Source organism: Pan troglodytes, chromosome 2 (assembly GCF_028858775.2).
Source record: "Pan troglodytes isolate AG18354 chromosome 2, NHGRI_mPanTro3-v2.0_pri, whole genome shotgun sequence".
Classification (NCBI taxonomy): Eukaryota; Metazoa; Chordata; class Mammalia; order Primates; family Hominidae; genus Pan; species Pan troglodytes.
The window spans coordinates 115,868,608-116,012,786 of record NC_086015.1 but is presented as its reverse complement, the minus strand read 5'-3'; the positions used below and the strand labels follow the sequence as shown (position 1 = coordinate 116,012,786).

At 38.2% G+C, this 144,179-nt stretch overlaps 3 protein-coding genes across 13 annotated transcripts; 2 read left to right on the top strand and 1 right to left on the bottom strand.

Annotated features, from left to right (window-relative positions):
- The first annotated feature begins 33,991 nt into the window (after window positions 1–33,991).
- CCDC80 (coiled-coil domain containing 80) lies at window positions 33,992–70,649 on the top strand. Of its 3 annotated transcripts, none has more exons than XM_001156251.7 (8): window positions 33,992–35,618; window positions 36,029–37,917; window positions 45,671–45,827; window positions 56,826–56,962; window positions 59,071–59,219; window positions 65,852–65,955; window positions 68,688–68,768; window positions 70,151–70,649. In XM_001156251.7, exons 2-8 carry the CDS (start codon window positions 36,040–36,042, stop codon window positions 70,495–70,497), a joined length of 2,853 nt encoding a protein of 950 aa, XP_001156251.3. In that variant the 5' UTR covers window positions 33,992–35,618; window positions 36,029–36,039; the 3' UTR covers window positions 70,498–70,649. The 3 variants fall into 3 exon arrangements, with proteins under 3 accessions (XP_001156251.3, XP_016797140.1, XP_054536866.1); XM_016941651.4 differs by having other exon boundaries at window positions 34,777–35,000; XM_054680891.2 differs by having other exon boundaries at window positions 35,018–35,360.
- On the bottom strand, window positions 65,782–113,599 carry SLC35A5 (solute carrier family 35 member A5). Of its 8 annotated transcripts, none has more exons than XR_008547062.1 (10): window positions 113,336–113,590; window positions 112,042–112,190; window positions 106,300–106,398; window positions 104,904–105,034; window positions 101,898–101,965; window positions 94,596–95,376; window positions 93,178–93,246; window positions 90,155–90,334; window positions 79,330–79,415; window positions 65,782–66,012 (listed from the first exon to the last, which is right to left on the bottom strand). XR_008547062.1 is itself a non-coding variant. In XM_063806993.1 (8 exons), the coding sequence occupies exons 2-7, from the start codon at window positions 112,169–112,171 to the stop codon at window positions 93,181–93,183; spliced, it is 1,275 nt and encodes a 424-aa protein (XP_063663063.1). In that variant the 5' UTR covers window positions 112,172–112,190; window positions 113,336–113,590; the 3' UTR covers window positions 89,153–90,334; window positions 93,178–93,180. The 8 variants fall into 8 exon arrangements, 4 of the variants coding, with proteins under 4 accessions (XP_063663063.1, XP_063663062.1, XP_001155611.3 ...); XR_001713537.2 differs by having other exon boundaries at window positions 113,302–113,436; XR_001713538.2 differs by lacking the exon at window positions 79,330–79,415 and having other exon boundaries at window positions 113,302–113,436.
- Window positions 113,584–142,359, top strand: ATG3 (autophagy related 3). 2 transcript variants are annotated; one of them, XM_001155234.8, is made up of 12 exons: window positions 113,584–114,113; window positions 117,116–117,157; window positions 121,522–121,571; window positions 124,600–124,670; window positions 126,228–126,335; window positions 130,745–130,794; window positions 132,975–133,056; window positions 136,694–136,728; window positions 136,984–137,139; window positions 138,250–138,377; window positions 140,527–140,595; window positions 142,089–142,359. In XM_001155234.8, exons 1-12 carry the CDS (start codon window positions 114,042–114,044, stop codon window positions 142,168–142,170), a joined length of 945 nt encoding a protein of 314 aa, XP_001155234.1. In that variant the 5' UTR covers window positions 113,584–114,041; the 3' UTR covers window positions 142,171–142,359. The 2 variants fall into 2 exon arrangements, with proteins under 2 accessions (XP_001155234.1, XP_054536867.1); XM_054680892.2 differs by lacking the exon at window positions 142,089–142,359 and having other exon boundaries at window positions 140,527–140,788.
- Window positions 142,360–144,179: the final 1,820 nt, after the last annotated feature.

The window sequence follows — 144,179 nt, the reverse complement described above, 5'->3', positions numbered from 1 at the left end:
AGAATTAAAATTTATGGTAACTTTTTTCTAGAAAATCATGAGGACACCTAAAGTATAAATTAGATATGGCTCAGCACTGTCTAGTTTACAATTTACCTTATAAAGTCAACTTATTGCTCTAAGTATTTGGGTCCAAGCGTCTGGGACCAGCTTGTTACCGTCTCTGACTATTGGAAAACCTTTTGCCAATTGCTTCCCCTCTGCTTCCTTTTCTAGTCCTGTCTGAACTGTCTTGTCTGGCCCTGTTTCCACCCAGGAAGCCGCAGATCCTGACTCCTTGTGTTTGTTTCTCTGCCCAGATGAGAAACACCCATCACCTCTGACTTTCCAAGGAGCAAATCACGCTCCGTGCCAGGCTCCCCCAACAACACCACTCCCTCTCCCCTTGTGATCTCCAGGTCCTCCTTTGACACTTCACTTCTCCTGGGAATCATACTGCTTCTGTTTCTACTCTGCATGCCAGAAGTTATTGCTTTCATCTATTCAATAAAGATTTATTTTAAGCAATTAAGTACCTGATATGTTTTTTTTCCACCAGGGAACTTTGTACAATTTTATGTTTTTAAAAATTATTTCCAGAGGGATCTGAACAATTACAAATGGAGGCTTCAGTATGAGTACCTTAAATAAATATCACCTATTATTCAGAGACAAGGAGAGGATGGGAAAGGCACATTCCCTCTCTGGTCCTGGGGAGTTGAGGCCGCATAGAGGGGTCTCCTCTAAGCAGTCTGGAACATTGTTTATAACTCCTGATTGGCCCTGTTCTTGATCATGCCTTTCCTGGACTCCATAGCACTGTGGGACTAATGTAGAAAGGCTCTGTTCAACCAATAAGAAACAAGACATTTTGTGTCATGCCTGGCAAGAACCTGCCTCCCCACTTTATCCTGAAGTGAGGCTTGTCTGGGAGACCTGGGCTCACTAAAAGGACTCAGAAATACATAAGCTGTCGAAGGTGTGAAAATGAATGTCATATGACGGAAAAGTTTTCAAAATATTAAAAACTTCAGGAAGGGGAAGAGGAACAAAACTATAGAAGAAAACGAAATCTCAAAATAAGAGTGTGGATTTTGTGCGATGTTTGAATTAGAGCTAGAGGAAGAGTAGAGAGGAGAGAGTTATTGGTTTTCCTCTCAGCAACTTTTTTTAAGGCACTTACGAGACTCAGATGTTGATTTATTTATTTTTTTTCCTTTTCAGTAACCTTGTCTGATGAAGTCTTCTTCTAACCATTCTCTGCCCCTTCAAATGAGATCATTGTTTTCGTAACATGTTTTGGGGTGGAAAAGAGTTTGGCGAATTTGTTCCAGAATAGATAGTGTCAACTCAACTGAGGTTTATTCTTTGATTACAAAAGATTTCCCTCCCTAAAATGCCAACAATGTCACCATTCTGCCACATCCCTCTACTCTTCTCTCCTCTCCTTAAACCAGATGCAGTGTCCTTTGACTAGAGTGGGGAGGAGGCGAGCTGACTCCACATTTCCACCCAAGCGGGACTGTGATGAGCATTGGAATGACCTGTTCGGGATGTCACTGCTTACTGTCTCCGGCTTTTGGCAGAAAGAGGAAGGAGCAAGAAACAATTCCAGAGAAAAGGATAAATTAAGAGGCCAAATAACCTTCACGATTGTTTTTTAATTAAAATTGATGTTCACACAAATGTCAGTCAGCTCTGTAAGTACTAATTCTAGAAAAATACTAATTAGTAAATTTTAACAATTGAAGGCCATGTTAATATTCATTTTTGTAGATACACAAAATACCACTTACCCCAGTTTCCCCTTGAATCCCAATACTACTGCACTCTGTGATTATGGAAAATTGCACCACTTGAGTTCTGACTTTTGAAATTACCTATGTTTTTAAATATAAAATGAGCTGATTCTTAAAATTCAGAAGTGAATGGCTTTCAGGCTGTCACACACCTTGAGAATATCAGAGTTTGGGGGGCAATTCTGTGCATGTCCCCGCTCCCTTCAGATCTTGCCATCTGCCCCACGCACACCATTGCCCACCCCTACTCTCTCCTACTGCCTCTGGATGAAGCCTGCCTGTTGGTCACACGTTTTATGCTGTGTTATATAGAAGAGTGCTTAACAGCCTCTTAGCTCCATATGACATTGGGCAAATCACTCAATCTCTGTGCTGTATTCACCCCACCTTTAATATAAGAGATCATTTAGAACTTATCTCATAAGGATATAAGGAATAAAATAAATTAAGATGCATACAGTGCCTAGAACAGTTTAGCAATGTAGTGTGAATGTTAAATATTATTTTCCAATCCTTGCGTTTATACTATTCATCTGTGAGCCCCTCCAGGATTGTTCTCTCTGATAATTTAATCCTCCCTGTCCTGTCAATTCAGACAAATTTCTTCTTCATGTGAAATCATTACCGGTACCTTGTACTTAAAATATAATATATTCCATGTGTTATTTATTTTTTCTTATGAACCTTTTTTCCTGTCTCAGTTAGACTGATCTCACAGACAGTAATGCTCTTCACACATTTTTTTTCTGTGTCCTTTTGAGTGCTTTGCACACAATAGATCCTCAAGCAATTTTTGTTATTGAGACTATTGAAGATAGCAACAATGTAGAATCTGGAAAGAAAAGCATGGCAAAAATAAAGTATTTTGGTATGATGTGTTGGTTCCTGTTCTTACACTGAAGAATCCAGTGCAAGAATCTATGCAAGCAAGAAGGCAAAATTTTCATCTTGTCTGGATGGGTGAGCCTGAAATGAATAACTTCCTTTGTGGATACGATGTGGGTTTTATTTGAAATGTCTCTACAAACCACACAGGAATTTTTATCTTTCTGAAAATTGGTCTGCTAAGGAAAGATACTGACATCTTTCAGTCAATGCAGTTTTCACCCTGTTCAGCACTTCTCCCACAATAGCCTGCAGTCCCTCTGCAGAAGTCTCTGCGGAACTTTGGCCTAAGGGTAGCTCAGCACTCTGACACCACATGTAATTATCTAGAATGCAGGGACTCTGCATAGACCCATATGACTGGTGTTCCTGGTGGGATTCTGGTAGTAAGATGGATGCACAAAGGTAACTGCTAGGGAGTGGAGGGCAGAGAGAGACATGCATAATGATAACTTTACACCTCTACTGCTTAGGGGGAAGAGCCTGTTCAATCTGACTTAGTTTAGAGGATGTGGGTTTGTCTTGTGAAAAACTGAATGGTAAGAGTTTGCTCTAAGTCTGATCTTAGCACTCGAAAAACAAATGTCAAATTGCTGTCTATTGAATTAAGAAATTAGTGAATGAGTGGGTGGCCTGAGGAGATCTGGGTGGTTCTAGACCTTCAACTCTGAAAGATGTGAAAAAGACTAGGTTGGCCTGTGTATCTGTTTCTGTGGCTCAAGCCACACCTGGGATGTCTACTGAGTTATGAAATAAAATGGTGTCATGAACTATTGCAATTTTTCTACCCAAGGCCCTAAGCCTTACACAATCCTCTAATCCATTCTTAAAGTTATCTAAGACACAAATGTGATCATGTTACAGACACTCCTTCAATGGCTTTTTTTTTTTTTTTTTGCTACACTTGGAAAAAGTCCAAAGTCCTTAGCATAGCGTGCAAAGTTCTCCGTGTTCTGCCTTCTGCCTTTTCTCCCCATCATGTCTCTTATGTCTCCTCCATTCAGTATTCAAAATTCCATATCTTACACCCTGACTATGCAAAGAATTTACGGTTCTGCAATGTGCCAGATTCTCTTCAGCCTTCCTGCCTTTGCATTCCTTTGCCAGGAATGACCACCAGCTTTTTCTGCCTGGCTAATGTCCACTAATTCCCCAAACATTAGCTCACGAGTTTCCTCCTATGTGGCACTTTCTCTGATTCCCTCCAGGAAGAGTTAGGTGTTCTCTTTTCTCTGTTCTCCCAGCAATCTTTGACCGTCTTTTTTGTTACATACTTGTCTTTCCCTCCAGACTGTGACCTAATTTAGGGCAAATATTCCATTGTACCACAGAGCATAATTTTGGTAGACAGCTATTGTTGTCCATAAATGTAATTATGAATTATAATACAGCATAATGATTATATTACACATGTTTAAGTTAGTCGAGCCTGTGTTTGCATCATAGAACCTCCATTTTTTGGAACTGTGCCAGTTTTGTAACCTCTCTAAGTTTCAATTTGTTCATCTGTAAAGTGGAGACAATAATCATATCTTCCTCATAGCCTTGTGTGAGTATTAAGTAAGACAGTGACTGTGAATGTTTTAGCCCAGTGCCTTGAACACAGTATGTATTCCATTTTGTAGCAGAAGGCCCAGCTGAAGATAGAATTTGTTTTTGTTTTCTCTACTTCAAAAAGAAAGGAGTGGCTGGGCGTGGTGGCTCATGCCTGTAATCCCAGCACTTTGGGAGGCCAAGGTGGGTAGATTGCTCGAGGTCAAGAGTTCTAGACCAGCCTGACCAACATGGTGAGGCATGTCTCTACTAAAAATACAAAATTAGCCAACTGAACCCAGGAGGTGGAGGTTGCAGTGAGCTGAGATCGTGCCACCGCACTCTAGCCTGGGTGACATAGCAAGACTCCATCTCAAAAAAAAGAAAAAAAAAACTATACAAAAATTGTATTAAAATAGTTTATGACACTGTTTTATTCCATAACTCAGTAGACATCCCAGGTGTGTCTTGAGCCACTGAAACAGATACACAGACCAACCTAGTCTTTTTCACATATACTATACTGATGTCAATTTTTCTTGCAAGTGAATTGCAAGGCGTTGTACTTTTATGGTTTTGTGTTTGTTTGTCTGTGGTTTTTTTTTGTTTTGTTTTGTTTTTTATCTTGCTCTGTCTCCAGGCTGGAGTGCAGTGGTGTGATCTCAGCTCACTGCAACCTGTCTCCCGGGTTCAAGCGACTCCCCTGCCTCAGCCTTTAATTGAGTAGTTGGGACTACAGGCACACGCCACCACGCCCGGCTAATTTTTTGTATTTTAGTAGAGACAGGGTTTCACCATGTTGGCCAGATTCACAACGTATACTCAGAAGGCTGGAATTCTAAGCAATGTTATTCAACGTGTGACCCAAGAACTGGTGCTGCAGTCTGTGACAAGATAAGGACAGGTATTGACAGGAATATTTAGAAACTTTCGTAGCAGTTTGGTGTTTCTGTAACATCTAGGCATGTGCTTGCTTTTCTGGCAATTATTTTTATTGTGTTGTACGAAAGAACTAGTCTACAACCAAATGTACATAAAACAAAAACAAAACTAGAACTTCACCATACACAATTTGAGAAGAATTGGCTGAAAGTACTTAAAAACCAACTAGTTCAGTCTTTTTCATATTGGACTTAAGACTACCAACACCCAGAGAGGTAAAGCAAGAAAATAAGGAACCAGACCTAAAACCCAGGCATACCAATTCCTGTTCCAATGCACTTTCTCAAAGACTCTCAATCCTGAAACTAGAATTACAAATTGTCATCTGGGTTAGAATATCCAGGTCTACTACTTCCTTTCCTCCTCCCTTCTGCAGCTTGTACTTGAGGGCCATTTTCATGCTCAGAAATATCTCTGCTAGCAGGGGATTCCAATGTATCTTGGAAGGAGGTTAGAGAATGACCCACATTGTGGACTCCTTGGTCTCTGTGTTTTTCTGTTCTGCCAAGTAAGGTGGCTAGGCATCAGACATCATGTACTCATACATGGTATGGACAAGTGCCTAATCTCAGGAGCCCTGCCTGCCTAGACATATATGCACCATTATTAGTCTGTCTGTAGCCAAGGATCCCAAATTCCTATTACTAGAGCATTGAAAAGCACCCCTTTACCCTTTACCGTAATATGGAATTCAGTTTGTTACATTTCTCTCTTTCCTTGGAAATCTGAGGTCTCTCTTTACCTGAAGATGGCTCATTATTTACTGAGTCCCATTGCCCATCAGGAAAAGCAAACACAACTCCTTCGTAGATATGGAAAAAGAGAAGGATGGTCAATGGGGGACTGAAAAGGGGTTTGCAAACATTAGTCCCCAGAGATAATTATATGGGAAAGGATCCAGGAGGCCAGATTCCCACAACAGTCAGACAACCCAGTCCAAACCATTTGCATTCAGATCTGAGTCTTTCTGAGAAAGGGCATGTTTTCCTTTTAGCCTGTCTCTTCCCATTAGTATTCCCACAGTTTCCTCTTAAATATTCTCTTGGAAAATCCCAACTGCTCTCAGCTTATCAAAGGGAGAGATGAAAACTTAACCTAAGATGGCTAGGCGCGGTGGCTCACACCTGTAATCCCAGCACTTTGGGAGGCCAAGATGTGTGGATCACGAGGTCAGGAGATCGAGACCATCCTGGCTAACACGGTGAAACCCCCGTCTCTACTAAAAAAAATACAAAAAAATTAGCCGGGCGTGGTGGCAGGCGCCTGTAGTCCCAGCTACTTGGGAAGCTGAGGCAGGAGAATGGCGTGAACCTGGGAGGCAGAGCTTGCAGTGAGCCAAGATCGCGCCACTGCACTCCAGCCTGGACGACAGAGTGAGACTCTGACTCAAAAAAAAAAAAAAAAAAAAAAAAAACTTAACCTAAGACAAGATACCTATGAGGATCTGAAGGTACTTGGGGCCAGGGGATGGTGGCCACATGCATCTGGGGAGATAAAAGAGAAGGGGAGGAAACCATGGGATGACTGATTGTGGATCCCTTTCTGACTGGCATTTCTTCAGAAAAGATCCTCTTTCCTTGTCCTATAGTCCCTCGTTTGCATTAGACAACCAAAGGCAGAGGCACGCTCTCCAGAAGTCCTCAACACTTAGGGGAATGGGAAGAAAGACCGTTAAAGACCTGAGGCTTCATGAGCACCATCGTGAAGATGGAGGAATCCTATTGGCTAACTGTCCCCTTGGAGTACACAAAGCACACAGGAATGGAGATTTTGAGGGCAGGGCAGAGCACCATAGTAGGGGCTAGGAATGCCTAAGGAAAGAAGGCCAGGAAGCTACGGATGAAGAGCTAGAACTGAGGGATCGACCCTGAGAGAGGAATTAGCTATAGAGGTTAACCCCCTCGTGATTTCCCCAGGATAGGTCGATGATGAAGTGATAATGTGATATAACCTTTGCATGGACCCCTTTAGGTACATACACTCTCTTCAAGTCTCTTGGGTCTGAATCAGTTTTTAGGAACTACTTTTAAATTGCAGAAATTTTATTTTTAATAAAAGCAAGAGTGCTGTGTGAGAAACAATATAAATTATCATTAAAAAATGAAATTATAGGGGCTACACCACCAAATAGCTCAATGTTTCTAAATTTCCAGATATTAAGGAATTGTGAGATCTCAACTACTTGCTAATTGACAATTTATCTATTTGTAAGGATCTTTTGTCTTCATTTTGTCAAATCCCAAATTTTGGAAAAATACTCTTCTTGGTATTTCAGGTTCTTTTGTAAGGATTTTGTGAGCTATTTATGTCTACCATCCCTCATTCAATACCAATCAAACCCACTTATTGATTGTTGCTAACTTCCTAATTTTTCTTCTCTAGTATCTTTAGCATTATCTTAAAATTATGAGCATTCTTCTCAGCAATTCACAAAATTTCTAGAAGAATTTCTGATAATGGAGACATATATGTATGTATATATATGTACGCATAAATGTGTAAACGTGTGTCTCCTGCTTCAATCCCCACAGAAACATCTTTATGCCAGGAAGATGGAGATTGAGAGATCATAGAGATTTCTAAGCATGCTTAGCCTGTACTCATGTGTTTCTTTCATTAGTAGTTTGTAGAAAACACTTTTGATGTGGCTAACTGAGCAAAGAAAACATGCAGTATTCTGTGCATGGTTGGTCATTGCAAGGTATTTCCTATAACTCACTGTTAGTTATTGAACTTGAGGAGTTAATATTCATTTACATGTTTGTATAAAATGGCCCTCACGGATTCTCTGGTTTATTTCTCATCAGTTAAAGGTGTCACTATTTTTCCCTTCGTGTTGTGCTTGTGGTTTTGTTTTGTCTATTCTCCTTCACTCATTCTGATTCATCTGCTTCATGTCAGAATAAGAAGAGAAGAGAAAAGAGAGAGAGAGAGATGGAGACACGTAGAGAGAGAGAATGACAGTGTCTATGGGTGTGTAGAACATCATGACATTAGTCAGGCAACTACTTCCTTCAACATTATTTCCATTTATTATTAATATGCTCATTGCTTATGTCTTGTCCAGACCTAGAAAGTCAACTCCCCCTTGGTCAACCTTCTAGGGTTATACCTGCTTAGATCAGGCAGAGGCAGTAAAGAGCTACTATGGTAGGAAATTCCAGTGGGAGAAAGAGGCTGGAGGGGTTTATGGGAGGGCCGTATGACTGTAAGTAGGCCAGAGTTATTCAAAGATCAGAACCAGACATTTGAAGGGGGAAACCTTGATGACCATAGACTGACAGCTAACAACAAGGTTCATGACAGTTGTAAATCCTGAGGGGTCAGGACTAAGAACCATGATGTAAAAAATTGTTTTCATCACATGCAGGCAGGTAGAGTTGACAGGGTAGATGGACAGAGCTTTAGAGGTATTTGCAAGGACCTCTCCTCTTGCCTTGTGGTACTTGAAGGATGCTGGTTTCTCTGGACCTAGAAACTCTGCAGAACTGATCTACAGCCCAGAAGTATGTGTGAAGATATAGGAGCCAAAGAAAAGACTAGTCCCTTATCTTCAGAGCAGGAAATTCTGTTTCTATTTAAGTTGATGTGATTATTCAGAAAACTCTGTTTAGGGGTAAGTTTTAAGTTTTTTTAGTGTTGGCATTTCAATGTCCTAAACTTTCTTTACAGATGTTTCTTTCAAGGGGGTTCTTGCAGTGAAAGTGTCTAGCACAAATATTAAGTAAGACCATGAAGGCAGTAAAAAGGAGACATGATATAATACCCTTTTGATAGTGCTTTGCTTTGAAAAATTTGTGCTCACATAAATATTTTGCACTGCATGGGTAGCCATGGGATCAGAAATTTTTATAAAAGATTCTGTGTAATGTTAGTTTTGGATCACATTTTGAGTGTAATGGTTCCATACAAGGATGATTAAATGTTGCTAATCTGTCATGCTTTTAAAACCTTTCTTTAAATCCATATCACAATAATGGGACAAGCTGTGGATACCAAGAAGGGCTCATGGGAATGGTCAAAGCACAAAACTTTGGCCTTAAGGTCTTCTGTTTTGATCTAAAACACTTTGTGATTGACCAATACCTGTTGCTTACCAGTAATTGAGGCCTGCACATAAATTAAGAGAAAACGATTCTGACTACAGCCACAGTGAATATCAAAGATGCAAATTAGATGGGGTAGTAAAAGTAGAATAAGTTAAGCTTGTGAATATGGATAAACTGGATTCCCATAATATTGAAACATTCTTCCTTTCGAAGGAATTAGTTTTCAAACTTGGCTCCCCATAAGCAAATTGAGATGAAGATACTGCCAGCATGACAAAAAGTAGGCAAAAAATTTTAATAAATAATAGTAATAATCAGACACTAAACATTAAACTCCCTCTTTTGTATGCTTGTGTTAACCAAACACTAAATTTCAAGCACAATAATTTGGCCACCAACGACATTGTGAAAACACTATAAAAGAAGACACAGAAAAATACAAAGCAAAGTTTTCCCTTTTGACTTTAGGTATGAAGAATGTTGTTAAATCAGAAGAAATGTATCTTTCCCCAAATTTCATATTAAAGAGAAGGCAGAAGATTTGGACATTCAATGATAAATTAAATTTTTATTGGAATTTTAAAATAAGTCATGCTTAGGAATAAAAGCAGGAATGTTTTTACTTTTAAAATAGAGGTGATAGAGCAGAACTGAATAAAATTGAGACCCAAAAATTCATACAAAGAATCATTGAAACAAAAAGTTGGTTATTTGAAAGGACAAATAAGGTAAATAGACTTTTAGCAAGACTACTAATGAACAAAAGAGAGTAGATTTAAATCAGCACAATAAGAAATGACAAAAGTGATGTTACCACTGACCATACAGAAATACAAAAGATCCTCAGAGGCTACTATGAACATCTATTCACACAAACTAGAAAATCTAGAGGAAACTGATAAATTCCTGGAAACACACAATCTCCCAAGATTGAATCAGGAAGAAATTGGAACCCTGAACGACCAACATCAAGTTCCAAAATTGAATCAGTAATTTAAAAAAACCTATCAGCCACAGCAAGCTCAAAACCAGATGGATTCCCAACTAAATTCTACCAGTTATACAAAGAACTGTTACCAATTCTGAAACTACTCCAAAAATTTGAGGAGGCACTCCTCTCTAACTCATTCTATGAAAGCAATATCTCCTGATATCAAAACCTGGCAAAGATACAACAAAAAAAGAAAACTACGGGCACATATCCCTTATAAACGTAGATGCAAAAATCCTCAACAAAATACTAGCAAACCAAATCCAACAGGATATAAAAAATTTAATTCACCGTGACCATACTTGGCTTCATTCCTTGGATGCAAGGTTGATTCGACATACATAAATCAATAAACATGATACACCACAGAAACAGAACTACAGACAAAAACATATGATCTCTCAACAGACATGGAAAAACCTTTTGATAAAATCCAACATCCCTTCATGATAAAAACCCTCAACAAACTAGGCATTGAAGGAACATACCTCAAAATAAGAGCTATCTGGCAGGGAGGAGCCAAGATGGCCGAATAGGAACAGCTCCGGTCTACAGCTCCCAGCGTGAGCGACGCAGAAGACGGGTGATTTCTGCATTTCCATCTGAGGTACCTGGTTCATCTCACTAGGGAGTGCCAGACAGTGGGCGCAGGTCAGTGGGCGCGCGCACCGTGCACGAGCCGAAGCAGGGCGAGGCATTGCCTCACTTGGGAAGCGCAAGGGGTCAGGGAGTTCCCTTTCCGAGTCAAAGAAAGCGGTGACTGACAGCACCTGGAAAATCGGGTCACTCCCACCAGAATAGTGCGCTTTTCTGACGGGCTTAAAAAACGGTGCACCACGAGATTATATCCCACACCTGGCTCGGAGGGTCCTACGCCCACGGAGTCTCGCTGATTGCTAGCACAGCAGTCTGAGATCAAACTGCAAGGCGGCAGCGAGGCTGGGGGAGGGGCGCCCGCCATTGCCCAGGCTTGATTAGGTAAACAAAGCAGCTGGGAAGCTCGAACTGGGTGGAGCCCACCACAGCTCAAGGAGGCCTGCCTGCGTCTGTAGGCTCCACCTTTGGGGGCAGGGCACAGACAAACAAAAAGACAGCAGTAACCTCTGCAGACTTAAATGTCCCTGTCTGACAGCTTTGAAGAGAGCAGTGTTTCTCCCAGCATGCAGCTGGAGATCTGAGAACGGGCAGACTGCCTCCTCAAGTGGGTCCCTGACCCCTGACCCCCAAGCAGCCTAACTGGGAGGCACCCCCCAGCAGGGGCACACCGACACCTCACACGGCAGGGTATTCCAACAGACCTGCAGCTGAGGGTCCTGTCTGTTAGAAGGAAAACTAACAAACAGAAAGGACATCCACACCAAAAACCCATCTGTACATCACCATCATCAAAGACCAAAAGTAGATAAAACCACAAAGATGGGGAAAAAACAGAACAGAAAAACTGGAAACTCTAAAAAGCAGAGCGCCTCTCCTCCTCCAAAGGAACACAGTTCCTCACCAGCAATGGAACAAAGCTGGACGGAGAATGACTTTGACGAGTTGAGAGAAGAAGGCTTCAGAGGATCAAATTACTCTGAGCTACGGGAGGACATTCAAACCAAAGGCAAAGAAGTTGAAAACTTTGAAAAAAATTTAGAAGAATGTATAACTAGAATAACCAATACAGAGAAGTGCTTAAAGGAGCTGATGGAGCTGAAAACCAAGGCTCGAGAACTACGTGAAGAATGCAGAAGCCTCAGGAGCTGATGCGATCAACTGGAAGAAAGGGTATCAGCAATGGAAGATGAAATGAATGAAATGAAGAGAGAAGGCAAGTTTAGAGAAAAAAGAATAAAAAGAAATGAACAAAGCCTCCAAGAAATATGGGACTATGTGAAAAGACCAAATCTACGTCTGATTGGTGTACCTGAAAGTGATGGGGAGAATGGAACCAAGTTGGAAAACACTCTGCAGGATATTATCCAGGAGAACTTCCCCAATCTAGCAAGGCAGGCCAACGTTCAGATTCAGGAAATACAGAGAACGCCACAAAGATACTCCTCGAGAAGAGCAACTCCAAGACACATAATTGTCAGATTCACCAAAGTTGAAATGAAGGAAAAAATGTTAAGGGCAGCCAGAGAGAAAGGTCGGGTTACCCTCAAAGGGAAGCCCAACAGCGGATCTCTCGGCAGAAACCCTACAAGCCAGAAGAGAGTGGGGGCCAATATTCAACATTCTTAAAGAAAAGAATTTTCAACCCAGAATTTCATATCCAGCCAAACTAAGCTTCATAAGCGAAGGAGAAATAAAATACTTTACAAACAAGCAAATGCTGAGAGATTTTGTCACCACCAGGCCTGCCCTAAAAGAGCTCCTGAAGGAAGCACTAAACATGGAAAGGAACAACCAGTACCAGCCGCTGCAAAATCATGCCAAAATGTAAAGACTATCAAGACTAGGAAGAAACGGCATCAACTAACGAGCAAAATAACCAGCTAACATCATCATGACAGGATCAAATTCACACATAACATATTAACTTTAAATGTAAATGGACTAAATGCTCCAATTAAAAGACACAGACTGGCAAATTGGATAAAGCGTCAAGACCCATCAGTGTGCTGTACTCAGGAAACCCATCTCACGTGCAGAGACACACATAGGCTCAAAATAAAAGGATGGAGGAAGATCTACCAAGCAAATGGAAAACAAAAAAAGGCAGGGGTTGCAATCCTAGTCTCTGATAAAACAGACTTTAAACCAACAAAGATCAAAAGAGACAAAGAAGGCCATTACATAATGGTAAAGGGATCAATTCAACAAGAAGAGCGAACTATCCTAAATATATATGCACCCAATACAGGAGCACCAAGATTCATAAAGCAAGTCCTGAGTGACCTACAAAGAGACTTAGACTCCCACACATTAATAATGGGAGACTTTAACACCCCACTGTCAACATTAGATCAACGAGACAGAAAGTCAACAAGGATACCCAGGAATTGAACTCAGCTCTGCACCAAGTGGACCTAATAGACATCTACAGAACTCTCCACCCCAAATCAACAGAATATACATTTTTTTCAGCACCACACCACAACTATTCCAAAATTGACCACATACTTGGAAGTAAAGCTCTCCTCAGCAAATGTAAAAGAACAGAAATTATAACAAACTGTCTCTCAGACCACAGTGCAATCAAACTAGAACTCAGGATTAAGAATCTCACTCAAAACCACTCAACTACATGGAAACTGAACAACCTGCTCCTGAATGACTACTGGATACATAACGAAATGAAGGCAGAAATAAAGATGTTCTTTGAAACCAAAGAGAACAAAGACACAACATACCAGAATCTCTGGGACGCATTCAAAGCAGTGTGTAGCAGGAAATTTATAGCACTAAATGCCCACAAGAGAAAGCAGGAAAGATCCAAAATTGACACCCTAACATCACAATTAAAAGAACTAGAAAAGCAAGAGCAAACACATTCAAAAGCTAGCAGAAGCCAAGAAATAACTAAAATCAGAGCAGAACTGAAGGAAATAGAGACACAAAAAACTCTTCAAAAAATTAATGAATCCAGGAGCTGGTTTTTTGAAAGGATCAACAAAATTGATAGACCGCTAGCAAGATTAATAAAGAAAAAAAGAGAGAAGAATCAAATAGACGCAATAAAAAATGATAAAGGGGATATCACCACCAATCCCACAGAAATACAAACTACCATCAGAGAATACTACAAACACCTCTACGCAAATAAACTAGAAAATCTAGAAGAAATGGATAAATTCCTCAACACATACACTCTCCCAAGACTAAACCAGGAAAAAATTGAATCTCTGAATAGACCAATAACAGGATCTGAAATTGTGGCAATAATCAATAGCTTACCAACCAAAAAGTGTCCAGGACCAGATGGATTCACAGCCGAATTCTACCAGAGGTACAAGGAGGAACTGGTACCATTCCTTCTGAAACTATTCCAATCAATAGAAAAAGAGGGAATCCTCCCTAACTCATTTTATGAGGCCAGCATCATTCTGATACCAAAGCCAGGCAGAGACACCACAAAAAAAGAGAATTTTAGACCAATATCCTCAATGAACATTGATGCAAAAATCCTCAATAAAATACTGGCAAAACGAATCCAGCAGCACATCAAAAAGCTTATCCACCATGATCAAGTGGGCTTCATCCCTGGGATGCAAGGCTGGTTCAATACACACAAATCAATAAATGTAATCCAGCATATAAACAGAGCCAAAGACAAAAACCACATGATTATCTTAATAGATGCAGAGAAAGCCTTTGACAAAATTCAACAACCCTTCATGCTAAAAACTCTCAATAAATTAGGTATTGATGGGACGTATTTCAAAATAATAAGAGTCATCTATGACAAACCCACAGCCAATATCATACTGAATGGGCAAAAACTGGAAGCATTCCCTTTGAAAACTGGCACAAGACAGGGATGCCCTCTCTCACCACTCCTATTCAACATAATGTTGGAAGTTCTGGCCAGGGCAATTAGGCAGGAGAAGGAAATAAAGGGTATTCAATTAGGAAAAGAGGAAGTCAAATTGTCCCTGTTTGCAGACAACATGATTGTATATCTAGAAAACCCCATTGTCTCAGCCCAAAATCTCCTTAAGCTGATAAGCAACTTCAGCAAAGTCTCAGGATACAAAATCAATGTACAAAAATCACAAGCATTCTTATACACCAACAACAGACAAACAGAGAGCCAAATCATGAGTGAACTCCCATTCGCAATTGCTTCAAAGAGAATAAAATACCTAGGAATCCAACTTACAAGGGATGTGAAGGACCTCTTCAAGGAGAACTACAAACCACTGCTCAACGAAATAAAAGAGGATACAAACAAATGGAAGAACATTCCATGCTCATGGGTAGGAAGAATCAATATCGTGAAAATGGCCATACTGCCCAAGGTAATTTACAGATTCAATGCCATCCCCATCAAGCTACCAATGCCTCTCTTCACAGAATTGGAAAAAACTACTTTAAAGTTCATATGGAACCAAAAAAGAGCCCGCATCGCCAAGTCAATCCTAAGCCAAAAGAACAAAGCTGGAGGCATCACACTACCTGACTTCAAACTATACTACAAGGCTACAGTAACCAAAACAGCATGGTACTGGTACCAAAACAGAGATATAGATCAATGGAACAGAACAGAGCCCTCAGAAATAACGCCGCATATCTACAACTATCTGATCTTTGACAAACCTGAGAAAAACAAGCAATGGGGAAAGGATTCCCTATTTAATAAATGGTGCTGGGAAAACTGGCTAGCCATATGGAGAAAGCTGAAACTGGATCCCTTCCTTACACCTTATACAAAAATCAATTCAAGATGGATTAAAGACTTAAAAGTTACACCTAAAACCATAAAAACCCTAGAAGAAAACCTAGGCATTACCATTCATGATATAGGCATGCGCAAGGACTTCATGTCTAAAACACCAAAAGCAATGGCAACAAAAGACAAAATTGACAAATGGGATCTAATTAAACTAAAGAGCTTCTGCACAGCAAAAGAAACTACAATCAGAGTGAACAGGCAACCTACAAAATGGGAGAAAATTTTCACAACCTACTCATCTGACAAAGGGCTAATATCCAGAATCTACAATGAACTCAAACAAATTTACAAGAAAAAAACAAACAACCCCATCAAAAAGTGGGCAAAGGACATGAACAGACACTTCTCAAAAGAAGACATTTATGCAGCCAAAAGACACATGAAAAAATGCTCATCATCACTGGCCATCAGAGAAATGCAAATCAAAACCACAATGAGATACCATCTCACACCAGTTAGAATGGCAATCATTAAAAAGTCAGGAAACAACAGGTGCTGGAGAGGATGTGGAGAAATAGGAACACTTTTACACTGTTGGTGGGACTGTAAACTAGTTCAACCATTGTGGAAGTCAGTGTGGCGATTCCTCAGGGATCTAGAACTGGAAATACCATTTGACCTAGCCATCCCATTACTGGGTATATACCCAAAGGACTATAAATCATGCTGCTATAAAGACACATGCACACATATGTTTATTGCAGCATTATTCACAATAGCAAAGACTTGGAACCAACCCAAATGTCCAACAGTGATAGACTAGATTAAGAAAATGTGGCACATATACACCATGGAATACTATGCAGCCATAAAAAATGATGAGTTCATGTCCTTTGTAGGGACATGGATGAAATTGGAAATCATCATTCTCAGTAAACTATCACAAGGACAAAAAACCAAACACCGCATATTCTCACTCATAGGTGGGAATTGAACAATGAGAACACATGGACACAGGAAGGGGAACATCACACTCTGGGGACTGTTGTGGGGTGGGTGGAGTGGGGAGGGATAGCATTGGGAGATATACCTAATGCTAGATGACGAGTTGGTGGGTGCAGCGCACCAGCATGATACATGTATACATATGTAGCTAACCTGCACAATGTGCACATGTACCCTAAAACTTAAAGTATAATAATAAAAAAAAAGAAAAAAAAAAGGAAGTAAGGGTATTTCAGAAAGAGAAAGTAGGTGGGGCAGGTAATCAATCCAATAAACATTTAGTGCATATCTACTATCTGCCATCTTACTATCAGGTGCTGAGGATTCAACAATTGCCTTTTGACCTTTTCAAAAAGGAGAAAGACATATAGACCAGGTATTCCACACTAAGTACTCAATACAATAATTCAAGGGTTTTGTGATAAATATATATTTGGTCTGTGCTCCTGATTCCTGATACATTGCTCTTAAAACCATTGGGAAAAAAAAAATAAGAGCTATCTATAACAAATCCATAGCCAACATCATACTGAATGGGCAGAAAGCTGGAAACATTCCCCTTGAGAAATGGTACAAGACAAGGGTGCCCACTCTCCCCACTCCTATTCAACATAGGACTGGAAGTCCTAGCCAGAACAGTCAGGCTAGAGGAAGAAATAAAAGGCATCCAAATAAGAAAAGAAGTCAAACTATCTATCTTCACTGATTCTATAATTCCATACCTAGAAAATCCTAAAGACTCTGCCGAAAAGGCTCCTGGAACTGACAAATGACTTCAGTAAAATTTTAGGATACAAAAGTCAATATACAAAAATCAGTAGCGCTTCTATTCACCAATAACGTTCAAGCAAAGAGCCAAATCAAGAATTGAATCCCATTCAGAATAACCACAAAAAGAATAAAATACCTAGGAATACATCTAACCAAGGAGGTGAAAAATCTCGAAAAGGAGAACTACAAAACACTGCTCAAAGTAATCATAGATGACACAAACAAATGAAAAAATGTTCCAGGTTCATGAATTGGAAGAATCAATACCATTAAAATGGCCATACTGTCAAAAGCTATCTACAGATTCAATGCTATTCCTATCAAACTACCAAAAACTACCAGAACTAGTTTTTTCTAGCTCTGTCACTTTTTGCAGAACTAGAAAAAAGTATTCTAAAATTCATATGGAACCAAAAAAGAGCCTGAATAGCCAAAGAAGTCCTAAGCAAAAAGAACAAAGCTGGAAGTATCATATTACCTGATTTCAAATACACTATAGGGCTAGAGTAAACGAAACATCATGGTATGGTACAAAAACAGACACATAGACCTATGGAACAGAATAGATAATTCAGAAATAAAGCTACACTCCTATAGCCATCTGATCTTTGACAAAGTCAACAAAAATAAGCCATGAGGGAAGGACTCCCTATTCAATAAATGGCACTGGGATAGCTGGGTAGCCATAAAAAGAAGAATGAAACTGGATTACTACTTTTCACCATATACAAAATTAACTTAAGATCAAGTGAAGACTCAAATGTAACACCTCAAACTCTAAGAATACTAGAAGAAAACCTAGGAAATATCATTCTGGACTTTGATCTTGGGAAAGGATGTATGACTAAGTCCTCAAAAGCAATTGCAACAAAACCAAAAATTGACAAGTGAGGCCTAATTAAACTAAAGAGTTTCTGCACAGCAAAAGAAACTATCAACAGAGTAAACAGACCGGTAGAAAATATTTGCAAACTATGCATCTGGCAAAGGTCTAATGTCCAGAATCTGTAAGTAACTTTAACAATTCAAACAAGCAAATAACAATCCCATTAAAAAATAGACAAAAGACATGGATGCTTCTCAAACGAAGACATACAAGCAGCCAAAACACATATGAAAAAATTCTCAACATCATTAGCCATCAAGGAAATGCAAATTAAAACCGCAATAAGACACCATTTCCCATCAGTCAGAATGGCGATTATTAAAAAGTCAGAAAACAACAGATGCTGGTGGGGCTGATGAGAAAAAGGGACCATTATATGTTGTTGGTGGGAATGTAAATCAGTTCAATCACTGTGGAAAGCCATTTAGAGATTTCTCAAAGAACTTAAAACAGAACTACCTTTCGAACAAGCAATCCCATTACTGGGTAAATACGCAAAGGAAAATAAATCATTCTACCAAAAAGACACATATACTTGTATACTATTCACTATAGCAAAGACATAGACTCAACCTAGGTGCCCATTGACAGTAGGTTGGATAAAGAAAATGTGGTATATATACACTATGGAACACTACACAGCCATAAAGAAGAACAAAATCTTGTCCCTTTCAGCAACATAGATGCAGCTGGAGATTATTATCCTAAGTGAATTAACACGGGAACAGAAAACCAAGCACTGCGTATTCTCACTTATAAATGGAAGCTAAGCATTGAGTATACACGGACACAAAGATGGGAACAATAGACACTGGGGACACTAGAGCGGAGAGGGAGGGAGAAAGGAAGAAATCTTGAAAAACTATTAGGTACTATGCTCACTAGCTGAGTGATAGGATCAGTGGTACCCCAAACCTCAGCATCATGCAATGTACCCATGTAACAAATCTTCACTTGTACTCCCTGAATCTAAAATAAAAGTTGAAATTATAAAAAATTAAATAAATATATAAATAAATAAATAATATATCAGTGATAATAATATTTACTTTATCAGGTTATTCACCTAAAAGTTCTGGCATTGGGATGGGTGTGGTGGCTCACACCTGTAATCCCAGCACTTTGGGAGGCCAAGGCAGGCAGATCACTTGAGGTCAGGAGTTTGAGACCAGCCTGGCCAACATGATGAAACCCCATCTCTACTAAAAATACAAACATTAGCCAGGCATGGTGACAGCCACCTGTAATCCCAGCTACTCAGGAGGCTGAGGCAGGAGAATCACTTGAACCCAGGAGGCGGAGGTTGCAGTGAGCTGAGATAGCACCACTGCACTCCAGCCTGGGTGACAGAGTGAGCCTTCATTTCAAAAAAAAAAAAAAAAGTTCTGGCCTGACAAAGAGGTCACTCAGCACATATTCATTTCCTCTCTTCAAAGAGAATCACCAAAATGTAACTATGAATATTCCTCTGGATGACTTAGCACAAAATAAATTGAGATGAGAATTTATTATTTGCTCTTAGATAAAAAACAGTTATTTTAGAGGAAAGTAGGGAACTACAGTAGAGGTAGAGAAATCTTTAGAAAATTATCCCCTCTCTTCCAAGAATGCACCCCCAACTACCCTCACACAATGATACTATTGGACTTGGCAATAGTGACTAACACCTTTTCCACTATTTTTAACTCTGGTGTCTGTAATTTACAAAGATAAATATTTAAGTCAAGTTACAGTAATTCTGAACAATTCTTTTTAAAAATGGAATTAGAAAGCAATTGGGGTAAACAACAACAATAACATCAACAAAAGAAAAACAATTTAAAGGCACCTACCTCATGGGAGGCTGATTGTGTGATGGAAAACCACATGCTATCTATAATCGTATAATATAATCATATAAACAGGGTTTAATAAGGGTTTCGATAAAGTAATACCAGTTGAAGGGTTTTATAAGGGTTTCAATTCCAGCTACAAACATAAGCATTGTGTGCCCTGGAGACTACATTTCCTTGGCTGTTAAATGAAGATAATATTGGCTGTGAGAGTAAAACAGTAAATATAGTACACTGAACCCACAGCTTGGCTGATGGTATTCACTCATTTATTCATTCAACAATGTTTGTCTTTTTAACACCATGTTTGGCAATGTGCTGAGCAATAGAAATATAACAGTGAAAAAATAGGCATGGTTCTTGTTTTCATGGAGTTTAACAATATGGCAGAAGAGGCAGACATTAATAATGATATAAATAATAGTTTGATAAATAAGTAAAAGTTAATTCTGATTAAAAGTTAGTTGCCTTTCTCTTCTCCTTATCTGTAATTTAAAAATCATGTTCTTTCTACTTTCACTTTTGAAAATTTAGTGAAGTAATGAATGTGAACCCACTTTGTAAATTCTGAAGTTATCTACAAATATTAATTGCTATATTTGTAACAAAAATATATCAAGCACGCGCTATTTGTAAGGCGCTAAGAAAAGTAGAAAGGTAAACTAGACATAGGTTCTGCCTGCCCCTGCTGGAGGAAGGTAGGACAGCTGGCACTATGAGCTATTTATATAGCTCCGGGCAGAAAGTACTAATAGGTGCTTTGAGAGAGGGTTGGGCAAAGGGATTTGATATTTGGAGGAGACAGAGATTGGTCCAGTTGGAGAGGGCTCAGGGAAGACTTTATGGAGCAGATGCATTCGAACTGGATCTAGACAATTAGGGGGCATTTGGACTTGAGGAGATCAGGGAACAGAACATGCAAAGGTGCAGAAGTGGGAGAATGAGGGGCAACAACAGTAACAAAACAGTATGTAATGCATTTGGTTGGATTGAAAGAAGCATCAACGGCAGTAGTCAGCAACGAGTTTGGACAAATAGTTTGGGATCAGAGGATCAAAACATAGAGGACCTTGAATGCTGAGCTAAAGAGTGTGACCTGTACTTTTGACAGCTGTGAGCTATTGGAGGAAATTGAAGAAGACAATAACTCGGCTGGAGCTGTGAATCAGAAATAGTGTGCCTTGAGTCAGGAAGAGTAATCTACAACTGCATATAGGATGTATTGTTATGACTATCAATATAATTTTGCTGAAGAATTTGGAAAGAGTGCTTTTAACCGTGTATTTTGGCCCTCTTGAAATCCAGGGTCTAGAAGCTCACAGTTGGAGTGGTCTATGGAACCTGAAGTATTTTTGTATTCAGGAGTACTGAGACATATTGAAGACAAACTTCCTTCTCAAAACAATATGGGACTCATAAAATGGACCCAAAGATCTTATTTCTTTGGAAAAACTAAAGCAGTTTTTTTTTTTTTTAAGTACATTTACCTTAGCACAGGTCACGTTCTCTATAATTTAATATCATAGAAATAGGGAAGAGAGACACCAGGAGGTAAAAATGATTGCTCTAAAAACTAAGCTGCTATGATTCAACATCCTAAAATGCACATACCAAACCCCTCTCCCTCCCTCACACCCACTCAGGCCTATGACTTTAGCATTCAGTAATGGCTGATCAAAACATCTATCCCTGCTCCTGGAGCTCCCGTGGGCTGTGTGCACAGAACAAGCTGACCCTGACCGTCTCTTCTCCCATGAGCCTTTCAGAGCCAAACCAGCTGTGGGAGATGTGTGGCAGCTGGTCAGCCAATCAACAAAAAGCTGCCGGGTGACAATCTCCATTTGTGACTTTACATAGATGGTGGACGAAGCCAAGTTGCCCTGCTCAGCTGTGTGGAGAACCTCTCCACTGAAAGAGAATAACAGATGTTCATTTTTAAAAAAAATTTCCAAACCCGAAACATAATTTTACTACACAAATACACGCCAGTGAATATTTGGAGAATAAGAACAGTTTTTGCCAGCCTTCACAGGGTGTCTGGATGACAAACACAAAGAGAAGTATCCACATATTTGTAGTCTACATCAGATTTCTATGATGAACTCCAGAGAGCATGAGACACTGTCTTGGTATGTCCCACAGAGCAGTTAGTGTTTGCGCTGGATGTGTTTGGAGCCAGGGGCAAAGATGAGGGTAGGCTACTCATTCCCAAGGCAAGGAGAACTAATGAAGTAGGAACAAGATGGGTAGCTGAAGACTTTGTCCTATTGCCTCACATAAAAGTCATTGTGTTAAATAAATGTATCTGGCATGAATTTACCAACATAGAAGAAAATGATACCAAGCCAACCAGATAAGCTTTTAACAGATTCAAAGTCTAGAATTTAAAATGCTCTTCATTCAAATAAGCAACCAGTGCCTTAGGGTTGGGCCCTCAGGGATGAAAAGCTTATGTAACCAAGGAAGGCAGCCAGAGGCTAAGCCATTTCTCCTAATGATGAACAAGTAACTGAAGAACTCCCACAGAGGATGATACCTCAGAACCCGTTCTTCAAACACTTTACCTTGCCGCCTTGCCCCAAAGGTTGTATATTTATGACGAACATCTGAGTTCATACATTTTATAAAAGGCACCTAATGCTTAAGTTCTCTGTTAAGGATCCCTCCTCCCACTTTAATTTAACACCTTCTCCAACAGGGTGCTTTCTGCCTCCCAAGCATCTCTCCCCTTCTCTAAATAGCTCTTATAGAACATTTTCCTTATAGTAAGCTGAAATATTCTCTAATATTTGGGCATGTGAAAGTATAGCTGAAAGGATGCTGGAAAGCACAGTAGAGAAAAAGGAGAAAGAAAAGCAACTGGGTTATTCTTTTCACAGAAGTAAGTTGAATTTGAATAGTCGAGTGAACATTTAACTGGCTGTGTTGTAATTGAAAAACAGGAGATAAATTGGTTCTTTAAATCATCAGTTTATCAAGTTCTGAATATGTGTAAAACAGTTTCAAATATTTCCCCAAGTACCTCTGTCATATCAATAAATTGGGTGGATATTATTCACTTGCACATAATAAAATATTTGTTTAAAAACTCAAAAATAACCTCTGGATTTAAGACATTGTTTTATGCTCTATTTCTACCATAATCACTCGTACAAAAATCTCAATAATTCAGATATACTCGCTCACCATGTATAGGTGTACATACGTCATGTTTTAATGGTCATCTATTTTGAGACACTAATAAATTACAAATAAAATTAAAGCTACAATTTTTAAAAAATAAAATAAGCGTCAGGCGTGGTGGCTCATGCTTGTAATCCCAGCACTTTGGGAGGCTGAGACAGGTGGATCACCTGAGGTCAGGAGTTCGAGACCAACATGGTGAAACCATGCCTCTACTAAAAATACAAAAAAAAAAAAATAGCTAAGCATGGTGTCTCGTGCCTGTAATCCCAGCTACCTGGGAAGACGAGGCAGGAGAATTGCTTGAACCTGGGAGGCAGACATTGCAGTGAGCCGAGGTCGCACCACTGCCCTCCAGCCTGGGCAACAAGAATGAAACTCTGTCTCAAAAAACATATATACATATATATACACATACATGTACATATGTGTACATACACATATATGTGTGAGAATGTATGTATATATGTATATATGTGTATATGTGTATATATGTGTATATATGTATATATGTATATATGTGTATATATGTATATATGTATATATGTGTATATATGTATATATGTGTATGTGTGTATATATATAAAATAAGCTATTTTGTTCTTAAAATAAAATTTAAACTACATCTTCTTTCTTCTTTCTGCCTTTTTTTTTTTCTTAAAAAAAGCAACTCTTTGTGTAGCCAGGTTAATTTAGGCCCAACATGGTAAAAACAAATTCTTTCCATCTTATTCCAAGTTTAGACCCAGGCAAACTTTTTAATAACCAAGTTATTAAAACCCTTAATTAATGGAATCACTGCTTCCCAATTTCCAAATCATGCTACTAAGCTGCTGTTCAACTGGAAGCAAAGGTTCTGTGGCTCTGCTCTCCGTTCATATATGGGAATGTTCACTATTCAATATGCCCTGTGAAGTGTGTCTAGCATGCTTCATAATTCCAGTAAATCTGTGCAGCCCACACTCAAACCCCCAAGTGGTTTTCTCCTGATGATCACAGCCCTGAAGCCATGCATTCTTCTTGAACTTCCCCAGGGCGTCTTCTGTGTCATACTTATCTGGTGGTTAGAGCTCAAAAACTTCTTTACAGGAGGAAATCTCAGGGTAGCAAGCTCCATTCAGATATTACATTGTAGGCATCTCATTACTCCTTTCAGCTGGATCCAACTTCAGACCATCATTAGGTTTCCACTGTTACTGCCAGGATCACTACCTATGTCCCAGCTCAGGGAACTTCTAGGCCCAAGGAGCCTTGAGTTATCTTTCTGAAGTTCTCTGCTCACTTGAGAAAGCAACATCTTTTTTTACTCAATTCTCCAGATTTTATTTTTGATTTCATGCTGCATTTTAGTCCAAAAAGTTCCCAGGCCTCTTCTCCGGTGTCCTGGGCTGCTTCTCACAGCCTGAGATGGTTACACCATTCTTCACTGGTTACACCCAGTGACAGCTTTTTTCTGGCCGATCTCTTTTCAGGTCAGATGACATATAGGGTGACTGCATGTCCTGGTTTTCCTGTAACCATATCAGTTTATACCTGGTGTTCTCTTATAATTATTAAAAGTGTTCCTCTTTCACTCTCAGAATCCTGGTTTGGATAATAATGAAAAGGTTACTCAAGTTGATGTCTTCTTTGCAACCCAGCAATGGAGTCAATTCTATGAATTTTTTATTACTTTCAATTGCTTTTAAACATTCTTTGTGTTTTTAAAAATGTGTGAACTTCCCCAAGATATATATCAAGGATATTAGTTATCTATTGCTACATAATAAACTACCCCCAAACTTAAAGCAGCAATAGACATTTATTATTTCACACAGTTTCTGTAGGTCAAGAATTTGGGCGCAGCATAACTGAGTGGTTCTGTCTTGGGGTCTCTCATGAGGTTGCAGTTGAGAAGTTCATTAGGGCTGTAGTTACCCGAAGCCTGGAACGGAGCTAGAGAATGTGCTTCTGAGATGGCCCACTCATGAGGCAGACAAGTCAGTGCCGGCTGTTGCCAGGAAGCCTCATTTCCTTAACACATGGAGCTCTCCAAGGAGCTACTTGAGTGTTTTCACAGGATGGCAGTTAGCTTCCCTCAGAGCAAGTTATCCAAGAAGGGAAAAACAGAAGTCACAATGGCTTTTATGACCTATGCTCAGAAATCACACTACGTCATTTCACAGTATCTGATTGGTTACTTGGCACATATTTGAAAGGGCCATGGAGTAAAAAATATATCATTGTATTCATTGAGAAGAAAAACTATTCCTTGCAAGAATGAGATAATAGCAACACTAAGTGTGAACCTTATAGGTACAGCAATTTACAGATATGTGTGTGTATATATATATATATATGTATCTGTGTATATATCTATCTGCACACACAAATATATACATATTTGCTTGTGTGTTTAGATTATATGTATATATACATATTTACAGATATGTGTATATCTGTAAACATATATATTTGCTTGTATGTGTAGATAGATATAGATATAAATATAAATGTAATATATTTAAGTAATGCTGCACTTTGGGTGAGTTTAAAGAAATAAAATACAAATACCTAGGCATAGTCAGAGATTCTCACATTTATATTTAACAGTTATCAATGTTTGCTTAATCACTGAGTTTCCTTTTCTGACTAAACTAGAAAACAGTTCTCTGCTTACTCTGAAATGCTGCCTTGAATACAAAGCTTATGAGTTTGCATTTATTTGTTATACCATTCACTCATTCAATGAATTGTAATTGGGAGTTTACCATCTGCTAATCAAACTGTGCTAGATGGTGAGGACACAGTCCTTACCTTCAAATTGCTTAACATTTAGAGTAGAGGAACAGACTAGAAACGATATGCATTAAAAAGTGAAACCCACAGGTTCTTATAGAGGTATAGAGGGGGGCACCAAATTCAGTCTGGTCAGGGAGAAGCCAGAAAATTATTCTAAGTGTTATGACATGACATTTGAGTAGAGTCTTGAAGGGTAAATAAAAATTAACAGGCAGATCCAGAGTGAAGAGGGAGGAGCTTTCCAGATGGAAGGAATATTATAACCATGAATGCCAAGATATGAGAGAGGAGGTGTCCTAGGATTGGTGAGAGAGCTGGTCTGAAGAGTAGTCATGCAAGAGTGTAGGGAAGCCAACAAGATACAAGCGAAATAGACCATGGGAGGGCTTGTGAGCCTCATTAAGATGCTGAAATGTAACTTGAGGGCAATAAGAAAACTGTTGAGGAATTTGCAACAGGAATGAAACACTGATATTTTAGGAAAATTATAGTGATGGCCACTGGAGGATGGATTAGAGAGGATGAGTCGGCTGGCTGGAAGACCAACTGGAAGACTACTGCAGCCATAGAGTTGATAGCAAACAGAAGACACAAAGTGCACATATTGCCCTGGCTTATGATTTCATGACAAATTGGCATGGTAATACTTAATACTTAACAGGTAAATCTCCTGTTTTTCAGTAATTTCTGTTTGTGTTAGATGCTTAGCACTTTTGTCTAACCCTTGAGTTCCTTCTGACCCTGGAATGCAGTGGTGTGATCCTAACTCACTACAGCCTCAAACTCTTGGGCTCAAGCGATCCTTCCACCTCAGCGTCCCTTGTGGCTGGAACTACAGATGCATGCCATCTATGTTGTTTTGATAGCCTTTTGCCTTAGGCTGGATGTTAAGAGTTTGTGACTGCTCTTGCGCAGGTATTATTTCCTCCACCATTAACTGAGTATTAGCATTGTGGTAGGCACATTTCATTCATTAAAAATAACTATTCGCAGTCAAATTCAAAGAAACAGAAAGCAGAATAGTGGTTACCAGAGGCTAAGGAAAAGGGAGAGCAGGAAGTTATTGTTTAGTGGGTCACAAGTTTCAGTTTGAGATAATGGAAAATTTCTAGAGATGGATAGTGGTGATGGTTGCACACGGTGTGAATGTAGGCTGGGCACGGTGGCTCACACCTGTAATCCCAGCACTTTGGGAGGCCGAGGCAGGTGGGTCACCTGAGGTCAGAAGTTCGAGACCAGACTGACCAACATGGTGAAACCCCATCTCTACTAAAAATACAAAAAAATTTAGCCAGGCGTGTTGGCACATGCCTGTAATCCCAGCTACTCGGGAGGCTAAGGCAGGAGAATCACTTGAACCCAGGAGGTAGAGGTTTCTGTGAGATGAGATAGCGCCACTGCTCCAGCCTAAGTGACAGAGTGAGACTCCTTCTCAAAAAAAAAAAAAAAAAGGTTTAATTTTGATGATTTACAGTGATATGTCTTCTGTTTCTACTCTTATTATTTAGTACATAGAGGCTAAAGAGACTCCCTGGCTCAATAGCAGTGTCGAGTTTTTTTCTTCTTTTCTTTCCTTCTTTAAAGTGATAATTCATAGTTGGGTTGCCTTCTGGGATTTTTCCGTCTTTGTTTTTAAATGTGTTTGATTGACATGCACTTAAAATTTTTGCACCTTTACTATATACCAGAATGATAAGAAGGATGCAAAATAATGTAACACTAATCCATGTTCTTAGAAGCTAAAGATCTGCTTAGGAGAACACGAACCTATGCGTGAAGTACAAAAAGATCAGATGAGTGATGCTCTACAGAATTGCTTCTCAGAGAAGAGGGAGCCATCTGGGTTGGAGCATCGGGGAAACCCTGTGGAGGAGGTGATGCAGGTCCTGGACACTGATGAATAAGCTGAATCTGCACACATGTAGCAAGGACCTGTGGAGAAAGGGCCAAAGAAGTAACATGGTCCCAGCTGCCGGCTACTGAAAACCCTGCGTGCTCCTGCCTTTCCCCCATCACGCTAGCTGTTCCTCTTTCATGTCCTTTACTCTTTTTCTTCCTCTACCAGTCCCTAAGTAATTTCTTCTAGCCTTAGGCTTTAAATCAGGGGTGTCCAATCTTTTGGCTTCTCGGGGCCACACTGGAAGAAGATGAATTGTCTTGGGCTACATATAAAATACACTAACGATAGTTGATAAGCTAAAAAAAAAAAATCTCTATGTTTTAAGAAAGTTTACAAATTGTGTTGGGCTACATTGAAAGCCACCCTGGGCTGCATGCAGCCCATGGGCCATGGGTTGGGCAAGCTTGCTTTAAATAGCCTCTCGAATTTATAATTCCAGCCTCAGTCCTCCTCGAAGTCCAGACTCATGTATCTAACTGCTTGCTTGACATCTGTATCAGAGTGTCTGACAGGAATTTCAAACAAAACATTTGATTCTTTCTGCCCCAAACTGCTCCTTCCAGCTCTGTTTTCAAAATATATACCAAATTTTTGAAATTTGACTTTTCTGCACTTACTGTGCTACTAGCATGCTGGTTCAATAGACTGCACCTTTCACTTGTACCACTACATTACCTTCCTCACCAGTTGGTTAACTGTTGTCATTCTTGCAGCCACACTCTATTCTCCAGGCAGCATTCCTAGCATTCCTGTTAAGTCACATATCAAGCTTAGCCACATCCTTGCTTAAAATCGGCCAACATTGCTCTTCTGGAACAAGCTTGTGAAATAGCCCGGGTGTCAGTGCCTGTGCACTCACCATTCCCTCTACTCTGAATGTTCTTCCCCTCCCCCAATACTTGAGTGACTTGCTTTCCATTCTCACTTAAAATCCTTTTCTTTGGATAAGGGTATCTAAAATGGCCTCTTCCCCTTCATCAACGTTTACTCCCTCCCTTTAAAAAACAAAAAACAAAACAACAACAACAAAAAAAACTCTTTCAAGTACGTATGTAGGCTTAGGTATTTTGTTTTTATTTTTATTGTCTTTTCCCACCATTGTAATGTAAGCTCCCTGGAGTCAGGGAATGTTCATTGATGTATCCCTAGTGAGTAGAATAGTGCCTTGCATTGAGTAAATATTTGTCGAATGAATGAGCTGCCATCCTATTGGTTCACACTTTCTGATGTAAGGTGATATTCTGAGTGATGTGGTCAAGACCTGCCATGCAAGGTCAGTACAGTGAACCGACCACTAAAGGATAGGGCAATCCTAGCAGGACAGGTGCAGGGCTGAAATTGGGACTGGGAAAATGAGATACAACACTTGTCTGCCAGACAAGAGTATCTGGGACTCCAGGGGACTCCACAGCCAAAAGGACATACCAAGCAAGATCTTATAGGTGACACATAGTTGCTGCCATGGCAAGCCTCTTTCTGTGGAAAGCCTGCTCAAGGAATTGAAGAGGCAAATTGTCCAACAGAAATGAACTCTGTGCATACTGGCTGCAGCCATAGTCATCACTGAACTTTTACATGCAGAGAAAGTTGGCAGCACTGCTGTGGAGAGTATAATATTTATCTTCTCCAATGGGCTGTGAACTTCTAGGGGGGAGAGTCTGCTTGGTTCTGTGTCATTCTCAGTGCGCAGTCTGCATTTTTGCCAAACATTTGAGAGAAGGATTGAAAAAAAGGAGAAAAAAATTATATCATCTTTATCTTCTTGGCCATACCTAAGGGCACGGAGAGAGGTACAATTGGAATCTTCTCCTTCAGATCCAATCGATGTAAATCTTTTGTATGCATTAAATAACCAATGATAAAGACTTTAAATCCACCCCTTCCAGACCCAAGCTCTAATCCCCCAAGCAGCAAATTCATATGCCCACAAGTTCACATCTTTTACATAAAATAACAACCAATAAATATTTGAACTTTAAATCATTCACTCTGGAGATTTAAAATGAATCTTTGGGACATTCACACAGCTCCTTAATTTCTGCTAGGGCAAGATCTTTAATTTGTTTTAGCTAGGAGATGGACATTTTCTTAATTAAGCAACCTTCTACAGGGACAAAAAGGTGCCTACAAGGTTTCCCCAGCAAACTCTAAGTAATTAAAAATAAATGCATAAAGAAAGAATATTAACAACTGTTCTCAAGAGCTTTGACCATTATCCCATTAGGTAACTTTTATTTTTATTTTTAAGTACACAGTTTCCTTCAATTTTGGATTAAACGTGACTTTGTTGACACTTCATGGACAATACTAAGTGTTTCTTTTGGGGGTTACTCTTTCTCAGAACCTCCCTGTGAGAAAGGAATAATACAGGGTGGTTGGAGGAGATTAGAAAATTCCAAGCAGCAGTTTCACATGACTAGCAAAACGAAGCTTGAAATAGCTTCGGAAGCTATGGCCTAATAAGATCCTGAAAAAACAGGGATCAAGAGGGCCAGGCGTGGTGGCTCATGCCTGTAATCCCAGCACTTTGGGAGGTGGAGGCGGGCAGATCACGAGGTCAGTAGATCGAGACCATCCTGGCTAACATGGTGAAACCCCATCTCTGCAAAAATACAAAAAAAAATTGGCCGGGTGTGGTGGCAGGCGCCTGTAGTCCCAGCTACTCAGGAGGCTGAGGCAGGAGAATGGTGTGAACCTGGGAGCAGAGGTTGCAGTGAGCCGAGATCATACCACTGCACTCAGCCTGGGGGACAGAGCGAGGCTCTGTCTCAAAAAAAAAAAAAAAGAATAAAGAAAAAGCACCCAGGCTTATGTTTACAACTTGTCTGCTGGGGATCCTGAATGATATACTGTGGGGGCCACATCCGTGTCTAGCAATGACCCTTACTGGAACTATCAACAGGACCAGGTTGATCTAAGAAAAATCATATGGTGACTTGTTTGGTGGAGGGAATGAAACAATATACCACTAAGCCTGCGAACTGTAATAAAATAAGAGAAATAAGAAAAGGATGAAAACTCAGCTTTGTTTCAGGGGCACCTTTGTGGAGGACCTAAGAACATATACTAACATTGATCTCAGTACTGATGCTGGCCAAATTTTTCTAGAGACACACTTTATTAGCCAGTCAGAACCTGACATAAGAAGAACATTACAGAAATTGGCTTTGGAACTCTACACACCTATTAATGAAATGTTTGACATGGCTTTTGGGGTATTCAATAGTAGGGACAGAGCTAAAATGGCTGAAATGACCCAGAATGGCAAAAAATGGGATAGACAGCCAGCCCAAATGATTAGCAGTCACTGTAAACAGTGCCCTGCAACCTCAGGGTCACCCAGGAAGACGCTTCACCGCAGACCAAACAGGCTCAACAGCAAACCTGCAGGCAACGGTTGCTGCTCCAAGTGTGAGAATTCAGGACACTGGAGAAAGGACTGTCCCAGCCAAGGGAGCCCACCCAGACCCTGTCCTCACTGCAATCAGGAGGGACATTGGAAAAGGAATTGCTCTCAGCTCTGAAGGGAGAGGAGGACACCCAGTGCCGTAATGGCCATAACTGAGACTGAAGGGGCTTGAGGTCCCCGGCAGCTCCCATAAAAGGCATGGTCAACACAATTGAGGAGACTCTTGACGTGGCAGATTAGAATATCCTTGAATTCATTCTTTGACAGTGTCAAGAGCCTGGACACTGGCTGGGGTCAAGGTCCCACCGGCACCTGGGAAACCCCCAGCTCACTGGTATCACCTGGGCTGCAGCAGCACCCTGCATTAATAGTCATCCTTGGCTTTGTCTCTGACCTGGCAACTTATTTCTTTAGTCTGTCCTACATTGAAAATACTGAGAAAGAGAAGAATTCTTTTTTCATTCTGAAGGACACAAATGCATCCTAAGACTGAACATTTGATTGAGTTCTGCAAATGGAAAGGAAAACACATAGCAGCCTCCTCAGTGTGAGTATTATCTGTGCCTCTGCCACAAAGGTGTGATAAAATGGCTCAGCTAATTTTCTTGCTGGGGATACTGATGATCACAGAGCAGGAGAGGTGGTTTCCCTCCAAAACCACACTGAACAGCATGCTGTTTTCCCCTCCTTTTTTTATTCTTGTTTCTTCTTAAGCAAATGTTTTTTATTTTAGCAATAGAATTCAGTTCAGTAACATCTCTGAGTGTTACTTTGTGCAAGAGAACCAACGGCATGTGACAGAAACCCTGGTTTCTCTAGCGTGCCTGGCACAGCGTGTTACCCTGAGCCTTGGTCCCAGGTTGCTGAAGTCTTGGATTAGTGTGGGTCTGACCAGTTAGCACACTCCTTTTTGGATGCCTTCTTACATTCACTCCAGCTTTCGTCAAATAACTATCCCCACCCTAGTTTCTCTAAAGCAGTTCTAGTTTGTACATTCTTTCCTTTCCTCCCCACAAATTACTACAAAACCAGTGTCAGGTAGTTTCCTATCAATTAATTCCCAAATTAGCATTTCTAAAGTCTACTTTAACATTTTCTTCCTTTCACCTTTTCTGACTCAACATCAATGTCTTCCTTTCAGATATCACCAACCCCCACCACCCTCCCCCAACCCCTAGCACTAATTGGTTAATTGTTTCTTCAGTTGCAGAAAAATAGAAAGATCTAAATGGAGGACTTACAAAATATGGAGCTCTTAAATAACGGACTTGGAATTGAGAATTATTACAAGCCATTAATCATTATAGGTCTCCCCGGAAATGAATGAATGAGAATTTATCATTGCTCTTATTAGGTACGTGCCTCCAAGACTTCTTCAGGAGGATTTTCTGAAGCCCCAGGTAAGCGTTTAGGCATTGAGATGAAAACAAGCATGAGAAGCCCCACTTTGCCAGTGTGTGCGTATGTATCTGTGTGTGAGAAGAGACTGGGGGAAGGCGTTGGGTGTGGGGTGGGGACTAACGGACGTGGTGGAGTGTTAGGTCCTCTCTGGTGTGTGTGTTTAGTGCGCCATCTGGTGACTGAAGCTCACAGAGGGAAGAAAGCCTGAGGTCCTAGGAAGACAGGCACAACTCAGGGTTGGGGTGGCTCCTCACCGTCAGTTTGAGGTTGCTAAAGTGGCTGTATTTCAGCTTTACCAGCGCACAGGTGACAAATGTTGTGCATATCATGGAGAGGTTTGTGTAAGTCATGACTTATTCAAGAAAAAGAATAAAGGGCTTTAAGGACCTATTGAGAAAAGCAAAAAGTACAGTTACACAATTATCCCAGACGGTAGGACTCTAAAAGTGTAAGTACTCTGGTTGAACAAATAAATGAAACTCTTCTATGAATGTGGGAAATGCAAAAAGGAATTGAAGGAAGGGAAGAAACTGAAGGTATGAGTAGAAAATTAAAGAGAGAGGCAAGATAGCATCACGCTTTGTAGGCTGTTCTAAACCTGGGTTCAAATTTCAGAGCTACTGCTTACCTTTTGTGGGACAATAGGCAATTTATTTAAACTCACCAAGCCTCAGTTTGCTCATCTATAAAATGAGGATCATTCTATTTACTTCCTAAGGATACTGTGAGGGTTAAATAAAAGAATTCACAAAAATACTAAGCCCAAAGCTTCACATGTAAATGCTCAATAAATGGTAGTTGTTATAAGCAGAGAGAAGAGAAGAGGAAATGAAAAGCCAGAAGGCAGAAAGCTCAGTAAGGATAGTGTAGGACGCATTAGAAAATTATGAGAAAGGAAGTAACATCTAGGACCCTCCAACTTAGCACAAGGCTAGGTTGATCAACCCAACAGGTGAATACCACGAAGGCTGCAATCTATGACTCCAGTGGACAGAGGGTCTCTGCCTGAAGCCCACTTTTGTTATTATCCTTACAAGTGTCTGAGAGAATGCCACAGCAGGGCTGGCCATCCTTCTTGGTACCCCTGGGACTTCAAAGTGTGGCCGGGCAACTCTATAGTTAACCTCTATACAGGACTTTCTCAGTTCCATGCTCGTAGCTTATGTGAAAAAAGTCAAATGTGACCAGGGCAAGATGGGGCTGATCAAGGCATAACAACTAGGGATGAAGTTTGATCCAGTGAGGGACGCTATTAGCATGACTGAGCTGGCAAGGAGGTTTCTGAGAACCCTGGCTTGCCACTGTTGGTGGCAGTTAATAGTGACGTGGAGAGTCAGCTCGCCCAGCATGGCCGGAAGAAATATCCACGTAACCTGAGACCCCTTCCTTCTCCACTGAATCCTTATGGCAGACTCAGGAGGTAGAATCCCAAAGCTGCCTCACTCTCTCTTTCGGAACCTGATAAGTCTACTTCTATGGATTGCCTAAAGCCCTTCAGACATCTAAAGTCTCTGCAGAGGAAAATATTGCACTACACACACACACACAAACACACACACTCGGGACCTCCAAGGGAGCCCTTAGTCTACCATCTGCAGCCAGAGCTTTGAAGCTAGAGATCATAATGCCTGTTCCCTGATGTAATAGTCAACTGCAATCTCGACTTGCAGCCATTGCCTGCATTTCTAACCTTTTACCAGCTTCCTTCCATGCCGAGGAGAAACTAGGACCAAGAACACAGTAATATGATCCCCAATTAGCATAAAATATAAACAACCTAGTCATGTTTTCCATGGGCTTTTCCAACCTCAAACTAAAAGCACAAAGCAGGGAGAAAGATATAAGAATATACACATGGAACTATAAATACATATATACTGTCTGTGTCGGCACAGCCAAGCACCCTGACCCAAATGAGTATCTGTCTCTAAGAAAAGCATGTAGCCTGATGCAGAAATCGGAGAATTTTCTCCTTCCAAAGTACAGTGTAAGAACAGACTGGAAGAGAAGTTACCCCGATTACTTGGTTTGGAAGGGGTTAAGGCACCAGTCATCCTCTTCTAAAGTGATTTATGATGATGTGTGGAGTTTAAAAACTTTCCCCCACCCCAAAGAACAGCCCTCTCACTCCTCACTGAGTCCACTCTGAACGTGCTAAAATGGGAAGGAGGCGGTGTTCTGCTGATCTGTTAAATTCTTAGTGAAGTGTCCTTGATTTCCAGTGGCTGCTGTTGTTTGAGTTTGGTTTGGAGCAAAACTGAGGTAGTCCTAACATTTCTGGGACTGAATCCAGGCAAGAGAAAGAAGAAAAAGAAGAAGAAAAAGAGGAGGAAAAAGGTAGGGAGAAATAAAGGGAGGAGAGAAGCATAGTGAAAGAAAAAAAAAGTCCCTTTTCGACATCACATTCCTGTGTTTTCCCTCAGCCTGGAAAACATATTAATCCCAGTGCTTTTACGCCCGGAAACAAAGAGACTAAGCCAGACTGTGGGGGAAAGGGAGATAAGAAGGATCCTGGAACTTTAAAGAGGGAAAGAGTGAGATTCAGAAATCGCCAGGACTGGACTTTAAGGGACGTCCTGTGTCAGCACAAGGGACTGGCACACACAGACACACGAGACCGAGGAGAAACTGCAGACAAATGGAGATACAAAGACTTAGAAGGACAGCTCCTTTCACCTCATCCTACTTGTCCAGAAGGTAAAAAGACACGTCCAGAAGGTAAAAAGACACAGCCAGAAAGAAAAGGCATCGGCTCAGCTCTCAGATCAGGACAGGCTGTGGATCTGTGGCGGTACTCTGAAAGCTGGAGCTGCAGCACACCCCTTTTGTATTGCTCACCCTCGGTAAAGAGAGAGAGGGCTGGGAGGAAAAGTAGTTCATCTAGGAAACTGTCCTGGAAACCAAACTTCTGATTTCTTTTGCAACCCTCTGCATTCCATCTCTATGAGCCACCATGTAAGTGTGTAATCCTTTCTGTCTTTGATCTGTTTATTTGTTTCTTTATTGCTTATTTTGAAGGAATGAAATGTGAATGTTGTCATAATTAATATGCTAGTTTGCATTTTCTTTGGAGCATCCAGAGCATTAGTTGAAACAGTACAAGCATGCTGACTGGGAAACTGAATTGGATTTCCTGCTTAATGTAACTGTCTCTGTTAAACACTAACAAATTATAGGGGATTGAAAGTAACAGGATCTCATCCCATTTTCCATCTCCTGACCTCCCTCCTTCTCTCTAACCAACCTTTTCCCCTCCCCTTGGCTGAGATACAGAAAAAGAAAATGACCAGCTCTGTTTCCAGTTAAATAATTTTCTTTCTTTTTTCCCCCTCCCCTTTGTTTTATGACCTCCGTGCATCGCAAAGTGGATTACACAATGACATGGAGAATGGGACCCCGTTTCACTATGCTGTTGGCCATGTGGCTAGTGTGTGGATCAGAACCCCACCCCCATGCCACTATTAGAGGCAGCCATGGAGGGCGGAAAGTGCCTTTGGTTTCTCCGGACAGCAGTAGGCCAGCTCGGTTTCTGAGGCACACTGGGAGGTCTCGCGGAATTGAGAGATCCACTCTGGAGGAACCAAACCTTCAGCCTCTCCAGAGAAGGAGGAGTGTGCCCGTGTTGAGACTAGCTCGCCCAACAGAGCCGCCAGCCCGCTCGGACATCAATGGGGCCGCCGTGAGACCTGAGCAAAGACCAGCAGGCAGGGGTTCTCCGCGTGAGATGATCAGAGATGAGGGGTCCTCAGCTCGGTCAAGAATGTTGCGTTTCCCTTCGGGGTCCAGCTCTCCCAACATCCTTGCCAGCTTTGCAGGGAAGAACAGAGTATGGGTCATCTCAGCCCCTCATGCCTCGGAAGGCTACTACCGCCTCATGATGAGCCTGCTGAAGGACGATGTGTACTGTGAGCTGGCGGAGAGGCACATCCAACAGATTGTGCTCTTCCACCAGGCAGGTGAGGAAGGAGGCAAGGTGAGAAGGATCACCAGCGAGGGCCAGATCCTGGAGCAGCCCCTGGACCCTAGCCTCATCCCTAAGCTGATGAGCTTCCTGAAGCTGGAGAAGGGCAAGTTTGGCATGGTGCTGCTGAAGAAGACGCTGCAGGTGGAGGAGCGCTATCCATATCCCGTTAGGCTGGAAGCCATGTACGAGGTCATCGACCAAGGCCCCATCCGTAGGATCGAGAAGATCAGGCAGAAGGGCTTTGTCCAGAAATGTAAGGCCTCTGGTGTAGAGGGCCAGGTGGTGGCGGAGGGGAATGACGGTGGAGGGGGAGCAGGAAGGCCAAGCCTGGGCAGCGAGAAGAAGAAAGAGGACCCAAGGAGAGCACAAGTCCCACCAACCAGAGAGAGTCGGGTGAAGGTCCTGAGAAAACTGGCCACCACTGCACCAGCTTTGCCCCAACCTCCCTCAACCCCCAGAGCCACCACCCTTCCTCCTGCCCCAGCCACAACAGTGACTCGGTCCACGTCCCGGGCGGTAACAGTTGCTGCAAGACCTATGACCACCACTGCCTTTCCCACCACGCAGAGGCCCTGGACCCCCTCACCCTCCCACAGGCCCCCTACAACCACTGAGGTGATCACTGCCAGGAGACCCTCAGTTTCAGAGAATCTTTACCCTCCATCCCGGAAGGATCAGCACAGGGAGAGGCCACAGACAACCAGGAAGCCCAGCAAGGCCACCAGCTTGGAGAGCTTCACAAATGCCCCTCCCACCACCATCTCAGAACCCAGCACAAGGGCTGCTGGCCCAGGCCGTTTCCGGGACAACCGCATGGACAGGCGGGAACATGGCCACCGAGACCCAAATGTGGTGCCAGGTCCTCCCAAGCCAGCAAAGGAGAAACCTCCCAAAAAGAAGGCCCAGGACAAAATTCTTAGTAATGAGTATGAGGAGAAGTATGACCTCAGCCGGCCTACTGCCTCTCAGCTGGAGGACGAGCTGCAGGTGGGGAATGTTCCCCTTAAAAAAGCAAAGGAGTCTAAAAAGCATGAAAAGCTTGAGAAACCCGAGAAAGAGAAGAAAAAAAAGATGAAGAATGAGAACGCAGACAAGTTACTTAAGAGTGAAAAGCAAATGAAGAAGTCTGAGAAAAAGAGCAAGCAAGAGAAAGAGAAGAGCAAGAAGAAAAAAGGAGGTAAAACAGAACAGGATGGCTATCAGAAACCCACCAACAAACACTTCACGCAGAGTCCCAAGAAGTCAGTGGCCGACCTGCTGGGGTCCTTTGAAGGCAAACGAAGACTCCTTGTAAGTAGCCTTCTCCTTGGCATTCTTTTATGGGCTGAGGCAGGGCATGTTAACGTCTGTCTTGTTAGTTTTGTAAAAATCATATTGCTAGATGCCAGACTGTGGCTGAACCTGTACTGTGTCAAGAAGCTCAGAAGTCTGGCAAAAGAGGGCAGCAGGCCAGTAGCTCCTTCTGGTTTAGTGCCCTATGAAGTTCTGCTCACACAACTCATGGCCCTGTGGTACAAAGTCAGTGGCTGGGGACCCTACACATGAGCCCAGGAGAGCACCTGTAGTCAGCTTCTTCTAGACCTGTAGGGACCCTTCCCCCATTTCTACCACTCTCTTCCAAGGGATATTTCTGGACAAAGCTCTCTTTTACCAAGTCCAAAGGATGAAAAGAAAGATGAAATTCCTAAAAGGGAGTGCATTGACTTCAGTTACATCTTAGTAAAAGGGTTTCTGTCTGTCTGACTTAGGAACTAGAATCATGTCTATGGGACAATAGCAGAGGTCCCGTCTTTCACTAATTAGGTCTATATCAACATTGGAGTGCTCCAAGAGGAAAGTAAGACAGCCTGGGTGGGGAGTGGGTATGACTGAGAGTAGAGAAGAGTCCTTGTTGGTATGACCCTCACGGATCCTTTTAAAATGAGCTAGCAGAAATCTTCTCCCCTTAAAGCCTACCTCTCCCATTTCTGTCCAGCTACTAGGAAGAGCCAAAGAGTGGAATGTGGGGAACTGGGTTAATTGCTTCAATTTCCGGTACTCTAGAGATACACCTGAATTTAAAATCTAGATGTCAGTTTCTCTGGGGGCTCTGTAAAATGTGTATGTGCATGTGCCTGTGCATCAGTGTGTGAAAAAGGAGACAAGCTGTCCCTACTTGCCCTCGGTCTGCAGTTCTTTGTGCCACTCGTGTTGAGTAAGGCACAGATTCATCTCAGCAACTCTCTGTTTTGGCCATCACTTGCCACCACCAAATGAGGGCTTCGGGCAGGAGTGAGCCAAATATAAGGGCAGTTTTTATCAGTGATGTGCAAATGGCTCCTTCTCCTCTTCTTGTCTTCTCTTTCCCTCTTTTACTGCCCCTCCAAAATTTCCACCCCTGGATCTTAAGACTAGCTTTTTACTCCAGGCTGTCAAGGAGGAAAAGGATGTTGTTACCATTAATTCTGAGTAAAAGATCAATAAATTGATGTTGGGTAATGTGAGTCAGGAATGATTTTCTCAGATGCCTGGGTGAGAGAATCAACTCATGCCATTGAGGGCAGCACCCATCCTCTTGAAGGCACAAGGTAACTGCACACCCTGCATTTCCCCCACCAAAAGAGACAGACACTCTTTTCTCAAGGCATTTTTTAGAGGATCTTTTAGGTTTTCCAAGCTAGCCTAAATTTCGGTTAATAATCTGGGCAGAGGAACTCTGGTGCCCATTTATCATATGTTGTTTCAGAAAGTTTAAATGTGCATTTGAAATATTACTCAGAGCAAAGTTCTTTGTGATGTTTATCATGAGTGGGACATATCCCAAATTTTCTTAGCTGTTTACATTGATAGTAGGTCTCTGTATTAGAGTAAAACCTAGCTCTGGTTGATTCTAAGGATTTGTGTGTATGCCTGTGTGTGTTTTGTTATATATTTTCTGTATATTGGTGGAATATCTAACCAGAGCCTTAATGTGTCTATATAAACTTAGGTTATCAGGTTGCTTGGATATTCTCAGAGTACATATATTTAAATGGGAATGTTCCCATTAGAACAAAAAAGAAATCAGATTTCAGAGTAAAACTCTACCTGATACTTGAATGTCTGTTAGGGAGCCTGTGGGGGCAAACTGCTCTCTCTGGGGCATGGGAAAGAATTAGTGGTTTGCTCCAGTGCTCTCCACCTGAGTACCTACAACTTTGTCCAGCCCACTAAAGTACATCACCCAACTCTGTTCATTTAGCCAACAGGGCAGGCAAAATGTTCCTCATGGTCAGGTTTTAAAAACAAAATCATGGGTAAAATGTCAGGATTGTAATTGTGCACCCTTCTGGCAAATATTTCCCATTGCCGCTAGTTTGTGAGTCAAAAAAGGGGGTTTTCACAGTGTATCCCTGATATTAGTCATACTTTTCATTTCTCCCTCCTTCTCCCCACTCCCTTAGTGGGAGATCTGAAAGCCCAGCTGGGCCAATCCTGCTTTTAACAGTATCCCTGCTTATAAATTTCTAGCAAATGAAACTCAAATGACAGCTTCTGCTGATGTCATGTGAGGCAAAACAGAAACCAGCTGGAATTGCTCCTGGCAGTGTTGGTTCTTTGGGCTAGTGAGAGAACCAGGTTTGTTATTAGAAACAAAATACTCACAGAAGGCTTTTCAGACTTTTGATCCTGTGTGCGCCCAACTGATGATCGTATCAGAAATGCGTCTTCTGCAGAGCTAATGATATCTAAAGTAAGAATGGATTAGAAAAGACCAAATGAAATAGACATGATACCAAAGCAAAAGATGGAGAGAAAAGAATTTTTCACCAGAGAGGAGACCAATGGGTGAAAAACATTGTTGGTGCTGTTTAGCCTTTTCCACTCACTTTTCCCATCAAACTTGGCTAATGTTACTCAGGAAGCTCAGTGATTCAATTACTATTCGTTAAGGCTTAGTGCTCTCAAGCTGTTTAAGTATGGCTGAGAACAACTACCTCCAACTGGCCTTAACTTAACCCAGTATACTCAAACTGAAAGCAGGTTTACATTCCAAGAAATTCTGCAGGACTTTCAGCTCATCTTCTCAGCTTTTCAGTAACCTGGTACTTAACTGCCATTTATTGTAAACCCTTAGTGCTTTGTCTTTATTTATAGCATTCTTTAGATGTGGACATATCACATAACTGCTACTTAACAATTACAGAAACGCTAACAGCAATGATGTGGGTCACAGGCTGATGGCTTCCTATAGGCCTTCACAGGAGCTGCAGGTGGAGCCAGGTGTCCTATTTTTAGATTAGTGTTCACTCTTTCAAACCTCCTGCCTCTAAACCTGTTGATGAAGAAGGGCACATCCTGCAAGGTACTTTGCCGAGACTGTGTGGTTGAATTGTCAAAACAATCCCTCAAGGAATGATTTATTTACCCCTTTCTACACATGAGAAAACAGAACCTGAAGTTACCCAAGATATATAGCTAATATGTGGTGAAGTCGGAATTAGAATTCAGATCTGTTTGAGTTGAAAACTCAAATTCAGGCCAATCTCCCTTTCTGAATTCTTTTGGGTATGAACTTCCTGTGGGATATGCCATAAAGTGAAGGGGAAACTGAGGAATGATCTTGCCAGTTAATAAACATGAATTTAAAAAATTAATACTTATGAATACAAATAAATTTAAAAATTCATTTTCAACCTTGAGTCACCCAGATAAGTGGTAAAGGATTGCTAAGCATAAATGTGGAGTTTCTGCCTTTAATACACAGCTAGTCCTCTGCACTCAATTCTCTGGCTTTCCAAACAGTCAGTCAAAAACAATAGATTGGATTCCAGTTAACCTAATTCTTCAAACTGCTTGGTGTCAGTTTGAGGTTGACGATAGTGAGACTATAGGTAAGCTTATCACCAAAACATTGTACTATGGGGAGTACAGCTGAGAAGCCATCATTCTGCGCTCTGAGATCTATTCACTTGTCAATTAACAAGGGACCTCAAATGCTGAATTCAATGAATTCAAGTGCAAGTTTAAGAATTCTTTGGTGACTGAATCTCCTGTAATTCAAGTGGGTTAATATTTCCAACTTTACTTCAGACATCTGTGTATTGGGACAACCATCCACTTATTTGGTTTAATTTTAGGAAAGAATTTAAGGTTTCCTGCTGTACTAAGGCTGACTATTAGCTTGAAAGTTATTTTTCAGAATCCTGTAAAAAAAAATTTAGCGTTTTGAGCCTAACACAGTATTTTGAATAATCTGAGACTTAAAGTATCTTCCCTCTAGCTTTTTTCCATTGCTGTTTGCTCTCTTTACTTATGCAAACAGGCTTCCTTATCCTCTGAGGCTCATTGAGCCAACACACCAGTTGGAACAGAAGCCATGAAAAAGAAATACAACACAGGTTTAAATTCATGATACATGCCCTGATTTATTGCCATCAAACTGGAAAGAGGCCAAGTGACAGAAAATAGTGTTTACTGAGGAGCTCTAAGCTGCTCTTTTTAGGAAGAGGGGACTGGAAATGGTTCTCATTTTAAACACTGTCTGAAATACTGCCCAACTAGAAAGTGAATGGGATGGAGATGTCAAAACATAGGGAAAGAGTCCCTGAAATGGGTTCAGATGGTCAGTCTTCTCTGTTTTCTCTGTTGCAAACTTGAGGAGCAGATTAAATGTAAGGGAGAATGTTTTTACCAACTGGTAAAGTCGTAGCCTGCATCTAGACATTCACAACAACCAGGGGACCCCTTTGTTCCTGAGTCCCTCTCCTCTCCTCTGACTGGGGTGATCTATATAACCTGAGGAGCGTTGGCCAGCATTTATGCCCCCACCATCTGCAGGACAGTAATAGAGTCTGAGGAACTTACATTCTGCCTGGGGAGACGTGACAGTTATATAGTAAATGAAGGAAATGCTTAAATTCCAAGTGGGCGAGGCAGACAAAAAGAACAGTAATTAAAAGGAGGAAGTGATCCCTGCATGCTAGAAAAGACTTTAAGGAGGATAATGCATTGAAAGAAAGAATCAGATTTAGAGAAGGGAGGGGGCAGGTTTCTGAGGTAGAAGGAGTGACTTGGGCAAAGACAGAGGAAGGATTGTGGGTGAATTATTCAGAGGCGACATACCTGTATGTGCTTGGGGGACACATATTTATTTATTAAGAATAAATCAATCTGTAATAAGTTCATGTTATGTTCTTATAAAGATATACAGATATATTTACTTTTGCTCAGATCTCACAATGTGATGAGGTTGGCAGGAAAGCTGTTTCATTATGACAATGACAATGCTGAGCTTCAGAAGATTAAGTGGATTTATTTAGGCTACAAGCTAGCCAGGAGCTGAACTAGGACCGAAATGACAGCCCCCTGACTTTGACTGCAATTACTCTTTCTCTGTGCCTCTCTGCCCAAGATTCCTTTCATTTCCTAATTTAGACTGGGTCTGGTTCTAGGGGGTAAAGAGGTCAGGTAAGGGAGGTATAGGAGGACATTAGCAAAAGAGAGCCCGGGGCCAGAACGTGGAGGGCCGGAAGTCAGGGAATGAGTCCTGCAAAACGAATGTCACCCCACTGGTGGTTAAAGGCATTCTTGGACAAAGGGTCTGCAGTGAAAATAAACATCAGAGGCACTTATTTATTTAAATGAGATTCCCACTGGGTATCCATGGCCTCATGCCACTGTGTATAGAGCTATGTGGGAGAACCTACCACACAGGGGAGAATAAGGTTCTGTGTGATTACATACTGTCTGATATCCTTAATATACACAAGGGGGAGAAGACTAGAGGAGGGTTGAGGACTCTTAAAATCCTGTCATACCGTGATCTGTCCACAGATTGTAAGGGTCTATGGCAAAGTATGGTATGAATGAAATGGAATCTATGTATGAATTTAAAGTTACAGAAACAGGTAATTTTCTGTCATCTAACATCTAAGCAGCTTTGCCCTAGAAACTCCTCTAAATATATTCTAAATATGGCTTATCCTTAATTTAGAATAGGGAGTCCAAAACCATGAACAGTAAGTCCCTTTCTCTTACCTTTGTTTTTACTGTTTTGTGTTTTTACTTAAACATTCATTTTATTTATTTCAGAATAGTGTGTTTTTGAGCACAAAACAGTCAGAAAAAAAGACCTAAAATATACCAACTTAAAATAAAACTTCGGTATCTGTGCTCCCATCAAGATCCGAAGAAATATTTTCGGATGCCATAAAGCTAATTAAAAACAAACCAAGCAACTAAAAATACCATCACCACATCCTTTTATAGCTGCCTTTAATCTTGTTTTAAGGCTAATGTGAATCAATGAATAAATTTGGAGAAATTTTGTTTTTCCCCTTGGAAAAATTATGTTCCTAAAACAAACATTTCCTACCCAGAATGTCCATATGAGCAGGCATAGAAACACATGAAAAATAAACTAAAGCATGTCTATTTAAAATTAATTATGATCTGAAAAACAAAACAAAACAAAAACTTCATCCCAGAAAACCTTTGTTAACGTTCCATTCAAAGGCTATTGAACACGTTTAATTTCCTTGAGGGAGAGTATTTTGTCATGTGGGGAGAATTCTTAGAAGGGAAAGCCTGCAGGTAGCAATACAGACATCTCTGACAGAGAAAAATAAACAGCAGGATCAAGCTGAGACCAGATTTATTAACAATTTTTGATAAAATATTTGGAAGAGGTACACAGCCTGGTGATTTGCCCTCTGAAAAATGCCAAGCTAATAGTCATAAATATCGGAAATAGTTTATAAGTTTAGGTGGATAAATAGAAAATTGGTTGATACATTTGAATGTAGTCAAATGCAAGAAAATTGGCTGATAAATTTGTATTTAGTCAAATGCAAAAAGTTGTTTACAGAAAAATGATTTATAGAGGTTTGCTTCTGAGCTTAGTGATGATGCAACAAAGGGCAAATAGACAGCGTTCATTGCAGACATCAGCCTGGTGATCTATTTGGGATCAAGGATCTCAACAAAGACCTGGTCATCATCACAATAAAATTTCACATCCTCCCACCTCCAAGGTAAGCAGCACTATGCCCACTAGCTTGTGGGATGTGGAACAGAGTTCTAGCTTCAGCTCAAGAATTGAGTAAAATTGGTAAAATTGGAGAAGGCTCAGGGAAGGGCAGCTAAATTAATCAAGAGAGTAGAGAAGCTTTTGTATTAGGTTAGATAAAAATAGTGAGACGTTCTCAGAGAAAAGATTCAAGAGGACCTCTTAAAAGTAGGGTTATCCTTACTGTATCCAAAATAAATTACATTTTCTCAGATTTCTGGTGACTAAAGTATTTCTTTTGATTGCTTTGTCTTTCCTCTTTTTTTTTTCCCCAGAAGACAGGGGTCATAGAATGAGGATGAAAGACAGAGGGCTAGGTGAAAAATATCAGGTCTGAACTAAAGAGAAGGCTAAACTTAGAGTAAAAAACATCCTGTTGGAAAACTGCAATATCAAAAGACAAACACCACCAACTCTGTGCAGGCTGAATGTGACAGTGAATATATTCTATGTGACAAAACGTAGGCCTAAAAGTCATCATAAAACCTTTCTGCAAGGTTTTCTAATAAAAGTTCTAAATCACAGAATGTTTCGTAGTGCCCAGGGCCTGGCTATGAAACTCTCTTAACCCTGTGAAATGTGAATAATAGTAGTAACCACTGAATTAACCAATATCTAATCAGCCAGTGCGAATAATGAAGATCAAAATTAGGGAAGGAAAATAACATTTATTGAACAATTATTGCATGCCAAGTATTCATGTAATGTTCACAGCAGCCTTGCAAAATAAGTATTCCTTTGCAGAGTTCACAAATAAGAAAACTGAGACATATGGAGACTAGTAACGGAGGTAAATAATAGAAGTGAGTAGAAAACTCCAAGCTATCTTGGAGACAAAAAGAGGCCTTTTCAAATGGCCCTTTTTGGTCCTAATTATGCTAACTGTTCAGCAGAACATCTGTAGCTTAGATGCAGTCACTACCAGCCCTCTCTTCCAAATCATCTCTTTGGGTTTTGCCCCAGTGTGAAACTATCACTATAAATGAGTATTTGTTTGTCTTCACCCACCTCCAGCTGATCACCACTCCCAAGGCTGAGAACAATATGTATGTGCAACAACGTGATGAATATCTGGAAAGTTTCTGCAAGATGGCCACCAGGAAAATCTCTGTGATCACCATCTTCGGCCCTGTCAACAACAGCACCATGAAAATCGACCACTTTCAGCTAGGTTCTCTTAAACATTTTAATTATATTATTGTTTTTCTCATATCTAAGGTGGGACAAACTTTATGGTAGAGGTACATGGGGGATCCAAAAGAAAATGCAGATGTTCAGAGGGCTCTTTGGTTGTGATAACACAGGTCAGTTTGCCTGCTTATCTAAATAGCCATTCCAGGATGGTTCTCGTTTAAGTTTTAAGCACTGTATAAAAGAAAAATACGCAAACACTCTATTGTCTGAAAGTCAGTAAGGTGGAAGAAAATGGGAAAAGTAATACAGTGTGGGAGAGAATCAGAGAGGCATTCAGACACTTTTTCTGGGTACTGAGTCTTCTTCCCTGTGAGCAGCCCCATCTGATCTTCCTGCAGACTCTCCGCTGCAGGTGACTCATCACAGATGGGACTTGCCAGACTCTCGGAAGTACTTGACTCTGGCAAGCCTGAGGAAGGAATTAACCAGAACTGAGAGAAGCTGTTAAGATAAATGAAAAGTCACTGAAAATATGGACTGAACTGCACCCAACTCCTTTTGGAGAGTAGAAGAATTTGGCTGAATTTAGAGTTTTCGCAATTTTACATATGAATGGTGCATGTGAGACTCATGAGGCGTACAGCCCAGTGTTGGACAGCTGAGATCTAACTCATTGCAGTTCTCCTGGGAACGTTGCAAGATTTACTGTGATTAGTTAAGCCTCATAGTCAGAAGCCCAAAATATGACGCACCCAGTTTATTTGATAATTATTGCATCTCTAGGGCTTTATTTTTTAAAAAGCTTTTTTTCTTATATGCACTTTCTACTGTTTTGTTGTTGTTCATGGTTTAACTACAAAAAAAAAAACCCTTAGAGTAATCCTTTATATTCCATTGTTTGCATATTCTGCATAGTTTCCATAAAATATATTTCATCTAAAGGCACCTGAAAGAATATAAAATATATTTAGTAATATATAACTAATTATTTGTTAGTCAACATTTAACTTCAATACACATAACATTATCACACAGATTTTTCTGACATACGATCTTGGTGTAATTGAAGACATACTAGTTATATTATATCACGATAATGTCAACTTGATTTGAATATGGTCTAGCTTTCTAAATCATATTTTTTTATTGTGGTAAGTACACTTAACGTGAAATCTTCCCTCAATACATTTTTAAGTGCACAATACAGTATTGATAACTATAGGTACAATATTGTACAGCAGATCTCTAGAGCTGATTCAGGGTAAAGTATCAGTTATGCATTCTCTACTTTAAATAGCCCACCTTCCTCTGAGGTGGCCACAAAAGAAAAATAAATAGCATCTTTTCCAATGTCCCATCATAAATTATTGTGGATTGATGATTTATTTTTAGACGTTTATCCTGCACTGTGTGTATAATTTAGGGGGAGAACAAGCAAAAAAGGAATTTTCTTAACCAAAACAACAATAATGATCATACAAACAAAAGACACAAAATGAATTCTGGAGACAGACAGATTTAAATCCAGGGTCACAGTTTACTTGTTGTGTGACCTTGGGCAAGCTACTCCTAAGTCTTAGTTTAGAAGATAATCATATCTATTTCACAGGATTAAATAAGATAGTATACAGAAATGCCAGTCAGGTAATAGGCACTATTATGTGGTCATCCTCTGCATCACCATTTGATCTGGTAGTCATCTGGAGATCAATGAGCTGTCACACTTGTCACTAGAGCACCTATAATGGCAAAATACTTGTTATTGCTTTGTGCTGATTACAGAATGTTGACACACGAACCCTCACAACAGCTCATCCAGATCAGGCTGCATTATTATTCTTGGTGATAAAACTGAAGCCCAAGAGACTAATACTACAAAGCCACATATTTATTGGCTAACTAGGATTCAGCCATTTGTTTCCTGGATTTTTCAAATAATAGCATGAGGGCAGTGAGCTTAATTACACTCCAGATGTCCAGAAAGGAAGTAAGTATTCAATCCAGCACAAAGACTGGTGCTGGCTAGTGATGAAAGCCCTCACAAACCAGGTGTTCCCAGTGTCAAATGTGTTACCTACCAACACTTTCACAAAGTGTTCTCATTCCTTATTTCAGAGAAGCTTGGAAAAATCATTACATCTTCCACCTCAACTTCTATATGGTCCCATTATAAGCATCTGGTACTGCCTTGGCAAATTTTTAGCATAATCCTACTGTTTTCTAGACATCTGGATTGAATATGAACTGTAGAGGGGCTGTGGGTCTTTTTTTTTTTTTTCTGCCTTATTGGAAATCAGGTATTATGATTTGGGCACTTTCCTCACTGAATGGTAGCCGGGACCTGATTTTGGGGTGGGAGATCTTTTATTTTGTTTCTCATCTAATTCCTGGAAGGCCTCTCTTTCCCTGTGTCATGTCCCAGGTTACCCTTATGGGAAAGGCTGTAGCACTTTCAGCCAAGACTGGGAGTCGGCCATGGGAAAAAAAGAATTGGCATGAGCCATGGGCTCAGTGAACCAAAAAACTCCAGCCTTGACTGACTTTCAGCTGGAAATCTATCAGATGGCCTTACTTTTCCTTAAAAATAAATCAAGCTCTGCCTACTATTCCAGACTTTTACTGGGCCTTGAAAGCAGGGGCACACATCCAACTACAGTGTGGGCCGTACTCACCAGCTGGTCCATCTTGCTAAAAGTATTTGGACATCACTGATGAACCTACAAACGCCAAGAAACTTACCTTAAGATTTTAGGCTTTCATGTAAATAAAGTTATTTATGCTTGAGCAAATTCCAATGCCTATCTGGTTTTGTCAGCACAGAGTATATTGCATGTGGGGTTTAAAATGGCCTAACACATAAAGGCATTCTTTCTTGTTAGTGATATCTAAAATGTCAGTCTAGGATAGGAATGTTGGGTGTGTATGTTTAGTGAATGGATTACAGACAAATTTTGTCAGATAGGAAAAAGTTGCTGGCTAAAGGCACTTCATTGCAGAATGAAAAAAGAAGTGGGGGGAAATGCACAGCAAGCATGTTTCTTTCTTAGCAATATTTAGAGATGAAAAATATTTTAACATTGGCATTTTATCACCAAATTTTAAGAGCTAGAATACACAGGACATTTAATAGGGCAAGGGAAGTTTTTGATAGCTTCTTTCAAAGAAAGGAGAGTTTGAGGGTAATCAAGAGAGGTAGCAAAGTTCATGGAGGTGGAATATGGCAACAAGGAGAGAGAAAATGTTGATTTCTTAGTATCTAATGACTTCATAAGTCAATTTTTAAAATGAGAATGGTACACCGGGTGCAGTGGCTCATTCTTGTAATCCCAATACTTTGGGAGGCCGATGTGGGCTGATCACTTGAGGCCAGGAGTTCGGGACCAGCCTGGCCAATATGGTGAAATCCCATCTCTACTAAAAATACAAAAATTAGCTGGGCGTGGTAGCAGATGCCTGTAATTCCAGCTATTTGGGAGGTTGAGGCAGGATAATTTCTTGAACCTGGGAGGCAAAGGTTGCAGTGAGCCAAGATTATGCCAGTACACTCTAACCTGGGTGACAAAGTGAGACTCTGTCTCAAAATAAATAGATAAATAAATCAATAAATAAACAAAATGAGAATGATAGTATACAAATCAGTCTAAAATACCCTTTCTGTCTGATCCTGTTGAAGAGAATTGTTCTTTCTAGAGAAGCCTCACAGTCATCAGGATCCACAACAATTCAAAAATGCTGCTTTGCCTCTGGGGCAGTCCTGAAAAATAGACCCTTTGCCCCCAACTTCTCCTTTCATCAGTGGTGACAGTGCCTGGCAGCTGCCTTCTCTAGACCCTGCAACACTGAGCTGGGAGGAGAGGCAGGATGAGTGCTCAGACTTCCACACAGTGGCTGTGTGTCCCCCTCTGCTTTGATAAGTCTTTACTTATCAATCATTCTGTGCCCTAGAGACTAGAGAGCCTGTCTCCTAACCTACTCAGTCTTCTTAGTCCACTGCCCTTGCTGCCTCCAACATCAAGCATATCAGTGTCAAGACCAATCCCTGACATTCCAAGGGGGAAAAGTGCCTGATATGTCAAATGTACAAAACAAGTGTTTGAAGAATGTAATGGAGGGATCGGCTCTTCCAATTGTAGTCATCAGATAAGGTATTGAAAATATCAGAGAATTTTGAAAAGTAGGTTGATTTAATGGAGGGACCTTGAAAAATGAGTAGGTTTTTTTTTCTTTTGATAGAGTAATGACTAGATCAAGGTATTTTTGTTTTTGTTTAATTTTTCAAAGAAATACTTTTTTAAAATTTTCAAAGTCAAAGCTATATAAAAAGGTGTACACAGACAAGTCTTGTATCCTTCCTGACCCCTTTACCCTGCTACTCCCTGCACCCACAGGTAATCATTTTTGTTAATTCCTTATTTATTCATTTAGTACTTTTTTAGACAAATACAAATAAATACCTATATATTTTTTCTTTTTATACAAAATATAGCATATTATATATGTTGTTCCACACCTTGCTTTTTTCACTTAAAATATTTCTAGGAGATCTTTCTTTATGAGTATATAGCAATCTTCCCCATTTCTTATCAAAAAATTGTGAGATTCTCTCATAGTTTAAACATTTTGTCCATGGACACTTGGACTATTTTCAATATTTTGTTCTTATACATATATCACACATACATAGAGCTATATATGAACAAGGTTACGATTAAATTGTGAAATTGTGTGTGCATCTTTCCAATAGAGTCTAAGAAACAGGATTGTTAGACTAAATAGAAAATGTAGTCTGAGTGGATACTTCCTGATTTCTCTCCATACAAGTTGAATCATGTTGCAGTTCCAACAACAATGTTTAAATGTGTCTATTTCCCCAGACCTCTCCAATTAATGTGTGTGATCAAACTTTTGGATGCTTTTGACCAGTGTAATATTTGAAAAATGGTATCAGTATAGGGTAGTATTGATTTGCATTTCTCATGTTGTGAGTATGATTGAACACATTTTCATGCTTAGAGAGCATTTATATTTCCTTTTTAGTGTTCTTTGCCCATTTTTCTATTGCGTTGTCATCTTTTTCATCTCAATGCATAGGTACTCTATATAAATTGGAAAAAATTCAGACTCCCACCTCCCCTTTCTACTCCAAGATAATGACTCATTTGTTTAGGAATGAGGTCCAGGAATCTGTATTTTAAAATGTTGCTCAGGTGATTCTGATTTGCTATTAGATTTCATCTAGAGCAGAAGGCTAGGTAGAGGATAAGAGGTGAAGAGAGGGCTAGAAATGTAGTTTGGCACCTGAAATTAGATTTCTAATACCAAGACAAAGAATTCAAACTTTATATGTAAACCATGTGAAGTCACTAAATATTTCTGAATATATTTTTCAAATATATTTATAACTTTAAGATTTGATGGAGTCGATCTGTAGGACAGCAATTCACTTGGACACGACACACTCTTTATTAATAAGACAAGTTGCTCTTTCTAGAGAAAAAGTGATCAGGAATGGCCAGGGTAGTCCCACCTGTCAATTTAATCAGGTCACTCATCTCACAGTGGGGTAGTAGATAGGAAAATGACCCACTCATAGAGTAAAAGAGGAGTAAGCAGATCAATTGCAAAGTAATTTAAACTTATCCATTTCCAATCAAAAGGAAATAAGTTCCAAGCTGGAGGCCATGGTTATCCTAACTGAAATAACCTGCCATGGACTGCTCAGCACTCCTGGCAATGTTCTTGAGAATAAAAGCAATTTAGCTTCTGCTGGCATCTACCTCCTGGCTTATGCAAAGCACAACCAAGAGAGTTTTGGCCCCTACTGACTTCTTGAAAAGAATAGTCATATTTTAAATGCCTTACAAATATGTTTTATTTAAAAGACCTAATGCATGCAAAACCAATTATAGAAAAAAATATATATGAATGTGTTTTCTCAAATTACATTAGACTGTGTTGCGGGTTCACAAGATCAAAGGAAAGTGTGAAGGTTTTATGGTGGGTTTTCTACACAGTCCCAGAATCACTCACCTTATCTATACCTTATTACTGTCTTTTTCACATGATATCTTTCTTATGGGAGAGTTCTAGTGATTACCAAATCTTTACTGAATGCTGGGGTTGTATGCTAGGAACTGTGCCAGCCTGAAAGGATGTAAAAGGTGACCAAAACTCAGTCTCTATTGTTGAATTACTCATATCTAGTGGGAAGACAGATATGTAAACAACTGGTTGCAGTGCAAGGTGATTAGCATTATTACAGAAGAATGCCAAAATGTTGAGTGCACAAGTGAGGTGAAGACAGGTTTCAGAGACAATAAGAAGTACTCATGTGGACAGCATTCCAGGAAGAGACGGCACATTTCTAGAGACCGAAAATAGGGGGCTGGAGCATAACGTGTGGAGGAAGAGTTAATAGATAAGTTTATAATGCCATAAATGATCTTGTATGCTATGACAAGGATTTAGATTTTGTCCTCTGGGACAGTAGCTCTTTGTCTTTAGAGTGCATAACAACTACCCAGGAAATTTTTTAAATGCAGATTCCTGGGCTTCACCACCAGTAATTCTGAGTCAATTGATCTGGATCCAAGAATTGTAATTTTAACAAGCACTCCTGGTGACTGTGATGAAGGTGGATAGTGGATCGTACTTTTACAAACTGCTAGAAGAGATTGGGAACTTTCAAAGGAATGCGAGAGGCTAAAGTAGTCCAGGCATTAGTGGGATTGCCTGAACTTAGGCAAGAGAGGGTTGGAGGAGGAGAATCCACGGATGTCACAAGGAAAGCAGTTACAGATGGAAGCTTTAAGCGTAATGCCTAGCACACATTTGGTGTTTAATATGTTATAACTGAAGCTGAATTTTCTGCAGTGTCATTGCTGTCTATGGTTAGTCACGAAAGAACAAATACATGAAAAAATTTAGTACCACCTGAATTTGACTGCTGATGTTTGGGGTTGGAATTTTTAAAGAATAGCACTCTAGGCAAATGTCCTACTACTAGGGCCAGACCTTATCAGCACATAACAGAGTTCACCTTCCCTGGGAATCCCTCACCTCAATAATCTTAGGTCCAAATCCCAGCAAATGGGCTTGAATCTATGAAGCATTTCAGATGGATCAGGAGTATGTAGACAGTTTAGAGAATGTTTCCTAAAGATTTTTTTCTTCTGGCTGGGTGTGGTAGCTCATGCCTGTAATCCCAGCACTTTGGAAGGCTAAGGTGGGTGAATCACTTGAGGTCAAGAGTGTGAGGCCAGCCTGGCCAACATGGTGAAACCCCGTCTCTACTAAAAATACAAAAAAAAAAAAAAAAAAAAATTAGCTGGGCATGGTGGTACATGCCTGTAATCTCAGCAACTCAGGAGGCTGAGGTGGAAGGATCACTTGAACCGCAGAGGCAGAGGTTGCAGTGAGCCAAGATTGCACCACTGCACTCCTGCCTGGGTGACAGAGCAAGACTCCATCTCAAAAATAATAATAATAATTTTTTTTTTAAAAAGAATTTTTCTTTCTAAGCCCTGTAATCCTTACAATCATTAGTGAGCTTAAACAGAGTTTGGATAAATTTAACAGGAACCTGCCAAGTCTATGTTGCTTTTCCAGACTAAAGAGAACCTCAACACTGAGCCCTGATTTAGATAGAACGCAGAGCTCAAGAAAGACCGGTGGCAGGAGCAGGAGCTGAGACAGGATGTAGCTTCACACATACTGGCCTAGAGTGGACTCTGTCCTGCTGTAGAGTTGCCACCACCCTAGTCTGATGCAGTGTTGATTAGGACTTTCATTGTTTTGCTTTGGCAGATTCTCCTACTCAGCACAAACATGTAGATATTCCTATAATCTGGGAGTGCAAAATGTTTTATTTCTAATGTTTGGTTGAAATATTTCAGAAAATATTTTTGTTGAAAGAAAAGCGGCTTTGAAATTGGTTTCTTGCCATATACTAGTAAAGCAAAGTTTGCCTTTAATCTTGGTCCTGGGTCCTTTCTACCCTTGAGTGTGAGGCATTTTGGCATAGCAGAGAGAACACTGGGTGGGAGTGAGGTAATGTCACCTGAGTCCTAACCTCACTCTATCATTAACCTGCAATGTGAACTTGAGCAAGTCACTCCTCCTCTCAGTGTCTGTGACAGATTGGGTTTTCTGAGAGACAGAGTCTGAGACTCTGAGTTTTGCCTGCAGGCAGTTAACACAGAAACAATATTTATGAGGGGTGAGAGATACAAGACTGGACAGGGAAAATTTGAGCTGCAGTAGAGTTGGACCTTCCAAACTGTCCACTTTGAGACAAAGGGGATAGCTTTTATATCTATCCCCTCTTTTACTACATCAACCATTGAATGTGAGCTGTCCCATGGTAGGGGTGTGGCTTGGGGAAAGGTGGCTCCCTTCTAAGTAGATCAATTGTCAGAGATCTAGCTGCTTATATTGACAGCAACCTTAGTTGTGAAGGTAGCAACTGGACAGCACACCACAGTGTCCACTACAGTTTCCTTAGTTTCAACCTTAATAATGTGATGGTGTGGAGCCAGATAATGTCTATATTCAGTTGTCTATTGCCATAATAAGGTGAGGTAACAAAGACCACAAACCTTAGTGGCACGTACAGTAAGCATTCATTTAGTGACAAGTTTCTAGGGTTCAGCTGATCTGGGCTGGGCTTGGTTAGGTTTGCTCATGCATCTGCGGTCAGCTATAGGTTGGGTAGGAGGTTCTGCTGATCTTGGCTGGGCTTGCACGCATGCTGGGGGTCAGTGGGCTGTCAGCTAACCTGGGTAGCCTTGGTTAGAATGAGAACAGGGTAACTTGGCTTGACTAATCCTCCAGCAAGCTGGTGTGGGCATATTCTCATGGCAATGGCAGAAGCAAGAACAATCCCTAATGTATAAGCCCATTTCTAGCTTCTGCTTGTGTCATTGTGCTAATATCCCATTGGCCAAAGCAAGTGATATAGATGCGCTCAGAGTCAAGAGGCAGGACGGCTCAACCCATTTCCCATAGGAAGAAGCTGTAGTTACTGGGCAAAGGGTATAGCTATAGGGAGGGGGGAAGAATTGGTGTTATATTAAAAATCTACTACAATCTCCAACTTCCTTCCATCTGAGCCATTCAGTGATTTTGTGACTTTGTTCATTAAGTAGATGCTAGTGGTCTAATTCTGGTTCTAATTAGGAGCTTGAACTCTGTCCAAGTTATTGATTTCTGAATCTAGCACTCAGCACAGAACAAACTCTGGGCATTAGTGATAAATATTTCGTTGAATGAACAAAAGCAAGAATGAATGTATGTTGGGAATTAAAAATTGTAATTTCCAAATATAAGATAAAATCTGGTTTGTAAAGTCTTAGAATCAGAAAATTAGTTAAGAACATTTTTTAAAAAGCAGTTTTTGAATGATTTTCTTTATTATTAGTATTACTATTCACAAAGTAAAATATGTTCCTTGTTAAAATTTGAATAACATAGGTATGCAGAGTAAACAATAAAAGTTTTCACTTCACCTTTTCCTGTGGACTTTTTCCTATGTGTATTTCCAAATGAATGTATCTTCTTTTGTTTTTATTTCCTTATAACCAGGAATAAAGTCATATTATGCATTCTGTTTTGCAACTTGTTTTTAATACTCAACAAGATATATTTAAAAATATAAATCTAATAATTGTAAATTAATTTAAATTTTTTCTAATAACAAAAATGTACATTTGAAAAATAGTTTATATGCATGAGGCCTATCACTTTTTATGTTGCAGACAGTGCTTGGTTCTCATCTAGGCTCTCAGCTCCTTTTCCTTTGGACCACCTCCATGAAGCACTGTTATGACTTTGGGAAGGAAAACAGATTGATTCTTTCCCCTCTCATTTTGATTTGCTTTGGAGAAATAAAGCTCCTTCTTTATACACTTTCAGCAATCCTAATCAAATAAAAGTAACAGTTAAATTGTAATCATCCCCTTTTTATTAATGAAGAGTAATGTCTGTGGTACTCAAATTATAACATCTTATTTGCAAAATTGTGGTTGTTTTTACTGTGATATAGTATTGTAGTACAGTGCTAGTCACTAGGTAGTGATGTTGGTAATAAGTGATAGGCCCTCATTGGTAATTTTCCTGTTATCATATATTTGCTAACATTAATTTTTTCACATTTGTTTTTAATATAGGGGATTATTTTGCAGATAAAATCTTAGGTAGGGTTGAGAGATATACTGTGACTTGTTTGAGCGGGAGGAAGTAAACAAAGCTCTTCTGTCCTTGAAAACGTTAAAATGCTTTCCTGACATACAAGTTGCCATGTAAAGCCACTGGTATCTTGATTTTCATGCTTCCCATTAATCCAGTGACACCTTCTGGAACCATTCTGAATTATAAGGATTTATTTGGGGAGGCTGATGATTGAAAAAACATATAGTGATTTAAAATTTCCATAAATTGTCACATTTTGTTTTAAACTGTGTTCACTTACAAAATTTGCATTATGAATAGCTTGACTTCTTTTGGAGCCCACATGAACCTGTGACTAGGTTTCAACAGAAACTCTATTTTTCTCTAGAGAGATGACATGCTTACTGGGTCCCAAAGTTAATTCTATACCAAAAAAGAGGAACGGACACAGGTTTTAGACTCAGAATTATGTTTAATGGAAACAGAACTTAACAAATTGTCTGGGTCGGTCCAGTTCCCCGGTGAGTTAGGGTGAAGACTCACTCCCTGGGTGAGTTGCAGTCTTCTCCTAGGTATGACTCAGCAGTCTCCACTCTCACTTTGTTCCTTTGTTCCTGTTTGCTGCGAACAGGATGGACGGAGATGGAGCCTTGATCATCTATAGAAGAGTAGCTTTCAAAACTTTATTCATGTGTTTATTTCTACATTTATTAATTTACTCTGAAAACTTTTGTTCAAACACAACGTGAGTTGAATATATAAAACTAATGAAGGCTGGTGTGATTAGGCCCAGAGTCTTCACCCATTCACTTCCCAATGATTTCTGCCTTGCCACACCCATATTCATTCACATTTTATTTCCCTTAAGATAATGAGAAGCCCATGCGAGTGGTGGATGATGAAGACTTGGTAGACCAGCGTCTCATCAGCGAGCTGAGGAAAGAGTACGGAATGACCTACAATGACTTCTTCATGGTGCTAACAGACGTGGATCTGAGAGTCAAGGTACAGTTTCTTATTTTGAATAATGTAGTGCTATTTCTTAGAATAGCAAATCTGAATTGTTTTGTTAAACAGTCCATTCAATGTACGAGTAAGCATAAATTATTTTATAAATGGGAAAGTTTTGAGATGGGCCAAATTTTCCATGTTGTCCTACGAATTTGCATCCAGAAATGTGGTCTCTGACAAAGACTGAGTTGGAGTGACTTCCCACAGCCCAGCTACTTGACTCAGACTAAATTCTTTTCTAACAACAATGTTTTACATTCATAAGACACTAGTTAAATAGCTATGATGTGCGAGGTCCTGGAGATAAAAGGTGAAGAGTGGTCTCTGCCTTCAAGAAACCCATATTTAACATAGGCCTATCTCAGAGGGGTCCAGAAGTGTGCCTCCTGATCCAATGTGGACAAGAGTTTGGGGTTTTTTTTTAAATTTATTTTGAGACAGAGTCTCGCCCTGTTGCCCAGGCTGGAGTGCAGTGGCGTGATCTCGGCTCACTGCAAGCTCCACCCCCCAGGTTCACGCCATTCTCCTGCCTCATCCTCCCGAGTAGCTGGGACTACAGTAAGCACCCGCCACCATGCCCAGCTAATTTTATTTTTGTATTTTTAGTAGAGACGGGGTTTCACTGTGTTAGCTAGGATGGTCTCGATCTCCTGACCTCATGATCCGCCTGCCTCGGCCTCCCAAGGTGCTGGGATTACAGGCGTGAGCCACCACGCCCTGCCAAAAGTTTGGGGTTTTACACCTACTTTCTTTCTATGCTTGCGGACAAAAGTTCTGAACCATGAAAAACTATACCATGTAATAATAACAATAACAAAAATAGTCACTTTATCAAGTGCTTTCCTTATGCCTGGCACTTTCTTCAACCCTTTGCAATCCTTAGTCTCACACGTCTAAGATAAATGCTAACATTATTTTTGTTTCACAGAGGAAAAAACAGAGGCCCAGAATGGTTAAGTAACTAGCCCAAGGTCATCATGCAGTTAGTGTTGAACTTCATTCCCACAGAGGCTGGCTCCAGAACCCACTGTCTTAACAATTCTGGCATACTGGCACTATATCACTGAAAATACATTTTACTAAAGTTTATCTTAATACCTCTTTAAAGCATTCCCTAAACAATTTTTAAAACAACTTATCAAAATGTTCTTTTAAAATTCCAGGCTTCTGAAACCATGTGAAATGGGGAACACAAAAAATGTTCATGAAAAAGTCATTCATATACCATGCTTGTGTGAGAATCTTCAGGGGAAAAAAAGGCTGTCTATGCTATCAGAATAGCTGACCCAACATGCAATATATTTCTGGATCTGGAGAAATGGCATCATTAGTTAATTCTGCACACATGTTTTCTCATCTCTAATGAGAGAGGTTGGGCCAGATAATCTCTAAGGTCCTTACCAGTTCTCACATTCTGTGATTTACTGAATTCCCACAGAGGGGAGAGCTTCGAGCCATGTCCAGACTGCTCTCCAGTTTATGCTGATTACGCTCAGCCAGCCCCTAAATCCATCTCAGGTTGCTTTTGTAAGTCCAGGCAGCTATGATTCAGGAATCTGAATTTCATTGTCTTTAAGTTGGATCCCAACTTATTTCTGAGAATAGGTGAACAAAAATGACTTAATATTAAGTGATGTTTACTCAGTAAAACAATCCCTGGGACCACAGAACAGGCCTTGGTGGAAAACTACTCTTATTGCTCAGGTTACACACTCGAACATGTCATTCCATTTAGTTTCCTGTGTTAGGTACAGTGTTTCTCAGTTCTTCTCCAGTTGTTAGTAAATAAGAACCAGCTTAGTCCCAAAGGTAGAGAGGTGAACCTAGGACTTGAATGGTGAGGAAGGCATGGACCCTTTCCAATAAAAGGAGCGTAGTTAAGAATTCCTTGTAAAAGAGGCAGTTGTTTTATGGACTCCAACTCTCAAAACATCAGCAAAGGGTACTATTGCAGGAGAGCATTTATGAAGCAATGAATCCTCTAGGCTCTGATTTCAAAGATTTCCCCAGAGCTTCTCTGAATTCTCACAGGTTCTCTATCCTCTGAATAGAGAGAAGAAATGCACTTGTACATTAAATGCATTCTGTTTTTTCTTAAACAGCAATACTATGAGGTACCAATAACAATGAAGTCTGTGTTTGATCTGATCGATACTTTCCAGTCCCGAATCAAAGATATGGAGAAGCAGAAGAAGGAGGGCATTGTTTGCAAAGAGGACAAAAAGCAGTCCCTGGAGAACTTCCTATCCAGGTACATCACCTTTGGAGTCACTAAAGAGGAAGGTGCAAATTTGTTCTGAGTGAGCTCATGAAAACGCCAAAGAAACACAGATCCCACATGTGTTTACAGAGAGTAATCCTCCTTGGAGAAAAACCTACCCATCTCTGGCCACTGAGCTTAGTCTTGTCCTGTTGAAATGTCTCTGGCTACAAGGCTGGCTGGCTGCAGCTCCAAGCATCAATGTTGATTTGGTGACTCAGGATAGGTCTTTTCTCTGTTTTTTTTTTCTTTTTTTTCTTTTTTCTCTTTCTTTGGTACGGAATATAGAATCCTGACCTCCCAAGAAAGTTAATTTACTCAGTCAGTAAATCTGGAGATCTCTGCATGTAGCATTTTTATTTTACATATTTATTTATTAGGCCCCTTCTGGTTCCAAACAGGATTTGGCACACTGTGCTTGATTTTCCGCTTCCTTCCAACTCTGCAGGAAACAACAAAAGCCCCACTAAGACCTCAAAAGGAGAAATCCTCTTGACCCAGTTTCATGAATTTTTCGACACTGTCGTTTATTGAAGGCCATCTTGTGGCAACCCCAGTGTCCATGGGGGAGGAGCATACCCAGAGAAAAGTGTAAAAACAACTCCATCTGTTACAGGACAGGGGTCCCAATCCAGACTCCAAGAGAGGGTTCTTGGATCTCGCGCAAGAAAGAATTCAGGACAAATCTGCAGTGCAAAGTGAAAGCAAGTTTACTAAGAAAGTAAAGGAATAGAAGAAGAGCTACTCCATAGACAGAGCAGCCCCGAGGGCTGCTGGTTGCCCATTTTTATGGTTATTTCTTGATGATATGCTAAACAAGGGGTGGATTGTACGTGCCTCTCCTTTTTAGACCATATAGGGTAACTTCCTGACGTTGCCATGGCGTTTGTAAACTGTCATGGTTGTGGTGGGAGTGTAGCAGTGAGGAAGACCAGAGGTCACTCTCATCACCATTTTGATTTTGGTGGATTTTGGCTGGCCCCTTTACCGGAAACTGTTTTATCAGCAAGGTCTTTATGACCTGTATTTTGTACTGACTTCCTGTCTCATCCTGTGACTTAGAATGCCTTAATCATCTGGGAATGCAGCCCAGTAGATTTTAGCCTCGTTTTACCCAGCTCCTATTTAAGATGGAGTTGCTTTGGTTTAAACGCCTCTGCCAAATCCACTTTTCTCCCTTCTCCTCCCCTCCCCCAATGTAGGATGAAACTTCTACTGAGACTTTGGGGCCCTAGGAGGTGCAAAGCTGCAGAAAACTATACACAACAAACTTACAGAGGTCCCAGTATAAACACCACTCCAACTATACTGTGTGGTTAAGGGGTTCCAGAAACCAAGCAAGCATGTAATACACATTTAGTGCTTGAGCCTCCAAGCAGAATCTTTACTCATGTCTCTAAAAGCACATTCTCCATATGTGAGACAGCATTAAGAAGGATACGATTAGTAAGTGGATAAACCGAATTTCTACAGATGTGTGAGGCTTGGGTCTTCCAGGATGTAACATTGTGATATATAAACGGTACAGAACTTACCATTCATCCAAGTTTTGAGTCTGTAACTTACTAGCTATGTTGATCCTTTTCAATTAACCTGCCTCAAAAATCTCTCACCCATAAAATTAAAAACGATAGCAAGCAGCTCTATCTCCATCCATCTCCATTTCACATAGCCATTATACCTGTGAACACTCTTTGTGTGCTAATCTCTGTGCCAAGCATGTCACCTTCATTCCCTAGTTTTACCCTTACAAGAATCCCATGATCTAAATACTGTGACTATTGTCATGTTGCAGGAGAGACAACTGAAGCCAATGGAGATTAAGTAACTTTCTGTCATCACTGAGCTAGTGTCATCTCTAGGAATCAGTACCCTGGGACAATCTGACTCCCCAAATCTATCGTCTTATCTTATGCTCCTTTAGAAAATGTGAATTATTATTAGTTCTGAACCTAAAGGCCTAGAATTTGAAACAAAGGAAGATACTCTTAAAACCACAGAATTTCGGCCCTGAAAGGAACCCAAGGCTCTTCCTTCATCCAAATTCTCAATGCAGTACAAGTATCTGAAATGGAAACAGAAGGCACACACCTTCATAAGGACTTAAAATCAACTCAGCCATAGGGGCAGCCTCCACTGAGAAAGGGCTCTGAGCTTCACTGGACAATGGCTCTTTGTCTGGTCTCGGGGGTATTAAAACACCAACTTCTGATCCAAGATCATCACTCCAGATGACGATAATTGAAAAGATTTATGCTAAGAGCTTTTCTTTTGCTCTTGAGGTGCTTTTCTTTTTTCTTTTTGAGGTAAAAATTCTTTAGAAGTTTATTTTTTATTTTAACAGTGTTAAATATCCTTCAAGTTACAAATTCAAGACCTCAGTTCCCAAACTTCTGAATTAGGCTTCGAAATTTTATTTTCCAATTTATAACCTAGCAAATTTTTGCCATCACTTTTAAGAGGGCTTTGAATAATGTTCGATCTTGCTTATAAACCCAGTAATTAAACAACTTCATCATTTCACACAGGCATTATACATTTAATACATTTCATACATTTCTTTCAATTATTTGAAATTAAACAAACAAAATCTTTCTGAGTACTTAAAGATCTGTAAGTTAATAAGTTAATTTTACAAATACAGTGAATCTAACGTTCTCTCAGATGTTCTAAAAACTGCATACACTGTAAGATTTCAACTTACCTGCATGCCTAAACCAATTACTTAATTACACATTCTAATTTGGAGTTTCAAGTTGTCATTTTATTAGGCCAAATTCTCTTAAGCTTCACAGTAATATATTTATATACATATACATATATAACCAGAATTATAGATATATACAAACATATATATAATTATTACTATCTTACTATAATTTTGATTCTTTGGAAACTTTTTCTTCTTAATTCTAAATCTTCCAGGGTTAGTGATCTATCCCAGTAAACTCAGGTTGCCCACCCTATAAAGCAGACAGTTATCATCCAGTTCATTGATGTTACTTAAAACCAGAGATCTGTCGTGAGACTGGCAGCTACAGACATCCTCAGAGATTCTTCTCACCATCCCTAGGTAGAGTGTCTTTTTATAACCACTCTGTCAAGGGTTTCAAAATTTGAAATGGAAAGCTGACATTATCTCAATTTTCTTCATTCACAAAAGCTTGTAATACTCCTGTAGGTTGGTTACTTACATTTTGTATTTTTTTTTATTCTTAAGGAAGTACAAATATTATAAAGTCTTTTGTACTAGATGGGGTCCTAACATATGTAAACGTATTTTCCACCTAATGTAAGAGTTTTATGGGCTCTTATCTTCATTACTACTATAGGAATATACATCTTTTATGGATATTCAGAGATATATATAATCACAATTTGGATGTCCCATAGCGGTGCCTGACTTGTGGTCATAACTCATAAAATCATTCTGCTAATAATTGTAATTTATTTGAAGGATTAAAGTGGAATAGTGTACTACTTAAAGGCACAAGCAAGACAAAATGAGTTTGATTCCAGGTTCCTCTATTTACTAGCTGTGTGACCCTGAGCTAATTACTTAAACACTCTGGGCTTCAGTTTTCTCATTTGCAAAATGAACATAGTAAGTGTATTTTTGTTTAAGACTGTTGTGAAGGGTACATTCAATTCTAAAGGTAATGATGGCCCAGGACCCAGTACAAAGCAAGTAGTCAATAAATGCTACTTATTAGTAGTCCTAGGGTCAGTTATTGTGGTCCTATAGAGAACTTTGCCATCCAGGAAGAGTTACCAGAAAGAGATTTAGTAAATACTCCAGAATTGAAACCCAGGCAAAGAGAAATGAAAAAAAAAAAAAAAAAAAAATTACAGTCCTGTAATTAAACCAGTATCCAAATGGGAATTTTCCTTCAAATTTGCTGAGTGGTTGATGGGTTTACACAGGCTAGTTTCAGCTGACCAGACCCTGAAGCCAGTCTAGTCTTCAATAGCACTCATTTGGTTCAGGGTATAATCACCTTTCCCTGAGACAGAAACCCCAAAGAGTTGGCAAATGCATACTAATTTGGGCATACCAGTTAAGAGAAGCAAACACATTCACAGCTTGTAAAGTTTTTATTTACTGGGAAGCTAAAGTGACAGAAAAACAGTTTGTCTAAAATAAGGGTCTGGGTCAGTTTCATAACTCTTGTTACATCTTTTGGAAGTTTCCTTCCGTGTCATGAGCTGCGACCTTGTATCTTAATGTGAAGGTCTGTGGGAAGCTGAAACATGACTTAGGGGAAATGACCTTCTCTCAGTTGTGTCTGGGACAGGGAGTCTGACATCCCATCCCTCTCCAATCAGGACTGCATTCAGTGTGCACATAGGTAAACAAACCAAAATAGACCTCACCCAAAATAGCTCCTTCCAAGACACCCTACAGCTCTGTGTGAGGCCAGGAAGGCTGGTCTGGTTTGGATGCTGGCTAGGGGGCCAGCGCTGGTCTGGCATGCCTCCTAAGGAAGCAGGAGAAGTACCTGAGACTGTTGTGTTTGTGATCCGACAGCAGTTACTGTTCCCTTTCCTAAGAAACCTTGGACAGTCTCGGAGGCTCCTTTCTTGTCCTTTGTGCCAGACACATTCAGCTCCCTGTCCTCAGTAGAGATTTTAGTTTTTCTTTCCCTTTAAAAAAAAAAAAAGCAGAGGAAGTGAATGTAATGTCACAGCAAGCAATACTTGGCGAGCCTTGCGGCAGGCATCCATTCAGAGGTTGTATTTCATCAAACTATCATTTTCTCTTATTCACCCAAACCACTATTCCCTCAAGAGGCCATTTTCTTTGGGGTTGAAAACTCTCATGTTCACTCCTGATGCTAGAAGGGACACAGGGATCGAAGCCATGAATAAAATTAACTGGCTGTCAGCTCTGTGAGTGCACCAACACCCTGCGGTCACCTGCACTGAAGGCAAAAAGCAAAACACCAGTGAAGATGGAAGTTGAGACAACGCTATACAGTTGCCCCTTAGATGCATACCCTCTCTCTTTTTATACCCTCTTGCAGACCCTGATAGCACCAGCCAAAATATCAGTGTCTGAGGGTGGTAGATCGGGGAAACTGCTGGACCTGGAGTCAGAGAAGTGTCTGTATTTTGGTAATGCCTCTTAGATTTACTAGTTGGGCAAGTTATTCACTTCTCTAAGCCTTGTTTTGTTATCTGCATAATGGGGAAAATAATCCACAGCCTCACTGAGCTCTAATGAAGAACCATATTGCGTTGGTGAAAGTGAGCTATAAAATGATACACAAACCTAAGGACTGAATAGGTTATTTGATGGTGCCGTGATGGATAATGTCAACGTCTGTTAATGGATAAAGTTCTACACCCAGAAGCCTGCAGATTAAGACATAATCCTCTATATCCATGTTATCATGTGGATAACTTGCATTGATAGGTTTGAGAGTCTAATTTTTGTAACATTCCTGTGAACAACATACTGCTGTTTTTGATTTTAGAAGTAAGGAAGGCTGGGCGCAGTGGCTCACGCCTGTAATCCCAGCACTTTGGGAGGCCGAGGAGGGCAGATCACCAGGTCAGGAGATCGAGACCATCCTGGCTAACACAGTGAAACCCCGTCTCTACTAAATATACCAAAAATTAGCCAGGTGTGGTGGCATGCGCCTGTAGTCCCAGCTACTCGGGAGGATGAGGCAGGAGAATCGCTTGAACCTGGGAGGTGGAGGTTGCAGTAAGCCGAGATCATGCCACCGTACTCCAGCCTGGTGACAGAGTGAGACTCTGTCTCAAAAAAAAAAAAAAAGAAAGAAAGAAAAGAAAAGAAATAAGGAAAAACTGAGACTTTGGTGAATTGAGTGACATGCTCAACGACACCCAAAAAGACAAAAGCTTTTTCTGCTACTCTACTGTGTTGGAACTGTAAAAACAGAAACTAAGTTTACTATATATTCTAAAATCTTATGGTTCTAGGCTTAATATCATTCCACTTTATAGAAGTACTTTGTAAGCATTGGTGCTTATTAATAATAGGGTACATTTTAGAAATTGCATTTGCCTCTGGAAGAACCACTGGCTACTGAGGAAGGTACACAGGGTTTTGTTTTTCCAGGAATCCTCTTTGAACCTTTAAACCACTCTCCCAGTTTCCTTTTTCCTGTCACTGTAATCTACTTAAAATACAGTTATCTTTTTCTACTCTATCTCCTTTCCGTATATTAATTTCTTAACCCCCTCTAAACTCTAGCAGTAACTCCACTAAGACGAGTTCTCTTCAGTTGTCCTCTGAGTTTCTCATTTCCATTGCTACAGTTTAATGTACAATTTTGGCCTGTCTTCATTGCATCTGAGAGTTTGTCTCTCCCCAAGTGACCTCATTAGGCATTGTGACCACAGACTCATGCTTGACACGTCATGCAAATGCCAAAGCAGAAAGACTGTGAAGTTACAACAGCAAAACTACAGGAGTGTAGCAATGCAGTTTAATGTCTTTGAGAAGCATGGGACAGTTCTAAGCATGTGTTTTTTTCTTTTTTTTTTTTTCTGGGCACAGAAAAAAATTGCTAGACTGAGTCACTCTGGTTTCCTACATTGGTTTTTATTGTTTGAAGCAGTAAGCAGTAATGGTGTCCTGCTTTTTTTTCCAGGTTCCGGTGGAGGAGGAGGTTGCTGGTGATCTCTGCTCCTAACGATGAAGACTGGGCCTATTCACAGCAGCTCTCTGCCCTCAGTGGTCAGGCATGCAATTTTGGTGAGTGGGAAGCCACCTCATTACTGCTTTCCCATACCACTCTCCTCCTGGTCAATTCTAAAATGGAACATAGAACCTTAGATCATCAAAATGATTCCTAGTTCAGACTGTTCAGGTTTCCAGACACATACTCTACTATATTGAGTATAAAGTTGCTTTTAGACTGGAGCTTTAGTCAACTGTGGATTTTTTTTCCCTCAATATTCTCTCCTCTCTAGTTCTTCTTCATTCATGTGTTTGAAAATATCTTCTGATTTACTTTTAATGATCTGTATCATTTATCTTCAGTTTTTTTTTTAAATTGTCTCACTTAGGTATTATCATTCACTTAGGTAATACTCGAATATCTACTTACATACCATCACTGGATACTCCATAGATTAAATGTCTTTTTAAAAATAGGAATGGCTCTGGGAATAATATATTAATTGAAGCAGACTATATTGCCCTTCTCTTAAAAATGATTTTTATCTTCAAAACTCAGAAGACTTAGTGAAAGAATTTTTTTTAAAAAAGGATTTTTATCTATAACTGAGCACTAAGAAAGTAGCAAGATCTCTTAAATAAAACCTTATTTTAAAGACAAGCAGGCCAAAGAAAAACATAGTTTACTGTTTTTTTGTAGTGAATCGCTCAGAATTTTGAAAACGAATATATACTTTATTTACCGAACATTTTTATTCTAGTGTCCTGAGAGAGCTAATGTCATTTTGGATATGGATATATAGGCAGTAAAATGAATAGTATATAGAACTTACTAAGTTCAATGATAAATCAAGGAGATGACTACAATTTCAAAAGTAGAAGTCATGAGTGAAATCTCATATGAGATATACCTCTGCAGAAGAAGAATTTTGAGAGATTCACTGGGCAGGGGCAGGGGCAGGGGCAGGGGGAAGTAGCTAAGGGCAACAAAGTAAAAAATTCTCCATTAGAACATAGATGAATCACCATTATTTTGATGCCTCTATTAGGAGGAAGAATCACCTACTAGTTACAAAACTGTGCTTGATTTGTTTTTTAAAAGGGAGGAGGGTAAATTTTGTAAAGCATTAACAGAGCCAAGGTCCTTGTTATGACCTAGTATGTGTAAATTATAAGTACATTTTAATTTTAAGATATGAAATAACTCAAAGGAAGGCCAAAACCAAACTCATAATAGTAAGAACAATAGAAAATTCAGAAATTTGTATTTGTACTCCTATTATCAAGGTTAATAATTTAAGACTTTATATTAACATATAAATTTGATTGTGCCAGTATTCTTAAGCACACTTTAAATTATTTATAGCCACCAATGTGGCCAGTTAAGATAGAAATTCTTACAGCAGTTAAGAACCTTTACAAGAAAAATATAAATAAAGCCACAGTTTTTAAATTTTCCAAAGATGCTTTTGTAGCAGCTATTTGGTGGTACTTTATCTTTAAATCTCTGCACACAGATCCTATGTCACATTGTGAAAGCAAACTCTTTTGTACTATACCCAAAATGGGAACAAGTCATGTTCACATTTATTAATTAATGAATAATTAAATTGATGATCTTCCCTTTTGAAAACATGACTAACCAATATGTAGAACAGAATAGTTCACTTCTCTGGGAAAAGAGTAAAGGTGAAAAAAAATTTTTTTTGAATAGCATTTTGCCTAGATTTTAGCTTCTCCTTAGAAGTACCCTCCCATGGCAGTGTTCACTTTTCTCTCCTGGACAATAAACATCACCAACAACCTTATTAGTTCCAAGTTATTATCCTGACTAGGTTGGGACTTTATTTAAAACTATGAAAGCTTGATATGATGGCTTGACAGCCCCTTTGTCCTCCTGTTTTCTTTCTCTGGAATCTCTTCATATCCACTTCATCTTCAAAAGAATTCCAACAAGCTACCAAGGCATGACCTTCCCTCCTGTCCTGAAACTTTAGCAGAGGATATGAAGGCAAGCTGTGCTTGCTTAAATGTCTTCCCTTTTAATCCTCTAAATTAGTGATAAAAACATATCTTTTAAGCCACTACAGTTTTGTGTGAGGAAGCAGAACAATTTCAATTTCTTTAACCATCACAATTGATGGAGTCTGTAGTCTTTTCTCTGAAAGTTGTTATCCTAAAAGCTGTTATAAATTCAGAACACTAACTAGCTTAGATCAGCTCAGATATTTTAATGTTCCAATGAATTGCTTCATCTTTTCTTTTTTTTGAGACCGAGTCTCCTCTGTCACCCAAGCTGGAGTGCAGTGGCGCAATCTCGGCTCACTGCAACCTCCGCCTCCCGGGTTCAAGTGATTCTCCTGTCTCACCCTCCCAAGTAGCTGGGACGACAGGCACGTGCCACCACACCCAGCTGATTTTTTTTATTGTTAGTAGAGACAGGGTTTCACCATGTTAGCCAGGGTGGTCTCTATCTCCTGACCTCGTGATCTGCCCACCTCGGCCTCCCAAAGTGCTGGGATTACAGGCATGAGCCGCCGCGCCCAGCATGGCTTCATCTTTTCTTTTCTTTTCTTTTCTTTTTTGTCATTTAGTAGAATGAGAATCACAGTTCATCTTCTTTGAGGTTTTGAAAGTATTTGCTTCCTTATGGTAAAAATTTAAAATGGATTATTCTTCTCAATCGGGTTATGCTCTATATTGTTTTTAAATTTAAGAGATTTTTAATTGTCAGATATCAGGGCTTTGAAGTAAAAGATAACTTCTAATCCTTTCCTCTAATCCTATGGTTTTCTTTTTTCTCTCAGGTCTGCGCCACATAACCATTCTGAAGCTTTTAGGCGTTGGAGAGGAAGTTGGGGGAGTGTTAGAACTGTTCCCAATTAATGGTAATGTGTTGTTATCTTGAAATAGTATGAACTAGTGTTAAGTTCAGTTAAATTACATTAAGTTATATGCAAGCAGTGCGTGTATCTCTAAGGTGAACAAAATTCATTGAATCCTCCTCCCACTTCATGCATTTGTGCATGTGTGCCTGTGTGTGCACGGGATATGTAGGGGAAGGGGTGTGGAGTACAGGGACTAATATTATTTCTAATATAAACCATTCCAAGTAACGGTAAAAATATCCATTTTTCTTAACTAAAATAGTGCTTTTTGGGGGTCCGTATAGGTCCTTATGGTTTACAAAGCATTTTCTTCTATTTTATATCATTTAATTCTCACAATAGTTTTGTGAGGCACATAGGTCATATCTCATTGATTCCCTTTCAACAGATAAGGACATACACTAAAAGGCTCAGAGAAGCTGAAAGATACATACACTAAAAGGCTCAGAGAAGCCGGGCACGGTGGCTCACATCTGTAATCCTAGCACTTTGGGAGGCCGAGGTGGGCAGAACACTTGAGGTCAGGAATTCGAAACCAGCCTGGCCAACATGGTAAAATCCGTCTCTACTAAAAATACAAAAATTAGCCAGGCATGGTGGCATGCGCCTGTAGTCCCAGCTACTTGGGAGGCTGAGGTAAGACAATCGCTTGAACCTCGGAGGTGGAGACTGCGGTGAGCCGAGATCACACCACTGCACTCCAGCCTGGGTGACAGAGCAAGACTCCATCTCAAAAACAAAACAAAACAAGACTCTTGACTGAAGTTTTCAGAAAGCAAATCCAGTCCTTTCTTCCAAGACCAAGCTCTTTAAATAATGTGTGTAAAATACTTGGCAGAATGCCGAACACAGCAGACTTGAAAGTGTCAGCTCCTTTTCTCCTTCCCCTCTATTCTTTTCACTATTCACAATAGTTTAAATATTCCTCTAGATCTTAACAGAATTGATATTTTCACTTTTAACAATGAAATAAGCTTTTTATCATAAAGATGTGTCAAAAGGTAAGCTGTAGTTACAGAGAAGTAACTAAGCTAATTGGAAATAAACTTAGAAATATAAACTATATAATCCTTGTTAGTGACAAATTTTAAAGAAATTAGTCTTGCCAGGATTAAATTAAGGAATTGGTTTTATACTTTGTAACATTCCTACAAAAGACACATCGTGTGCCCCAAAGTTTGACCCTAATCGTGTTGCAGAAAGCAGGGACATTTAATTTCTAGTAGAAAAAGCCCCAGCAAACTTCTTTAATTAGATTTTGAACTAAAGAGAAGAGGCTCATGGGTCCTCCCTATTCTCACAGTAATTTCCTCACACTTTAATGTTTTCATGGGCTCTGACTCTTTAATCCACTAACAATAACTATTCCAATGTTATTCTAGGGAGCTCTGTTGTTGAGCGAGAAGACGTACCAGCCCATTTGGTGAAAGACATTCGTAACTATTTTCAAGTGAGCCCGGAGTACTTCTCCATGCTTCTAGTTGGAAAAGACGGAAATGTCAAATCCTGGTATCCTTCCCCAATGTGGTCCATGGTGATTGTGTATGATTTAATTGATTCGATGCAACTTCGGAGACAGGAAATGGCGATTCAGCAGTCACTGGGGATGCGCTGCCCAGAAGATGAGTATGCAGGCTATGGTTACCATAGTTACCACCAAGGATACCAGGATGGTTACCAGGATGACTACCGTCATCATGAGAGTTATCACCATGGATACCCTTACTGAACAGAAATATGTAACCTTAGACTCAGCCAGTTTCCTCTGCAGCTGCTAAAACTACATGTGGCCAGCTCCATTCTTCCACACTGCGTACTACATTTCCTGCCTTTTTCTTTCAGTGTTTTTCTAAGATTAAATAAATAGTAAACTTTCACCTATTCATGAGTTATTATTGAAACCTTAAATCATAAAGACATTTAAAAGGATTGTTTTTCTAAGTGGAGGGGCTCTAGTGCTAAATAATGGTACTGAAAATTGATATTATTTTCCTTTTCTTATATAAAGGACCTTATTTGGCATATAAAATTTTATAAAATATGTATTTAAAGCTTTTTCTTATTTTTGTATTAATTGGTAAGTGAAAACTCTGTTAAAGATCACACCACAATGTTTTCAGGAAACATCTGAAAAGATAAAACAAAGAACAAATAACTTATAATACTTACTTAAATTGACACTTTTTGAAATGCCAGTCTGAAAATAATTAAGATCTCTCTGCTTTGTATGAGTTTCTTTTATGAAACTTGATACCACGGGAGTCCAGTAATATTGGCCACAAAAGCCAGAGAAAGTACCAAGCCCAGCTTTGTTATCACAGCCACTTCCTGCCCTGCTTCTGTTATTTTTAGTGTTTTTTCAGATATAAATCGGGGTCCAGGAAATCCTCACCAGAATCTGGCACTGCAGCCAAAGGCGATACTTCCAGAGTTCTAGTAGGCTGCTATGGAATTTCTGGCATGAAAATTCTTGACCCCTCACACTTTACCCCCTGTACAGCACAGGCATACCATGGAGATATTATAGGATCAGTTCCAGACCACCATAATAAAGTGGATATCGCAATAAAGTGAGTCACACAAAATTTTTGGTTTCTCAAGAAGTGCATATAAAAGTTATGTTTACACTCTTTTGTAGTCTATTAAGTGTATAATAGCTTTATGTCTAAAAAATGTACATGTTTTATTTTAAAAATACTTTATTGCTAAAAATTGCTAATGATCATAATCTTTTTGCCTTGATGTTGATGGCTGCTGAATGATCAGGGTGGTGGTTACTGAAGGTTGGGGGTGATGGTGGCAATTTCTTAAAATAAGACAGCAATGAAGTTTGCCACTTCGATTGACTTTTTCTTCATGAAAGATTTCTCTGCAGCATGTGATGCTGTATGATAGCATTTTACCAGTAGTACAACTTCTTTTGAAATTGGAGCCAATCCTCTCAAACCCTGTTGCTGCTTTATTAATGAAATTTATGTAATATTATAAATCCTTTGTTGTCATTTCAATAATGTACATAGCAACTTACGCAAGAGTAGATTCCATCTCAAGAAATCACTTTCTTCGTTCATTCATAAGAAGCAAGTCTTCATCTATTAAACTTACAAAAGTTTAACTTAAAAAATCTCATTACAAAATGAGATTGCAGCAATTCAGTCACATCTTCCGGCTCCACTTCTAATTCCAGTTCTCTTGCTATTTCCACTATATCTATAGCAGAGCTTCCTCCAATGAAGTCTTGAGCCTCTTAAAATCATCCATGAGGGATGGAATCAGCTTCCAAACTCGTTGATCTTCCTATTTTGACCTTCTCCCATGAATCGCGATGTTCTTAACGGCATCTAGAATGGTGAATCCTTTCCAGAAGGTTTTTAATTTGCTTTGCCCAGATCCATTAGCGGGATCACAATCTGTGACAGTTATAGCCTCACGAAAAGTGCAAATGACTCCTTGATTCCTGTGCTGCACAATAGGTATTGTGTTAGCAGGCACGAAAACATTAATCTCCTTGTATATCTCTATCCAAGTTCTTGGGTGACTGGGTATATTGTCAGTGAACAGCTATATATATATATTATATATATTATGGTGGTCTGGAACTGATCATTTATATATATTTTATATACATATATAAAATATATATATATATATATAAAATATAATATATATATATATATTTTTTTCCGAGACGGAGTCTTGCTCTGTCACCCAGGCTGGAGTGCAGTGGTGCGATCTTGGCTCACTGCAACCTCTGCCTCCGGGGTTCAAGTGATTCTCCTGCCTCAGACCCCCGAGTAGCTGGATTTACAGGTGCCCGCCACTACAACCAGCTTATTTTTGTATTTTTAGTAGAGATGGGGTTTCACCATGTTAGTCAGGGTGGTCTCGAACTACTGACTTTGGCCTTGGCCTCCCAAAGTGCTGGGATTACAGGCATGAGCCACTGCGCCCGGCCCGAACAGCAATATTTTTAAAAGATTCTTTTTTTTCCTGAGCAGTAAGACTCAAAATGTGGGCTTAAAATATCCAGTAAACCATGCTGTCCATAGACGTGCTGTCATTCAGGCTTTGTTGCTCCATTTATAGAGCACAGGCAGATTAGATTTAGCATAATTCTGAAAAGTCATAGGATTTGGGGAAACGGTAAATGAGCATTGATTTCAACTTAAAGTCACCAGCTGCGTTAACTTCTAACAAGGAGTAAGCCTGTTGGTTGAAGCTTTGAAGTGAGGCATTGACTACTCCTCTCTAGATACGTAAGTCTGAGATAGCATCTTCTTCCAATATAAGGCTGTTTCATCTCTTTTGAAAATCTATTGTTTAGTGTAGCCACTTTCATTAATTATCTTAACTAGATCTTCTGGATAACTTACTGCAGCTTCTACATCAACATTTGCTGCTTTACTTTGCACTTTTATGGATGGACAAGGCTTCTTTTCTTAAAACTCACAAACCAGACTCTGCTACCTTCAAACTTTTTTTCTGAAGCTTCCTCACCTCCCTTTAGCTTTCATAGAAGTGAAGAGAGTTAGGGCCTTGCTCTGAATTAGGCTTTGGCTTAAGGGAATTTTGTGGCTGGCTTGATCTTCTATTCAGATGACTCAAAGTTTCTCCATATCAGCAATAAGGCTGTTTTACTTTCTTATCATTCATGTATTCACAAAGTAGCACTTTTAATTTCCTTCAAGAACTTTTCCTTTGCATTTACAACTTGGTTGTTTGGCATAAGAGGCTTAGCTTTCAGCCTGTCTCAGCTTTTGACACACCTTCCTCACTAAGCTTATTCATTTCTAGCTTTTGATTTAAAGTGAACGATTGCAACTTCCTCTCACTTGAAATACTTGGAGGCTATTTTAGGGTTATTAATTGATCTACTTTCAATATTGTGTCTCAGGGACTAAGGAGGCCTGAGGAGAAGGAGAAAGGTTGGAGAAAGGTTGGTTGTTGGAGCAATCAGAACATACACACATTTATTAAGTTTACTGTGTTATATAAGTGTGGTTCATGGTGCCCCCAGTAATTATAATAGCAACATCAAAGATCGTTGACTACAGATTTTAATAACAGAGATAATAATGAAACAGTGTGAAATATTGCAAGAATTACCAAAATGTGACACAGAGACATAAAGTGAGTACATGCTATTGCAAAAATGATGTCAACAGACTTCCTTGATTCAGGGTTGCCACAAACCTTCAATTTGTAAAAAATGCAGTATCTGAGAAGTATAATAAAATAAGATGTGCCTGTACTTTCTTGCTAAGGACCTATTACCATACTGGCATCTTATTAAAAAAAATTACAAGGAAGGAGATTATATCCAGGGATTCTTTTTGTTTTCAAGGCAAAGGTTACCAAGTTACAATGGACCAAAGTAGCTGGAATGCAAAGGAGTATAATCCTTGTCTTTGAAAAAAGAGCATTTGTTTCAACAATCATATGGCATATCAAAGTAAACTTTCTCCCTTCCTCCCTCCTTTCGTTGCTTCTTCTTTTTTTTTTTTTTTTTTTTGGAGAGGGTCTCACTCTGTCACCCAGGCTGCAGTGCAGTAGTGCAATCTTGGCTCACTGCAAACTCGGCTTCCCTCAAACAATCCTCCCACCTCAGCATCCCAAGTTAGCTGGGACCACAGCCATGCTCCACCATGCCCAGCCATCCTTGCTTCTTTACTACATTTCTTTTTTCAACAAATATTTATCAAGTAATATTGTCAAGTAATATTTATGAGCTTCCCCTCAGATAGGCATTTAGCATCATGATGGCACCATCCTCTAACAATAATGGGAAGGCTATTTTCCACTGTAATTAATCATTAATTCTCCAAATCATTTTAGTATTATTATTAATTCTAATAAGTACAGAGATTAATAAATGCATTCAAACCACATGTGAATATTTGCTATAGGTTTATCTGTGCCTACTGTATGTTCATTTTTCTTTATATCTGAACTTTGTTATAAATAAATGACAGTAAAAATGGAATTTATAGTTCAATGAACTTGACAAATCACTTATTCTGCCATTCATTTTCCATAAAGACCATTCATTCTTCCTTGTTTTACAGGCAACTGAGCTCCAGAAAGCTCAAGTGACTTTAGAACTCAGTTCTTAGTGTGTGAATTATGCTCCCATCTCATCCCTCTTCCTTGATGGAGCACTTTCCTCCTCATTTTTTCTTGGATAGTCTGTACAAGCTGCCTGAGGTGTGCAGGAAAGTGAGCCACGTCGAAGTGTACTGCTTTTAAATTTTTGCCAGGATGAAGCATAGCCCAAAGTTGCCAATAAAAATGGATTTCTTTACCTTTCTTTCTGAAATTGTGTGATGACAATTTCTAAGTAAAGGACCCAAATCATCTCAACTTCAGGAAATATAATAATGAGGGAGCCAGGAGCAGTGAGGGGCTCACACCTGTAATCCCAGCACTTTGGGAGGCCAAGGTGAGCAGGTCGCTTGAGCCCAGGACTTCGATACCAGCCTGGGCAACACGGCAAAACCCTGTCTCTACAAAAAAATACAAAAAATTAGCTGGGTAAGGTGGTGTGTCTCTGTGGTCCCAGCTATTCAGGAGGCTGAAGTGAGAGAATCGCTTGAGTCTAGGAGGTTGAGGCTTCAGTGTGCCGTGATCGCGCCACAGCACTCCATCATCCTGGGTGACTAAGTGAGACCCTGTCTCCCCACCAAAAAAAAAGAGGGAGTTTCATCTCCCAAGAAAATGAATTAGATAGGAATAATAGAAAATTTACTCTCAGAATAATAGGGTTCTAGCTCCTGCAACCAAAAAAAGATAGTACTTTTTTACAACCTGAGATTACTTTTTCAAGCATTTCTCTAGTTCCACTGGCATTGAAATAATAGTTAGCAATGCATCTGAGCTTTTCTTCCTCTAATGAGCAGGCAGAGAAGTCATAGATCATCATTTGGAGGACTATAAAATAAGCCATAGCTTAGCAAAAGGACCAAAATACATTCAGAGGAGGATGCTATTGGTGAATGTCCTCAAAGCCTATAATCTGGAAAAATACAAGGCATATCTCTGAAACTGTGAGGATTAGCAAACTAGCTAACCTGAATCTCTGTCTTCTGGTAGTATAAACTAGGTAGTTTCAAATCTGAGTAGTTTCTCCATAAAAGCATTTCTTCCCAAACGTTTCTTACCAAACTCCCAAATAAATGAGAAAAATAAAATACAGTTTTATAATTTTTGAGAAAGATTATGGGATTATGGTATTTAAAAAGAAAAGCATTCTGTAGAGTTGGGGAAATCTGGAAGACTCTTGAGGACATAGCTTTGCCGAAATTGCTGGTTGTCACAAGACTCTTCAAAAACTACTTTTCATCAGACATCTCCCAGGGCTCTGAGGTGAATATTAATTCAGCAGAAAGATCCTTTTCTGCTACATAGGCAGGAGGTCCAGACACAGGGGAGTGGGTGCAACCCAGCTGGTCCCATTTTCTGTAATATAGTTAACAATGAAGCTCATGCTTTCTCAACTTCTAGAAGCCTGGAGGATGGAAGCAGCCCGAGAGTAGGGTGAATGATGGCCTCAGTGGGCCCTTCTTAATGTGTCTCAGTACTGAATGTGTGGAGATTGTAGAAAAATAGAAGGCCCTTGGAAAAAACCTCTGTTCGTTTCTCTGTTCGTTTCGCTCCCTGATCTCCCTGCCGGATTGCTTTTCTTTCCTTTCTCTTCCTTGGCTGTCCTTTACCTCATGGTGTGGGGTGTGCAGATAGCAGGTTGTGGCTTGGTGAGTGCTCTTCACTTCAGGTCAAGGTGAGGCACAGTTAACATGCTAACTACTTTCCTCAGTTCTCTCTGAGTTGTGTAAAGCTCCCGATGCCAGACTTCCTCTTAATTTTGCACATTATTGAAGTCCAAAGAGTTAAGATTTGGTGATGAGGGGCAAAGGGCCAGCTGTCACAGAAATCAATGAAATGATACACAGAAATGGGTATCATGAAAAGGCCACTGGACTTGGGAAAACTGGGTGCCTGTCCTTGCCCTGCCATGTACTTACCTGTGTGACTGGAGGTGAGATGTTTTACCTATGGGCCTCAGTTTCTCATTACAAAATGACAGAGAAGACTAGATACCTAAGTTCCTAAGTTTGTGACATTTGTGAATTTTTCTTGGCCCTCTGGGAGTAGAGTGCTAAATTTAGAAGCTTCCTGTGGTTGAACTGATGTCCAATTCTCAGGGAACCCAGACTTCTCAGTTCAGAACCCAGTTCCAGATTTTTGTGGGAATAGGGAAAGGTATTAAATAACTCCATTGAATTCTTTCCTGCATAATGCCCTGCTGTGGCTGAGACTCAATGAGGTCATCACCTCCAACACACAGAACCCCTCATCATCTCCTTACAGCCAGACTGGAGCTTCCAAGGACATCAGGTTGGCAAGGATTGTGAGCACCCTAAACATCTAAAGAGTCCCTCTAATAAGGGACATATTTGTTCTTCAACACAGTTTCCTAACTTGAGACCACAAATGCGTAATCTCTCTAATATCCTAAAGCTTGGACAAACTGGGCAGCCCCTGAGCAGACCGCACAGAGATTAAATGTCAGTGCTTTCCTTCCAGAAAGAAAAAGAATGGTCCTACACCTCCCAATCCATGGGCTGATACATGTGCCAAGGGAGCCGGATGAAGAAGTGGGTGATTTTAAATAGCTAAGACTGCCCATGGGCAAACGTTCTTTGGCTTTTCTCCTCTGCAATAAGTATACCTTCCTCTCTCCTGGTCCTTTTCTCCTTTCCCAGGCCCCTCTATCAATAATAATTCTGGCTCTCAGATGACTACAATTGATTAGGTGTAACTGATAGGATAAAGGTGACACCCTTCCCAAGGCTATCTATAATGCAAAAGGATATCCAAGAAAAAGAGAGGTAGGGAACACCTTGGGAAACCATTTCTGGAAGACAGCCAGTCCCTGCTGTAGACAAGCCTCATTTTCCTTCCCCCAAATGTTAAAGAGTAAATTCCTCCTGTAGCCTTAGCTCTCTTTTCTATCTTTGGCTTGCTTTTTATGAACTATCTTTAGAGTGCCAAATTAGAACAGGGTAGGCAGAGGCAGGAATATGCCCAAATTTGGGAAGACCTGGTTGGGAATAGTCGAAAGCCTTGATATGTGCAAAGAACCATTTGATCAACCCAGTTCTTAATACAGGATACTAACTTAAAATTTAGACTCAAGTTACACGATAATTCAAACATTTATTGTATTTATACTATTCTATATGTACTTTTCCAGGAACCAGGAATACAAAACTGACATTTCTCTGTACAGAGGTTCAGACTAGTAGAGAACAGTTAGGTACACCGTTAATTATAAACTAATATGTATCATCAATTATGGGTTTTTATGGGGGTTTGGCAGGTGGAAGGGACCAGGGAGAGATGATGATGGTTATGTAGTCTTTAGGAGGATGCAATTATAACATTGCTCTTCCTTTCACGCACCACATGATTTAGCAAGTACTTCATATTGGCTCCACCATTAACATGGTCAATGGCTTCTGGATACTCACAGTTCAGGCACAGTTTCTCCTGAAGATTTTTTACCTCTCCCATCTTTAAGAAATTGTCTGGATGTCCATGAAAGATGCTGACACTTGTATTAATTCATTAAAAAACACCACCCCCTCCCTGAAATAAACTAAAAAGTAATGAATTCATAGAAAAAAATTTCACCAAGATTGAAACTAGAGAATATCCCTAGACTTGCACTTTGAGCTTTGAGAAATGTGTACCTATTCACCATTCCAACGTGAAGAAGCTCTGCAGTAGGAAAAATAATTAACACACTTATAGTCTACTGCTCATGTAAGGATCAGCTCCGGCTAAGAGGCCAAAGATGGGTGACATCGTTATGCTCTGCCTTTATTTTTTCTTTCTTACCCACTTAGCTTCCTAATTGGAGGAAGGAGGTGTGGTAAAGGTATATGAAGACTATGGTTTAATTAGACCAGAAAACACTGTCATAATCTCTGGGGTCATCAGAATGTCCAGTTTTGTCTCTTGGCCAAGATAAGGGCAGTGGGATTTATGATGTGTTGTTTATAGTCTGAAACTACTCTGGTGATCACCAGGGTCAGTTTCTTTAATGATGGTTTCCAACTGGCCTAATACATTAAGTAAGACTGGCTGATAACATGACCAGACAGACATAAAGACCCTGTTGGGAATGACATTGAACTCTCAAAGTCAAGATTTCTTACACAAATCTATCAGCTGGAGAAAATGAAGGCAGTGTGGTATATGTGTGCAAATAAGGACATTATGAAGCTTAAATATGGAATGTCTCTTGGACCCCCAATGTCATCTGTATTCTCTTTTTCTTCTTGTACTATATCCTTTGCCTGTAAATAAAAGGTTTATTTGATTATGCTGTGTGGAGTCTGGTTTTGCAGGGCAGAATATATATATTAACATATATACAAAATATTAAATCTAAAATGTTAAAATAGTTTATATTGTACGTTAAACGTATAAGACATAAATATAAAACATATAAAATATTATATAGTATTTATAAGTATAAAATATAAAAAATTCTAATTACCAATTTCACAGCTTTAGAGAAAAGTTGTGTGCTGCTTTCAAGGAACTTCACTTAACCAGATTTCTCACCAAATTAGGGGGCTTAATCTAAAACAAGAGAAGAAACTAAAATTCAACTGATACTCCCTCCTCACAAACAGGAGACAGTAGTAATTGTATCTGTGTGGAACTGGCTCTCAAAGCAGGAATTTCAAGCAATGTAGAGGAAAAGCACACACCCACAAAATTCCCTCATTGCAATTTTCTATGGCTCCTGCCTTCCTTCCACATCCTTGAAGTAGCTTCCAGCCCTTTAGAATAAGTTAAAGATGGCATTCAAACATTGTTCAGGAAAAGAGGGATTAGGTAAGGAAGATTCTATCTATGCTATTTTTTTCTGGCAAATATTAGGCCCAACTGGAATGTTAAACTCTGTTTAAATATGAGTACACAGGAACCTTAAATAAAGGGCCTATATAAAAGGCATACAAACACTCAAAAAATTGCTTACCTACAAAGAAAACACACACACACTTAAAATAGAGCAGGGAAACCTTTAACATCTTGGTAATTCTACATGAAACAAAAAAGATTAATTTCTGATGGAAAAAAAGGGTGACTCAAATCATTTTCCAGACAAGCTGTCCCTTGTATTAAATGGCTATAGAAAGTAACAAAAAATGCAAAACCTCTTTGAGTAGTAAGATGAATAGAAAAAATCTGGAGTTAGTAGATAATTATTAGATGCTGAAGATATATACATATATATATATATATACCAAACCTCAGGAAATTTATCAGTCAAAACTCTTTTCAGAAAAGAAAAATCTATTTTAAGACTGCTTCCAGCTGATAGATGAATTAGCATTAAAAAGTTATGAATGAGGAAGTTATGTCATGAACAAATTAAGTTTAATTAGTTGTGATAACTGGGATTAATAAACTAAAAGGCAAACTATTCATTCTTGAAAAAAAAACTATATATAGTAAAACATTTTTTAAAAGGAACTTCCAAGTTAACAAATTATGACAGCATAAATTCCAAGTGGCACCACAATTTTATATCCCACTAAGAAAGTATGCTGCTAACTAAAAACAATGCCTTTTTATTACTTAGAATTTTTATTTTATATTTGTTTAAAGTGTGCTTAAAGACTGATTTATCATGTATCACTCTCTAATAACATAAAAGGGAAACAATAAGCTAAATAAATTAATAAAGCTATTCCTAAAACATTTTCCCATTTCAAGCCAGAATCTTTTGAATCACTATTTGATTCATTGCTGTAGATGTCTGAAGTTTTCCACACAGAATAGTTCTCTGCACCACTGAGAGAACTGATGATGATGCCTAATTTCTTAAGGGAGTTTCTCTGCTGTCTCCAGGACTTTTTCTCTAAGCTATCGATACCCATTCTGTATAATTTGAGGCTGTCATGTTCTTGTTCTTAACAGGAGGCATCAAAGGAAGATTTTCAGAGAAGTAACACCTTTATTCTCTCCTCAAATGGTCCTTAAGTGGTGTGTTGACTGAAATGTCAAGAAGTTGTACTTATTCAGTCATGCCAAATACCTGCATGCACAGGCAAAGACAGCTTCATCACTACCATCACGAGGCAGCAGCTATTTTAACATGCGATTGTTTAAAACATCCCAATTTCAGAGATAGTAATATGTTAAAACACGAGTCTTAGAATTGATGCGATAGAGGATAATAGACCTGGACAAAATACCCAGAGCTTATTAAGACAAACTGGGAGTTGGGAGGAAACACATCCTAAGTTCCTCATCTTTCAGTGAAGACAGTACATTAATAATTTTATTTTTTGAACTTGATAACATCATTTAGTTCTAAGTTGCTTTTAAAAATGTAAAACTAATCACTAGTAATAAAACAGACTAGAAATATAGGTGTAATACATTTCAAATATTATAAAAAGCTTTCAGACCAGTTCAAAATACCAAACCAATACCAACTTTCTCAAAAAAAATTATTGATTACTAAAGATAGGCCAAACTACACCTAATAATTCAATAAAAATATGCAAGTAACAATAATTAATATAACATTATTAATGATACCAATATTAACATTAGTATCACTATATTAACATCAGCAATATTGTCATATAATATTTACATTATAAAAAATACAAACAGTGTTATCCATAATAATATTGACAAATAGAATTTAATATTAAATAGCATTAGATGGGAAAAAGTGGTAACTTTCAATTATTAAGGACATATATAAATCAGTTAAGATATAACTGGCATGAAGCTTTTTGCACCAAAAAAAAAAAAAAAAAATGGTGAATGATACAAAATAAAAATAGCCAGAAATAAAATACAAGGGGAAAATAACAATAACCTTATAATAAATTTTGTGCTAAGAAACAGAGAGCATATCTTCTGTTTAAATGCTCATGAAACATTCACAAAATTTGTCATAAAGGAAATAGTCATAATTCTATAAAAGATAGACTATAGATATCACCCTTTAACCAAAGATATAAAAACTAGAAATTAATCATTAACAAAAATTGAGGTTATTGTGAATAAAAACTTCAAACACACTACCCTTGACTCGAAACAGAATAGTTGGAAAATACTGATAATAATAATATTATATTTCAAAGTCTTTGAAGATTGGCCTAAGGTATACATACTTGAAGCAATGATTCTACTAGTTATAAATATATTAACTAATAAATAAGAAAAAAATGTATTTCAACTACACATAAAAGATATTAGAGCATAAACCCTAGGAAAAAACAAGATATACTTTAATAAAGCAAGAATTAACTAAAGAGAGGATTCTAGGAAGATGACAGAGCAAGAAGCTCTGGAAATCTCTCTCCCCACTTAGACAACAGTACTGCACTGGCAGAATCTGTTTGATATGGCTGTTTTGCAACTCTGGAGTCTACTCACTGCTTACAATTTCCAAGGGAAGGCTTGGACTGTAAATTATCTTAAATTTTGGTCAATTACAGCTCTTAGCACAGCAACAGCTTCCCATTCAACACTCCTTACCCCTGAGGCAGGTAATTATGCCTGTGTTCCTAAAATAGCCTGCAAACAGCTTATGGTATAGGACTCAGGAGAGCATCCTGCAAAAAATTACCCTGTCATCCAAATATTGGATATCTGTGCACTGATCACTGATTGCTGCTTCTGATCACACAAAAGCAGACAAAATGGTGGCAGCTAATGGTGTTACACTTCCTCTCATTGTTCTAAGCCACTTTCTCTTGGATTGAAGTGACTTCTAGGGGATTTAAAAGGCTGGGGCCCTTTTCCTTCTCCCCATCCACTTCAATTTTTCTCTTTCCTCCCTTTTGGGAAACTTTCTGGAGCTGAAAGGTACAAAAACTGAAATAAAAAATTCACTAGAGGAACTCAGAGACAGATTGGAGCAGGTGGAATAAAGAATCAGGAAACCTAAACACACAACAATGAAAATTATTGAGTCTGAGAACAGAAAGACTAAAGAAAATTGAACAGAGACCAAGGGACCCATGCAACATCTTCAAGCAGACAAACACACTCATTATAAGAGTTCAAAAGGAAAAGAGAAAGGGCCACATAGAGTATCTGAAAAAATAATGACTGAAAACTTTTCAAATCTGATAAAAGCCATGAGTATAAATATCCAAGAAACTCAATGAAATCCAAGTAGCAAGAACCCAAAGAGACCCCTACCAAGATACATTGTATCTAAACTGTTGAAAGACAAAGACAAACAGAGAATTTGGAGAGCAGCAAGAAAAAAGCAACTCATTATAAACAAGGATTCCCAATAAGATTATTAGCAGATTTGTCATCAGAAACTCTGAAGACTAGAAGACAGTGGGCTAATATATTTAAAGTGCTAAAGGAAAAACAAAACAAAACAAAACAAAAACCTGCCAGCCACGAATTCTCTATCTGGCAAAACTGTCCTTCAAAAGTGAGGGAGAAATAGGCATTCACCAATGAACAAAAGCTGAGGGAGTTTGTTGCCACTAGACCTGCCCTGTAAGAAGTGCTAAAGGAAGTTCTGTAAGTTGAAAAGGAAGGACAGTAGCCAAGAGGAAATGAGAAAGAAATTTAAATGTTTCACCACAATAAAATTAACACAAAAGAAGACATTAATGCAAAAAACGAGAGGAAAACAGCTTTAAGACATATGTAAAACAAATAGCAAAATGATAAAAGTAAGTCCCTCTTTATCAGCAATTACTTTAAATGTAATAGGTTAAACTGGAGAGACATAGACAAAAGACATACATAGGCAGAATGGATTTTTTAAAAACCATAATCCAACTATCTGCTTTCTACAAGAGATTTACTTTAGTTCTAAAGGCACAAATAGGTTAAAAGTGAAAGAATGAAAAAGAGTATTCTATGCAAATAATAACCAAAAGAGAGCAGTGGTGGCTATATTAATGTCAGATGACATAAAGTTTAAATCAAAAATGATTATGAGAGACAAAGAAGGATATTATATATTAATAAATGGTTCAATATAGTAAGAAGATATAACTGTAGACATTTACGTATCTAATAACAGACCATCAAAGAATACACAGCAAAAACGGACAGAATTGAAAGGAGAAATAGAAATGTCTACAATAATATTTGCAGAATTCAATATCCCACTCTCAATAATGGATAGAACAACTAGACAGAAGATAAGTAAGGAAATAGAGGGCTTGAACAACACAATAAATTACCTAGATTTAACAGACATGTACAGAACACTCTATATATCAACAACAGAATACAAATTCTTTTGAAGTGCACATGGGGCATTTTCCAGGATAGAACATACATAGGTCACAAATTATGTCTCAATAGATTTTAAAAGATAGATGTCATACAAGTATCTTCTTTGACCATAACAGAATAAAGTTATAAATCAATAACAGAAGGAAAACTGAAAAATTCACAAATTTGAGGAAATCAGACAACACACTCTTAACCAATGGATCAAAGAAGAAATCACAAAGGAAATTTAAAAATATTTAGAAATGAATGATAATGGAAATATATACCAAACTTATGGGATACAATAAAAGGAATGCTAAGGAGAACATTTATAGCTATAGAAACATTTAAAAAAAAAAACAAGATTTGAAATGAAAAACCTAACTTTACAACTTAAGGAATTAGAAAAAGAACAAAATTACCCCATACTAGCAGAAGAAAGGAGCTGAGCAGAGATGAATGAAATAGAAAATAGGAAAATAATCCATAAAAACAACAAAAGTTGTTTCTTTGAAAAGATCAACAAAATTGACAAACCTTTAGGTGGATGGACTAAGAAAAAAGAGAGAAGATTACTAAAACATACAAATGAAAGTGGGGCCATTACTACTGATTCTACAGAAATAAAAAGAATTATAAGAGAGTACTATCAGCAACTGTACACCAACAAATTGGATAACACACATGAAATGGACAAATACCTAGAAACATAAAACCTACCAAACCAAGTCACAAAGAAATAGAAAACCTGAGTAGACTTAGAAAGGAGATTGAATCAGTAATAAAAAAACACTCAACATAGAAAAGCTCTGGACTGGAGGGCTTCATTGGTGAGTTTTACAAACATTTAAAGAACTAATACCAATCCTTCTCAAACATTTTCAAAAACTTGAAGAGGAGAAAACACTCCCTAACTAATTCTAAGAGGCCAGGATTACCATGATACCAAAGCCAGGCAAATACACCACAAGAAAACGAAACTACGGACCAATATCTCTTATGAACAAAACTACAGACCAATATCTCTTATGAACATGTAAAAATCCTCATCATCCACAGAGAGCAAGTGTAGATAAACTCAGAACATGCCTGAGACCTGGTTAATTAATAATACTGACTTCTGGGGAGTTGAAAAGAAGGGACTTCATGGTACAGAGGATCAAAGCTGCCAATGTTGGGAAAGGCAGATTGCTGAGGAAAGGAGTGAGATCTGCACCAAGGTAGCATCCTCTGGAAACTTGTGATGAAGGTAAGAATGAAGAAACTGGTAAAAATTAAAGGTCCTACTAGAACAAAATAGAATCTCTGAATCAGAAAACACACTATGCCTATGCTCCAAAACATTTACTTTTATTAGAGTAACTGCATGTGCACATGTGCACACATGCACGCATGCACACACACACACACACACACACACTCTCTCAACAAAATAGTAGCAAGCTGAATTCAGCAGCATATTAAAAAGATTATACACTATGACCAAATGGGATTTATTCCTGGAATGATCAATGCAATACATAACATTAACAGAATGAAGAAAAACCATGTGATTATCTCAATTCATGCAGAAAAAGCATTTGATTCCCTTTCATGATAAAAACCCTTAGAAACGTAGACAAAAACTACAACATCCAATCCATCCAATCCATATATACAACAAACAATCCATACAATCCATACGTAAAAAACGCACCCCAAATATCATAAGCAATGGTGAAAGACTGAAAGCTTTTCCTCTACAATCAGGAACAAGGCAAGGATCTCCACTTTTGTCACTTCTATGAAACATAGCACTGGAAGTCTTAGCTAGAGCAATTAGGCAGAAAAAAAAATGCAAGGCATTCAAATTGAGAAGAAAGAAGTAAAATTATCTGTTTGCAGATGATATGATCTTATGTGCAGAAAATCCTAAAGATTCCACAAAACCACCACTAGAACTAATAAATGAATTTAGCAAAGTATCAGGATACAAAGTCAACACAAAAAATCTGTTGCATTTCTATATACTAACAATGAACAATCCAAACAGCAAATTAAGAAAACAATTCCGTTTATAATAGCAGCAAAAAGAATAAATTACTTGGCTGAGTGCGGTGGCTCATGCCTGTAATCCCAGCACTTGGGGAAGCTAAGGTGGGTGGATCACTTCAGGTCAGGAGTTCAAAACCAGCCTGGCCAACATGGTGAAACCCCATCTCTACTAAAAATTAGCTGGGCACGGTGGTACATGCCTGTAATCTGTTACTCGGGAGGCTGAGGCAGGAAAATCTCTTGAACCTGGGAGGTGAAAGTTGCAGTGGGCCAAGATCAGGCCACTGCGCTCCAGCCTGGATGACAGAGTGATACTCTGTCTCAAAACAAAAACAAAAACAAAAACAAAAAGAACAGAATAAATTACTTGGAAATTAACTTAACCATGGAGGTAAAAGACCTGTACAACGAAGGCTACAAAACATTTCTGAAAATTAAAGACATAAATAAATGAAAAGATGTATGTACATTGGAAGACAATTTTATTAAGCTGTCAATATTAACTAAAATGATCTACAGATTTAATGCAATCCATATCAAAATCTTAATACTTTTTTTTGCAGAAATAGAAAAACCCATCGTAAAATTCATATAGAATATCAAGGGACCCTGCATAGCCAAAACAATCTTGAAAATGAAGAATAAAGCCAAGGACTTATACTTCTAGATTTCAAAATTGACTACAAATCTATAGTAATCAAAAGAGTATAGTACTGTCATAAAGACAGACATACAGACCAATGGAATAGAACAAAGATTCCAGAAATAAACCCTCATATATGTAGTCAAATGATTATTGACGAGGATAACAATATCAATCAATGGGGGAACAGACAGTCTTTTCAACAAACAGTGTTGAGAAAATTGGATGTCCACATGCCAAAGAATGAAGCTGGACCCTTACCTAACACCATGTACAAAAATAAACTCACATAAACTCAAAATGTATACAAGACCTAAGTATGAGACCTAAAACTATAAAGCTCAATAGAAAACACAAGGAAAAATTTTCACAACATTCGATTTGGCAATGATCTCTTGGATATGACACCAAAGGCACAGGCAATAGAAGAAAAAATAGACAATTTGGACTTCATTAAAATTTAAAAATTTTGTACATCAAAACATACTATCAACAGAGTAAAAAGGCAAGACACAGAATTAGGAAAAATATTTGCAAATAATATATCTGATAGGGGATTAATATCAAGATATATAGAGAACTCCTAAAACTCAACAATGGCAACAAAACAAACAACCAGATTCAAAAGTGGACAAAGGACTTAAATAGGCATTTCTCCAAAGAAGATATACAAATGACCAACAAGCACATAAAAAGATGCTCAACATCACTAATTATTAGCGCAAGGGAAATCAAGTCTACATCATCACACCCATTACCATGGCCATTAAATAAACAAAAACAAAAACAGAAAACAACAAGTGTTGGTGAGTATATGAGGAACTTGGAACCCTTGTATACTGTTGGAGGGAATGTAAAATGATACAGCTTCTAAGGAAAACAGTATGTCAGATCCTCAAAAAATTAAAAATGTACCCTTTAATTTATAAATAATTACCATATAATCCAGTAATTCCACATCCAGGGGTGTGTGTGTGTGTGTGTGTGTGTGTGTGTGTGTATATACACATCAGCTATACCCACCAACATTCCCACCAACAGTATACAAGGGTTCCAAGTTCACCACATACTAACACTTGTTGTTTTCTGTTGTGTGTGTGTATGTTTTAGTGGCCATTTTAATGGGTGCGATGTGATATCTCATGGTAGATTTGATTTGTCTTTCCCTAATAATTAGTGATGTTGATCATCTTTTCATGTGCTCGTTGGTCATTTGTATATCTTCTTTGGAGAACTGCCTATTCAAGTCCTTTGCCCACTTTTCATGTATATATACTCAAAAGAATTGAAAGCAAGATCTCTAAGAGATTATTTGTACACTTATGTTCATAGCATCATTATTCACAAGAGCTAAATTGCTGTAAGCAACCCAGGTGTCCATTGATGGATGAATGGATAAAGAAATGTAGCATATACATAAAATGACATATTATTCTGTCTTAAAAAGCAAGGAGATTCTGACACACTACAACACTGATGAACCTTGAGGACATCATGCTATGTAAAAGAAGTCAGTCACAAAAGGACAAATACTGTATGATTCCACTTATAAATGAGGTATTTAGAATAGTCAAAAACATAAAGACAGGAAGTGGGATGTTGGCTGCCATAGACTGAGGGCAGGGAGGAATGGGGAGTTACTGTTTAATGGGTATAGAGTTTCAGTTTTGCAACATGAAAAGGGTTCTGGAGGTAGACAGTGGTGATGGTTGCATAATATAAATATAAAAATGTGCTTAATAACTACTGAACTGTACACTTACCATGGTTAAGACACGAAATTTTATGCTGTGCATTTTACCACAATAAAAATGGAAAAAAATAATTAGAAATAGCTAGTTAGGAACTATATTTTTACAAAATAATAGAAAAAACTTTCAGACAAAAAATTAAGAATGAGAAATAAAACAGAACTACACCAATGGGAAATTCAAAGGATTATGAGAATAAATCATAAATTCCTATGCAAATAAATTCAAAAATCTGTATGAATGGCTGATTTTTTTTAGCAAAACAAATGATCAAGAGTGAACCAAGAAGAGGAAAAGGAAGAGAGAGAGAGAATGTTGTGAGAGGGAAAAATAAAGTATCTCAAAAAAGTGCCAAGCCTAGGCAATTTTACCAGTGAGTTCTTTCAGAACTTCAGGGAACACATAAAGCTGATATTTTAAAAATCTTTCCAGGGCACCAAGGCCAATGGGAGTTAGTAGCATCCATATGGGATTGTTAGGAACATGAGCTGATAAATCCACAGCAGGATTAAATGCATGATTTGCAAAGTCAATAAGTCTGTTATCTTGACAGCCATAGGGTGGTACTTGAAGGAATTAAAACAGCAAGTGAGGGCAGAAGTTCTGCAGGACTGTTGGGGGTCTGTTATGATTCTATTTGAGCAAAGTATCACTTTCTCATTACATTCATATTTGAAATAGAAATTTATTGGTTGTAAAGCTTTGTATTTTAATTTGTAAATGTTTCGGTTTTCAGATAAAAAGCATAAGCAGTTTATACTTCATATTATGTTTGTACGTATTTAAATAACAGTAAAGTAGAAAAAAGTCCATGCTGACATTTATGACATTTGTTTTTCCGTTAAAAGGAAGTTTAAGAAACTCTGCTCTAGGTTTTAGAGAAAAATATATCACACTTCATTGAGCTTGACTTCCTCTGCCTCTTCTCCCCACAGGAAAGGTAGATGTTCTTGGGAAAAATCAGGATACAGGTAAAGGAAAAAGGAGCCAAGGAGGATATGGCCTATTTAATCGAGCCTATTGGGTCTATAAAGAAAAGCAAAAAGATTCTCTGCAGATCTACGCAGTCTAGTCCAGCTTACAAGTGACAAGGCTTCCACATGGGACTTCAGAAGCAAAAAAAGCCTTAGAGTTATAGAGTAATCTGTCAAGTTATCCCCTCTGTATGTGGATCTTGAAAACCCATGGCAGCAAGATGCAGCTGGACAAGGATTTGAAATCTTGAGTCTAAGCCATCTTTCTCTCTATAACCAACAGCCATGTTGATGCTTTCCCTCAGGATTAGGCATATTCCTGGACAGTTCAGTCCTAGGACCAATGACAGAGTTAGACCAGGTCATTCACTGCAGGCCACACTTGTGGCACAACCAAAGCCTATGCAGAAACTATCAAGGGAACAGATTCAGTGCATTATGTGTAGGTCGTAACTGTGCAGAAGAGAATCTAAAAATAGAAAGGGACTTTAGAAATCAGTCCAACTTCTACAATCATGAAGGAATCTCTTCTAAAACATCCTGATGACACAATCTCTTCCTAAAAACTTCAGTGATAATTTACTACTATTCTCTATTACTCTTCAGGAAGGTTCTTTTAACTGTTGAAAAGTAACCTATTTTGGGAAAGTCCTCATTATAATAAAATAATAATCACTACCATATAAATCTTACTGTAGTTTGATTCTCCAGAGCAGAAAAATGTCTACTTCCTTTTTCACATGACAATTGCTCCTCTCCAGGTTATACTATCCTCATTTCAGGGGCATGTAGGATATGGTTTCCAGACTTCTGACCTTCTTAAACCAGTGGTGCCCGTAAGACCTCCAGTGGATACATATCAGAACTTCGCATCTTAAAAAAAAAAAACAACTTTTATTTCAGATTGACGGGGTGCATGTACAGGTTTGTTACATTGCGTATATATGGTACATTGCATAATGGTGAAGTTTGGGCTTCTAGTGGACCCATCACCCAAACAGTGAACATTGTACCCAATACATATTTTGTCAACCCTCATGTCCTTCCCATCTGATATGGTTAGGCTTTCTGTCCCCACCCAAATCTCATCTTGAATTGTAATCCCCATAATCCCCAGGTGTTAAGGAAGGAACCAGGTGGGGGTAATTGAATCATGGGGGCAGTTTCTCCCATGCTGTTCTCATGATAGTTAAGTTCTCATGAGATCTGATGGCTTTATAAGCATCTGGCATTTCCCCTGTTGGCACTCTCTCTCCTGCTGCCTTGTGAAGAGGGTGCTTGCTTCTGTTTCGCCTTCAGCCATGCTTGTGTTTCCTGAGGCCTCCTCCCCAGCCATGCAGAACTGCGAGTCATTTAAACCCCTTTTCTTTATAAATTACCCAGTCTCGGGTATTTCTTTATAGCAGCATGAGAATGGACTAATACACCACCCTTCTCACTTTGGAATCCTGTGTCCACATGTACCCACTGTTTAGCTCCTACTTATAAGTGAGAACATGTGGTATTTGATTTTCTGTTTCTGAATTATTTCAGTTAGGATAATGGCTTCCAGCTGCATCCATGTGGCTTTAAAGCACATGGTTTCATTATTTTTTATGGCTGCAAAGTATTCCATGGTGTATATGTACCACATTTTCTTATTCCAGGCACCACTGATGGACACTTAGGTTGAGTCCATGACTTTGTTACTGTGAATACTGCTGTGATAAACATACCAGTGCAAGTGTCCTTTTGATAAAACGATTTATTTTCCTTTGGGTAGATACCCAGTAGAGGGATTGCTGGGTTGAATAGAACATTTTTAGTTCCAGCACATGATCTTGTGCTTTCACTCTTTCTCTTCCTCTCTCATTAAGTGGCAAGTTAACATAAGTAAACTTAACTTTGTGCAAAAAATGCTTTCCAAAGAGGAAGGTGAGGAAAAAAAGTAATCGTAAATAAGAAAATCAATCTCCATGCACTACTGAAATCTGCTATTTAATATATTCTGTATGTGATACCTTTGTAAGAATATTTTTGTAATTTTTATGTTTTATGAGATAAAAATGTTTTGTATGCCACATTTCCTAAAAAGGTCCTGCTGTACCTCATTTCCCTTACCTTTAAAATAAATCGCCCATAATAGATATAATCTTCGTATTTCACATAACTGATGAAAATGCCTTTGTTATTGTTAGAAGTAAAGATCTACTTAAAGAGAAAGTTTTAAAAGTTGTGTAGGTTTTTGTCTCACTCTATTTTTTAAGATTAAAAGTACTCCACATCCCACCCTAAATGACAGAGTGGCAACACAAGACATAGGTTTAATAATTATTTTAATTACAAATTTCCACCAATTCTTGCCAGTCATATTATTGTGGATATCACAAATGAATTATATAATAGTATATTACCTTATATTCATCTGCATGAAACTTAGGAGAAAGGAGAGCAGAAATGTATAAGTTTCTGAGAATGACACCATAAAGCTCATATTTACAGTATGGTAGTCTGTAAACATACAGGCCTGCCAGTTAAAGCCCACTCTTCTATCATCACCCAGCTGCATGACCCTGAGCAAGTCACTTTTGTTTGCTAATTTTTAATATCATCTATCACCTGACTTCTCTATCTACGAGAGTTAACTGGCTGCATGCAAAATACCATGAAAAATACCATGCACTTTTAAGTGTGAAGTAGCACTGTAAAGTTACTTATATATTACTGGTCTTTCTATTTTTAGAGTATTAATATTCATATATCAGTTAAAAGTCAACATGTGTTTGCTAAGTGATCCTTTTGAAAGGATCCCTTTAAAAGTTCCTAGGCATCAGCTTCACTGACAATCTGGTATGATTCTGAAGCCAGCATTTCAACTCTTGGAAAGATATACAATAGTCACAGCTTGAATTAGTAACTAATAAAATAAAATGCCCTCTTATTCTCCAAAATGTAATAATTCAGGAGTAATGACATCAAGATTTTTCTCCTCAAACTGAGGAGAAAAAAGCCCCACCGTGGCTTGTTTAAATGACTTAAAATACAAGTGGTAACTATGGTGACTAGGGAACCAATGTTTAAAACATCAAAAGATTATTACAAAAATCCAATTTCCCATGAATTTCTAAAAATTAAAATTCTGAGATTTTGTGTCTGAGAAACTGCTTCTTCAGCAAAATATTTAGCACAGACTACATCATCCCAAATCTATGGTATGGCCAGGTATTTAGGTCCTTCAACCAACATTTTTAGAAAGGGTCCCGTTGCTCTTTACTTGCAAAATGACTATCTCTAGGGCCTCAAAATTCAAGAGACAACCTAGGTATTTATAATGTTAAAAAGGTAAGACTTTGGCATGTAAACTAGAACTACATGATTGTGAATATTTGGCAAATTGATCTCTATGTGTATATACAAGCTATAGCTAACATGATTATTACAAGTTTTTTGGAAGCTTGAAAGCCAAGGAAAATAATCTGCACATATAACTTTCTGATTTATCAAGTACTGAGATATTAATGAATTCTTCATATTGTTACTCCTATATCAGTTCTTTAGAATTTCTTAGCCTTTGGGTACTCTAAGCCTTGGATGGAACCATTTAGGGAGTAGCTAGATATATGCAAAGAATATTAGGATTTAGAAACATTTCTGGTTTATCAAAGTGAAAAGATAAATATTACAAACACTGAAAATGTGAAAATAAGGTTCAAGAGAGCTGCAAACTATGTGGGTACCAGTTAGAAAGTATCTTCATCTGACTCATCACTCTTGGGTTTGGTAAGTCTTTCTAGTTCTTCTCCATCCTAAAAGGAAACATGAAAGCAGTAATTAGAACAAAACTGGAAATGTAGCATTTTTAAAGATTACTAAGGGAAAACCTTACTAACAAATCACTGGTCTTACCTCATTAAGCTATAGATATAATCTGGTCAAATTAAATAAATACTTATGTTCTTGGAAAGTTAACTATAGAAGTATGAGAGGATAAAAAAGTGAAGTGTACTCAGTACTCAAAATTTCAAAGCTAACATGAGCAAAGTGAGGAGCACCACCTGCTGGTCTTGCAGAAAAATGATTAAAGGTTAGAGAAATAGGTCTTCATAGGCCTTGTTACCTATATAGATTTTCTTTTGCTTAAAAATTAGAGCAAATGGCATTATCGGCTGTTGGAAAAGAATAAAAGACTTCTGGATATACACTTTGGCTAAGAGCAGGGTATCTGAAACTCAAGATCCTAATTTTTTCATCTTTAGAATCTGTTGAATCATGACAGAGGCATTACACCCAGGGAAGCTCTGCTATGAATGTTATTAAGCAATAGATTATTTTTCCCAAAGAGTGAAATGTTCATTGTATAAAATATTTCATATTTTATGTGCTCAAGAAAATTGTAAATCTAATGCTAGATGTCTATTTCACTTATTTAAACATATATTTAACTCCTTAATTGAATCTTCAAAGAGATCATTAACTTGCCAATAAAATGATTGACAGAGCCTTCCAAAACAATTGCAAGCCACTGGGAGATATTCGGAATAATTACATAAGCATTTTTCTAGAAAATATTTTCCTCCTACTCGCCTTGCAAAGATCCTTTTGAAAACTACCTTTCTAGTGAAATAAACAAACCCTGCCCTTCTGGCATACTGGCTTATGAATAACCACAAGGACTGAGGAGCCAGGCTTTCTATTCAACAAGACTTACTAATACGAACAGCCAACTTCTCTCACAAATGAGCTTATTTCCCTAACTATGGTGGAATAGAAAGAGAAAGGGACTTGGAGTCAGACATAGGTGTACCAGTTCTTTCATTTATTATCTGTAAACCATTTTGCCTGTTTCTTGCAAAACTATGCAGACAGGACAAGACAACCTGTGAGGTATCTTCCAGGTGTATAATTCTATAGTATTCTATGAAATAACACATAAGGTCCTTGAGATTGACTTATACTTTTTCTCTACACCTGACAGCATTGATTATGAGCCTTTGCAAACATCAGGAGTAAAAGGAATGTTTGTTGATTTGGTTTTAAAAGTCAGAGATCCAATACATTCTTTGACAAATCAGTACTGATTTTATTTTTTTCCTTGAATTAACTATGCTTTAAATTTGGGAAGAACAAGCAAAAAGGAGCACCCTCACAAACTTACCCCACTGGAACGCTCCCAAAGATTGCCACTTAGATCTCGGATCCTTTCTTGCCTAGGTGCGTATTCCGGAACTTGAGGCTTGCTGGCATTATAAATAAATATAGAGAGAAGGACTGATGGGGCTTCCAAGAAAAATTCCAGGGAGGGCCTGAAGTCAAAGACCAGGACAGACACTGTTGTGATAATGACAGTGGTAACCTGGGCCATCAAGACATGGAACATGTTATCCAGGAACTTCAGAATGAAAGCCACTGAAAGGCCCTGGAATGCAGTTACAAAAATAAGGGCTACTGAAAATGCACTGTGGCCATAAAAAAATCCACAGTTCTTAATCTGATCACGGTTACTCCTCTGAAGGCCCAGAGTCAGCCCGTTAAACAGAATGCCAAAGAAATAGAGTTTGCTGTTCTGTATGAAGATGCTTTCAGTGAGCTGGTTCCCTTCCTTCAGTATCTTTTCATTATAGATATTAGCCATTGAAGAAATAAAACACTGGACTATAATAAGAACATGGCCCATGCCAAGACGGATGTGACTGAAAACTCTGGCTGTGGTGTTCCATTTAGCTTCAGGAAAAGTCCATTCCTTTGCTGTACAATTGTCTTTTCTGGGACACTCACTTCTGAAAAGAAGGCAGGAATTGGAAGGGCTGAAAAAGGCATCGTGATGAAATCCACGTCCTGCCAAGTTGTGCTGTAAAGTTTTAGTCCCGGCAGTCAAGGCCACAATAGACAAAAATAAAATCAGGAGGGAAGCCCACTGGATCCAGTTTAGACGCCTCCTGTTCAAAGATGAAAAAAAAGATTTTACTACTGTTTTCCCCCTATATCAATAGTTTCTACTGAAAACTCAGACACTTGAGTATTTGGTTGAATAAACTGGACCCAGTTTTTGCCAGCATTTCCTACCACTCAAGTTCAGAGAAAAACTGTTGGTGCCTGTCTCTCAAATTTAATGTTTTAATTCATTTTTATAACACCTATCCCCTAAGGCTGCTCAAGTCATTTCCCTTCTGTGTAGGTTTCCTTTTAACCTACAAGTTTAACATTGCCTCCTTTCTACCTCTAGAGGTATCTTGGACCTCTGGCACAATAACTTTTATCGTACTATAAAGTTACAGCAGAGATTCTCAACCTGCTTTCCCAGAACCAGAAAGAATGTAGATGAGCTTCAGAAATCTTGTGTATAGATGAATTTCCCCCTATGCAGGAGATCCTGCAAAGCTTTGTCAAATCTTTAAAGGTGTCCATAACCCAAAAAAGATTTAAAGGAGAAGGTTAGCTCTAGATCCATGGCCTAATCGTAGAGCATTAAACAGCAAACTGCTGGCTGACAAGCCAAAGAAAAATGTTATTTTGGGCAGTATTTCAGTTTACAAAGTCCTAACAATCCTTTATTTATTTTCCTTAGCAACAAACTTGTGAGAAATAAAGGACATGTACTATTATTATTCCATTTTGCTGATTCATTCTATTCAACAGATGTTTAATAAGCAGCTACTACGTGCCAGGCAACCTGGGGCGATAAAGATGACTTATCTCCATGTTCAAGGAATTTATGCTTTAACAGTGAGAAAACAATGAAACTAAATGATTTCAGTATGTGTGAAAAGTGATTAATGGGACAAGTGGAGTAAACCGAGGAACACTAGAATCTGTAAATAGTCAGGTATTGCTTCAAAGAGGAAATGACACTTGAGCTAAAAGATGAAAAATTAATTGAAGTTTATCATGTGAAAAAGGAGGTGGTGATATATCCAGGCAGAGGGAAGAGTCTCTATGCAAAGGCAACAAGAATGTACAATGTTGACAAAGAGGAATATCTCACTCTCATTGGCGTTGTCAGGAGGCCTCTTGGGGGAACAAAATCTTGATGTTTGAAGATCAGTTAGTTAGGCAAAGAAGGGGAACACCGAGAAAAAAAGAGGAACATAAAAAATGCAGAAGTGTAAAGCAATAGGTGGGAACCAGAAGTTATGAAAATTTTTATATCATTGGAGCATTTATTGAGCACCTACCATACACTTAGGCATTTCCGCTCTAAGGGAGGAAACAGTTAACCTAACAGATTTCCCTAAGGTCATGTACTTAAACACTAAAGAAGGGATCGGATCCATGGTTTTGTATGTCTTCCTTCTGCATCATCACACCTCCTAAGTATAATTCTAAGTTTCCAGGATGCACATATAGGAAGTTGTGTGCATATAAAGCTTCATGCTCTGAAACTGCTAAATGCACAGACTAGCCTAGATAGCAGCATACCTGTGCACACTATTATATGCTTTCTCATATGTATGTAATTTTCAAATAGCCTGATCTAAAACTTACTGATGGCGTTAGCGCAGCCTTATGCCATCAGGTGAGAAACTGTGAACTAACCACTTAAATTTCTGAAGGTGCAGCTGGTACACATTACGTAGCAGAAAACAAATAGAATGACCACAGAGATAAAAAATGGGTGTCCATTTTACAAAAAAAATTCCATAATTAATTATTGCAAATCACATAAAAGTGAGGCAATGATATAATCTATAGTTCCTTTAAAAGTTTTCTAGCAGCTATACATTTTTCACTAATATTAAGAAAAAAGAAAGAAATCCTTAAGCTAAACAACACCTTCTGTAAACAATTACTCATTCAAGGTAATGCTCTAAGGAACGTAAAATTTATTAAGGATTAAGCTAAAAATTAAAAATGGTAGATTTTTAGGAAAGAAAATAAAGCTTAATAAATTACCCTGTAAAGTCAGCTGACAATCTGAAATGACAACTGAGTCTGCATGACCGAATTTGTTCTTCAGTTTAACTGATACAAAACAGTGGAAGCTCACTTCACTCATCTCTCCACTGCCTCGGTAAAACGTAGTAATGGATGCTCAGAGCCGAATGCCTGTGGCTAGAAGGCTACTCTTCCTGAGGGCCTCTCCTCCCAAGTGAATTGTTTGCCCACAGAATCTCTGTTCCTAAACATGTTTTTGCCAGGTGACCTCACTGTTGTCACTACATAAAGATTACATAAATGATAAACTATGAGTAAAAGACAAGAAGCTGTTTTTATGAAAACTAAGTTGAACACTTTGGGAAGACTAAGTGAAGGTAAATCATTCAGAAGATAAAAAGCTGTTTTCTAATAACATATAGGTGAGCTAAGGAACTTCAATCAGTAACACATACTCAAAGGGGGGGCTTTAGTTCAACATTAGAAGAATGATGAATACATGTATATTTACATATTCTAAGTTAAAATGAATTGTTTAGATATTTTCTATATATACTTATGTATATGATTCACCACTATAAGTTTTCCTAGCAACTAACCAATAGGTTCAAATTGTGTCAGATAAGAGCACTTCTATATTTGGTGGTAGTAAACTAATGCAGGGTATGAAGACAATTAAATGGAAAGACTCACATAATTGTTTTCTCAAGAAACTGTACAAAACACATTTCTTAGTAGCACAAAGAGAGTGACAAGGGGCAGATTTATAATGAGAAGTCACAGAGAAAATTTATCAACTGAATGAATGATTCTGGAGAAATGCTTGTACTACTACTGAGTGGCACTTCTCTTTGTTCTTCTGCTGTTTCAGACAGTAACGAAACTTTACCCTTACTTCCTAGATATCCACCATGTTTCAAAATGTATTTTTAAATAATTTTTTCCATACCTTCTCTTTGAGGAAATCAGAGAAACTTATATACATTTTTTAGGTAAAAATAAGTGCTGGTCTTGGTTATCCTTTGCCTCCAATCTCAATGTTTAGGTTGGTATTATTTCCCAAAGCTAAAGCAAACAAAATTGTGCAACTTTGCTTAGGTTACAAGCAAACCAGGGAAGCAAGCTACAAGGCATAATGCCTGCTACCAGTTTCTACCATGAACCAGTGGCTTATACTTCAAAGAACAAATCTATACATTCACATAAAGTTTGAATCCTTGGAAAATAACATGCTAATAATCTAATATTGTCTTTTATGAGAATGCCTTTAGGTATTTTATTCTTTTTAGAAAAGGCAATAGAACATTTAGATGATAATATTTTTTTTCCCACTTTCAAATTCCTCCAAGTAATCCCTGCAGTAGTTACCAGACTTACTTTTGCCTGCTTTTGTAGCCTTATATTCTTTTTAAGAATTTTAAAAAATTATTATTTTTTGTTTTTTTCTTAAAAAAAATTTTTTTTTAATTATTTTATTTTATTTTGTAGCCTTGTATTCTTTACCTGTATGGGAAAGGTATTTGATAGTTCTGCTACAATCAAGTATAAGACAACAGATTTAATATTCTAAATGAAAAGTGGCAAACAAAGAATATGTGACAGAACTATTAAGCTGCTACTCCTAGGTCAAAATTTAATCACAAAGGGCAAAAAGACCATCAAATGATTCACAAAGAGTAAATTAAATAGGGAAAACCAATGCACACCACCAACTCCAAAAAGATCAAAATAGAACAAAGTTAAGTTGACTTCAAAATGTAATAAAAGCATATACATCAATGAGATATTTTTCAGCTTTAAAAATTGGAAGGAAATCCTGTCACATGCTACATGGATGAACCGTGAAGACAATATGCTAAGCTAAGTGAAATAAGCCAGTCCCAAAAAGACGAATACTGTATGATTCTATTCATATGAGGAATCTAAAGTAGTCAAATTCAAAGAAAAAAAGAGAGTGAAACGGTAGTTATCAGGGGTTAGGGTGAGGCGGGGAAAGGAGAGTTGTTTAATGGACTTAGAGTTTCAAATTTGTAAGGTGAAAGAGTTCAACATCTACTTCACAACAACATGAATAGACTTAACACTACTAAACTGTATGCTTAAAAATTGTTAAGATGGGCTGGACGCGGTGGCTCACGCCTGTAATCCCAACACTTTGAGAGGCCAAGGCAGGTGGATCACAAGGTCAGGAGATCAACACCATCTTGGCCAACAGGTGAAACCCCGTCTCTACTAAAATACAAAAAATTAGCCGGGCGTGGTGGCACGTGCCTGTAACACCAGCTACTTGGGAGGCTGAGGCAGAGGAATCGCTTGAACCCAGGAGGCGGAGGTTGCAGTGAGCTGAGATTGCAACCCTGCACTCCAGCCTGGCGACAGAGCAAGACTCCGTACCCACCCCCGCTGCCAAAAAAAAAAATTAAGATGGCAAATTTTTTTTTCTTTTTTTCACAATTAGAAAAAAGAGTTAAAAAATGTAATAAGGCCAGGTGTAGTGGCTCACACCTGTAATCCCAGCACTTTGGGAGGCCAAGGTGGGCAGATCACCTGAGGTCAGGAGTTTGAGACCAGCCTGGCCAAAATGGGGAAACTCTGTCTCTACTAAAAATACAAAAATTAGCTGGGCGTGGTGGTGTGCACCTATAGTCCCAGCTACTTGGGAGGCTGAGGCACAAGAATTGCTTGAAGACGGGAAGAGGAGGTTGCAATGAGCCAAGATGGTGCCACTGCACTCCAGCCTGGGTGACAGAGTAAGACTCTGTCTCAAAAAAAAAAAAAAAAAGTGATAAAATACTTAAAAGCATTCTCATAAAAGACAATATTAGATTATTAGCATGTTATTTTCCAAGGACTCAAAACAGAGAGATGTTAACAACAAAGCAAATATATGTCTAAGAATCATTATTATTCCTCTGAAAATAAGAAAGAACGTAGAAATTTTTTTTGAACTTTAATTCATACCAGTGTTAGTTATTATTAAAATTAGCAAAATGCAATCAATATTATAACTAGCATTAAAAGCAAATATTTAAAATGTATAGTATAAATAGATTTAGATTTAAACTTAGAATGAACTTTCTTAATACAAATAGTTAAATGCTTAAAAATTTAACAAGGAATACTTATTATAGGATAGGACTAAAGCTACTGGCCAATTTCAAATCAGGCAATACATACTTTTAGTCTTTAGTAAATTCAGTTTGAAATTGATGTAATTTTGATGTAATATTTTTATATTATACAACTTCAGTATAATGCCATCTGTACTCATTTAAAGTAAATGACAAACACTTTAAAAATACATGTTTTTGAGACCCGTACTCCCTTATTAAATCGTGATCCTTTTATCATCTTGGAATATGGAAATGGTCTTGGAACCATTTTATCTTCACAGAAGTACATTGCTAATCTATCACAGGAATCAATATACAAATATTATTGCTTGCTTACATTTTCTCAAAAGTCAACTTTTTATACTACAAAGTGAGATTCAAACTGATTTCAAAGACTTCAAAATGTTTTTGGAATATCATTTTTTTAGTTAAAGAATTATTTTCACAATTCACAAATAAATTGACAGATACGTAGAACAAACTTCGATGTACTCTAACATTTAAACTGGGCTAAATGTAATGTTCACTTTTTCCTTATCTCTCACATTAACTATCAAATTAAATGTTTCCTCAGGGTAAAAGAAAATATATCAGGAATCTTATATAATTTATATTTTAAGTATATCATGGACTCAACAAATTTAATCTTTGTACCAAGCCAGTCACCCTTTCATATACACAAATTATGAAAGAACATACTATCACACAGCACACTGAGAATCAATAAATCAAAAAGATAATGTAAAATTTAAAAAAACAACAAATCTAATAAGAAATTAATTTTATTTTTTAATTATGATCATTAAGTAAGAAATTAAACTGAAGTTAAGTATCCAGATCCTGTATCATCTTCCTGCCTTAGGACACTCTGGCTTTTGCTTTGAAGAGAGCTTAATTTACTTAAAAATGTTTATACTATTCAACGGTCCTCTTGGAGATAGTAAAAACTGGTGATAACATTTTTAAAAGTTTAAAAACCTATCCTTCTTAACTATAATTTTGACTAGATTCTTCACACACTCTGCTAATTAGTGCTTAAATCACGTCCTCATCTCAAATAGTTTAATAAAAAATTGGCCATTATCTATCATCTCCAAACTCCAAATTACAAATATATTAACAATCTTAGGAACCATTTGCTTCCCTATTAGTGCAGAAAGATTTTGCATAAAAAGCTCATTAATTCTTTGTTGAAAATCTGGCACTAAATATGAAAATACTAATTATAACACAGTCAATTATCTTATTTTTAAGATGCTCAAGACATTTTCATTCATGTGATCACAGAGGATTTAGATGGACTAGCACTGGAGCTGCTTTCTACATGGCTTAAACGTGCCCAGTACACAAAGTCAATTAGGAACAAAATCCTGGCTTTGGGATTCTGATGGCTCAGTGTTCTGGGTATATCATTTGAAACCGGGCTATGTTATTTTAAAGTATGATATATGTTTTCACAGCAAGTTACTTACTTCAGCACTATCCTGAATAGAAGAGCTGTTGTTATAATGCTAAAATTTGAGAAGATAACAGCCATGGCCTAGAAAGAAAGAGAAGATAGAGTTACAATCCAAATGAAGTACTGACCTCAGAAATGTCCTAGCTTGGCAGTTCACCTGACAAAAAAAGCTTTTTGGTCAAAAAACAGAGGGGTTATTAAGGTAGCAATTTCAACTAAGGATTAAATTCCAGTTTTGTCGCTTGTCAAATTTACGTAGATATGATCAAATTATTGTCCAGGCATTGCCTGTGTAAATAATCTTTATATACAGATCTGAAATTACTTATAAATTCTAAAGGTTTAGGTTTAGAAATGACAGTTGCTATACTTATGAAGCCTACTTTTCAAAGTTCTCAAAGCGCCTTATGGATTTTTAACACTGTTTCTATGGTCACATAGAAGGCAGGTACTGTATGGCCCATTAATATAGTAAGAAAACTGAAGTATAGATTTTTTTAAGCATCTTTACCATTCTAGGAATTGTATCAATTTTCCTGGTTGAACTGCAGTAACTCAATACCAAACTCATACTTGACAGCCCTGCGCACTGATTCAAGTTGTTGTAAACACTTAGAAATGTATCAGCCAGATTTTAAAACCATTTGTTTTTACGAATTCAGTCCTATTTCACACATGAGAGTATTAATCTGAACATGTATACATTATGCTCAGAAAGCATGAAATTCCATCATTGCTGCCCATAATTAGATCTGACAATAGTAATAATTTTTTAATGCAAATCTTAGGATGTACTTCACCCTGCCTTCCTGCTTGCTATCACTTTAAGGTGATTAAACCCCAAAAGATATTAACAGTCATATATACCCACTAATTAAAACAAACATGGCTAATATGCAGCTAAATTAAAGATAAAACTCAATGAAAAATGGCAACAACTCCAAGAATATAACATTGTTGTTTTTCTATTAAATTCTTATGGGAACCACCATTTTAAGGTTTTCTCAGTGTACTTCTCTGTAGGCAAATGCCTGTGAACCCCTAGTTAGGAGATGAGTAAGAGGAAAAGAGGAAAGTGGCTGTGAAGTGTGGAAATAGTGGCCTTGATCAATCACATTAAGGGCAGTGCAAAAGTGCCTAACCATGCAGCCTGACTGGCTTGATGAATTCTGAAAATTCTGAATACTCTTTCCGTGCAAGAGGATAAAATAAAAACATCAGAGCTCTTTGGCCCAAACATTCCATGCATCTCTATTTAATTCCTTCAATAGGCTCAGGCACAGCAATACACAGAGTATGCATGTGTTTTATTCTGTAAGATATATGGTTGTTCACAATCAGGAAGGAAGAGCAAAGCAATAAGCTGGAAGAAAAATAAGGAAGTTGCCATTTTGCTTTGGTACTGGGGGACACAGAAAAGAGACACAAATTTAGAGTGAATCTGTGATAAAATACAATAAAATGTATTAATTTGCATAATTTTGTTGGGGACAGCAATTCTCAAAAATGGAAGAATTTAGGAGAGAACAGATCCTAGGTGGTCTGGACACTTATTAGCAACATGCATTATAGAGCCAAAGAAAACTTCAGGTGATCAACTGGCCCAGTTCCCTGCCTTTGAACTAGTATATTATTATTATTATTTATTATATATATAATACATACAATACATATAATAATACATATAATAATATATATGTATTATTATACATAGAGGGGGTAACTGAAACTTAAAGCAGTTGGGCCTGCCTAGTTACACAGCTTCTAAACTGTGGAAAGTCAAACACTTGTTTTCTACTATAATTCTTGATAGGGTTTGGCTGTGTCCCACCCAAATCTCACCTTGAATTGTAATCCCCACGTCAAGGGCCAAGCCAGGTGGAGATAATTGAATCATGGCGGAGGTTTCACCCATACTGTTCTCGTGGTACTGAGTAAGTCTCATGAGATCTGACTGTTTTATAAATGAGAGTTCCCCAGCACAAGCTCTCCTGCCTGCTGCCATGTAAGACATGACTTTGCTCCTCTTTCGCCTTCCGCCATGACTGTGAGGCCTCCCCAGCCTTGTGGAACTGTGAGTCCATTAAACCTCTTTCCTTTATAAATTACCTAGTCTTGGGTATGTGTTTATTAGCAGTGTGAGAACAGGCTAATACAGTTCTATCCTGAGCCCTCCTTTTCATCCCACTCTAACTGATTTGCTTATATTTAAGAAACTTCACAGAGAAGACTGGTAGCAATAGAAATCCTATTTATAATCAAATGCCTGAATTTACTTTTTAAAGAAATTTAAAACACATTTTGGCAATAAAGGCAATAGAAATCTTCATTTTATAAAATATTAAAGGGAAATATACATGTGACCTATTGTGACCCAAACTGAGTAATAAGTGAAAGCAGAAAAACCAAACTCCAGCTCGGATTACTAATGGCTTTCTAAACTGACACAAAGGATGCCAAGAAAGATGAGAAGTATTTCCAGCATTATCAGTTATAGATGGCATTTCTAGTTGGGAGGACATGATCCCTACCCTTGAAGAACTTGTTGGTTAAATGACATGACTAACAGAAAAGAAAACCATACAAATAAAATTCATATAAACTACATTAAAACAGGTGTAAGAAAGGTACATTGAGTGTTTAACTTTCTGAGTTAATCAGGGAAGTTTTCTTGGATGAGGTCCTGGATGCTGAGATTATTAGAGGTTAGTGGCCACAGAACGTCTCAGAAAATAGGCATACTAATTAGGGTTACATAAAAAGAGGTGGCTTCAGATTTCTTGGTCTAGGGAGCAACTCCCCCATGGTAGTCAGCCCAGTTTAATACAGTAATCTTGACCATTTAAAAGAACCTGGCACGCATATTGATAATTCAGGGCTCAGATAATTCTGGGGAAATCTCAGGAAGGCCAGTGAGGACAATGAGAAACTAACAATGCCAACAAAAATGATTAAAAAAAAAAATTCTGGGATTTATTTCTCTGTATCTTTTCAATGGTATTTTTTCATATTTACTTACTGGTTGAAGATAGGACAGGACATAGAAGACAATCAAGTTATCCAGGAAATAAAGAAAGGCAGGAATGGACCACTTCATGAAATTAGAGAATTCCTTCCAGGAAGCATATTTCAAATTTCTACTTTGATGATCTTAGAAAGAAACACAGTGTAAATGACCTTGATGAGAATGCCCACATTTTTAGAGAAATTACACTGCACTTGATTACTGATACAATTCTTTAAAGGGAGCTTTATAAACGTGCCTCCATTTCATTACTGTCTCTCTTCAACCCACCAGTTTCATCACTGACAATCAGCAACAACCTTAGGACTACTGGTTATCCTAATTCCTGTTAATTTGAGATAACAGAAGTATTACTTAAGGCAACTCAGAATAAATATGTGGTTTCTCTTGCTGCTGTAAGAGCATAAGGCCAAGAGGGAGATCAAAAAGTTAAAATAAGTTGAAAAAAAAAAAAATCAAGGCTTCATACTGGAATTTTTGCCCCCCAGGGCAAATCAGGAAGGGGGATACTAAATCGAAATTTATATATATGGAACTAGAGAAAGTTAACTTTTAGTAATCCTAGTCAGTTATTATTCCATCTCTAGGTTTCTAAAAACTTAGGCACTGTAGCAGAGAGAATGTAAAACAAAAAGAAAACAAAGGCAGTTTAAGGCCCTGCAAATAATGCATTGAGTTTTATGAGATTAAGAAAAGTAGTCACTAACGAGAAACTGCAAAGTTTGAAACCCTGGAGTATGAAAAGACATCTTGCTGGGCAAACACTTTAATGCTCTAAAGTTTATGTTTACCTCATGTGTGAAGGTATATGAAAGAGGCAGAGGGAGCGGAGGCGCAATAATTGGGGAACTAAGGTGAAGAATTAATGTATATTAAACAGCATATACATTCCATGGAAGGCTATATACTTTACATTTGAGAAAGGAATTAGTATCCCTATGTGATAGCTCAGAAAACTGGAGCTCAGAGAAAATAATCTGCCCCAGAACAGTCTCTTTGATGCCTGTGCACTATGCTACCTTCCCTGCAGGAAATGGGAACTATTTTGAAATATGATACATCTCAAGTTAGCACATGATTTAGAAAATATTTAATTTGAATGAAAACTAACTTACTGCATGAAACTATCACAGAACAAGTAACAAGATAGAGTAATAGGAAGGGCGTTAGGAAACATGAGTTGGTGTCCCAGCTCCTCCCCTTCCTATGCAGCTCTGCATTAACACTTTCTCTTTGAGCTTGTTTCTCCACCTCTAAAACATACTTATGTTTGTATCTTAGCTTCCTCATATAAAATTTAATGGACTAAGCTAAATGATACAAAATGTTCCTTCCAGTTCTAACATTTTTTTGGTCCTATGATAGTATATAGTACCATTTCAAGACTTACCTTTCTTTATAACACAGAATGACACAAGCACACAGAAAACTAGCTTCACCAGTTCTGAGCACACATTCACAGTAGTTGGAAGATAATCATACTTGTTTTCTGAAATGTAACAGAAATGTTTTTTAACTATATATTTTATTCCATGTATGTTTATATACAGTATAACATAATTGTTTTAAAACTTAAAAGCTGGATTTACTACTGGTTATATTAAGTTTCTTCCAGTTGCCTTTGCTCCTTTGGATTTTTTAATCAATTCACCTAATGTATTAGCTATCCCTATCCCATTTGGCTTTTTATTATCCTTGAATTTGTTAAACAGCCTCTCATGTCTTCATCCAAGTTGCTAATACATTGAGGAGGCTAGGACTAAGGGCAAAGAAAGCTCTGTGGCATGGCATCAGAGGCTGCCTGCTAAATTGACCATCAATCAACACCGACTCATGCAACAGCTATGAACTGACCTGCTGAATTATTACTCAGCTCATAATTCTTCTTGTGATTTCTTTGCCTTGCTAAAATTGAGGTACACTCTGTCTATGACATCCCCTTAAGAGTTTTCCAATCTGTTTTATATCACGGTACACACAGAAAACGTTAATATTTGTTTGGCACTCTGGGATAAATGGTACACTGAGGTAAAGAAGGAAACTATCTAAGGCAAGAGGCAACTGGCCTAGGGCTCTGCTACCTTTAGGGCTGAGAGGAAATACTTGGACACATCCAAACCCACTGATGAGTTGGAAAGCTACATCCTAAACTGCAAATCAATAGAATTAGGAAGTGAGGTTTGGTTGGTATGACTTCATCTTAACTGTTACCCGTCTCTTCTAAATGCTTACAAACAACTCGCTTTACAATTTTGCCAAGGATAAACATAAACTTTATTGGGTACTATTTTCAGGAATCCATTTTCCCCACTTTTGAAGACATTTGCTTGCTTCTCTCAGTCACATTAAACCAAAATTGGCCAAATGTAGGGAAAAAAAGCCAAGTGGACACTGTCTATCCAGAACACTTTCTTCCACTCTCCTGTGGTTTCCCTTGACCTTCTCAAACTAATCAGAATCAATTCTTTATTCATCTCTGTTCTTATAGCACTACCTCTAAACCTCTGTGGCACTACTTGTCTCATTGGAAGTGTGTGAAGTGAAATGGAATGGAAGATCCTTAAAAGAAATGGACCATGTTTGTCACGTTCATATACCTGGCACTTAGCAGGCACTTAATAGATGTTTACCTGAATTTAAATATCTGCCTGTTCAACTTACCCCATCATTCAAAGCATAGTCAAAACATCTCCTTTTTCTCAGTTAAATGCTAGACTTAACTCACACTCTGTTATCCTCCAATGATACTTTTCATGATCCATCATGATACACATAAGCCAACATGTGCATATAAGAAGGGGGGACTTTGGATTATAACTTTCAAACCCTTGTCACTGTTCTTTAGCTTGTTCTTGCTTTTCAGTGGTTTTCTTGCAGTCCTTTCATGGCCGATCCCAGACCATATGACAACATGGTATGTGACTTCCCTCCACACATCTCCTGCCCACACTAACAGACCTTTCTACATGGCATTCACTGGTTTCCCTTCAGCCCCAGAGGAAGGGGCTAAGGCCCGACTATTAATCCAATGTCCCCTTTAAAACCCTCCCTTCTGGCTGGGTGCAGTGGCTCATGCCTGTAATCCCAGCACTTTGGGAGGCCGAGGCGGGTGGATCACTTGAGGTCAGGAGTGGCCAACATGGTAAAACCATGTCTGGTCAACATGGTGAAACCACGTCTCTACTAAAAATACAAAAAAATAGCTGAGCATGGTGGCACATGCCTGTAATCTCAGCTATTCGGGAGGCTGAGGCAAGAGAATGCTTGAACCTGGGAGGTGGAGGTTGCAGTGAGCTGAGATCGCACCAGTGCACTCCAGACAGAGCGAGACTCCAACTCAAAACAAAACAAATCTTCCCTTCTCAGATACTTGGCTCCATTTCCTTTGGCTTTAGTGTATCTTTTTGTTTGTTTGTTTGTTTGTTTTTGTTTTTTGTTTTTTGAGACAGAGTCTTGCTCTCTTGCCCAGGCTGGAGTGCAATGGCGTGATCTCAGCTCACTGCAAGCTCCACCTCCCAGGTTCACGCCATTCTCCTGCCTCAGCCTCCCAAGCAGCTGGGACTACAGGTGCCCGCCACCACGCCCGGCTAATTTTTTGTATTTTTAGTGGAGATGGGGTTTCACTGTATTAGCCAGGATGGTCTTGATCTCCTGACCTCGTGATCCACCCGCCTCGGCCTCCCAAAGTGCTGGGATTACAGGCGTGAGCCACCACACCCAGTGTATCTTTTTTATCTTCCTCTCTACTAACTGGCTTACTGCCCTTGGCCTATAAACATGCTCAAAACTCTCCCATCTGAAAAACAAAATATAAAATACTACTTCCTCTAGCTACCATACCTTCTCCATCTCTCCCTGAAACAGTATCAACGTTCTTTATCTGCCCTTTACTCACTTTCCATTCAGGTCTTATCTCCAAGTAATCTGATTTCTGAAACTAACTCCTTTCTGAGATTATCAAACATATTCTCATTCTTAACTCTAAAGGGTATCCTTTAATCTTTAGCTTATCATGATGTTGCCATTCTTTCTCAGTCTTCAAACTTTCTTTCCTTTCTATGAGTCATGTGCATTTAGTTATCCCATATCGCTAATGATGTCTCCTTAATGCTTTTCTGGTGTCCGCATGTCACTTAAATGCTGGCATTCCTCGGAGTTTGGCCCTCTTTATTTTCTCATTCTGCATGAGTCCTCTCTCTGTTCCTTAAGTTTTAAATATCAATTTGACATTAATGTCCCCAAATCTATATTCTAGAACATTTAACTTATTGCCCACTATAAATATCCAAACAAAAACCTACCTCCTATTTATTCATATAATTGGCATTTCCCTCATGTGCATGACATGCCAGATACTGCAGAAAACTGCAGTAGGGACATAGCTCCTGACCTCTTCAACTATAATCTTTTCAAACTCTGCCCAACCTACTCTTCCTCCTAATAGTCTCCATCTCAGCTAAGAACAGCATCAATCCACTCAGCATTCAAACCAGAAACCTTGGATCTATATGTTATCTTTTTTAATTTTCATATTCAATACATTCTCCAAATCCTGTCTTTTCTATGTTCTGAATACTCCTTATTTATCTTACTACTTCCAAAACACTAAGTTAGTCTTCATCACCTATGGCTTTACTTTGCAATAACCCCTTAACTGGCTATTGAGCTTCCTGTCTTTTCCACTGCCATCCAGCTACCGTAACAGTCCCTCATTTTACTCTCCTATTTATAATCCTTCAAGTATCCCTTATCCCTCAGACTGGCCTAGAGACTAAGGTCCCAGCTCCTTACCATGGAATACGAAGTCCTTAAAAATCTGAGACTTACCAACCTCTCTCCAGCCAACCACTCCTTCTCTTTCTTCTGAGTCCTTACACTTTTTTTTTCTTTTTTCTTGAGACAGTTTTGCTCTGTTGCCCAGGCTGGAGTGCAGTGGCATGATCTCGGCTCACTGCAATCTCTGCCTCCCTGGTTCATTCTCCTGCTTCAGTCTCCCTCATAGCTGGGATTACAGGCACACGCCAACACATCCAGCTAATTTTTTGTATTTCTAGTAGAGATGGGTTTCACCATGTTGGCCAGCCTGGTCTCAAATTCCTGACCTCAAGTGATCCGCCGGCCTTGGCCTCCCAAAGTGCTGGGATTACAGCATGAGCCACTGCGCCTGGCTACGAGTCCTTAAACTTTTTGCTTGGTAATTTCAAACTACATGTTCTCACAACATATCCTGCTTTTTTATGCCTCTGTTCCCTTTTACAGGCTGTTGCCTCTGTTTTGAATCCCCTTGTTCACCTTGACTTCTAGTGGATCAACTGACTTCTAATCAGCGAAGTGTTCTCTGATCCATTTGAACTCCACATCATCCCCTACCAAACAGAATATATAACTTTATCCTCTAGACAATCTCTGCATCTTCAGGATATATCAATTATTGCAGTTATTATAATGGATTTTCATGATGTGTTTACATTCATGTCTCTCCTAATAAACTAAGTCTTGAGGACAAGGTCTATATCTTATGCACTTTGAACCTGCTGCTAATACTTAGCCTAGTGCCTGGCAGGTAAATGTTAACTGCAGTAGAGACTTAGGTACACATCTGACTCTCCAAGTAGTAGACCATTAAAGGTCATATCATGATTGTACGTATCCTCAATTGTGGGGAAAAGAGAGATCAGATTGTTACTGTGTCTGTGTAGAAAGAAGTAGACATAGGAGACTCCATTTTGTTCTGCAATCTGTAACCTTACCCCCAACCCTGTGCTCCCTGAAACAGGTGCTGTGTCAACTCAGGGTTAAATGGATTAAGGGCTGTGCAAGATGTGCTTTGTTAAACAAATGCTTGAAGGCAGCATGCTCGTTAAGAGTCATCACCACTCCCTAATCTCAAGTACGCAGGGACACAAAACACTGTGGAAAGCCGCAGCGACCTCTGCCTAGGAAAGCCAGGTATTGTCCAAGGTTTCTTCCCATGTGATAGTCTGAAATATGGCCTCGTGGGAAGGGAAAGACCTGACCGTCCCCCAGCCCGACACCTGTAAAGGGTCTGTGCTGAGGAGGATTAGCAAAAGAGGAAGGAACGCCTCTTTGCAGTTGAGACAAGAGGAAGGCATCTGTCTCCTGCTCGTCCCTGGGCAATGGAATGTCTTGGAGTAAAACCCGATTGTATATTCCATCTACTGAGATAGGGGAAAACCGCCTTCGGGCTGGAGGTGGGACATGGGGGCAGCAATACTGCTCTTTAAGGCATTGAAATGTTTATGTGTATACATATCTAAAGCAAAGCACTTCTTTACCTTGTTTATGATGCAGAGACCTTTGTTCACGTGTTTACCTGCTGACCCTCTCTCCACTACTATCCTATGATCCTGCCACATCCCGCTCTCCGAGAAACACCCAATAATGATCAATAAATACTAACGGAACTCAGAGGCTGGCAGAGATCCTCCGTGTGCTGAGCGGCCGGTCCCCTGGGCCCCCTTTTTTCTTTCTCTATACTTTGTCTATGTCCCTTTCTTTTCCAAGTCTCTCGTTCCACCTAACGAGAAACACCCACAGATGTGGAGGGGCAACCCACCCCTTCACTCAATAACTAGTAAGAAGTACTCAATACAGTTTTGTGGAATTAAAGTGTTTGCTTAAATCCCTACATAAAAAAATAGATTTCTTAAATACATACTTATCAAAGCTTATAATTTATACTGTTGATACAATATGACCGCACAATACAATGCTGACACTTTACCATTGATACAATAATTACAATAGTAAGTACCTCACAAATGCCAAGTGACCAAACAAATATATCCTTCTACTTCAAAATAAGGCGCAATTACACATTTTGCTATAGGTCCAGAAACACCTGTTGATTGAATTAACAGTCAAATGTTACGACTGGTTCTTCACCAAAGGGTTTGATTTTTGTATCTGACTGACTCACATTTCATCCATTATCAAACATTTTTTCTTGTCGAGGAATGCAAGGTTAAATAATCAAATTTAAACATGCTTTATCACTCACATGAAGCAAAAGGCATTATTATCTCCATGTTATATATAAGAGAACCAAAGACAAGAGAGAGATGTGTGATTAGATGGAAGTGCTCCATGCATATACCAAGTCTTAACTTACCTTCATTGGCAGAATACTTCACTAGTAAGATGCGACTTGAGCTTAAAGCAATGAATATGGCACCTAGCAGGAATGTATACATTGTTGACAAGGAGCATATTACAGGATGACTACAGCACTGTTTTTCCATTCCACTGTTTTTTAATTACCTTAAAGAGAAAAACACTTTTATGAACGACCTTGTTGGCAGACCCTAAACGCAAATACCATTGATTGTGAGGACAAAAAAGGAATTTTTAAAAAATTTTGGCTATGACTATATCAGCACCAAGAAAGTTGAGGCATAAAGAAACTATGAGAAAAGGAAAATGAAAATCTGATAAGAGGGAGTACTCTAGAGACAGAAAACGTAGAACCAGATTAGACCTGCTGACAAAGGTAGCAGGTGAGCAAATGACACTTTGCAACAGCAGAAAAGAATTCTTCAAAGCAATTTTGGCTTTTATTTTTAAATTTTATTTATTTATGTATTTTGAGACGGAGTCTCGCTCTGTCACCCAAGCTGGAGTGCAACGGCGCGGTCTTGGCTCACTGCAACCTCTACCTACCGGACTCAAGCGATTCTCCTGCGTCAGCCTCCCGAATAGCTGGGACAACAAGCGCCCGCCACCACGCCCGGCTAATTTTTGTATTTTTAGTAGAGACGGGGTTTCACTATGTTGGCCAGGCTGGTCTCGAACTCCTGACTGTGATCCGCCCGCCTCTGCCTCCCAAAGTGCTGGGATTACAGGCGTGAGCCACCGCGCCCGGCCTCGCTTTTACTCTTATTAGTAAATAATTTTGCTGTAAGATAAGGCTTTCAGAATTGTATTTTCCTCCTCTTTTTCCTCGGAGGAAAAAGCTTATTAGGACAGACTTCATTACAATAACGACCAAAATGGAAATATCTGAAACACTGCTGTAAAGTTTTACTGAACTAGTTAGTGTTTGAAACGGAGGAGATCGTAGAAATCAATGAATCTAAGGCCCTCTTTTGATAGGCTGAGGACACTAAACCCCAGGTTGGGTAAGTAACTCGCCCAAAGCCTCCCAGCGTACTGTAGGAATAGCGCATAGAGCCTGCGGGGAGTGGGGAGAAATGCCAATACTGACAGCCCCATTGGGCGCACGCCTACAGGACGCCTCCCCGACAGGAGGAGGCCAGATTTCCCTTCACAGTCAGGGAATACCCTTTTAGTCACACATGCGCAGTAGGGCTCTTCACTGGCGCACCCTCCCCTCAGACGCAGGCGCAATTCCTTGCCCGCGGGGCGCGGTTACCTCCCTCAGAAGAACTTCTAGTGGAAGAACGCACATCCTAGAGCTGAGACAGTAACTGTCTGGCCCCGTAGTAGCAGCAGTAGCCTTTAGGGTCCATACGTGGAGAAGCTACAGTAGGTATAGGCGAAAAAGCCCCTCCCTCTAAGCCGCCTATTGCAGAACAAAAACCACGATTACGTCCGGATTGGGAAAAAGCGGACCCGACACCCATTGCGCAGGCGCGTTCAGTGTTACGCTTCCGGAAGGAGGGGAGAAGCGGCTTATCCCGCCCCAGCCCGGCCCCTTTCTCACGTCACGTGCCGGGAGAGTCTAGTGTCACGTGAGGCCCCGGTGGCGGCGTAGCTACGGCAAGAGAGTGAGAAGGAAGGGAAGCCGGAAGGGGCGCGAGTGAAGCAAAGCGAGGACAGACAGCTCCCAGAGGGCGAGGGGTGCATGTGCGTCCGCTTCTCACCTCAGGTCTCCCTTCGGCCCCGCTGCCCTCCCTCGCGGCTGGGTGACAGCTGGGTCCGGTCCGTCGCGGGCTGCCTGGGGTGCGAGGATCGCGCACCCCGTCTTCGCGCGCGGTGCCTGCCGCCCCGCCCCCTCGTCCCGCCCGTCCCGTCGCGTCCCGTCCCCTCGGGTGCTGCCAGCCGGGTGCTGATGCGAGTCGGTGGCAGCGAGGACATTTTCTGACTCCCTGGCCCCTGACACGGCTGCACTTTCCATCCCGTCGCGGGGCCGGCCGCTACTCCGGCCCCAGGATGCAGAATGTGATTAATACTGTGAAGGGAAAGGCACTGGAAGTGGCTGAGTACCTGACCCCGGTCCTCAAGGTAAGCCAGGCCAGGGTTGCCGGGAGCTGTCAGGCACATGCTCGACTTTTCAGGGACCAGGCGCCGCAGGAGTCCCCGCTTTCTCCGGCGGGGCAAGGTGTAGGAAGGCAGTAGGGCTCGAGACACAGGGAAGTGTGCAGCCCCCACCCGTAGTCTTAACCGGCTGTTCGTTAGGGCTTTCTGACTCCTCAGGGGTAAACTTGGAGCGACGCTCTGTGCGTGTTCCTGCCTTCTCCCGTCATAACTCTGCGCGGTCGGGTACGTCGGGTTGGAAGGGTGTTCGGAGGCTGAGTAGATTGAAGAACGTTAAATCCAAACACTGGAAGTCTTTTAGCCTTTTTAAGCAAGGATTTTGCTTCTCTTTAAAAAATGAATTTAGTGTTTGACACAGAGGTCAAAAGAGACCTGAGGTGAGGTCACTTTTCCTTTAAGTTTCATAGAAAGTCCGCTGTAGTGGGGAAGTTGTGACTGCGATCCCAACTCGTTTAGATTTCAGAGGAACGAGGTGAAATTGGCAACATTCTCTCATTCAGTAACCTTGAACCCATCTAACGAGCAAAACCTTTTTCCCAAGCTTTTCAGATAGCCGTAGCTGGTTATTAGTGATAACAAGGCACGGTTTGACCCTCCTGGCTGTATAATTTTTAAAAATATATTGGCAACAGTACAGCATTTTTAAAGTAAAAAATTGTGACACATTAGCTGTTACAGTAGTGACTGATTTTTTTTTTAAAGGTAAATTTCTACAGCTGCCTTCAAGCTTTTCTTTTATAACTCTTTTGGAGTGTTTTGTTGTAACTTCATTTTTGCTTTCTGAAAAGTGAGCAAGAATAGTAAATTAATGGGAAGTTCTTGCTTAGTTTTTGTTTTTTTTTCTAGTTGCTTTTAAGCTTTCAGTTAGAATGTACCAATCTCACTGTGGGGGTGAAATACCTTAATATGCTAAGAATAGTGGAGAGTTTTGCTTTGCTCCCTTTCCATGACAAAGGGAAGTACTAGGTCTATACTTTTTCAAATACGTTTTTGTAAAGCTCCTTTTAAAAGAATAACTTATTGGCCAAGTAAGAAATAAACCAGCGATTATAAATGAGAATTTCAACTGTTGCTTTGCTTACATTTGTTTACTGTGAAAGTCATTTTAAGATTATTCAGTCAAACTAAGATTGGAAAATAATTTTCACATTTGAATCAAATGCTTTTACATAATTATGTTAACTTTTCAGAATATCATATCTACCTAGGTATACAGTATTTTAATAATACACCATTGTACAACTTTTTAGTTTCCGGGAGAGAGGAGCAAGAGACTGCCCAAATGAAATATAAAATGTATGATGTAGAATTATGTTTTCAGGAGTCCATCATACTTGCTCACCAAACTGAAAAGGAACTGTTGGCATGTCAGTATGTATGGTATATGTCTTTAGTAAAAAGGAAAGAATGAATGACCGTCTCCTTGATACTCCTGTGCAAACTGTTGTTTACAGAGAGAATCCTTACAGTTTCCTGCTTAGGGAGGGCAAGGAGAAAGAACAAAATCCTCAGGAAATAAGTAATAGCCTTCTCCTAGCAAGTAAAAATTAAGAAAAATCATGTTTTGTTTGGAGTATGTACATGCAGTAAACACTGAAGTTCTTACAATCATCTCTAAGGTTCTGCTTAATTGGTAGAGGCCCCAATCTCATCTGCTCCATCCCCTGACTGCTCTTGCTTAAGCTAACCTGATCTCTTTATTATTCTGTTAAGCACACTCTTGGTTTGGGGTTTTGCATGTGCTCTTCCCTCTATCTGAAACGCGCTTCGCACTTAACAGCCTTATGGCATGTTCCTTTCCTTAAGGTTTTTAAGTCATTATTCAGTGAAGTCTTTGTTCTCTTACCATTCTATTTTAAATGGCCATCTCTCCCCAGCCACCCCACAGATTCCTCTCAGCTTCATTTTTCTTTATGGTATGTTATTCATTACCATTTGGCTTTTCTTCCTCAACTGGAGTTGAAACTCCTTATGAGGGCAAGAATAAATTTGTATTTATGTTATTCACCCCCAAATATCCCCACTGCCTCAAATAGTGTCTGGCACATAGTAAACATTTGTTGAATGAATAATGTTTATAAATGAGTGTTTTCATTTTTGTAGACTCTACCAGAAAATCTTACATATAAAGTTTAGAAAAATTTAGAGAATAGTGTGTCAGTATCTTGGTGGAGATGAGAATTAGGGGAAAATGCTAAATAATTTCTAGATTTGGTTTCTAACATTATTCAGTTTAAATAAGACTGGCTGAATTGTAAGATGTCTAAACATCTTTAAGACATTTTTGCTGTGCTGTAAAATAAAGGTATTTGTTCATTTCACAGAATCACTGTAAGGCTTTATTTTTATTTAAATCTTAGAATGTTTCGCCCGTAATCCCAGCACATTGGGAGGCCGAGGCGGGTGGATCACCTGAGGTCAGGAGTTCGAGACCAGCCTGACAAACATGGAGAAACCCTGTCTCTACTAAAAATGCAAAAATTAGCCGGGCGTGGTGGCACATGCCTGTAATCCCAGCTACAGGCAGGAGGCTGAGGCAGGAGAATCACTTGAACCCGGGAGGTGGAGGTTGCCGTGAGCCGAGATGGCGCCATTGCACTCCAGCCTGGGCAACAGGAGTGAAACTCCATCTTAAAAAAACAAAAAAGAATGTTTCTACATAGAGCTTTACTCTATTATAGCACTGATCTGATAGTATTATAATTATTTTCATGTCTGTTTCCTACATTAGACTTGTATATTCCTGTGGTCATTACCAGTGAGTGAAACAGATAGATAGATATAGATAGATACCAGTGAGGTAGGTAGATAGGTAGATTAGATAGATTATAGATTAGATAGATAGACTAATTTTTTTTTTGTATGTGCTCTATTGCCTAGAAGGGCACCAGGCAAATAATTGCCCCCAAAATATATTTAATTGATAGTGAAACATGATATAATATTGTTTTTCTTTCTGCTTTTTTTAGGAATCAAAGTTTAAGGAAACGGGTGTAATTACCCCAGAAGAGGTGAGTGCTGAAGATATACTGAAGTCTTTTTATTTTACAATAATACTAAACTAGGTGGCTTTTCTGCTTCATAAGAAAACATCTTGAACTTTAATTTTGATTTGAGTAAAATTAGGTTTTATGACTGTGATTTATGGGAATTTCTACTTCCCATAGAAGAAAAGATGTAACTTCCCCGTCAGTTTGCCACTTCTCATATTTCTCTGTAGTTCCTCTTTATTTAGAAATGAGGGTGAAAGAAGGGATCAAAATGAGTCCTATGTCACTTATCCTTGACTTGTATTGGTGTTATATTGAGCTGTGCAGTAAGCTCTGTAATGTCTGTGGTGTCTTGGTTCTGTTTACATCAAATGTGAGTTTTCATGCTTTTCATTGGAAAACTTTGCTTACTACTTAGATATTGTTTTCTCTTAAGAGTTCTATTTCGTTGTCGGTGGAGAAGTAAATACTGGGCTAAAAACCTTTTCAGGCTCCAATTTTATGAATAATTATGGTTTTATCAGACTTATGTTGTTCTTAATAAGAGACAATTTATTTAAGCTTGAATTTTTTTTTTTTCTGCCAATGAAAACACCACTTTTTGGCAATAGAACTTTATTCACTGTTTTGAAACAAACGTTTTAAGCCTTATTTTATGATAAGGCTGCTGCTGTTAAGGTCCAAGGTGTGGAGCTAGAGAATTAACTGATCTTTCAATTTTCAGTTGTGATGGAATTTGTCTAGTTCCAAATCTTTGTGGTTTTAAAAATTTTTTTTTCTTGAGACGGAGTCTCCCTCTGTCGCCAGGCTGGAGCACAGTGGCGCGATCTTGGCTCACTGCAGCCTCTGCCTCCCGGGTTCAAGCAATTCTCCTGCCTCAGCCTCCCAAGTAGCTGGGAATACAGGTGAGCGCCACCACGCCCAGCTAAGTTTTGTACTTTTAGTAGAGATGGGGTTTCACCATGTTGGCCAGAATGGTCTCGACCTCTTGACCTCGTGATCCGCCTGCCTCGGGATTACAGGCTTGAGCCACTGCGCCCGGCTCCTTGTGAGTTTTAAGAATGGTTTCTGTGCTGGGCGCGGTGGCTCACGCCTGTAATCCCAACACTTTAGGAGGCAGAGGCAGGCGGAACACAGGCTAACAGGGCGAAACCCCGTCTCTACTAAAAATACAAAAAATTAGCGGGGCGTGATGGTGGGCGCCTGTAGTCTCAGCTCCTTAGGAGGCTGAGGAAGGAGAATGGCGTGAACCCGGGAGGCGGAGCTTGCAGTGAGCCGAGATGGCGCCACTGCACTCCAGCCTGGGCGACAGAACGAGACTCCGTCTGAAAAAAAAAAATGGTTTGCATAACTAATCTTTTCTCTAAAATTGTCTTTTGTTTTTGGTGAAGACACATGGTAGTATGGAAATAACCTAGGAGACCTGCCTTCTAGACCTATTTCTGTAATTTCTCCTAATGAGGAAATCAGTTAAACTATCCCTGCCGAGGCTTCATGTTTCCTCATCTATAAAATAACGGTTGTGGGCTAGACATTCTGTAAAGATCCTATTCTGCCTTAGGTTTTATTACCTCAAATGCCAAATAAAACTAAGTTTTGATTTTAAGGATATCATTAACATTCTTGCCAAACAGAGGTGTAATTTGAACATGGCTCTTTATCTGAAATCAAGAGCGGAGATGAAAGTATGCTGTTCTTATTGCACTCTTTGGTTTTATTTCCTCTGTGAAGATGACTAATTGTTGAATATATAGTTGCAGTTAGAGATGCAAAGTCTGTGGTCATTGGATAGAATTAAGCAGTTTCAAAACAGGAATTCATCCTAGAATAAATAACTGTTACACTTAATTACAACATCAATCAATTTATGAATTTTCCTCTCTAAAAAAATCCAAGGCCAAATTAGCCCAGCTGGCTGTCTATTACATAATGCAGGGTTGGGATAGAGCACAATTACAGGATTGAGTTAGAGTAGAATGAGCCTGGAGGAGGAAATGGGAAGGCATCATTTGCTTTGTGTAAATATTATATACTGAGTTGATTTGTTCATTTGTTTCCTCTTGCTGTTTCTGAGTTTCTGCCAGACATCAGCTATCTTTTTGTTTTCATTCAGAGGTGTGGCAGTATTGTGCTTAAAAAGAGGGGCAGCTAGTATCTGATACTGTATTGTCAAAAAAACAAAGAAAAAACTAATGTTGGATGTATGTATGACTTGATTAAGTAGAATACTATTAATTGAGGTTAGCTTGAGGAATGGAATTGCTCACCAAGATGTAAATATTGATTCTTGTTGGAGTTGGTCAGTATTATATACTGATAATAAAGATAATAAGAGAACATTTTTAGTCTCTAAGAGAAAGCTATTGCAAGCAATATTGATCATTTAGAAATTTGAATCTTGCATCATTTGAACACGTGAAGCAAGTTATGATGGCCATTGCTAATGAGGGCAGATGTACACATGTATTATCAGTGCGAGTCTGTGTTTTTTTTGTTTTGTTTTTGTTTTTTGTTTTTCGTTTTTCTTGCCTCCTAGTGTTCTTGTTTTTAAATAGAAGATACTATAGGGACTATGAGATAAAATGTTAGTCTTGTTACCTCAAGGCAATACAATGAAAGAATTTTTTATTTTTAATTATTTTGCTTTCATTTAGTTAAATTATTACTTTTAATGCTAATAAATTAGTTCCTGATAACCACAGAGCTAAATGTAGCATCTGGTTGCAATGAGCTCGAAGTGCTCAAAATTTGGGGAAGAGACTATTGTTTTTATTTTGGTTTTTGTCTTTACTTAGGCTGTTTAAATAATAAGGTTATTCGAAGTAAAAGAACAGAAACATAAAGTTTCTATCAGGAATCCAGTTGCTATATCTTGTTAATGTTTCATCTTAAAAGAGGTTATTCTTAGAATTCTTATTTGATAGAATTATATGCTCAAATTAAACTAGAGTATTTTATATAGGCATACTTTCTCAAAGGTATTAGAGATTAAATATTTTGTAATTTTTTGCTGTGTAATAAACCCATGAACAATACAAGATTTTAAGCTAGAGCTGTTGCAAAATAGAAGTAATTTAGCAAGTATGTGGGTGTCACACGCGTCCGTGTGTAGAGACCACCAAACAGGCTTTGTGTGAGCAACAAGGCTGTTTATTTCACCTGGGTGCAGGCGGGCTGAGTCCGAAAAGAGCAAAGGATGGTGAGATTATCATTAGTTCTTATAGATTTTGGGATAGGCAGTGGAGTTAGGAGCAATGTTTTGCGGGCAGGGGGTGGATGGCACAAAATACATTCTCAAGGATGGGGAGAATTACAAAGAACCTTCTTAAGGATGGGGGAGATTACAAAGTACCTTGATCAGTTAGGGTGGGGCAGAAACAAATCACAGTGGTGGAGTGTCATCAATTAAGGCTATTTTCACTTCTTTTGTGGATCTTCAGTTGCTTCAGCCCATCTAGATGTATACGTGCAGGTCACAGGGTATATGATGGCTTAGCTTGGGCTCAGAGGCCTGACAATGCACATCCTGCTTGAGTTGGGACACTGCAGTTATGCTTAACAGACTTAAATTTTCTGCCCTCAGAAATAAGCAGGATTTCTGTTCGCCAGTAAGATCAGCTCATGTTCGTGTAAACTGATAATTCTCAAATGGTTGAAGTTTATCTCCCTGAATCTGGTTTTTATTTCTGAAGAAAAACAAAAACTTGTACAATATTCAGCCCACTTAGGAAGTCTAAGGTTTGTTAGAGAGAATTCAATTTGTTAATTTTGTAGGTGTTTTCAGAGTGAGACCAAAAAGCTTCTAACTTTTTCCCATTGTTTTGACACTGCATTTCTCTTTTAGAAGTGCAAAAAAGCTTTCAAAATCACTTAAATTTTTAAAAATAATAAAAGAGGAAGAGGAAGAAGTGTGCCCTGTGATATAATAGACTTACATTATAGACTTGTATCTATTTAGTAATTTTTTTCAGATTTTTATTGTATTTTCAGTCATTGGCAAGAATGTGTCTACATTTTTGTATCCTTAAAATGGATTTTGACAATTTAAATCTGATAGCCTTACCTTTATCAATTTCATTATACTGCTTTTGGCATTACTTAATCCAATTATAAAAACTGAATTTTTAAAAAACAGCACTTGTTGTTTTTTCTTCCAAGATTAATTTGAATTTTTTTATGGACATTAGAAAACATTGCAGTTTAGTCATAATCAAAAATAAATCTTGAGGCTGGTAGAGCAGCTTTGGTGCTGTTTATATTTTGATTGCTTACTGGATTTCAGTGTTACCTAGTGCCATCAGTTTGGTATTTTGCCACCTTGCACATTAAGTGATGTTTGATTTTTCTTTTTCCTTTTTTTCATATTACTTTTAAATCCTGAATAGTTTGTGGCAGCTGGAGATCACCTAGTCCACCACTGTCCAACATGGCAATGGTAAGTAATATTGAGTAAAGAATAGAAAATTAGTAAAATGCATGGCTTCAGAATTATAGCAATTTGCAAAATAGGTTAATGGATGAAAATTAGAATGACCAGTTTAACTTTCCCCCCAGCAGATTCTTCTGTTAAACAATGCCTCTTCAAAATAAAGGAAGAACAAGTGGGTGTTATACCTATGTTATTTGGCTATGTTAGCACAATATGATGGACTAATTTGAGAAAAATGCATTTACTTCCTTTACTATTATTTCTTTTCTTTATAGTGTCTAAGTCTGACCTTCTGGTTCTTTGAATAATAAATAGTTTAATAAAATTTGATCAGGTTTTTGGCGGGGCGCGGTGGCTCACGCCTGTAATCCCAGCACTTTGGGAGGCTGAGGCGGGCAGATCACGAGGTCAGGAGATGGAGACCATCCTGGCTAACATGGTGAAACCCATCTCTAAAAATGCAAAATATTAGCTGGGCATGGTGGCAGGCGTCTGTGGTCCCAGCTACTTGGGAGGCTGAGGCAGGAGAATGGTGTGAACCTGGGAGGTGGAGCTTGCAGTGAGCCGGAGATGATGCCACTGCACTCCAGCCTGGGCGACAGAGTGAGGCTCCCGTCTCAAAAAAAAAAAAAAAAATTTTTGAACAGGTTTTTTTTTTTCAAATTAACAAAATTTACTGAACATGTTTGTGGCATTAATAAATGCAGAGATTTTGCAATTTTATGTTCTTTAAAATATAAGACATAAACGTTTTCTGTTAGGTTCAAAAGTATGCTCCATCTTTAGGAAACTGGCTAAAGCTAAAAGAAAGGTTTATGATACCAATTAAGGCCTTCATTATAAATCTGCTTTTAAGAGGCTTTAAGTTTTTATTTTTTTCAATAGCTTTTATTTTAATTACTAAAGTACCTTAAGCAATTTAGCAGTTTTCACAATCTATATTTTAAAATATTCTGAATAATAACAGTGTTGTATTACTTCCAAGTACTCATGATAAAGACTCCCTGTTGGTAGCTGAAAAAATGATCTCAATATTGGCAGAACTTTTATTTAAACTAGGATTGTTTGGAATTATCACCTTGTTTGTATATAGGTGCTTCAACTTAATATATCTTTTTTCTTAAAAATTGTTTTTCAATTGTAGTTGAAAGGTATAGTTTTGACTGGGGATAGGAATTCTGTAATTAATCAGTTTCCAATTGATAATGTTTTTCTTAATATCTAAAGAGCTTCAAACTCTTTCATCTGTGGCCTGTTATTCTCCTGCATTTTAATACTTACCGTGTTGCTGAAACAGTTGTCACTGCTTTTTTCAATTACTCTTTATTTTGTAGGGCATTATTTATGTACCAAAAGACTAAAGTTTCAAGTTTGTTTTTATGTATTTTTCTCTCCTACATGTGTTTTTTGTTCCATATTTAAAATTAAATTCATGTCATAGAAGATCTCTGATTTAATAAAGGTGTTTTTTTTTTCTTTCTGTATTCCAGATTTTCTGTTAAAACTATATTTAGCTAGGTTCTGGTCTATAATTTATATGTATTTCAAGTCAAATAGGGAAATGAGGTTTACAGTAATATTCATTTTGTGAAAATAACTGATTCAGGTTTTTTTCTATATGATAAGCATTTTTTTCATTGAGATTTCTTTGTTCTACCAGCTTAATTAAGTAGTTTAGGTATTTGATTTATAGCATTGTTGTAGGGGCTTGTATATATGGACGGGATCTTTTTTTAGCAGGTACTAGTAGTTTTATTCCATTTTATGAATTAGAGTGATTTAAATACTTTTATTGTAACTTAGAACTGAATTATACCCCACTTCAGTGTCCACACTTTTGGCTAAATTCCTGGACCAAAGGAAAAATTCATTTTAAATCAGCACTAGAGCCAGGTTATTTCCATGCTTATGCCTTCACGTGCACAAGTGCTATCATGACCTTATTTTAACTCTTTCCTCAGAACTTCGGGTGTTGCCATGACATTGTTGAATTTGACACTTGGGACTAGTCAAAAGAAGTCTAGAAGGCCGTCAAATAATATTAGGGCATTTCCTGACTTTACCTTGTGCCCAGATCTATGGTTTGAACTTTAGACTGAAGCTTGAAAAGACAGCTGAACTCCAAATTTATGCTCATATGTTTGTGAAAGGCACCACATACCACTCCACCTCTCACCGTTTTCAGATGACCCACAAATTCTTAAGAAGAGGTGCCAGAGCAGCTCAGAAATGTTGTAGATAGTTGGCTCTGACCCACAGAGGGAGCAGTGTTTAAGAGTAGGAGTCCCGAAGTCACTTGGCTTTGACCCTTGCGCTCCCACCAAGTTTTGTGATCATAAGCAACTTGATCTGTTTAATCTTTAGTTTACTTAACTATAAAATGGGATATTTATATTTTCTACTGTTTAGAGTTATGAAGACTAATTGAAAATAACATGTTGGAGACTTAAATTCTATACTCAATAAGCACTCAATAAAAGGTTTTTTGTTTTCAAGAATTATGAATATTGTCATTTTATGATTCAGAGCATCTTTTATCTCTTAATTCTGATTTTAATCCAGTGATAGGAACAGGGATTTTGCCAGCCACCTACAGTGTTACATAATGTCATGCAGCTTTTTTTTCTGCCTTTTCTTGTTCTCAAGATGAGCAGCAGTACTTTAGGATTAAAAATGTGAGAGATTATACAGTGGGCTACAACTCACTGAGGAGCAGCATATTTTATTGTTGTTTAGAGGCAAACATATTAGTTGCTTAATAGTTCTATATTATTCTACCTTTTTTGTCTAATATTTAATCCAAATTCTCTTGGGTCTATCTGCATCTCTTAGTATATTTCACTTAGATTATTGTTGCGCTTTTCTCCATGCCCTGACATGTATTACTTAATGGAGTCCTTCCCAAATCAATTTTAAACCAATTTTCTGAGAATTATGGATTATATCATTTTGAGATTTATATGCAATACTTTCTGCTGTATATTTGCCTATTAAAATATGTTTTGTATTTTGGTGCTTTTCACTGTTTTTAAAGGGCTACGGGGGAAGAATTGAAAGTGAAGGCATACCTACCAACAGGCAAACAATTTTTGGTAACCAAAAATGGTAAGAATTATGTTGCGTATATGAATAAATTTTGCGTAGAGGTATATTAAAATGAAGCTTTCGGTTTTTCTATTGCTTGAAAATTTTTTCCTTAGTTTTATCACCTCTTTCTGTTATTTCTTTTTGCCAAAAACATATAGTTGTCAAGATACGAAGGAAGAGGGCCCTAAGGAAAGTTAGACTTCTAAGTGGATTTTTTTGAAGTTGGCTTCATAATAATCTTTCTAGGTATTTGATTTTAATCTTCTTTAGACTGAAATTTTGTATGGCAAATGAAATTCATACTACCTATGACATGTAAAAGCTCAGAGCTGACGATGTTATTATCCGTTGTGTCATTGAAGGACACAAAAATATTTTGAAACAGGTAGTGGTTTTTTTTTTTTTTTTTTTTTTTTTGGTTGTTTTGAGACAGAGTCTCACTTTGTTGCCCAGGCTAGAGTGCAGTGGCCTGATTTCGGCTCACAGGTTCAAGCGATTCTCCTGCCTCAGCCTCCCAAGTAGTTGGGATTACAGGCCTGCCACCACGCCCGGCTAATTTTTGTATTTTTAGTAGAGACAGGGTTTTGCCATGTTGGTCAGGCTGGTCTCGACCTCCTGACCTCAGGTGACCTGCCCACCTTGGCCTCCCAAAGTGCTGGGATTACAGGCGTGAGCCACCGCGCCTGGCTGAAACAGGTAGTGTTTTATTTATGAAGTTAAATTTAAAAACGACATCAAAAGGTTGTTATAGTTCCTAACTAATCACAGAACAATACATTGATTTCTGTTCCAATTTACTCATTATAGGAAAGGGAAAATAAAGTGAACAGAACAGCAGTTTTTTCTTTTCTACAGCATATTTCTTTTTACAAAGGCTGATAATTTATATCCTGATTGTTTTTAAAAAATCAGGAGATTAAAAAGCAATTTGTTGACCTTATACCATAATGCTTTTACCATATAATTACCCAATCTTAGGCTTATGAATAATAATACCTGTTAATTGACACATTTGCTGTATGAACAACTTACTAGTGTGGTATAAAGAAGTAAAAATCAGAAGGTTGGTGAATTTTAAACTGTTTTATCCATTGTGAATAACTGGAACTTAAATATGAATTATAAAATTTATATTGAAAGTTACTTTAGCCTTGAAAACAAGAGTTCACCTTTACCACCACTGAATATGATAGCTGGTAGCTCCATGTTCTGAAAGTAAAGCCATTAAAATAAGGTATTATTATTCATTAGACTGAAATTGAACTATGATATATATCTCTGACATCAGCCTGCTGTTCTTCACAGACCATCATGGTAAAGGAATGCATAGAACATTCCCAATAGAGCTTTTCTACTTGTCTTCTGACAAAGCAATTTAGGAAAAGGAAAATGTAGCCAAATAATTATGTGTCTATGAGCTGAATGTAACTCTTACTCACCTTTAAAAGTGAAACATTCACTTAGTACTTTGGTGGTATAAACACCCTATTTTATGGACTAAGCTCTCTTCTTTCTAATGGATTTATGGTTAGCAGATTACGTGCTAGTTAACTGTATTTACCATTTTTTTTATAGTGCCGTGCTATAAGCGGTGCAAACAGATGGAATATTCAGATGAATTGGAAGCTATCATTGAAGAAGATGATGGTGATGGCGGATGGGTAGATACATATCACAACACAGGTAAGAGGAGAATAAAATGACATATATTTAGTTTAAATTAAACTCTTTCACAATCTTTTATAATAGCCTTGATTTAAAAAAGAGGATACATAAGGCATAGTTTTGTCCCAATAGACTTACATGAAAAAAGCAGGAGGACAAATTTTAAAAAAGAAGCCTTTAGAGTATGCCAAATTTATTTCTTTTTTTGAGACAAGAGTCTTGCTCTGTCACCAGGCTGGAGTGCGATCTTTGCTCACTGCAACCTCCACCTCCCGAGTTCAAGCGATTCTCCTGCCTCAGCCTCCCGAGTAGCTGAGACTACAGGTGCGCACCCCCACGCCCAGCTAATTTTTGTATTTTTAGTAGAGATGGGGTTTCACCATGTTGGTCATGATGGTCTCCATCTCTTGACCTCGTTATCTGGCTGCCTTGGCCTCCCAAAGTGCTGGGATTACAGGCATGAGCCACTGCGCCCGGCCAGAGTATGCCAAATTTCTATAATACCTGCTACTTCCCATTGCAATTTGAAAATATTATTTTCTTAGTTTCTAAATACAGAGAGGGAAAAAAAAGACCGTCAGAGATGCTGAATATGCATACTACTTTGCTTTACAGTCTCTTGCTTACATGTCATTGTCATTCCATTGCTGGATTATGTGCTCCTCTATGACAGGAACTATACTGTATTCACATTTACCCAGACAACTGACATCTATTAAGTATTTAATAATTATTTGTTAAATAACAACTAAAAGAAATTTTCAGTACTGTAAGCTCCATGAAGGTAAAGATTCATTGTTGAATTCTCAGTATCTATCACAGTGTATGATGTAGAAGTTGTTCAGTAAATATTTGTTAAATGAGTTGAATGCAAGGTTTTTATAAGTGTTTCTATGAGTTATTTGAAACCCTGAATATACTTTTTTATTCTAAGTCCTAAAACACTGTTTTGCCACTATATTTATATAACTATGTACATGCATATTATCATGTGCTGCTGAAGCTAACTACCATTTATTACTTAGTTTTGATGAAGAAAATGTGCTCTAAGTTTAAATCCATGATACTAAAAACAAATTTTTCTCCCTTTGAGTCCTAGAGGTTAGGAGTTACATCCTTAGTAGTAGTAATAAAACAGGATTTCTCAACCTTGGCACTGTTTTTTGGAATGGAAAATGTGCTCTAAGTTTAAGTCCATGATACTAAATACGTTTTTCTCCCTTCGAGTCCTAGAGATTAGGAGGTATATCCTTAGTAGTAATAGAACAGGGTTTCTCAACCTTGGCACTGTTTTTTGGAATGGATAATAATTTTCTGTGCATTGTAGAATGCTTACCAGTATCTCTGGCCTGTAACCACTGGATACCAGTAGCATCCCTCAGTTTTAACAACCAAAAATGCCTCCAGAAATTGCTGAATGTTCTGTTGGGGGAAAATTGCTGCCTTCAGTTGAGACTCACTGCAGTAGACAGAGGGCTAAGTATCTGCCCAGGTAAAAGTTCCTTCTTAGGTCAGTTTCTCCCCTACTCTGAATAAAGGATACTGCCATCTCTTTCCTTATGGAGTTATAGGCAAAGATTCAGGACTTGGGCTCCTTGATCTGAAATTTATTGGCTTATTAGTGAGTCAAGTGCTATATCAAAGCCTAAAGGAAATAACAGATTGAAAAACTTTTAAAAGTAATTTCAAAAATCATCCTTCTTTCCCCCCGCCCCACTGAGTAGTGAAAGTCTTTTAACTCTTCTGCTTTGATTTTTCCATGCCTGGAAGATGTTGGCAACACATCAGTAGGAAATTCTCTGTTGACTGACTGGAACCATTGATTGTGCATTGTTTTTGCTGTCAAGTTAGTGACTTATGAGGCCAGATACTGGTTCCTTTTTCAACTCAGTTTCCCTTGCTTTATCCTTGCTTTTCCTGGGCGTTTTCTTCTATTAGCTTGTGTATTAGTCATGGTTCTCTAGAGAAACAACCCATAGGATGTATACAGAGTAGGTTTTGCTTTCTGTGGTTTCAGTTATGTAGTCAACCATGGTCCAAAAATATTAAGTGCCAAATTCCAGAAATAATTCATCAGTTTTAATTTTTGCCCCCACTGTTGGGAGTAGCATGATAAAATCTGCTATCCTGATCCGTTCTGCCCAAGAGGTGAATCATCCCATTGTCTAGTGTATGCATGCTGTATATGCTACCCAGCCATTAGTCACTTAATAGCCAACTCGATTATCAGGTCGACCGTCATGTACAGCGTAGGTAGGGTTTGGTACTATCTGTGCTTTCAGACACCCTCTGGGGGTCTTGGAATGTATTCCCCACAGATAAGTGAGGACTATTGCATAGGTATAGGTATAGATATAGGTAGATAGGTTTTTTTTTGTTTGTTGTTGTTTTTTGTTTTTTTTGTGTTTTTTTTAGAGGAATTGACTCATCTGATTATGTGGGCTGGCAAGTCTGAATTCTGCAGGGCACACTGGCAGACTAGAGATTCAGGGAGTGTTGATATTGCAGCTTTAGTCCTAAAGCGTTCTGGAGGCTGAATTCCTTCTGGAGGACCTCAGTCTTTTTCTTACAAGGCCTTCAACTAATTGGATGATATCCCCCTATCTTGTAGAGGGTAATCTGCTTTGTCCAGTCTACTTACTTAAATGTTCATCACATCTCAAAAATACCTTCAGCAATATCTAGAATGGTGTTTGACCAAACATCTGGGTGCCACAACCTAGCCAAGTTGACATAAAATTAATTATCATAACCCTTTAGAGTATTACTCTCATTAGAGTCATTTGAGCTTTCTTTTTCTTTGTCAACTGTATCCTACTTTTAGAAGTGTTTTAATGGCGTACTACTTATTATATTTTGACAAAGAGGTTGATTTGCTTTGTTTTTATGTTCCGCAGTCAATTCGTATGTTAAAATTTGGGTTTTACTGTTATGAAATAGTCATACCTATTATATAGTAATTTCTAGAAAAACTGAAGTAAAAGCTTTGTGCTAGACCTGTGGATTTTGACCTATTTTATTTGTGAAAGTGAGCTATTTATTTTGTTTAGGCATGTGGAACAGACATCTCAAAATTTTAGAAGATTAACAAAGGAGCTAAGCATATTCTGTACTTAGGTTTTTTCTTTAGTAACTTTACATGCTATTGTTTTACTATATTTCTTATTCTTGTTAAACTATTTTGTTAACATTGACAGGTACTTTGAAGTAGAAATGTTATCTAGCTGACTGGTGGTGCTGCCACCTTCTTAAGGCTTTCTTTGAGACAGGTAGGTTTTGAGGTATTTGCCCCATAGAGTGCAAGAGAATTGAACCAAAAGTTAGCTTTTATGGATTTTAATCCCAATTTCATCATTTGACTGGGTATAACACTCAAGCAAGTCATCTCTCCAGTGACTTCATTTCTTCATAGGAAGACATTATTACTGTAACTTCCTCATAAGATAGTCATTGTAAGGATTAAATAAGATGTGGAAATAGTAGAAAGCCCCATATAAATGTGATATGATATTACTACCTTTGGGTATCCTACATTTCTGAAGCAAATAACAAACAGATTGAGTATCCCTAATCCAAAAATCCAAATGAAATGTTCCAAAAGCCAAAACTTTTTGAGCACTTATATGATGCTCAAATAAAATGCTCATTAGAGCATTTTGAATTTTTGTATTAGGGATACTTGACCAGTAAGTATGCAGATATTCCAAAATCTAAAAAAATCAGAAATACTTCTGGTCCCAAGCATTTCAGATAAGGGATAATCAGCCTATATTAGGATAACTAATAGCTTTTTGAGAAAATTTTGATGCAAGTTTAATTAAAATGTACATACGAGTCCTGTAGTTTTTTTAAACTCTTCTCTTTCCTTTTTTTTTTCCTGAGATGGAGTTTCGCTCTTGTCGCCCAGGCTGGAGTGCAATGGTGCGATTTCAGCTCATTGCAACCTCCACCTCCCGGGTCCAAGCGATTCTCCTGTCTCAGCCTCCCAAGTAGTGGGGACTACAGGCACACGCCACCACGCTGAGCTAACTTTTGTGTTTTTAGTAGAAACGGTTTCACCATGTTGGCTAGACTGGTCTTGAACTTCCGACCTCAGATGATCCACCTGCCCCAGCTTCCCAAAGCATTGGGATTACAGGCGTGATCCACCGCACCTGGCCAAACTGTTCTGTTTCTGAGAAAGTGTTGTGATAGAGATTCAAACAAGGAAAGTAATTCATGGTAAAATATTAATGAGTTTTTCAAAATTTGAGGAGGTGTCATTGTGACTATTCTCATTAGAGTTCATTTGTAAAGATACTACTATTATTTTCCTCCTTATTTCAGAGAAATTGTGAGAATTTTCAGCATTTTTATATTGCTTTAATAAGTAAATAGGGTGTTTACAGTTTAATTTTAGTTATTCTTTTCTGCCGAATTTTACATAGGTATTACAGGAATAACGGAAGCAGTTAAAGAGATCACACTGGAAAATAAGGTACTGGTTAATTAGTTATATTTTTAAATTTAATGAGTAGTTATTTGCCTATCTATCTATCTATCTATACACACACATATATAATCACCATATCTTTCTTATAAAAACCCTGGTTATTTATTATCAAGCTCTTTTAAATTCCAGCTATTTTCTTCCCCATTCATTTTTCTGTCTCAACACACCAAAACACTACTGCTGCCTAATGCATCTCTTATTTTCCTTAATTTGTAGTATGGTTAAGTAAAACAGCTTTTAGATTGTAACTTGTACAAACTACTAATTTTCACTGACTGGAGCAACTTCTAGGCTAGTTTAAAAGAGATGACTTTTTTGTTTTAAAATGTATTTAGTACCAAATGTCATATAAGTGGAGAATGTTGGGGTGGAATTAACTACTTGCTTACTGGTAGATGCTAATGATATATTAACATTTAAATTTTATAGCTTAAATAGTGCCATAAGCAATTTAATCATTCTCTCTGTATTTTCTTCAATTACTGGTAATTTGGGGTTTATTTGTTTTTGAAAATTTGAAAGCAAACTTTGGCTTGCATCATTCAAATTCATGACATTTTGAATGAATAGAAGCTTAATCTGTTAAGTTTTATTCCATGATTTATGGGGGTAAAACATAATTGGGTAGAGTTTTTTTGCTTGGAAATTTTGAGTTATTTTAGGCTATTGTAGGTATTAGATTAGCTTTTCATTTCTCAGAGAGATCAACCGCAGTTGTCTTCATGTTTTTATATACCTGTAGTTGTTTGAAATGATATGAAAAAGTAATATAAAATGCTTTCACCCTTGTCTTAATTATTTTTTTAACCGTCAAATCACTTAGAGGATAGGCTATTTGAATGGAATAATTGTGTTCCTAGTCTTATGACACTTTTGCTACAACAGTTACTAAAGATATTCTTTGTGTGTTTTTGTCATTTGGATCTTTCTAGATTTGTTACTGGGGCTTAACAGAAAGTGATAGAAACGAAGACAAGTTTTTTTTTTGTTTGTTTTGTTTTTTTATGTACAGTTTTATGCTTTAAGATTTAGTTCTTTGGCCTGAGAATTCATCATTTTGAAATTAGACTTTTTGGAGTGTTTGAATGACTTACGGAGAAATAACACAAATTGCTTTGCTGTTTCAGAAGATCTTGTTTACTCTGACCATTACTATATATGCTTCAGACTTTGGGAATGATAAATGGCACAGTAGTGTAGATAGTAGTGTTTTTCTTGGACGGGCTTATGGTAATTCCTTTAGTATTTTTTGTAACTTAGAATACTTGCCATCCAAACAGAAGTATTAATCTTGGTTGTCAATTTCTATTCTACTTTATCAAGTATAAATATCACCAATATGATGAAACTTTTTCTTAATGATTAATTTGTTAAATATTAGCTCATATAATAATTACTCCGACACTGATGGTTTTGTGGTTTTGTGGTTTCAATTTTGGGTGTAAGAATGATTTAAGTTTTAAACATATGACTTAAGTTTCTAGTGTTAAATTAAACCACCCCTAAGTAAAATGTAACCTAGGTAAAACTAAATATTCAGTTTATCCACTTATTATGTTGACTTCAGATTTTCAGAATATTAATTTTGTGAAAACGATACCCAGATGTTAAACCTGTCCATCAATATTCTTTCACTTTAGAGCTAATATAGTTAAGAAATTGAACTGATATCTTGTGCATTTTAATAACTGTAAAGTCTGATAACTTGCCTAATTCAGCTAAGATATTGTTAACAAATTAGAATGTAATAGTGTTTGATTTATATTTTAGCTTATATTTTATTTACAGATATGTGCACTTTTTCCCCTTATAAGTGCACAAGTTAATATAATTTTGAACTGATTTTCTAATACTAATGAATTGATTAACCAAAAATACTGTTTTATTGGAAGTGCAACTGGCAATTATTTTTAAATAGTTAGCTTAGATGACTCTTACTGCTCCCATAATAACCTTTGTTATTTTTCAGTCACAGCACTTAGCACGTTACTTTTAATGACTGATATATGAATTCATTATCTTCATTGGAGTTTAAGGTTTTTGTGGACAAGAACTGCCTTGTCATTCTTATTTTCACAGTGGTTACCACTGTGCTAGCACATGGGTGTTCAGTGTTCAAATTAATGTATATACTTAAGTGATTATAAATATAATTAATTTCAAAGGACAATATAAGACTTCAAGATTGCTCAGCACTATGTGAAGAGGAAGAAGATGAAGATGAAGGAGAAGCTGCAGATATGGAAGGTATTCCTGTTCTAGATTTGCTTCAGTTCCACTAGAATATTGATTTAGAATATTTGTAATTTATGTGGATTAAGAATTCTTCATTGAGTTGTAAGTTTAGCATTTAGCAGCCTAGTGAGTGTTTTATATATGTTTAGTTCATAAATTTCATTAGTGTAAAACTTATCTTGATGTTGGACTCTTCTATTTTATTCCAAACATAGTCTTGGACAATATCATTTTTATTGGAATAACTATTAGTCATAAATATTTAATACTGGATACGGCTGCAAGATGTTAATTCCTAACTGAATTATTTCAGAGCAGAACAAAGTTTGCTTATTATGCATTTTGTATTTTCTTTTCCCTCTTTGATGGCATCTTTCTATTAAAACCTGAAGATAGTGAGTTTCAATGGGGCCTTTTTTTTTTCTTTTTTTGAGACGGAGTCTCACTCTCGCCAGGCTGGAGTGCAGTGGAGCGATCTCTGCTCACTGCAACCGCAGTCTCCCAGGTTCAGGTGATTCTCTTGCCTCTGCCTCCTGAGTAACTGGGACTACAGGTGCATGCCACCACACCCAGCTAATTTTGGTATTTTTAGTAGAGACGGGATTTCACCATGTTGGCCAGGATGGTCTCGATCTCTTAACCTCATGATCGCCCACCTCGGCCTCCCAAAGTGCTGGGATTACAGGTGTGAGCCACTGTGCTCGGCTAATGGGGCCTTTTGAACTACACAGAATCCCATCAGTTTCCCAAGATTCTGAAAAGTCCTCCTCCTAGAGTTGCCAGTTGAGAATCACTGCATTAGTGAATCATTCTTAAAAGAGAGAGAAACCCACTAGAACAGAGCAGTATGGGTCTGTGAGCACATGGTTATTCAAAGCTTTGTATTTCATGAGCATGATAATCTTTTTCAATACATTTGAAACCTCAGATATTTAAAAGTAGATGAAAAAATTGCTGTCACCAGGGTGACCTCTTTGTTAAATCCAGTTTATCTTTATTACACTTAACTTTTCTGCATTGATTCTGTTAACCATATCTTCCTCTTTTTTTTTTCTCTCTTGGTTTCTATAACACTGGGTTTTCTTATTCTTTCCTGGACTCTTTCTTCTAGTCATCTTCTATGATTCTTTTTCTTTCCCTCAGCTATTAAATGTTACTGTTTCATGGGTTTCTTTTTTTTTTTCCCTTGCTTACTCTCTGTACTCCCAGATTTTTTCTTCTATAATGGCATTCTGTAGTTTGGCATGAAAATTTGTGCAACAAGAAAGATAGCGTATAAATTACATCCAGTACTTTGTGAGAGTTGAAATATGAATATATTTATATATGTAAATAGGGTGCATGTGTAAGAAGTTGGAAAAAGGAAAGGAATATGAAAAAAAGGCAGGCATTGAAGGCTGTAAGGCAGCTGAATGCCAAAAATACATAGACTTTAGAGTGAGATAGATTGTGTTTTGTAGCATGCAGAAGTAGAAGATGGTGCCAAGTAGAGTTGAAACACCGTAATGGCAAGTGATGCTTGCTAGATCAAAAGTACCTTTCTGTTTGTTTTCAAAATTACTTTCAATTCCCCATGAAACCTAGCTATGTCTGTTCCTAAATTTTAGTGAGATTCTTGTCCTTATTTTCATGGTAAACTGCTGTTCCTTAAGGAAATCTGAATGAATTCCTTGTAACCAAAATTGATCACAGCAGCCTCACATACCATCTGTATGCTAGGGACTTCCATATCTAGAGGTAGCCTAGATATTCTCAACTTCAGATGTATTTCAGTTTCATTTCCCCCTGGATGTCTCATAGTTGTCAGAAACTGACATCACTTTCTTGGACAAATATTGTTTCTGAATTTCATCTGTCTCTGAATGACATAGTTGACCAAGTTGGGGTGGTGGGGTAGCATAGAACCCTTCGAGTAAAGCACTGTTTTCAAAGTACAAGCTGTGGGATTGCCTTAAATATCTGATAGTCATTTAGTATGTTTATTATATTCCCCCTAGATAGAGTTAAAGAATTGCTATATATGTAATTTTGCTCAACAATTGTGTTAATGGTATCTAATATAAAGGTAATTTTCATTTATTGAACAAATATTTATTGGGCAGTACAGTATTTATCAGGTATTGTCCTTGGTGTTGGAGAAAAAGCAGTAGACATGATCTCATGGAGTTTATATTCTAATCAGTGGAGACAAAAAATAGATAAGCAAAATATATACTGTATTAGTTGTAAGTGTTAAGGAAAAAATAAAGGAAGAAAGGGGATAGAGAATCTTGGGGTGGGAAAGAGTATTGCAATTTTTAAATAAATTGGTCAAGAAAAACCTAATTGAAAGTACACGCCATTTAAATAAAGCCTGGAAGGAAGTGAATGAAACTAGGTATTTGAGGGAAGAGTGCAAAGGTACTGAGGTGGGAACATGTTTGGCTTACGTAAAATATTGTAAGGTATGCTTATGTCCAGATAGGAGAGAAGGGAGAGTAGTAAAGGGTGGAGTCAGAGAGGTAACCAGGGAGCAGATTCTATAAGGTCTTGACATAACTCAGAGTGAGACAAGCCATTGGAGGGTTTTGTTTGTTTGTTTGTTTGTTTTTCAAGTAGAGGAGTGACATTTCAACAGAATCACTGTGCAGTGGTGAGAATAGACTGAAGGGAGAAAGGGACAACAGGAGGCTGTTTGATAATCTAGGCAAGAAATGATGGTTGCTTGGGCTAGGGTCGTAACATTGGTAGGGATGAGAAACAGTAGAATTCTGGAATACTTTGAGAGTTGAGCCAAAGAGATTTGCTGCTGGATTGGATGTCATATGTGACAAGTGGAATAGTCAAGGGTGACTCCAAGGTTTTTGACCTGAGCTTCTAGAAAGATACCATTAACTGAGATGTGGAAAAATCAAAAGTGATTAGCTTTGGAGAGGGAGTCAGGAACTCAGTTTCAGACATGTGATATTTGCAGTGTTCATTAGTTATTTAGTGGAGACGTAAAATAAACAAATAATCCAAGTCCGCAGGCAGGGAATAAATTTGAAAGTCATCAATATTTGAAGTCATTGAGTCTGGATGAAATCGTTACAGAAATAAGTGTGGTTAGAGGAGAGACAAGGTCCAGAAACTGAGCCCTTGGTTACTGCAGCGTTTGATTTTATGGTTCTTTTTAAAGTAGAGGTGATGAAGAGGAACCAGCATAGAAGATACTGAAACAGCACTCAGTGATGAGGGAGGAAAGCCAGGAAAATATTTTAAAAGCCAAGGAAAGAAAGTATGTTCCAAGGAGAAGGGACTAAATCATGCCACGTGTTCCTGATAGGTCAATTAAGATGAAAACTGGGAATTTACCACTGGATTCAGCAAAGAAGAGGTCACCGATGACTTTAATGAACATGTTTATGCAGTTATAGAAGTAGCCTTGTGTACACTGTGGAGCCACTGAGGACTCTACAGTATTATTATGTCAAGCCTTAAACATGCTGGCTTTCTCTGGGCTTTTGCCTTTGGAAGTATAGAATTAGCTCACTTATATCTATCTATTCAATATCTTCACTTAAAAACAAAGGCAAAACCCCAGTTTTTGAATGATACTATGAAGTAATACTTAAATTGGTTTAGGGAATTTTCTTGAACTTGATTAATCTTTTGTTGTTTTTTATAACAGAATATGAAGAGAGTGGATTGTTGGAAACAGATGAGGTTTGTAAATTGAGTTTTCTTTAGTTAATTTTTAATGGATGAACTTGGGGATGCATGTTCTTACTAATAATATATTGATCTTTCAAAGACATTCTAATTTGTTCATATTGGTTATAGCATATAAAACTTAGCTTTGAGTTCCAAGTTCATTTACTCTTAAGAAAACAAAATATAGAATGGAAAAAATAGGTTTTCTAGAATGTCACATTCATACCGATTTAATGGTTGTAAATTTTTCTCTTTTATTATTTTCAGGCTACCCTAGATACAAGGAAAATAGTAGAAGCCTGTAAAGCCAAAACTGATGCTGGCGGTGAAGATGCTATTTTGCAAACCAGAACTTATGACCTTTACATCACTTATGATAAATATTACCAGACTCCACGATTATGGTTGTTTGGCTATGATGAGGTAAAAATGAAAAGCATTATATTTTAATATCAATATTTTAAATTGTTGGGTTTTAATTTCTTCTTCATTAGGTCCATGAGTATTTATTGCAGTGTTTCACATTTTGGAAATCATCTGTTTTACAGTTTTATGATTAATGTTGAACTTGATTCTTTCTTATTTTGAATGAACTATGAATTATTCAGTGTAACAACAATAATGCTAAGACATAAACAGAAATAATCTATTACATATTCCTTTTTTGAAGGCTTATGCCTTCAAAATGTGAGGGAAATTTAACTTGGTTTATTTTATTAAATTTTGTTTGGGATTACATCAGTTGGATATATAGGCATTTACAGAATGACCATGTCACATGTGAAGAGAGTGGATTGTTGTATGTATGTATTTTTCCCCTTAAGACAGAAAACTCATCTACTTAATTGAATTAGAGGATAATTGACAGGAAATCAACTTGTTTAACCTGTCATTCTTATGGCTATACATGGGAAACAAGAAAATAAAGTCAGTCTAAAAGATGAGCCACAAAGTTATAAAATGTTTTGATAGCCACAAACTTGTCTTTTTGTGAGGTTTTTTTTCTACATTGGGGGTAGCTGTCACAGAGCTTGGCTGTGACTCCTTCCTGTCCCTCCCTTGATATTAATAAATTGTAAAATTTCCCAGAAATCATTCTAAACAGTCTAGAATTCTAAATTGCAGGTGATGTGAGATGGAGAACTAAATATATTATAAACCTTGAGATTTAGGCTGAAAGTTTCTAAATAGTAATTTCTTTTTTTTTTTTTTTTTGAGATGGAGTCTCGCTCTGTCGCCCAGGCTGGAGTGCAGTGGCGCAATCTCAGCTCACTGCAAGCTCTGCCTCCCGGGTTTACACCATTCTCCTGCCTCAGCCTCCTGAGTAGCTGGGACCACAGGCGCCCAGCACCCTGCCCGGCTAATTTTTTATATTCTTAGTAGAGACAGTGTTTCACCATGTTAGCCAGGATGGTCTCAATCTCCTGACCATGTGATCCGCCCACCTCAGTCTCCCACAGTGCTGGGATTACAGGCGTGAGCCACTGCGCCCGGCCTTAAATAGTAATTTCAAAGCATTTTTTATGCTTTCAGCAACGGCAGCCTTTAACAGTTGAGCACATGTATGAAGACATCAGTCAGGATCATGTGAAGAAAACAGTGACCATTGAAAATCACCCTCATCTGCCACCACCTCCCATGTGTTCAGTTCACCCATGCAGGTCTGTATATGTAGAGATAAATATATTTTTTGATGTGATTGTATATTTCATGGATTTATTACTTGAGAATCTTTAAACATAGAACCCTAACAGAAAAAAATTTTCTTACTAAAAAGTAAAATTCTCTCTTGTCCTCCTTAGAAATTTTCTTGTGCTTAAATATATAAGAAAAAGGAAAAAAAAACTTACCAATTTGTTTTAAGTTTAATATGTTAAGAATTTTTTTGTTCTCTGTGGGTGTTTATAGAATAGATGGATCTTTGTGATTTTACTACACTTTTTAGCTTCCAGAACAGTTTGGAAGATTCTGTTTTTGACTCAGAAATAGTCATCATTTAGATATGGTTTGCTGTGTTGTGACTGCCTTTCTGTGAATGTAGACTGTGGAGTTAACCTTGTGATTTTTCTAGGTGACCTATTTGCTTTCTTTTATTGATTAGTGAAGGGAGATATATGGATGTATGTTCTTCAGTTGAGAGCTCGTCAGCCTTAGCAAGTCAAGTGCATTTTATAAGTTGGGATTTTCTTTGTATCAGTGTTTTTTCACAGAGCCAAATCTGTGAAGCTGAACCTATATACATGATTAGTTCAGAATTTTTCTTAAAAAACAGTTACTACATGCCAATTTCTTTAGGTTGGTTATTTCTAATAGATAACTTTCCCAGTTGACTGGAAAATACTGGTAACATACTAGTAACAATATTTTTCAGTGAAACTCATATTCTGTTGACTAGTTAGATGAAACATTTTGTTTTCTCTTCCCTCTAGTTAAAAACAACCTTTAATATTTTCTTCTCATATTCTGCAACCTCTTTACTCTCAAACTTTAACTCCGTGGAAGACCTTGCTCATTTTTTCAGTTTTATTATGTCTGAAACTTTGCTAACTATGAAAAATAATTTAGGAGCCATTAGTTTTAGTGTTGAATTATGTAATCTAAAAAGTTTTCAGTTTTTAGAGTTATTCTCTTGATTCCTCTTACGGTTTAAGGTCTTAGGATGGTGCTTATCAAACTGAAGCGTATCTCTCTGAGGTATAAACTTTACTCAGTTGGGGGAAAAATAATTTAACTGGTAATTATGTTAAACATTTTAATAAAATAGATGACTGTATTGTGGAATGGGACATAAGTATTTCAAAAAATCTGAGTGCCTATAAAATAAAACTTCAAGGACATTTTAGACCATTCCATGGGCTGCCTCAGATTGTGCCTTCAAATCCTCTGGAATGATACATTTACTCTCATATTCTAAGTTGACTGTCTCTGTCATGAAGATTATAGTCGTAAAAACTGAAACAGCATTATTTAAGCCAAGGTATGTTGAAAAGACTGTTTCTTTAAAAATTGTCTTTTTCTTGGTTTCTGTGCCTAGATACTAACTTTGATATCACTCTTTTCTATAGTACAGGAGAGAGAACAGTTAGCCATGAAAAGATGTATAGATAGGACAAAAACTTCATATAAATAAATACCTTTCTTCTTATAAGCCAAAAAATTTATTTTTACATAGAATTGGATAAATTTTAGAATACCCATTAGGACAAAGAAACAAATACAAACCTCTCAACTCTAACCAATTAGCTTTTCTTAAACCCTCTCAGTTTTGGCTTATTCTCAGCTAAATAAACAGCCCAGATCACAAGATTATAGATACCTCTTTGCTTTTTTGTCCAACTGATACCATGTGTCTTTTTTTTTTTTTTTTTAATTTGCCTGGCATGACTCTTTTGTTTCTTAGAGCAAACAGCTATCATTCCACATTTTCTCCTGGAATGATTTCCTCTTCTCTGGTTTTCTGCCTTCCTTGTCTCTCCCAATTATCAGAACACTAACTAATGCCATGGTGTCTGCTGTGACTACCATAGCTTTTTAAGATTATGCCCTCCCCTGGTAAAACTGTTGGCATGGCATAACAATCTATTATCTTTTGTGTTTCGGAAGTGGAGGGGAGATATTTTATAATTTAACTATTTTAATAAATATTTTATAGTTATTGGGGAGTGGTGGGGGAGATAGTTTATAATATAACTATTAAAAATTAATTCACTGAGAGTAATAGGGTCGATTTCTTTACAAATGAAAATATGTTTTTCTTCTTTTGGTCTAATCGATCTACATTAACAATTTTTTTTTTTTTTTGGCTTCTAGGCATGCTGAGGTGATGAAGAAAATCATTGAGACTGTTGCAGAAGGAGGGGGAGAACTTGGAGTTCATATGTATCCTTCCCTGTATGTAAGATTAGTGGCAAAATGGCTGTTACGATTTTTTTTTTTTTTTGAGAAATTTAGTGTAACCTTAATGATACAGTAGCTATAACTTGTTTTAACTTCTCATCTGAAAATCCTAGTGGAAGTCTTTCATTTATTTAGAAAATGTTATATTGTGATAGTTATGCCTTGCTTAGTTGATTAGAACATGTCCCCATGTGTAGCAGTAGCTCACCCTTGTTACAGAGGTAACTACTAATTTAGAATAATAATATGAGTATCTTTTTCTTATGTACATCTCCAGTTTAACATGTTACCAAAAATGTACTTTCCCATCAGGTAAAAGTAAAATTAGGTTGTGTCAATCTGAGGTGTCTCTGAAGCAAATAATTCAGCTTAAACAAATACGTTAATTAAAAGGTAATGTACTACGTGAAGTGCTTTAGATATTCTTAAAATATAGTACGTTCATTTTTCTCAAGACAGTAGCACCTTTCTTGTATCTTACTATAGTTTTCCTACTCAGTTTTCTTGGATTGACAAAAGTAATAAATTCAAGTTAATGCCCAAGCAAACTGTTGGATCCTAAAGTACATGTACTCATAGCATAGATTTATCAAAAACAGTCAAAATCAATGATTTACATGCCAGATAGCTTGAATTAGTTTGATGCTAGGTTAATACTTGACTTGGTGGTGGTTTCTGCTACTATGTGTTAGATTAGATGTGGAGACTAAGGCGCCACGTCTAATCAGACTGTGGGGCATTGCTAATAAAGTGTGTCCCTAAGAAGAACTTTGAACTGATTTGATATTGAAACAAACCAAAAACTTCCAGTCCAAACCATATTTACTCCTGAAGTCCTATTATGCCTAACTGGCACATCTCTGCTGGATGCTAGGTAGCAACTTGGAAGACTGTCTATATATAATTCATAATAGTAATTGGTTTCCCCCAATGAAAAGTAAGCTCCTAATGTTTTTAAGTGCAATGAACATAAAAAAATTTCAGAATTTAATTAAAGACAGTCCAGTAGAGCTGAGTCTTTGGCAAATACATACACTAACCTAGAATCAGTCTACTATACAGGATTTTTATTTAATTTTTTTCTCTTTTGCTATAGTACTTTATTATAGTCTATTCTGCCTCATTTTCTGACATAACTCTAGCAAACTTAAAGGAGTCTAGTAAATGAGTACATTTTGTACTCATTTAAACATGTATAGCTTTGTCCTTTTTATGTCAAAGTAATTGTGCTTATATGAACACCTACTCATTAAGAAGTTTCAAATTCAATAATCGAATGAGTGGTCAGGTAGTCTTAAAGAGCCTCATGTTAAATAGACACAAATTTGCATAGTTGAATTGTTTAATAGACTTAATTTAAGATTTTGTGGGGTTTTTTTGAGAAATTAATGGCTTAATAAAATGGATAATTACAACATGGGCTTAAAACATAGAACTATTTACAAATCTTATTTTCCTTAGCTAAAAACCTTTAGGTATCTTCTTATTTTCTTGAAATTTGTACAAGCTGTCATTCCAACAATAGAATATGACTACACAAGACACTTCACAATGTAATGAAGAGAGCATAAAATCTATCCTAATTATTGGTTCTGATTTTTAAAGAATTAACCCATAGATGTGACCATTGACCATATTCATCAATATATACAGTTTCTCTAATAAGGGACTTATATGTTTATGCATTAAATAAAAATATGTTCCACTACCAGCCTTACTTGTTTAATAAAAATCAGTGCAAAGAGAGTTTTTCTTGTGTCTTATTAAAAGGTTATGATTTGATTTCCCCTAAGTAACAATAAGTGAAGACATCTGTCTTATATAGAATGATGACAGATTATTTTTGGTTTACATTTATGAGGAAGGTATTAAGTGTGTAATAGTCTCAAAACTAGGATTAGAAAATACTGTGTGCTAGTTTTCTCTTACCTTTTCCTGTTCTGCTAATAGTTAATATTTATGAAGCGCTTACTGTGTGCCATGAACTCTAAGTACTATTGTTTCCTAATTGTTGTGTTAAGTTGATATTGATATCACCAAAATTATTGTTTATTAAGGATTCGGGAATATTTATTGTGGTTGCCTGGAGAATACTAGAATTTAAAGGGATAATAAGTTTATTCTGTCATGTCAGTTTATAGATCTTGGTATAGGAGTTTAGAAAGGCAAGTTTTCTGCTCTAGGATACATACTGCAAGCCAAGGAGGAAAACCTAAGCCCTTTATTCTCTTTATACCACTACATGCTTCATCTTTGTTCTTTCAGTAGTCTGCACAAAGTGGAATGGCTAATCTTGTCCATAGTTTTGTTTTATTTTCTCCTCATCATTTAAGAATACCCTCCTTGCTTTCTTTATTTTCCTCCCTTTTCCAATCAATTATTGTATTGCAAGAAAATCTCCATAATGAAGATAATGATTTGGAGGTATTGTGTGTTTGATATGGTATAATATGGAGATAATAAACATGGACATCATCCTCTAATATACTTGAAAATATTGTGCTTGCTCATGTAGCCAGAAAGCTGCTCTCCTTTCTTAAATTGATGTTTTAAACCGATTTTACTGGAATGTTTTATTTTTGAGTATCTTTAAGTTACATGATCTCAAATATTAAATGTTATCACATTGTCGGCATTTTTCTCCCAGTTGTTTTATTTGTCAAAAGTATAGGCATCTTCAATCCCTCAATTCATTTGTTGTTAAGTGGTCATATTTATCTCAGTCACCACTAGGTGGCATAATTTTTTGGTCAAACCTTTTAAATTTCAGGATCTTTTTTACAACTGAAATATTTGTATGGTTATCCAGTGTATAAACAAAAGCTGGTATGTTGATGGTATAAATGTGTTTTTATGAGTTCAGATTTATAGCACTCATTGAAAACTGAGTTTTGATGAACAATAGATTTGTTTGGAAATGCTTGAAATTCAGATTATGGATAATCTTACAAATTTTCACTTTGAGTTTATTTCTAATTTTAGTTTCATAGTATTTTAAAACATCTGATTTACATACATAATAAATGGTATTAACTTTTTTAACTTTTAATTTTAAAATAATTTTATAAAGATTTATAGAACCGTTCCAAAGGTAGCACAAGAGTCCTGTATACTCCTCAGCTTTCTGTATGTTAATATTTTACTAAAAAATTAACACTGATTCTATCAACTACAGATTTTATTCACATTTCCTCAGTTTTCCAACTATTTTTTTTTCTATTTCATAATCTAAACTACGATACTATATTGCATTTAGTTGTCATATCTCTTTGTCTCTTCTAATCTGTGACAGTTTCTCTGTGTAAAGTCTTTCATGACTTTGATACTTATGAAGAGTAATGGTCAGAAATTGTGTACAGTGCTCCTGAACTTACATTTATTTGTTCGTTGTTTCCTCATTATTAGCCTGAGGTTATGAATTTTGGGGAAGCATACCACAGAAGTTACGTGTCTTTCCCTTTGCGTTATGCCTTTCTCATTGCATTTAGTACTACTAAGTCTGTAGTACTTAGTTAAGGTGGTGTCTGCTAGGTTTCTCTACTCTATATAGTTAATATTTATTCCTT

Coding starts and splice junctions, on each gene's coding strand:
- CCDC80 (XM_001156251.7), top strand. CDS start 36,040: ATGACATGGAGAATGGGACCCCGTTTCACTATGCTGTTGGCCATGTGG. Junction 37,918..45,670: donor AAGGCAAACGAAGACTCCTT/GTAAGTAGCCTT, acceptor ACCCACCTCCAG/CTGATCACCACTCCCAAGGC. Junction 56,963..59,070: donor ACGTGGATCTGAGAGTCAAG/GTACAGTTTCTT, acceptor TTTCTTAAACAG/CAATACTATGAGGTACCAAT.
- SLC35A5 (XM_001155611.8), bottom strand. CDS start 112,171: ATGGAAAAACAGTGCTGTAGTCATCCTGTAATATGCTCCTTGTCAACA. Junction 106,399..112,041: donor GAAGTATTCTGCCAATGAAG/GTAAGTTAAGAC, acceptor GTTACATTTCAG/AAAACAAGTATGATTATCTT. Junction 95,377..101,897: donor CTATTCAGGATAGTGCTGAA/GTAAGTAACTTG, acceptor ATCTTTGAACAG/GAGGCGTCTAAACTGGATCC.
- ATG3 (XM_054680892.2), top strand. CDS start 114,042: ATGCAGAATGTGATTAATACTGTGAAGGGAAAGGCACTGGAAGTGGCT. Junction 114,114..117,115: donor ACCTGACCCCGGTCCTCAAG/GTAAGCCAGGCC, acceptor TGCTTTTTTTAG/GAATCAAAGTTTAAGGAAAC. Junction 138,378..140,526: donor TGTTCAGTTCACCCATGCAG/GTCTGTATATGT, acceptor TTTGGCTTCTAG/GCATGCTGAGGTGATGAAGA.